This window comes from Lepidochelys olivacea, assembly GCF_965140295.1.
Source record: "Lepidochelys olivacea isolate rLepOli2 genome assembly, chromosome: 14".
Taxonomy (NCBI): Eukaryota; Metazoa; Chordata; order Testudines; family Cheloniidae; genus Lepidochelys; species Lepidochelys olivacea.
Window position 1 is genome coordinate 30942051 of NC_140424.1, and position 134749 is coordinate 31076799.

Sequence of the window (134749 nt, forward strand, 5' to 3'; positions counted from 1 at the left end):
GCAGGACTCTGCACTTGTCCTTGTTGAACCTCATCAGATTTCTTTTGGCCCAATCCTCTAATTTGGCTAGGGCCCTCTGGATCCTAGCCCTACCCTCCAGCATATCTACCTCTCCTCCCAGTTTAGTGTCATCTGCAAACTTGCTGAGGGTGCAATCCACACCATCCTCCAGATCATTTATGAAGATATTGAACAAAACCGGCCCCAGGACCGACCCTTGGGGCACTCCACTTGATACCGGCTGCCAACTAGACATGGAGCCATTGATCCCGACAATCTAGCCAGCTTTCTATCCACCTTATAGTCCATTCACCCAACCCATACTTCTTTAACTTGCTGGCAAGAATATTGTGGGAGACCGTGTCAATAGCTTTGCTAAAGTCAAGGAACAACACATCCACCGCTTTCCCCTCATCCACAGAGCCAGTTATCTCGTCATAGAAGGCAATTAGATTAGTCAGGCATGACTTGCTCTTGGTGAATCCATGCTGACTGTTCCTGATCACTTTCCTCTCCTCTAAGTGCTTCAGAATTGATTCCTTGAGGACGTGCTCCATGATTTTTCCAGGGACTGAGGTGAGGCTGACTGGCCTCATTCATAATATAATAATATCCCAACAGTATATACGTAATCAAGACAGGGGTTTTTTGGATGAGGGTATGAACCGGGGTTACTTAAGTTCTCAGACAGATTTCCCCTAGACAGCTAAACTAAACTGGGAGGAGTGGTAGATACGCTGGAGGGGAAGGATAGGATACAGAAGGACCTAGACAAATTGGAGGATTGGGCCAAAAGAAATCTGATGAGGTTCAATAAGGATAAGTGCAGGGTCCTGCACTTAGGACGGAAGAACCCAATGCACAGCTACAGACTAGGGACCGAATGGCTAGGCAGCAGTTCTGCGGAAAAGGACCTAGGGGTGACAGTGGACGAGAAGCTGGATATGAGTCAGCAGTGTGCCCTTGTTGCCAAGAAGGCCAATGGCATTTTGGGATGTATAAGTAGGGGCATAGTGAGCAGATCGAGGGACGTGATCGTTCCCCTCTATTCGACATTGGTGAGGCCTCATCTGGAGTACTGTGTCCAGTTTTGGGCCCCACACTACAAGAAGGATGTGGATAAATTGGAGAGAGTCCAGCGAAGGGCAACAAAAATGATTAGGGGTCTGGAACACATGACTTATGAGGAGAGGCTGAGGGAGCTGGGATTGTTTAGCCTGCAGAAGAGAAGAATGAGGGGGGATTTGATAGCTGCTTTCAACTACCTGAAAGGGGGTTCCAAAGAGGATGGCTCTAGACTGTTCTCAATGGTAGCAGATGACAGAACGAGGAGTAATGGTCTCAAGTTGCAGTGGGGGAGGTTTAGGATGGATATTAGGAAAAACTTTTTCACTAAGAGGGTGGTGAAACACTGGAATGCGTTACCTAGGGAGGTGGTAGAATCTCCTTCCTTAGAGGTTTTTAAGGTCAGGCTTGACAAAGCCTTGGCTGGGATGATTTAACTGGGAATTGGTCCTGCTTCGAGCAGGGGGTTGGACTAGATGACCTTCTGGGGTCCCTTCCAACCCTGATATTCTATGATTCTATGATTAACCCAGACTTTTTTGCTGGCTGAATTGTTAAAAACACATGGAAGTTTTGACATTTGTTTTCCTTCTGCATCAAAATGAAAAATGGTTGAAATTGGAGCCAAAGATCAGTTTCCACAAAGCTTTTGGGGGGAAATGATTCGGATTCACCCTGGAATTCATACTCAGAACCAGACAGGAAGAGCCTGCCCCACTCTCAGAGAACCAAGTGGTTCAAGTCTGTATAAGTTTTGATACCATCCTCATCACTGTAGTATCTGAGCCTCTCCCAAACGTGCATTAAGCCAGGTTTCTATGCATCCGTCACATGGGGTTTGGTCTCTTGTCCTCTACCCAGAGGAGGAAGGGTGCTGTGGAGTGTCTTGTTTCAGTAGCTACTTCATAGTTCTCTGCTGCTATGTGTTAGTTAGAGAAAGCCCAGCTGAAGAACTAGACTTTGCCCGTGGAGAGGAATGGGTGGAGGTTTGCGATGGGCCTCAGTTCTTGGGGAAGTTCAGTCGGCACATGGCTGTGATGTGGATGATCCAGTTTCAAATCTTTGCTCTCAATCAGGTGTGCAGGTGTCTCTCTCTCTCTCTCTCTGGTGTCAACCAGAAACTCCACCTGGGACCTGAGCTACCATCCTGACTGAAGCTTAACAAAACCAGCAGGATGCTGCAGAAAGTGTCTCTTTCAAAGGAGCAGCACTTTCTGATAGAAAGAGGTTTAGATGAAAAATTCCAGTCAGCTCTAGTCAGGACACCTAGGGTCTATCCCAGGCTATGGAATGGGAGTGGGGCCTAGTGTTTAGAGCGGGAGTGGGGCTAGGACTCCTGGGTACTAGCTCCTGCTCTGAAAAGTGGGGTCTAGTAGGTTAGAGCAGGAGAGGCTGAGAGCCAGGACTCCTGGGTTTTAGTCCCAGGCTTATGACTGATTTTGTATAAGTCTCTTATCCCCATTTGTAAACTAATTGCATCGACTGTGAAACGTATTTCCAATAAGTAACCTCACAATGTGAGCTATAAGCAGCCTGTGCAGAGGTGGGATGGATCTTGATGAACCCATGCTAATAAGGACAAACACTTTGATCTCACAGTTAATGGGTTTGGCTTGATCTGTGCTGGAAGCTGTTTGCAAATATGGGGGAGGCAGCTCAATGAGTGCTGACCCCAGTGCGGCACTAGAGGACACTGTGCTGCAGGGAGCAGGGTTGGGGCTCATAGAATATCAGGGTTGGAAGGGCCCTCAGGAGGTCATCTAGTCCAACCCCCTGCTCAAAGCAGGACCAATCCCCAATTTTTGCCCCCGATCCCTAAAGGCCCCCTCAAGGATTGAACTCACAACCCTGGGTTTAGCAAGCCAATGCTCAAACCACTGAGCTATCCCTCCCCCCAGCAGGAGGTGCTCTTCCCTCACAGTCTGTGCTGTGCTCCCTGCATGGCTGGTCGCTGGCACAGGAGGATAAAACCAGCCCCATGCCTCGGAGTCTGCTGAGAGCTCTGTGCTCCTCCGACAGAGAGGATATGGCAGACTAGGGAAGGACACTAAGGTGGTAGGGAAACATGGGGGCACGGACAGGAAGATCTAAACTGGGAGTGTTACGAATTACACCTGAGAGGACACGCATACAACTGCTGCAAATTATACCTGATAGGACACGCACACAAATGCTGCACAAATGCTGCGAATTATACCTGATAGGTCACGCACACAAATGCTGCGAATTATACCTGATAGGACACGCACAGTTCAAATCTAGGCTGAGAAACATAAACAAAGTCCACAACTGCAGAGTTCCCAAAAGACATTAAGTTTATTACGCTCGAGCGTGGTGCCCCCCTGCCAGCCAGGAGGGGACCCTGAATACAGATTATACAAAGGTTATATACTTTTTAGCAAAGCATGTTGCCCTCGTGCATCGGAAACCTTAGCCAATAAACAAACCCTTGTCTTATCTACCACCTATCCCTGCTTGGTGCATTCCTCGTGCTATACCAGTATGTTAATTACACAGCATGGTCCTAAAGCCATGCATCAGTAACCTTTATTATCAGGATGGGAGGCCTCACGTCAAGGCCAAAAGACAGGGAGTTGGAGACTGACAAAAACCAGATACTGGGAGTCAAGGAAGGCTGGAGACAAGGAGGAGGATTTTCACAGGGATTCAGTATCTAAGGGTTGCTCCTCCTGGTGTATGATGTGCTGGCATTTAAACAATGGTAGGCCCCAAACCAAAATGGAGTCATATGTGCTAACCTTTCCTTAACAGTCCTCCCTTTCTTTTTGTACGTCAGTAAGCTATATCAGGGCTGAGTAACCACGCTGCAGGGTTAGCAACTGCCGACAGCACATACTGCAGCATTGTAGGCATACAAAAAATAGCGCAAAAACAATAACAGACAAAAAAAGTAAATACAAAATACGCCGTCCCCAAATCCCCAGATCCAGTAGCCATGAGGTGAGCCAGTCCCAGACCTCCTGGAATCCGGCGCTGGTAGTGTGGAGGCTGATGTGGTGGAATAGGGCTGCCTGTTGCTTGAGGATGTGGATGTCAGTTTCCACCCTATGGTGCTGATTTACAAATACACAACAGCTTGAGTTGACCAGAGCACAAACCCCGCCCTGATTTCCAAGGAGATAATCCAGGGCTAGGTGGTTTTGCAATGTAGTTTGGGATAGCTGGGTGACTTCAATTTGAAGGGCAGATAGAGCATCTGCAGTAGCATTTGCCATTAGTTTCAAAGCAGCTGAAATGTTAACTATAGCTTTTTCCAGCTCGCTTACTCTCAACCATGGCAGACACCAATGCACAAAGGAGTGAAAGCCTTTGGGCGTTGAGAAAGGAGGTTTAAAGGAACACTTCGTCGGTCCCTCCATACTAGATTGCGGATCTCTCCCCGGGTCAGGTTCTGGTGTACTGTCACGGCGGGTACTATAGCCCCTAAGGTACATGGACCACACCATCCTGCTGGGAGAACCTTATAGGCTGTGTGATTGCATAACCAATACCAGCCAGACCCCTCGGGGACTGGCCACGGGGTTCTGGAGTAGGTAGAGGGGTCTCCCGCACCAGAGCTGATTTGGGTGGTGTCCTTGCACCCCACAAAATTCCCTACAAAAACTGTATTTTCTATGCCCTTACGTCATGACACACATAAAGCATAATTACCCTGGGCCACCATATCAATAGACCATATTTGGATTGTAAAGTGCCCATACCTTAGTTTGCCCATACCTTAGGCAATACCTTATTTGCCATACCTTAGGCAATTTGCCCATACCTTAGTTTGGAGTGTTCGATTAAGGGGGATAGGTACCCCTACCAAGGGGACCCCCTGACCTAAATATGTGGGGGTATGAATACCAATCCAACACTGCGTTCGATTTACACCTTGTTTGATAGCGCGGGTTAAATTCAAGAAGCTATTGCCCTCCCATCCTTGTACTGGACTTGGGAATAGGGAGAGGAACCCCCCCAGGCAAACCATACCAATGTCGGCATCCTCCTTTATACCATACAAAAAACACTACCCCCAATGTAAGTCCAATAAACAGGAACACAAAAAGTCCTGGTGGGCTGTGAAGGTCCCAGGAGCTGGAAAGCTTAGTCCATGGGTTGGTCGTGGTGTTCATTCGTGAAGTGGCTCGTCCAATGGCTTGTCAGGGTCAGGTGGGTGTCCCAGCGCCAACCTAACGTAGCTATGATGGATCCAGGAACCTTTACCTGCAAAGGAGTGGTGGCAGATGATGGAAGTAATGTTCGTGGCTGTAAGGCGTTTTTGGTATTTATACTTGCCTACAAGCACAGGTTCCAGCCTCTGGAATAAACCCACCCCACCACTTTACTTCACATTCCCAAGAATACATCCCGCAACTTCCTCCCTGCCAATGTACAATGCTCCGTCTTTGCCATCAAGGCCAATTCTCAGTGTCTTTTGCAGTCAGGAATCCTTGGATTTTGGTGGTTTTAGCAGAGCAAGGGTTTCTTTTTTTTTTTTTTTGGAACACTCATGGTTTTGCATTATACAGGGGAGAGGTTACTAGCACGTCACCCTGTAGTGCTTTGGGGTTTTTTTTAGCAAATACTGAATGCAGCTTAGCTTTGTCAGTGGACAAGGGAGAGGTTACTAGCACTTCACCTTAGGGTTTTTTGTTTTTTTTGCTGTTCAAAAGGAGGAAAGAAAAAAAACCCAGAAGGAGGGACAGGCTGATCAGTAGTCGAAGTGAAGTCACCTCAAGGTGGAGGGGTCTTTTTGCAGTAAGAAGCATGGGTCCAGCTGATAGGAAAAAAACCCAGAAAGCGACCCTATAATCATGTAAAGCTACGCTGCTGTCTTTTTTCTATGCTTATCTGTCCTTTCTACTTTGTTTATGGATAGAAAGAATGCGAACTGTGTGTAACCTGCACTCCCTGCTTTTGGGGAGAGAATTCCTTATACAGATAAGCCTCCATGCTCTTACCTACCCCAGAACTTCAAACAGACTGGGTTAACCGGTTCGAACTGGAAGAGATATCACAATGTATGTTGAACCAAGCTATAAAAGCTCATCCCTGTTCTTTGTTCGGGGCTTCACCATTTTCCTCTGAAAAGGAATTGGTGAGCCCTTCAGCTGTCGTATTCGCTAGCAATAAAGTGCCTCACTTTATCAAAGAGCCAAGACTCTGTGTTTTGTTTGGGTAATACAGAAGTCCAGGGAAGGCTACCCTCCTAACCCTAGACGGGAGGGGAACCCTTTTTCCCTAACACAGCCAATCAGTCCTTGGCACTTCACAGCAGTATTGGTAGTTAGCAGGACTTAATAAGGGCCTTTTCAGCATGGAGCCAGAGTAGTCTTTTGTTGATGGACCATTATGTAGACCCAGTCACCTGGTTTTAACAAATGGCGGGTTTGCTCAGGATTTTTGAAGCAGGACTTCTTTTACCTCTAAATACCGAGACCTAACACATTTCATTAATGTCTGGCAGTGTATTGCAGATCTCACAGCTGCTTGGGCACATTCAAGCCCCCCTCTTCCTTGGCTGTTAGCCAAATCCTAGCTGTGAGTAATGTCCTTGGGCAGGCCAGTGTCTTATTTTTGGACTGAGCTTGCCAGCTACAGCGTTGAATTAGCTCGTCCTCCATTTTATTTCTTTTCCCCTTCTTGGCTTTTATTAACCTGCAAAGGAAACTTTCACTTTTTACTTATACACCTTAGTTTAAAAAGGAACACATGTACATTGCCCATTATACAGCACTTTAGTCTTATTGTTTAATGTATGCCACATACACCCTTTTAGGAAAATGACTTCATTACAGAGCTTTGGAGCAACAAGCCAGGACAAGCACACCCACTTTTGAGGAGTCCACTTGGTACAACCTCTGGTGTCCAATAGCTTTCCTCCCTCCCCAGCCCTCTGGCTAGAAATGTGAGGTAGCCAGAAGGATCTCATGTATAATATGGGGAGTGGGTTAACCTTTCATGTCCTTGCTTCCAAAGACTGTTGGTGTGTAAATTTTAACAATTTTTTCAATTAAAAGATCTGGCCAATGAAATTTTTTTTTTTTTACTTAAGCAAATGTATTAAATTTTAGTATATCACATTTTTTTGATATTATCCAAACACTTTGTATTCCAAGTTGAATAAAACAAGTATCTGCATTTTGATTTAACCCTTCTATTTAGTTTTAAACTAAACTGTCCTATGAAAAATTAAACACAGCAATTCTGTCCACAAGACAAACACCACAAGACAGGACATAGAACACAGAACAGAATTCCTATTGTGCCAGTAAATTCATGAGATGTTGAATTGCTTTTCAGCTGGCATCTATTTTCTCTGATTGTCTGAAAGACAAATAAAAAACCACAGATCTACCCCTTTTGGGCAGTCAGTCATTGCTTAAAATATTTTCTTTTTATACAAATACCTTTGTTAATTGCAGGCAAAACAGAGGAATTACCCATATTTTCTTGTATTTGTTTTATAGGCAGCCTAGGTTTCAGTGGCCTCTACCTTATCAGTTCAGTAATTTACATTAAAACAAATGCTTTCCGGCTTGCTTTTGGATCCACAGGTTAAAGATTCTTACTTTAAAAAGGGCACAATAAACTTTACCAGACTTTTGATTGCCTTTTATTTTTAATTCCTGCTGTCAAACACACAGCGACCTGAAAAGGAAGACACCACCTATTGTAGCCCCTTGGAACCTAATAAGATATTAATTAAGTAGCACTGTACAATTGCATTTTTTTGGAAAAGGGCCCATTTTTTTTCCAAAATGGCTGCAAAGAAACCAAGAATTGGTTTTTTTTTCAGTATTTTACAAAGTTCAACTGCTTAATTCTTTCCAGCAACTAAAGAGTTAACTTTTTACTTTTTTTTTTTTAAATTACTTGCTTATTTCCCAAAACGACACCCAATTAACTTAGATTTTACCATTTTAAGTATTATTCCGGGATTTATGTTTCCATTCCTGTAATTATTTACTCCTCTTTTTTTACTATGACTTTCAAGTTTTCAACCTGTTTTCCAATCTCTCTATCTGTTGCCTGCCCGCTTGGGCCTGATCCTGTTTTTTTTCTCTGAACTGTCCCTTCCATGAGCACCAGCTTTGTTTCACTACCAAATTAACAAGGAGGGTGGGCTTCTTAACTAGCCCCCAGCCCTCCTGGTCTCTTTTCTTAAATATTTTTACTTACAAGGGCTACCCGAGTCCTCCCCCCATGAGGCTTGTCACCTGGACAGAAAGCACGGCTAATTGGCAAGCAAGGAGGTGACGGGCATAAGTCAGAAAGCCGAGGGTAAGCCGGAGGAGTGGCAGAAGCAGGCATAGCATAGAGCGGGGCTGGAGACCCCTGAGATGAATAAGAAAAGGAGGAAGAAAGAGGACTTCCTTTCGCATGCGCATAAGCCCAGTTGTCCCATACATACCAATAATCCATCTGGGCTGGAGCTTTATTTTCCAGCCTTTTCCTAAGCACTGTTAATTTTTCCCCAGCAAAGGAACCATCCGGTGGCCAGTCAAAAGGTGTTTGAGTTGTTAGTGCTGGCCACTGTTATGAATTACACCTGGTAGGACACGCACACAACTGTTGCGAATTATACCTTGTAGGACACGAAGACAAATGCTACGAATTACACCTGATAGGACACACACACAAATACTGCGAATTACACCTGATAGGACACGCACACAAATGCTATGAATTACACCTGGTAGGACACGCACACAAATCTATAACAGTGAAGCAAGTGGCTGACTGAGGAATCAGTGTTAGAATAGTGCTCGGATCAGGGACAACTGGATGGGGGGCTAGAACATAACCATTTATAGCCCGTAGATCCTGAACAAATCAATAGACTGGATGCCCGTCTGGTCCCGGTTTAGGCTTCCTTATTGGAAGAATGGGAGTATTACAGGGCGAACTGCAGGGGACTAAAACCCCCTGAGTCAAATAGCTGTCAATAAGAAGTGAGATGCCTTCTTTCGCCTCCTTTGGCAAGGGGTATTGTTTTACGGACGGAGGCAGTCCGCCCCTTGTTTTCAGACTCACTGGAACCGCTGATTTAAGAAGACCCACATCAGTAGGATTTGTGCTCCACAAAGTGTGGGGAACACTGGACAATTCAGAGGGCACACCAGGAATAGGGGTAACCGATGCCATAAGAGAAGCAACCGCCGAGTCCGGGACGGACATGCGGAGCCCCTCGGGGGCGCAATATATGTGTGCCCCCAATTTGCCCAGCACATCCCACCCGAGAAGGTTCGCGGCGCCCTCTGGCATTACAACAAACCTATGTGATAGCTTTAAAGAACCAAGCTCGATAGGGACAGGGTAGGATAAAGGAGCCGGGCAGGGATTACCTTCTATACCCTACACCCAAACCTTGGTATTGGACAGAGAGCCCGGAACAAAAGTTAAAGTGGAGAGGGTGTCCCCAGTATCTACTAGAAAAGGCACAAGGTGTTCTCCACCTTTCAAATAAATTTGTGACTGTAATCCCAAGTCCCATTCCAACTCTCCCAAAGTCCCCAAAACCTCCGCCTCTAGTCACTGGGGGTTAACAAGGTTCTGGGGGGCGTTAGGGGGAAAAGAAGGATTAGTCTCTACCTGGCTCTTCCAAGGAGCCCCTCGGGGAAGCAGGGGACACTCCCTCCTCCAGTGCCCTGGTTGCTTACAATAATTACAATTTCTGTCCCTCATTTTATCCCTACCTCCCCCTTCTCCTGTCCCCCGTCCACGCCCCCTTCCCCTCATCTCTCCGCGCCCTTGCCAATGCTGGTTTCCCGAAGGAGCCTCCAAGGCAGCAGCTAACACCACTCAACCTTGCACAAGATTACAGCTTTTTCTTTTTTTTTTTTTTAACCTAACTCATGGGTACCAGAAATATTCCCCCAATTCTCGAGAATTTCAGCCAAAGGGGTCCCCTTACTTACACTCTGCCCAGAACCCATAATGGGCTACCAAAAGGACACCAAATGTGCCACCTTATCACCTAAGTGACAGCTCACACTCCTCCCTCCTCGGAGTTCTCAAAGGTGAACTCACCCTGTGCCGGCTGGAGCTGTCCGAGAGAAGGAGTGTAGTCTCGCTTGTTGGGGCGAGCCTAGAGTCCCTTCGTGGTCTCCAAAACTGTTACGAATTACACCTGGTAGGACACGCACACAAATGCTGCGAATTATACCTGATAGGACACGCATAGTTCAAATCTAGGCTGAGAAACATAAACAAAGTCCACAACTGCAGAGTTCCCAAAAGACACTAAGTTTATTACGCTCGAGCGTGGTGCCCCCCTGCTAGCCAGGAGGGGACCCTGAATACAGATTATACAAAGGTTATATACTTTTTAGCAAAGCATGTTGCCCTCGTGCATCGGAAACCTTAGCCAATAAACAAACCCTTGTCTTATCTACCACCTATCCCTGCTTGGTGCATTCCTCGTGCTATACCAGTATGTTAATTACACAGCATGGTCCTAAAGCCATGCATCAGTAACCTTTATTATCAGGATGGGAGGCCTCACGTCAAGGCCAAGAGACAGGGAGTTAGAGACTGACAAAAACCAGATACTGGGAGTCAAGGAAGGCTGGAGACAAGGAGGAGGATTTTCACAGGGAGTCAGTATCCAAGGGTTGCTCCTCCTGGTGTATGATGTGCTGGCATTTAAACAATGGTAGGCCCCAAACCAAAATGGAGTCATATGTGCTAACTTTTCCTTAACAGGAGGAAGGCTGAAGCCACACTTTGCCCTCAGTTAAGATGGCTGCCATCTCACATCCTTCCACATAGGATGAAGGCACATGTTGCCCTGACTAAAGGCCACCATCTCCCATTGTTCTCAGTGGAACTAAAGCCACAACCTGTCTTGAATTATGATTCCTGCTGTTTGCCCACAGTCCTTACTGGTAGAAATGAGGCTGCCCCTAGCAAAGATGGCCACCACCTCCCATTGTTCACTGAAGAAACTATGCCCTCACTCAGAATGGCCACAGTCCTATTATTCTTGATGCTAGTGAAGATACAAGTTGCCCTGAGTTATAATGGCTGCCATCTGCTTAGGTCCTGTGCAGGCTACAGTGAGGCTGCTCCTTGTAAATACATCCACTTCTTCCCATTTCTCCCAGAGAAGCAAAGGGGCAAGTAGCAGGGATGTTGCCTATAGCAAAAATGACTGAGTCGGCCTGTGGGACAAGCAGCTAAACTACCCTCTGGAGGTGAAATGGCAGGTGGAAACCACCTTCCTACCTGCCACTGGGCTACTTTTCATGCACTGTTCTCTAGCTCCCCCATGAGGGTACAGGGGGAAGAGGTGGCAGGTGAAATTTGCATGTACCTCCGAGGATCTCTATATTTGCATCTCCTCCAAGCACCCAAAGCTGCACAGTTGAGGCTTTCCCTGTGTTCCACACTCATGATCTTTGTCACATTCACCATGCGACTGCAGGGATGAGAACACATGAAAACTGGTGAATGGTGAAAAAGGTCTACCCTAACCTGGGAGTGAGTGGCCACGTGTTGGATAGTGAGACGCAACTAACAGGTGTTTTAGGGGGCTTGTTTTGTAGTCGGATAGTTTTAATAATAGGAATGTTTTAAAAGGAGGTATGGTTCAACAATATACAGTGGAAAAAATTAATCTAAAAATAATAAACATTGAAACATATTCCCAACTATATAGCTAACATAAGAGGGTCTAAATTAGCTGTTACCTGTCAAGAAAGAGGTCTTAGAATCATTGTGGAGCATTTTCTGAAAACATTCACTCAATGTGCAGTAGCAGTTTTAAAAAGCTAACAGAAGAATTTTAAGAATCATTAGGAAAGGGATAGATAAGACAAAAAATATAATAACTCCATAAATCCCTGGTGAGCTCACAGCTTGAATACTGGGTGCAGTTCTGGTCACCCCATCTCCAAAAAGATATATGAGAACCGGAAAAGGTACAGAGAAGGGCAACAAAAATGATTAGAGGTATCGAACAGCTTCCATAAGAAGAGACATTGAAAAAGACTGGGACTGTTCAGCTTAGAAAGAGACAACTGAGGAGGGATATGAGAGCCATCTATAAAATCATAAACAGTGTGGGGAAAGTGAATAAGGAATTATTTACTCCTTTACATAACACAAGATCCAGGAATCATCCAGTGAAATTAAGAGGCAGCAGGTTTAAAACAAACAAAAGGAAGTATTTCTTCACACAACACACAGTCAACCTGTGGAACTCATTGCCAGGGGAGGTCGTGAAGGCCAGAAGTATAACTGGGTTAAAAAAATAACTAGATAAGTTAATGGAGAATCGGTCCATCAATGGCTATTTGCCAAGCTGGTCAGGGACACAACCCCATGTTCTGGGTGCCCCTAAACCTCTGACTGCCAGATCGTGGGACTAGACAACGGGGGATGGATCATGCAATAATTGCCCTCTTCTGTCTATTCCTTCTGAAACATCTGGCACCAGCCACTGTCGTAAGACAGGATACTGGGCTAGCTGGACCGCTGGGCTGACCCAGTATGGCTGTTCTTAAGTTATGCTTGGATTTGTTTAGAATAAAACCTGTAATGAGACTCACTTGCAAAAAAGAAAATTATCTCATAGTGTTGTGAGCTAATACCGTTAGACTACAACAGTGCTGCTCATTGCTGCTTTACCAGTGCACTAACAAATTTATTGCACTGACAAAGCTGGGCTTTGAGACAGCTAACTTCGGCTATTAACTTGATGCACTGGCAAGCAGGGATATGAAAATGCGATCGCATCCCTCCTTTGTCTCCTCTGTTGACCAGGGGACCACTCCCCCTCCACCGTGACAGTTGGGGCATATTTATATATTGCACATAAATGTATCACTGTAGGGATACTAGGAAGAGGGATGAGTGTGCCAGATCTTGTCTGCATCTAGTAGCCAGCCAGCATTACTACAACAAAAATGCTACCGATGCCAAGCTCGAAGAGTTAGGCCAAGATCCTCAAAGATATTTAGGCAGCAAACTCCCATTCGGCACCCAAATACCCATGAGAATAAGGGACTAACTCCCATAGCTGAGATGGCAGAGGGGGGTCTGGGCTTTTCCTGCTGCAGATCTTGTGTTTCTCCACAGAGCTCACGTTCTGTCCTCCTCACGTTCTGTCTCCCCTACTGGAGGTTCCTTTGGGCTGGGCTAAAAGAGAGGCATGGGGGGTTACTTTCCAACCACCAAAAAGCCAGGCCTAGAGTCAAGAGGTGGCCCATGGCATGTGAATTCCAGAGGCCCAGGGATGGGAGAATTATCCCCAGGTTTTGCCTGGAGGCCAGAATATCCCCCATCTCTATGGAAAGAGGGAACTGGCAGATGGGAGCATATTATGGGGTTCTTTTCCCTCTAGGGAGCACTGGTTCCAATCCGTTGCCAGGCTCGGGGGACTGGCTGGCTCAGGCACTCAGGGTTACAGGATGACAGCCCCTCACTGCTCCAGACTGTGCCCCGAATCGTGCCACTCACCCTTGAGCCGCTGGTACTCTGGGACCAATGGTGTCAAGAAACCACAGAGCTGGGTGGGCGATGTCCCCTCCACCTGGAGCAGTTCCATTCCGATATGGAAAACAATCTTCTCCATGGCATTGTAAAGAGCCCACTGCTTCCCACTGCCTCCTGCCCCTGTGGGATTCCTGAGGGGAAATGCAATAATGGGTCAGCATAGTGGGGGGAATGGAATGAATTCCAGCCACAAGGGGGCAGACAGGAGGATGCCCCAACCAGGTGTCCTTCACTCCAGTAGGTAGCAGCAGAGAGGGACAAGGACATACCCAACTACCCACAGTCTCCAGCCAGGTCTCATTGAGGCTTCCCATGAGCAAGGAAGGATCAAGAGCCAAACAACCCAGTTTTTCCCTCTTCCAAAATGGCCACCCCTCCATGTTCTTTTTCACAGAGCTGAAGTCGCAGGCTGCCTTCTGGAGGCAAAGCAGGGAGATGGTGGCGTTCATCCCAGTGAAGCTAAGGGCACTGATGACCATGTAGGAGCCTTCGTTGGCTGTGACGCCAGCCAGGAGGGGTATAGACTCCAAGAGTCTCGGTGGCACATAGGGCAGGAAATCCCTTTCTACAGTTGGCATGGACACACTGTGTTTCCCAAAGTCTCATGGCTCCTTCCCTCACAGGCTGCCCACGTGGGCAGTGTCATTGAGATCGGCACAGCCTAGTAGAGTGACCAGATGTCCTGATTTTATAGGGACAGTCCCAATTTTGGGGTCTTTTTCTTATATAGGCTCCTATTACCCCCCACCCCCTGTCCTGAATTTTTAAATTTGCTGTCTGGTCACCCTACAGCCTAGGTCACAGCCCAACACCCAGCCTACCTCCTGGGTGGCTTCTGGGCTAAACCAGGCCCAGGAACAGGCGGGGACACCACGCTGCAGAACGGCATGGGCAAAGAGGGGAGCGGCTCCCCAGCAAGAGGAGATGGAAGCCGACTGACGCAGCCCCAGCACTCTGGCTGAAGAGTGTCAAATGGGCTGGGTCCCCACCAAATGTGGCCACTTTCTCCCACAGACAGCACAGCACTAGGCGCTGGTCCCACAGGCCAGCATTCCCCAGGGCAGCCTGGGGCAGAGACAGGAGGCCCAGCGCCTCCAGCCAGTAGTTCATGCAGGCCACGATCACATTCTCGGTGGTGGCGAAGAAGTGGCTCTCTTGGAGCTCCACGGTGGGTGCACCTGCAGAACCTGAGGGACACCTCCCCACATCCCTAGCTACACAGATGCACCTGCCCGGCTCCCTGCTGCAGGCATGGCTCTGTGGCTCTTACTGCAGTTCCCAACTCAGTGCAAGGGAGGAATCTGCTGATGCTGGAGCCAAGCGGTTCTTGTCTACAGTGCTGAGAGCACCAGCCAGGGATCAGTCACCTGGGGTTATTTACCCTGGCAGCAGCAAGCTTGCTGGGCCGTACACGCATAGGACCCAGGTTCAAGGTGGCTGGCGGGATCCCAGGGCATGGCCCACGGGCTCAGAGACCCAATTTGGCACCTCTGGTGTATGGTAGCAGGGTCACAGGCTCACAGTGAAATGCAGCCGCCTCTGGGGTGGGGCAGCTGGGGACCAGCCGCACAGCACTGCTGCCTTGGGCTCGCTTGCCACTGCTGAGATGCAGCTGGCTCTGGGGTGGAACAGAGGGGTAACAGGATGTGAAGGGGAAATCCCACAGCCAGTTCAACCTGCAGCTGGATTTTGGTGGTGCCAGAAGGGAAGGGGAAGTGTTGGGGTATTTTATACCTGAGGGGTCAGGGTTCCAGCTGTGTCTTTGGCTGAGCCCTGCCCTCTCAAGATGCTCTCCATCATAACAGGATCCCACGCGCTCTGCTGGGCTCCCCAAAATATATTTCAGCTACACACTGAAGCAGGAAAAGAGCTGAGCCCATCGCTCTGAAAGTGGAGGGAGCCATGTACTGTTTGCAAGCTCTGCCTTTCTTCCCTTGTGTTTGGCCCATTTGGCCACATTCAAGTGGTTGCCTATTCCATAAAATCTACCAGAGTAGCCACTAAAGAAATGCTGGTGGGATCTGAACCTACAATTTTTGAATGACTGGCCCTCCTCACTAAACTATTCTTAAAAGTCCAACACCCTTTCCATTGCACCACAAAGCAGGGGTGGTGCTGAATAGCTCTTCTCCTCTCTGCTTTGCAACACTACAAATGTTGTAATACAAGATGGGAAAGAGCTGAAGACGACACTGTGGTGGCTGGGAATTGAATCCATGCCTACTGCTTAGATGGCAGCTCTGCTAACCACTACACCACCAACACCCCATCCCTGAAGGCTGTCACAACCCAGAAATATGGATTACCTAGAACCTGTCTTCAGCTGGAGTGCCTAGGATACTTCATCCTCCTAGTTCCTTCTCCTGGCAAGAGTAGCTCCTTCAGCTCACTAATGATGTACATCCCTACCATCCTGGGGACTCCATATCCCAGATTACGTCCTTCAGAGACTTCGTCTTTCAGTATGAAGATGCTTTTTCCTGGCAGCATCTGACCCATGTATTCTATGTCTACTTCAAGGCATCCCCCCACTGGGATTGCCATTCCATTAGCTGCTGTTAGATGTACAAACCATTTTGAAAAAGGCGACTCAGTAATGGTGGTGACTTCTGAACCAGTATCAAACCAACACTGGTTTTCTTCCCTGCTCTAAGTACTTCAGCAGTTAGTCTCCAAAGGCTCATTCACAGAAGTTGCTAGATATGCTGGCACTCCCTTTCAGTACTGTAGGCAGACTGATTTTCCACCAAGGACAGGCCTAGGAATCTTGCATCTGCTTGGCCTTCTGTTGATGGGCCAACTATTCCTGATGCCCCTTTGGTTTTGAATGCCTGGGACTGTGGTCTCCTCCTTTCTTGGCTAGTATGCCCTGGTCTTTCACAGAAGTAGCAAATGCACATTCCCTGGGGATCATTATGTGAGGATCTTCTGGATCCTGATATCCTTGGGTACTTCAGCATACACTTCTTCCTTCTATAAGTTGTTAAAATATACAAAGTTTCCCGTACTGCCAACCCCAAACAGTCAGGCATCAGACCCCTGAACCCTGAGTTGGTCTTAAAAAAGTTTTTTCACATGATAAATAAGGAGCAGAGTATGTGTATCTGTCCACCTCCCACAGTGTGCGTTTGCAAAAAGAAAAGGAGTACTTGTGGCACCTCAGCAACTAACCAATTTATTTGAGCATAAGCTTTCGTGAGCTACAGCTCACTTCATCAGATGCATACTGTGGAAAATACAGAAGATGTTTGTTTTTATACACACAAATCATGAAAAAAATGGGTGTTTATCACTACAAAAGGTACTCTCTCCCCCCACCCCACTCTCCTGCTGGTAATAGCTTATCTAAAGTGATCACTCTCCTTACAATGTGTATGATAATCAAGGTAGGACACTTCCAGCTCAAATCCAGGGTTTAACAAAAACGTCTGAGGAAGGGGGGGGTTAGGAAAACAAAGGGAAATCGGCTTGAATAGAGACTGGGAGTGGCTAAGTCATTATGCAAGGTAACCTAAGTTAATTGTATCCAATTTGCAAATGAATTCCAATTCAGCAGTCTCTCGCAGGAGTCTGGATTTGAAGTTTTTCTGTTGTAATATCGCAACTTTCACGTCTGTAATCGTGTGACCAGCGAGATTGAAGTGTTCTCCGACTGGTTTATGAATGTTATAATTCTCGACATCTGATTTCTGTCCATTTATTCTTTTACATAGAGACTGTCCAGTTTGACCAATGTACATGGCAGAGGGGCATTGCTGGCACATGATGGCATAGATCACATTGGTAGATGTGCAGGTGAATGAGCCTCTGATAGTGCGGCTGATGTTATTAGGCTCTGTGATGGTGTCCCCTGAATAGATATGTGGGCACAGTTGGCAACGGGCTTTGTTGCAAGGATAGGTTCCTGGGTTAGTGGTTCTGTTGTGCGGTATGTGGTTGCTGGTGAGTATTCGCTTCAGGTTGGGGGGCTGTCTGCAGGCAAGGACTGGCCTGTCTCCCAAGATTTGTGAGAGTGTTGGGTCATCCTTCAGGATAGGTTGTAGATCCTTGATAATGCGTTGGAGAGGTTTTAGTTGGGGGCTGAAGGTGACGGCTAGTGGCGTTCTGTTATTTTCTTTGTTAGGCCTGTCCTGTAGTAGATGACTTCTGGGAACTCTTCTGGCTCTATCAATCTGTTTCTTCACTTCTGCAGGTGGGTAGTGTAGTTGTAAGAATGCTTGATAGAGATCTTGTAGGTGTTTGTCTCTGTCTGAGGGGTTGGAGCAAATGCGGTTGTATCGTAGAGCTTGGCTGTAGACAATGGATCGTGTGGTGTGGTCAGGGTGAAAGCTGGAGGCATGTAGGTAGGAATAGCAGTCAGTAGGTTTCCGGTATAGGGTGGTGTTTATGTGACCATCATTTACTAGCACTGTAGTGTCCAGGAAGTGGATCTCTTGTGTGGACTGGACCAGGCTGAGGTTGATGGTGGGATGGAAATTGTTGAAATCATGGTGGAATTCCTCAAGAGCTTCTTTTCCATGGGTCCAGATGATGAAGATGTCATCAATATAGTGCAAGTAGAGTAGGGGTTTTAGGGGACGAGAGCTGAGGAAGCGTTGTTCTAAGTCAGCCATAAAAATGTTGGCATACTGTGGGGTCATGCGGGTACCCAAAGCAGTGCCGCTGATTTGAAGGTATACATTGTCCCCAAATGTAAAATAGTTATGGGTAAGGACAAAGTCACAAAGTTCAGCCACCAGGTTAGCTGTGACATTATCGGGGATAGTGTTCTTGATGGCTTGTAGTCCATCTTTGTGTGGAATGTTGGTGTAGAGGGCTTCTACATCCATAGTGGCCAGGATGGTGTTATCAGGAAGATCACCGACAGATTGTAGTTTCCTCAGGAAGTCAGTGGTGTCTTGAAGGTAGCTGGGAGTGCTGGTAGCGTAGGGCCTGAGGAGGGAGTCTACACAGCCAGACAATCCTGCTGTCAGGGTGCCAATTTCCCCACTAGGTGCCGAGTGGAGCAGCCCCCTCATCCTCTTCTATCCCATTGGGTAGGGTAACTGCCATTGTATCTCTCCCTTATCACTGTCTTGTCTCTCCCCGTTTCCCATCTAATCTTCTCTTGCACTCATATTCTCCATCCATGCTCCCCAGGGTCTCCTTTTCTTCACAGTATCTTACATTCAAATATTCCCTCTATTATAGGGGATTTGACATAGGTGTCCAAGAATTAAAGGGGAAAGCATTGAAAGTAATTTTTTTTCAAATTGATAATTAGAGAGGAAACTTGGAAAAATCTGAGAAGATATTATGTTAATATCCGATGTCAGAAAATGGGCCAAAATCAGAAGGGATATTAAATCACATAATTAGGTCCTGATCCTACAAATATTTACACTTATGCTTCATGTTGTACGTTGTGAATAGTACTCTTGGAGTACAGGACATGATGTTATACAGATACATAAGTCTTTGCAGGATCAGTCTAAGATAAAAAGTTAGGAAAATTTTAGGCGATCTGTGATGGGGGGCCGTTTGTTGAGTGGGGCTGCCCCTATTGGCCCAGTGTGGGATTGGTACACCCCATCACACAATTATCTGGACTCCCTGTGGGATCAAATAATTGTAACAAGGTGGCCTCAGAACTCCTGGCAGGGTCGAGCAAATAATCCAGCCATGGCCCCCAGTTAGGGCAGAACAAGCAGTCTGTCGCCTGCAAGCCTCCTGGCTGTGGCAGTCAGCGACAATGGGGGTTTCTGACCCTCTGGGAAGGGCAGGGCAGGGCAGAGCAGTCAGTCTGTAGCCCCCCAGGCAGGGCGAGTGAACAAGCAGTCTATGGCCCCTGAGCCTCCTGGTTGGGGCAAGCAACAGCAACTGGGGTTTCTCACCCTCCAGTAGGGCAGGACAAACAGTCAGTTTGTAGCTCCCAGGTGGGGCAAAGCAACCAAACAGGTTATGGCCCCTGAGCCTCCTGGATGGGCTTGCAGGCAAACAAGCAAGTGGGGGGGGGGCAAGGCAGGCCCACCTTGCTCCACTGGGTTCCAACCCAGGATGCTATGAAGCCAGGGGATTTCCCATTAAGGGAATAAGCACCAACTTCTACTACATTCCCTGGGTTACTTCCTACCATGAGGTGCATGTCAGGCATCTCCTCAACTCTCAAGCTTCTGGCACCCAGACTGTTGCCTCTTTTGGGGGGAGACCCGCATCTCTCTCCCTCCTGATCATGGCATTTCTAGATGGTCTAGTTCCCTACCTTTACTGTGTTGGTCCCAGCAGAGACAGGCAGCCCCAGCAGGCCTGCTTGCTTTCTCTTCAGAGACAATTATCTTTTAACTGTGGGCAGTCACTGTTATCACACAGCTCTTTCTAAGCAAGCCTATTTTATTCTTAAGGTAAAATGCATTACAGAGAAAACATATTAAAACCAATAAAAGAACCTACAGGCATGCTAATAAGCTTATCAGAGATCATCCCCACTCTAACATGGACTCTGGCCAGAGATTAGTCCTTCCACTCAAGAAGTTTCCTTGTAGCTTCAGGTTCATCACAGCTTCTGCTCAGAACCAGTACCCAGTCTTATGGAGCCTCTGTAGGTCAGTGCCCTTTCAACCCTTCCCTAAGGATTTAAGCTTTCCATGGACCAGGGGTCCTGTCCATTTGCTGGGTCAAGAAGAAGGCCCTGAGTCGGTCTAAACCTTGGTAATTTATCCCAAAGTCTTTTCTTTGTCTGGAAAATCCCATTTGAATTAGTTTATGCGACACTCTCCAGGCAGCGGTTTCAAAGGGCTGATAAGTGAAGGAATTACATTCACATCTCCCTCATACTGGAAAAAGAGATGTATAATGCCACAATAAACACATACACAATTGCATTTTTAACACAATGGACCCAAAGGGATTAAACCTAATTCAGTAAGGTCGGATTTATTTCAGTAAAGTTTATCTTAATTCTATAAGGTTTGTTCAGAACATTGTCAGTCTGTCACAGAGCATTTGGGATCCCTTGGTGTGAATGCAGTGGTGGGAATGTGAGGGGTTAATGCAGTAGGGTTGTTATATGGGATGGAGTGGTTTAGCAATTATGCATTCTGCTTCAGGAAGGAGGCAGACAATCACACACAAAGCAGCCCCATATGGGGACTAAGCCCCAAACAATGCAGGATAAGGGGGTGTATCTGCCAATTAAAGGCTAGATGATTTTAACACCTGGGAGACACCATTCTCCCAAATTGGGGGGGAGGGGAGGAGGCTCTTAAATATGGAGGAAACTAGAAAGATACAACATAAAAGAAGCACTTCTTAAATGGATTCAGCAATGTTTCCCTCACAATGTAATTGTAGTTGCCACCTGGGAATCATATTTGCTTGGAGACAAAGGATTTTTCTGTAGGCTGAGAATAGCTATCAAAGAACATAGCTATCACATTACAGCACAAAAATTCTACAAGCCAGGTTTTTTTTTTTTAATTCTCAGGTATAAAGTTAGTTAAAAACAGAGAGGCTAACATGACAGAACCCAAAGCAGAAAAAGCCAAAGAGGCTGCCCACAGGAGAGAAATGAAGGCAAAGGAAAAAGAGAGGAAGCATGCACTGGAGATGGAGAAAGCAAAGGCTCAGCAGAATATACCGGATAACCCTAACAATCCTTATCCAACAATCCACAAATGGGAGCGACTATGTCCACAGTATGATGAATAACAGTGATATTGCTGAATATTTTCTCACCTTTAAGAGACTGTGCACGCTCTATAAAATTCCTGAAGCTCACAAGATGACCACATTGGTTGCAAACTTGACTGGAAGAGCTCTGGACATATTCAATAAGATGCCTATTGATGAGGCTTCTAACTATACTAAATTTAAGGATTTGGTTTCAAAGCAATTTCAAGTTACACCTGAAACTTACAGAGTAAAATTTAGAGCCCTTAAGAGAGGACCTGGACTAAGTAATGTGGCTTATCTAAACCAGATAAAGGATCTGTTAGATAAATTGGTCAAAGGAAAGGGTGTAACTAGCTTTGAAGGAATCTGTGATTTGATGGCTCAGGAGCAATTCCTGAATATGTCCAAGGAGGAAATAAAACAGTGTTTATGGGATAAGAAAATGGACTCAGCAGGAATCATAGAATATCAGGGTTGGAAGGGACCTCAGGAGGTCATCTAGTCCAACCCCCTGCTCAAAAGCAGGACCAATCCCCAATTAAATCATCCCAGCCAGGGCTTTGTCAAGCCTGACCTTAAAAACCTCTAAGGAAGAAGATTCTACCACCTCCCTAGGTAACGCATTCCAGTGTTTCACCACCCTCCTAGTGAAAAAGTTTTTCCTAATATCCAACCTAAACCTCCCCCACTGCAACTTGAGACCATTACTCCTTGTCCTGTCCTCTTCCACCACTGAGAATAGTCTAGAACCATTCTCTCTGGAACCACCTCTCAGGTAGTTGAAAGCAGCTATCAAATCCCCCCTCATTCTTCTCTTCTGCAGGCTAAACAATCCCAGCTCCCTCAGCCTCTCCTCATAACTCATGTGTTCCAGACCCCTAATCATTTTTGTTGACCTTTGCTGGACTCTTTCCAATTTATCCACATCCTTCTTGTAGTGTGGGGCCCAAAACTGGACACAGTACTACAGATGAGGCCTCACCAATGTCGAATAGAGGGGGACGATCACGTCCCTCGATCTGCTCGCTATGCCCCTACTTATACATCCCAAAATGCCACTGGCCTTCTTGGCAACAAGGGCACACTGCTGACTCATATCCAGCTTCTCGTCCACTGTCACCCCTAGGTCCTTTTCCGCAGAACTGCTGCCTAGCCATTCGGTCCCTAGTCTGTAGCTGTGCATTGGGTTCTTCCGTCCTAAGTGCAGGACCCTGCACTTATCCTTATTGAACCTCATCAGATTTCTTTTGGCCCAATCCTCCAATTTGTCTAGGTCCCTCTGTATCCTATCCCTGCCCTCCAGCGTATCTACCACTCCTTCCAGTTTAGTATCATCCGCAAATTTGCTGAGAGTGCAATCCACACCATCCTCCAGATCATTTATGAAGATATTGAACAAAACTGGCCCCAGGATCGACCCCTGGGGCACTCCACTTGACACCAGCTGCCAACTAGACATGGAGCCATTGATCACTACCCGTTGAGCCCGACAATCTAGCCAAATTTCTACCCACCTTAGAGTGCATTCATCCAGCCCGTACTTCTTTAACTTGCTGACAAGAATACTGTGGGAGACCGTGTCAAAAGCTTTGCTAAAGTCAAGCAACAATACATCCACTGCTTTCCCTTCATCCACAGAACCAGTAATCTCATCATAGAAGGCGATTAGATTAGTCAGGCATGACCTTCCCTTGGTGAATCCATGCTGACTGTTTCTGATCACTTCCCTCTCATGTAAGTGCTTCAGGATTGATTCTTTGAGGACCTGCTCCATGATTTTTCCGGGGACTGAAGTGAGGCTGACTGGCCTGTAGTTCCCAGGATCCTCCTTCTTCCCTTTTTTAAAGATTGGCACTACATTAGCCTTTTTCCAGTCATCCGGGACTTCCCCCGTTCACCACGAGTTTTCAAAGATAATGGCCAATGGCTCTGCAATCACAGCCGCCAGTTCCTTTAGCACTCTCGGATGCAACTCGTCCGGCCCCATGGACTTGTGCACATCCAGCTTTTCTAAATAGTCCCTAACTACCTCTTTCTCCACAGAGGGCTGGCCATCTACTCCCCATGTTGTGATGCCCAGCGCAGCAGTCTGGGAGCTGACCTTGCTCGTGAAGACAGAGGCAAAAAAAGCATTGAATACATTAGCTTTTTCCACATCCTCTGTCACTAGGTTGCCTCCCTCATTCATTAAGGGGCCCACACTTTCCTTGGCTTTCTTCTTGTTGCCAACAAACCTGAAGAAACCCTTCTTGTTACTCTTAACATCTCTCGCTAGCTGCAGCTCCAGGTGCGATTTGGCCCTCCTAATTTCATTCCCACATGCCCGAGCAATATTTTTATACTCTTCCCTGGTCATATGTCCAACCTTCCACTTCTGGTAAGCTTCTTTTTTATGTTTAAGATCCGCTAGGATTTCACCGTTAAGCCAAGCTGGTCGCCTGCCATATTTACTATTCTTTCGACACATCGGGATGGTTTGTCCCTGTAACCTCAACAGGGATTCCTTGAAATACAGCCAGCTCTCCTGGACTCCTTTCCCCTTCATGTTAGTCCCCCAGGGGATCCTACCCATCCGTTCCCTGAGGGAGTCGAAGTCTGCTTTCCTGAAGTCCAGGGTCCGTATCCTGCTACTTACCTTTCTTCCCTGTGTCAGGATCCTGAACTCAACCAACTCATGGTCACTGCCTCCCAGATTCCCATCCACTTTTGCTTCCCCTACTAATTCTTCTAAGGAAGTCTTGCTTCTTATGCTGATCAATACAAGCAGTCCCAGACCGCCAGAGAGGAGGGGCAAAATGGAACAAAACGGGTGGAGGGAGGAGAGAGGAACAACCCTGGTCACAGTTGCAGCGGATACCAGAAGGGACACCCTCAGACCACACCCTACTACCAGGGGCAGCCCAAGGCCCCAACTACACCCCAAAGAACACTCCAGACACCTTATTGTCCTGCCACATCGTTCTCCAGCAACCCACCTCACCCCAGTGACCTGTCAGCTGGATGATGTTTTAAATGTAACGAGCTGGGGCATGTAAAGGCCAACTGCCCCAAGAACCCCAACAGATTACAGTTTATTCCACCGAAATTACACCAGAGGTCCTCAGGCCCAGATACCTTCCAGATACCCTCAGAGCAGAGGGAAGCTGTGAGTGTGGGCGGGAAGAAGGTCACCGCTTGGAGCACAGGTGTTGGCTATCCATGCTTCCTTAGTGGACCCCAACTTAATCAACCCAGAGGCCCAAGTGACGATTCAACCCTTCAAGTCAAACTCTTTTGACTTGCCTCCAGCCAAGTTGCCTGTCCAGTACAAGGGCTGGTCAGGAACGTGGACTTTTGCAGTCTATGATGATTATCCCATCCCCACGCTGTTGGGGGAAGACTTGGCCAATCATGTGAAGCTAGCCAAGAGGGTGGGAATGGTCACCCACAGCCAGGCTAAGCAATCTGTCATGCCTAGCTCTGTTCTGGAAACTTCTACCAGGACCCGGTCCGAGGTAATGGAACCAGATCCCATGCCAATATCTGCAACAGCAATAGTGGATCCAGTCACAGAGACCCAGACAGAGCCAGTCTCAGAACCGGAACCAGCGGAACAACCAGCACCAGAACCATTGCCAGCACTGAATCCAGTACTTGCAACCCCAAAACCAGCGGGCCCCACCGAACCTGCACTGGCAGCAGCAGATAACCCTACACAAGAGGCTCAGCTGGAGCCTGAACCCCAACATAGTGCACCAGCAGAAAGCGGCTCACAGTCAATGGAAACAGCCCCATCACCTGCATCACTTCCAGAGGGACCAAGCCCAGATCCACAATCCAATGAGGAACTGATGTCTCCAGTCTCAACGGAACAGTTCCAGACCGAACAGGAAGCAGATGAAAACCTCCAAAGAGCTTGGACAGCGGTACGGAACAACCCATAGCCTCTTATACATGGAAACTCTTTCTGATGGACACCAGGAAGACTGGCATCCTCAGAGACAGTTGATAGTTGGAACTAAGTACCGGGTAAAGCTATTAAGCTTAGCCCACGACCATCCTAGTGGCCATGCTAGGGTGAACAGAAACAAAGACCATTTGGGAAAGTCGTTCCACTGGGAGGGAATGGGCAAGGATGTTTCTACCTATTGTCTTGTGTGGTGTGCCAAAAGAGTAGGAAAACCCCAAGACCAGGTCAAAGCCCCTGTCCAGCCACTCCCCATCATCGAGGTTCCATTTCAGCAAGTAGCTGTGGATATTCTGGGTCCTTTTCTGAAAAAGACACCCAGAGGAAAACAGTACATACTGACTTTCATGGATTTTGCCACCCAATGGCCGGAAGCAGCAGCTCTAAACAACACTAGGGCTAAAAGTGTCTGCCAGGCAGTAGCAGACATTTTTGCCAGGGCAGGTTGGCCCTCTGACATTCGCACAGATGCGGGAACTAATTTCTTGGCAGGAACTATGGAAAGCCTTTGGGAAGCTCATGGGGTGAATCAGTTGGTTGCCACTCCTTACCACCATCAAACAAATGGCATGGTGGAGAAGTTTAATGGAACTCTGGGGGCCATGATAGGAAAATTCGTCAATGAACACTCCAATGATTGGGACCTCGTGTTGTAGCAGTTGTTCTTTGCATACACAGCTGTACCACATCCCAGTTTAGGGTTTTCACCATTTGAACTTGTATATGGCCAGGAGGTTAAGGGGCCATTACAGTTGGTGAAGCAGCAATGGGAGGGATTTACACCTTCTCCAGAAACTAATATTCTGGACTTTGTAACTAACCTACAAAACACCCTCCGAACCTCTTTAGCCCTTGCTAAAGAAAACCTACAGTATGCTCAAAAAGAGCAAAAAGCCTGGTATGATAAACATGCCAGAGAGCGTTCCTTCAAAGTAGGGGACCAGGTCATGATCTTAAAGGTGCTCCAGGCCCATAAAAAGGAAGCATCGTGGGAAGGGCCATTCATGGTCCAGGAGCACCTGGGAGCTGTTAATTATCTCATAGCATTCCCTACCTCCAACCGAAAGCCTAAGGTGTACCACATTAATTCTCTAAAGCCCTTTTATTCTAGAGATTTAAAGGTTTGTCAGTTTACAGCCCAGGGAGGAGATGACGCTGAGTGGCCTGAAGGTGTCTACTACAAAGGGAAAAGTGATGGTGGCGTAGAAGAGGTGAACCTCTCCATGACTCTTGGACATATGCAGCGACAGCAGATCAAGGAGCTGTGCACTAGCTATGCACCGACATTCTCAGCCACCCCAGGACTGACTGAACGGGCATACCACTCCATTGACACAGGTAATGCTCACCCAATTAAAGTCCAACCTTACCAGGTGTCTCCTCAAGCTAAAACTGCTATAGAACGGGAGATACAGATGGGTGTAATCTGCCCCTCTGGCAGTGCATGGGCATCTCAAGTGGTTCTAGTTCCCAAACCAGATGCGGAGATAAGTTTTTCTGTGGACTACTGTAAGCTAAATGCTGTAACTTGCCCAGACAATTATCCAATGCCACGCACAGATGAACTATTGAAGAAACTGGGATGGGCCCAGTTCATCTCTACCTTGGATTTAACCAAGGGGTACTGGCAGGTACCGCTAGATGAATCTGCCAAGGAAAGGTCAGCCTTCACCACACGTCGGGCTGTATGAATTTAATGTACTCCCTTTCAGGCTGCGGAATGCACCTGCCACCTTCCAAAGACTTGTAGATGGTCTCCTAGCGGGATTAGGAGAATATGCAGTCGCCTACCTTCATGATGTGGCCATATTTTCGGATTCCTGGGCAGAACACCTGGAACATCTACAAAAAGTCTTCGAGCACATAAGGGAGGCAGGACTAACTGTTAAGGCTAAGAAGTGTCAAATAGGCCTAAACAGAGTGACTTACCTTGGACACCAGATGGGTCAAGGAACTATCAACCCCCTACAGGCCAAAGTGGATGCTATCCAAAAGTGGCCTGTCCCAAAGTCAAAGAAACAGGTCCAATCCTTCTTAGGCTTGGCCGGTTATTACAGGCGATTTGTACTGCAATACAGCTAAATCGCCCCCCCACTGACAGACCTAACCGAAAAGAAACAGCCAAATGCCGTTCAGTGGACCGAAGAGTGTCAGAAGCTTTAACCAGCTTAAAGTGACACTCATGTCTGACCCTGTACTAAGGGCCCCAGACTTTCACAAACCGTTCCTAGTAACCACAGATGCATCCGAGCATGGTGTGGGAGCAGTTTTAATGCAGGAAGGACCGGATCAACAATTCCACCATGTAGTGTTTCTCATCAAGAAGCTGTCTGAGAGGGAAAGCAACTGGTGAGTCAGTGAAAAAGAATGTTACGCCATTGTCTACGCCCTGGAAAAGCTACGCCCATATGTTTGGGGACAGCGTTTCCACCTGCAAACCAACCATGCTGTGCTAAAGTGGCTTCATACCACCACGGGAAACAACAAAAAACTCGGTGGAGTTTAGCTCTCCAAAATTTTGATTTTGACATGCAACACATCTCAGGAGCTTCTAACAAAGTGGCTGATGCACTCTCCTGTGAAAGTTTCCCAGAATCAACTGGTTAAAATCGTCCTTGAGATGTGAAAAATATTGTTAGTCTTTATACAGTTAATAGTATATTTAGAGGTGCATGTGTCTTATTAACTGTTTTCTCCTAGAGCTCTAGGAAGAAATCACAGCCAGTGTTTCACCCTGTGATTTGGGGGGCGTGTCATAAATATAAAGGGAAGGGTAACCACCTTTCTGTATACAGAACTATAAAATCCCTCCTGGCCAGAGGCAAAACCTTTCACCTGTAAAGCGTTAAGAAGCTAAGATAACCTCGCTGGCACCTGACCAAAAAGACCAATGAGGAGACAAGATACTTTCAAAGCTGGAGGTGGGGGGAAACAAAGGCTCTGTCTGTGTGATGCTTTTGCCGGGACCAGAGCAGGAATGCAGGTCAGAACTCCTGTAAAGGGCTAATAAGCAATCTAGTTAGATATGCGTTAGATTCTGTTTTGTTTAAATGGCTGATAAAAGAAGAATTTTAATAGAAGAAAAAGTAAAAGAATCACCTCTGTAAAATCAGGATGGTAAATACCTTACAGGGTAATCAGATTCAAAACATAGAGAATCCCTCTAGGCAAAACCTTAAGTTACAAAAAAAACAGGAATATACATTCCATTCAGCACAACTTATTTTAAGAACCTGATTGCTTTTTCATTGTTCTTAAGATCCAAGGGTTTGGGTCTATGTTCACCTATGCAAATTGGTGAGGATTTTTATCAAGCCTTCCCCAGGAAAGGGGATGTAGGGCTTGTGGGGGGAAGACGTCTCCAAGTGGGCTCTTTCCCTGTTCTTTGTTTAACACGTTTGGTGGTGGTGGCATCATAGGGTTCAAGGACAAAGCAAAGTTTGTATTTTGAGGAAGTTTTTAACTTAAGCTGGTAAGAATAAGCTTCGGGGGTCTTTCATGCAGGTCTCTACATCTGTACCCTAGAGTTCAGAGTGGGGAAGGAATCTTGACCGATGTCCTGGGCAGGCCGGGGTCTTCGAAGTGGGAGGGTCCCTTGGGAAGATACTAACCTCTCCCATCTACAGCCTGGGCTCTGAGATCTTGCAAGGAATGTGGATTCCACCCACAACAACAAAGAGTTACTGCAGTGAGTGCAATTCCCGTCCTGCCGCCAGGACTGCATGACTCCAGCGATTGCTCTGACCTCTCCACCCTCGCCTGCTTGGGTGAGGGTCCTGGTGATAAACCAATTGCTTGCAGCATAAGTTGCCTGAGTCCAGGAACAGGGTTCCCAGCCTCCATCCCAAGCAGAAATTGGCAATTCCCAGCAGCCCAGACTTTGGTACATAACTGTCAGAGGGACTGATTTAGGATAGAACTCTCTCATTGGCATGTCCCACTGGCCAGCTTAGGTGACTTCCCACCTAGGGTACTGACTTTTGTGGCTCCTATCCTCAGGTGCCTATCTTTCCCCATGCATTGCACAGGTGTTTGAAATGGCTGAATTAATCAGTTGCAGCATTCAAAGTCATTGCATTACGTGCAAAAAAAGCCATGGAGTTGAGTGTCGGGTCTCATTTTGCTTGGCCCAAAATAAATAAAAAATTATATGTAGTGCTTGGATAGAACTTTTCATCAGTAGACCTCCAAGTCCTTTACAAAACAAGCCATGATCATTCTGGTTGCTACTCCTGACCACTTTCTTAGGCTAGAAAAACTTAGCCTCCTGGTGAGGTTGAATTTCTAGGCCTCCCAAAAAAGGCCCTGTGGAAATTAGTCCCTCTCAGTGTTGCCTTCTGAATGTAAAGGCGGCAGGGAAAAGGGGCAGAGGAGGTGAATGATAGAGGGTAGAACCTCCCTAACCCTGAACTCTCCCTCTCTTCTCATTCCATGATGACCAATATCTTGATCATCTGAGCACTGAGGTCCATTTGATTCTCTTCTCCACCAGCCCAAAATATTAAATCCCCCAGACTCCTGGCAAAACCCCCTCCTGATCACTTGACATCTGATCCCCAGCACCCTGGGACACTTATCCTGCAGGAAACAGTTCCAGATAAGCGTGGAGGCTGAGCCAAGCCCAGGGACTGGTGGAAGATGCAGGATGGGGACAAGTGTGTGGCGTGAAGGTGGGGCCTGGCCTAAGTATACTTCTCTAATATCAGTGGAAAGGGAACCCCATCTTGGATGGGAAGGGAGGAGGGGGGGAAAACCCCAGCGGGAGCTTCTGGAGGAGTTTCTCTCTCCCTTCCCCCAGCAGATTAGCAAGAGGCAAGAAGGCCCATCAGTTCAGTACCGAAGGCTGCAGCAGGGCGGAGGGGCTGATCAGGACTTCTCCTCCTCCGCCTGGGGTTTGCTTAGAGCAGGCAAAGCCAGAGGGTCCCTGATCACCTCAGGGTCAGCTGCTGCTGGAACCTCCCCCCAGAGATGGGCAGCTAGGTACTTGGGAGCCAAATGCCACTGCTGTGTATGGGAATTAGGAAATGGAGATGTATATACTACCGTGACCAGCCCTAGTCAGAGCACAAACAGCATTTCTGTCCTGTATGGAGGCGTCTCTGAGGTCCAATATGGCTTTAGCTTCCTAATTGCAGCATTCGCCATGCTAAGGACATTTAAAAGAACTCTTCCCTGTGTAGATTTGCTGATGCCTGATATGATATGTGCCCAACTGAAACATCACCCACATTCAAGACGTCTCTCCCACATGGATTCTCTGGTGCATGATAAGGTGTGAGTTCTTCCTAACCCTTTTTCCACAGTCTGGGCATTTATGATGTCTCTTTCCCATGTGGACTTTCTGATGTCTAAGAAGATGTGATCTCTGAATGAAGGTTTTCTCACAGTCGGAACATTTATAGGGTTTATACCCTGTATGGATTCTCTGATGCATAGTGAGGTGTGAGCTCTGACTGAAGCCTTTCCCGCAGTCCAAGCATTTATAGGGTTTCTCTCCCATATGGATTCTCTGATGTGTTACAAGGTTTGAGTTCTGATTGAAAGTTTTCCCACAGCTCAAGCATTTATGGGGGCACGCTCCTGTGTGGATTCTCTGATGTTTAGTAAGGTGTGACCGCCGACTGTAGCTTTTCCCACAGTCCAAGCATGCATGGGGTCTCCCCCCAGTATGGATTCTCTGATGTGTAATAAGGTTTGACTTGTCTTTGAAACATTTCCCACACACAACGCATTTATGGGGTCTCTCGCCCGTGTGGATTCTTTGATGAGTAACAAGGTTTGAATTCCGACTGAAACACTTCCCACAGTAGAGGCACTTATGGGGTCTCTCTCTTGTATGGATTCTTTGATGTAGAATAAGGGTATGGTTCCGACTGAAGTTTTTCCCACATTCAAGGCATTTATAAGGTCTCTCTCCCGTGTGTAGTCTCTCATGTCTAATAAGCTGTGAGCTGTGAATGAAGCTTTTCCCACAGTCCAGACATTTATGGGGTTTTTCTCCTGTGTGGATTTTCTGATGTGAAAAAAGGCTTGATTTCTGCTTGTAATTTTTCCCACAGTGCAAGCATTTATAGGGTTTCTCTCCCGTATGGATTCTCTGATGTAGAATAAGGGTGTAGTTCCGCCTGAAACTTTTCCCACAGTGCAAGCATTTATGGGGTTTTTCTCCCGTATGGATTCTCTGATGTATAATAAGGGTATAGTTCCGACTGAAACTTTTCCCACAGTGCAAGCATTTATGAGCTCTCTCTCCTGTGTGGAGTCTTTGATGTTTAACAAGGGTTGACTTCTCAGTGAAACATTTTCCACACTCAAAGCACTTATGGGGTCTCTCCTCTGTGTGGATTTTCTGATGAGTAATAAGGTTTGAATTCTGATTGACACATTTCCCACCATCAATGTGATTAGGAGTTCTTTCTCCCATACTGGTTCTCTGATGTAGAATAAGGGTATAGTTCCGACTGAAACTTTTCCCACAATGCAAGCATTTATAGGGTTTCTCTCCTGAATGGATTCTCTGATGTAGTAGAAGGGAATAGTTCCGACTGAAACTTTTCCCACAGTCTAAGCACTTGTAGGTTCTCTCTTCCACATGGGTTTTTGGCTGGGCTATGGTTTCCTTGAAATCGTTACATCCTACCCCATACTGAATGGATTCACCTACTTTCTTCCTTAGGTGGTTTCCCAGCTTCGTCTTTGATTTATGTTGATTTCCCCAGGTTTTGACATTTTCCAAGCATTGAGAAGAATTCCCTTTAGCTCTTCTCAAAAGCATCCCCTGTGATTTCAGCAGTGCTTTACTTTTCTGTTGTGGATTCTCCTCCCTGTTCTCACTCATAGTCCTATCACCTGCTGGGAGAGAGAGAATCCAGAAGAGAGTCATTCTGTGCTGGGGAGAAAGGGGAAAAAAAAAAAAAAAAAAGAGGGAAACAGGGAAAACACAGTAGCCCAATAACCATTGGGGAGAGTGAGAAATTGGATTCTACCTCCACATCCCATTCAAACACTCACAGGGAAGTGAAGTCGGGGAGAAAACTCCTGACAGCTAAGAGGATAGGTTCACCAGATGGTTTCTGTGTCAGTGTCACTGACTGCTCACCTGTGTGGGTGCCTCTTGGGATCTTCCTTTCCTCAGAAGCCTGGAGATCCGGGACCCATGGCTCTTCCCCTCTTTCCAGCCGGGCAATCAGGTCAGGTTTGGGAATGGGGAGTCCTGCTGAGGGGGTGAAATCAGGCAAGATCATGGTGCATTGAGGATTCAAAAACTATTTGTCACAAAGAACATACCCTGATTCTAACCTGGCCTCGTACTGTGATGGGGGTTGTGGGATCTGAACAGATGGGAATGTGGTCACAGAGCCCCCTTGGGAGTGGCAGATGTTTGGGGGTGGAGGGAGTTGTCACACTCTCACTAGGAATTTTCAGGATCTGTGGGCTCTGGGGGACTTGCTGAGGCACACACAGCTCTGGTGTTAAACCCCTGTCTATGTCTAAACATCCAGAGCCCTCCCCAGAGATGGAGCTAATCCCATGAAGGGAGGTGAACAGAGATCCTGTGTGCGAGTGAGAATTAATGCAGATAGGATAATACATTGCTTCTGCCCCCAGGAAAGCTGGAGTGATGGGCATAAATTAGAAAGTCCATTAGGTTCATGACTCCCCTATCCCACTGAAGAAGGTTTGGAGACTAACAGCTCTTTCACACTGGAGCTGTGGACAATCCCAGTGGTTCTCAACCAGGGGTACATGTTGGAGGTATGCGGAGATCTCCCAGGAGTACATCAACTCATCTAGATATTTGCCTAGTTTTACAAGAGGCTACATAAAAAGCACTAGCAAAGTCAGTAAAAACTAAAATTTCATACAGACAATGACTTGTTTATACTGCTCTATATGCTACACACTGAAATATAAGTACAATATTTATATTCCGATTGACTTATTTTATAAGTATATGGTAAAAATGAGAAAGTAAGCAACTTTCAGTAATAGTGTGCTATGACAATTTTTTATGTTTATGTCTGATTTTGTAAGCAAGTAGTTTTTAAGCGAGGTGAAACTTGGGGTATACATTAGAAATCAGTAGTCTGGAAAGGTTGAGAGCCCCTGGACTATGTGACCCATTCCCCTCTAACCAGGGAAGAGCCTGACCAGATTCAGAAATGCAGGCCCCATGGCTTCAAATAGCTGAGGGGACAGGAATCCTTACCCATTGAGGTCACCATCTCATAATTCTCCTGCATGATGTCCCTATAGAGGGCTCTCTGACCGGGGTCCAGCAGAGCCCCCTGCCCCTCCGTGAAGTACACAGCCACATCCTCGAAGGTCACCGACATCTGAAACAACAGGTGCTCCCCACTCAGTGCCTGCTGCCCCAGCCACAATCCCACTATTCATGGGGGAAGAAGCACAAAGACATGACAGCTCTGGGAGGGACAGAGGAGCAGAATCCCACCCCCACCCTGCTCAGAGTGGCCAGGAGGCTCTAAGGAACAGAGAGAAGGTGAGAGCTCCTTGTCCCTCCCAGCAGACGGAGGACGACAGGGTCTTCTCATTTACCACATTCCTACTAGGCACAGGCTGATATGGGAAGCAGAGCTCCACACGGGAACAGGGACAGGAATCCCAACACCTTCCTTTTGTATTTCACCACAGTCTCTGCCTAGTGGGTTCAGGCTCCAGCACTCTGGTTTGTTTTTCCAGCCCTGTTCAAGGGGGTTGTTTCCTCTTTCAGATATGGAGGAATATTCACACACATACACACACACAAAGCCCTAGGCTGGGCATGTCCCAGCAGGTTTATTATACCTGTCCCCCTCCCTGCTTCACCCTATGTATGTCCTTCCCCTCCCCCTCAACAACAACCCTCCCCACTAGCTCTCCCCAGAATCCCTTACCTGAGCTGGATCCAACACAGCCATTTCCCTTCCCTGTCCCTCAGGAACATGGGATAATCTGGGGCAAAACGTGGTTGTTATTCTGCAGCCTGTCAGGGTGAGAAGACGACTGGGGAGGTTTCAGAAGGAGTTTCAGTCTATTTCACACCCCAATTCCCCCAGGCTCTTTCCCTTCAGAGAGAGACTGTGAAAATGCTCAGTCACTTTATTACAATGTAAACCTGGTTCCTCCCACTGGAACAAAATCCTTGAAACACTTTTAAAACATCCCAGTAACAGAGTCTGAGCCAAATGCTAGAAAAGAGCAGAATCAATGGAGCTGCTTTGGGGGGTCCTCCTGATATTGTCCCAAGGTCAGCACATTCCCCCAGCAGCATGGGGATTAGGCAGAGGCAGGAACTGGCTTTTCCTCTTTCTGCTCTTCACCTTCTTTATAAGAACATAGGAATGCCCACACTGGGTCAGACCGAAAGTCCATCTAGGCCAGTATCCTGTCTTCAGACAGTGGCCAGTGCCAGGTACCCCAGAGGGAATGAACAGAATAGGTAATCATCCAGTGATCCATCCCCTGTTGCCCATTCCCAGCTTCTGGCAAACAGGCTATGGACAGCATCCCTGCCCATCCTGGCTAATAGCCACTGATGGACCTATCCTCTATGAATTTATCTAGGAAAGTCAATCTTCCCGGGGTGCTACAGTGAATGGAGCTTGGCACAGTTGGGGTGTGGAAACCTCGTTCCCATTTATTGCTCTCTCTTCCCCTTTCAATCTCTCCACTCTACTGTTCTGTCTTCTCTCTCTCTCTTCTTCTCTCTTTCTGCCTGGAGAATACTGGTTACTGTCCAACTTAGGTGGGCATTTTCTCCCTAGTAGACACACCTGCTCAAAGACACCTGGGGAGCCCGTCACCCTCTAGTACAAACTCACCAGCTGCAGGCCCCTGAAAAGGCCCTTTGTGCAGAGTCACTTTCCTGCCATTCCCCAGCACCGGGGCTGCCCTAATTGTAGCCACCGGGGAAAGTCCCTACCTGAGTTGGGTGCAGAGCAAGCTTTAAGAAGGAGAGACTAGCGTAACATTCTAATCTACTTTTGGACACAATTTGCCTATTATTCAGCAGGATCATCCCAACTGCGCCTGCTCAGTAACATCTGCTGAAAGCGCTGCCTGGCTCTGCCCTTTCGGGGGGTTACAATCTGCTCCCTGCTGTTCACAGGAGTTAAAGGAGGAAAGGAGGCAAATCAGAGGGGAGGGACTTCACGGGAGGGTCAAACAGCTGGAGACAGGGGAAGAAGAGGGGCCAAGTAGCAAAGTAAATGACAGAGGGTAAGAGCCACAGTTCAAAATCGGGTACAGGCATGGCCAGACAGTGTGGCAAAGGAGGACAGGGAGGGGCAGAGAAGAGGAAAGTTCCCCCATATGGGGTGAACTATTTGTAGTGATTGCAAAAATGGGGTGGTGGTGGGGAACCAAATGTTTTTTTTTCCCTCCATCCCAGGGAATTGCTTCCCAGGGCTGTGTTCTTAAAGGCCCAGTGCATCCCAATGTCTAGATAAGGCAGCTCTTCCCTGTCTGATATGACATACTGATCTGTGAATGGAGACTTGATTCCATGAAATATTTTACAAACACCCCCCTCCAAAAATTATAATGGTCAGAGTTTAGATGAATCCCTTATCAGTTCATATGTCTCATAGCAGGTCACAACTGTGTCTTAGCTATTGTTCCAATTGCCTGAGTTGTACTGCCTTTTTCTAGTCATCTGCTGTAAATGGTGTTTCATAGCTTTCAATTATTTACTTTTAAATTTTTTTATTTTATTGCTCGCTGCACTTCATAGTTTACCTTTGTTAAAACTATGCAGATGGATCTCATTGTGCATACTTTTATAACAAATAATAATTGAATATCTAATAGTAACTTCAGCAATCACATCTCAGTACTTGTGGCACCTTAGAGATTAAGGAATTTATTTGAGCATAAGCTTTCGTGAGCTACAGCTCACTTCATCGGATGCATCTGATGAAGTGAGCTGTAGCTCACAAAAGCTTATGCTCAAATAAATTCCTTAATCTCTAAGGTGCCACAAGTACTCCTTTTCTTTTTACGAATACAGACTAACATGGCTGTTACTCTGAAACATCTCACAGTGTTTCTGCTATAACACTTCTTATTCGTACTGCGACACTATTTTTCAAATCTAAATTTTTGCTCTTTTTTAAATTTAATACACAAGTTTATTCTTTAGGATCATACGGCATCAAGGCTGACAGATTTCCTGGGTTGGTGTCAAAACTTCTTCAGTTTCCTTTGATCTGCCAATGAGGAATGCCTTTGTGTAATGTTATTTTGCCTCTCTGTCCAGCACCTCAGTGCATTTTCACATGTCATCACTAAGGCTGCATGTCTGTCACGGAGGCAACCAGCAGCAGCAGTTTGGGTGTGTGGGAGGGGGATCAGGGCTGGGGCAGGGGGTTGGGGTCTGAGACGGCACTTACCTGGCGGGGGGGGGCTCCTCGGCTTCCACTGGCATGTCACTGCAGTTCCTAGGCGGCGGGGCCAGGGAGCTCCACATGCTGCCCACATCCACAGGCACCACCCTTGTACCTCCCATTGGCTGCAGTTTCTGGCCAAGGGGAGCTGCAGCGCTGGCATTTGTGGTGGGAGCAGCATGCAGAACCCCCTGGCCACCCTCCCTCTAGGAGCTGCAGGGACATGTGGAGTCAAGTAGAAAGTCTGCCAGCTCCACCAACGCCCTCCAGGCCCAGAAACAGCAGGGGTCCCGGGCTGCCCGCTGCCATTCCCCCCACCCTCCCCAGTAGCAACGGAGGTCCCAGGCTGAGAACCACTGCCTGCCTCCCCCCAGCACCAGTGGGGGTCCCAGGCCACACACCACCACCCACCTCCCCCCAGCATCAGTGGGGGTCCTGGGCTGCGCACCACCGCCTGTCTCCCTCCACAGCACCAGCGGAAGTCCTGGACCATCCCCCCAGAGCACCCACAGCCCCCTTGCCCAAGTTTTAGTTAGGGGTATATAGTAAAAGTCATGGACAGGTAACAGGCTGTGAATTTTTGTTTACTGCCCATGACCTGTCCATGACTTTTACTAAAAAATTACCCTTGATTAAAACGTAGCCTCAGTCATCTACAGAACTTGGTTACCAAATATTCACTACAGGTCAGATTTTTAAAGGTTACCTAAACCCCTTTAAAAATCTGGCCCCAAGGGCTCAATAGTACCTTTTATGAAATTCTTCTCAAAGATAAATGGCTACTGTTTTTAAAACTAAATATAGATATACAACTCCAAGGTAGACTGACAAAAGCAAAAATTCAAAAATCATCAATTACACACACAAAAAATCATGAAATTAAACAAATAACTAAATACATTTTGCGCTCTTTTAATTTGCGTTTTGATTTCTGCGCCTTTAGAGCACATTAGCTTTATACTTCTAGGATTATGGATTCTTTAGGAGAAGTAACAACAGAACAGTTGGTTGTACAATCCTATAATATTTTTGACGTCCAGTAACTTGTGCTTCCTCCCCTGCCCCCCCATACACACACACTTTTGTAAGTGAAAATTTATTAAAAATCCTTATTTCTGTAAGTAACATCCCATCCTGCAAACACTGACGTCCACACTTTACTCTTCTGTTACTTCATTTGTTGCATACATAGATATTGATATTTCTACTGAATTGTTTATCCTTCTAATTGTGTGTTTTAATTTCATAACCTTTTATGTATGATACATTTGTTATGATACATTTCAGTGATGTTTTTCATTCGGACAAGTTTACTGCTTTGTCCTGCCAAAAATCAAGACTTTTTTAATGAATGATCCGGTTACTCCTTTGCATTGGTTCAGTGGGAGGCATAGTGCTGACCTCACCTTGTTTGCCTTCTGGTGAAACTGAAGTGCCTTGTCTCTACTCTGTCTTTACAGTGGGGATAGCTAATGCAGGTTAGTTACCCCATGGTAAAAAAACACGCATTTTCTTAGCATTGAGGACACAGATAATAGCGCTGGTTCAGATGTTAAATAAACCATTATTATGTCTTAAGAACTCTGATATTGATTGTGTGGCTATCGTTATTCCTTTGCCAGCAGAAGTATTTGCATCTGAATGTCTGCAGCCCCCGATTTGTGTGGGTGTCATGGAAAACCAGCTAAAACATTTTAAACTAAAAATGTTAACAGAGGCTTCCCCCTTCAGTTTCTCTTATCACCCTTCCCTTTACCTATTAAGGGCTTGTCTACATAGTGTGACACTAAAGGTGTGAATTTAATGCACATAAATTACAGGGCTTTGAACCCCTGCATGGACGCTTTTATACAGAAATCAAGAGGCCTTAGTTTTGACAGTGGTAGTCAGGGCAACCATACAAGACTGCAGAAATCCTTCCCTGAAACATTGTCAATCATCAACCTTATGACAGGTCTTGAATATTTTTTTAAAGTTTTGTATAGTCCAGTTGCTTCCCATATTTGATTTTTTTAAGCGCAAAGAGGGAAGCTGTGAATCATAGAATTATAGACTTTGAGGTCAGAAGGGACCATTATGATCCTCTAGTCTGACCTCCTGCACAACACAGGCCACAGAATCTCACCCACCCACTCCTGTAACAAACCCCTAACCTATGTCTGGCCTACTGAAGTCCTCAAATCGTGGTTTAAAGACTTCAAGGTGCAGAGAATCCTCCAGCAAGTGACCCATGCCTCACTCTGCACAGGAAGGTGAAAACCCCCCAGGGCCTCTGCCAATCTGCCCGGGAGGAAAATTCCTTCCCGACCCCATATATGGCGATCAGCTAAACCCTGAACATGTGAGCAAGACTCACCAGCCAGACACCCAGGAAAGAATTCTCTGTAGTAACTCAGATCCCATCCCATCTAACATGCCATCACAGGCCACTGGGCATATCTACTGCCAGTAGTTGAAGATCAATTAATTGCCAAAATTAGGCTATATCATCATATTATCCCTTCCATAAACTTATCAAGCTTAGTCTTGAAGCCAGATGTGTCTTTTGCCCCCACTGCTTCCCTTGGAAGGCTGTTGCAGAACTTCACTCCTCTGATGGTTAGAAACCTTTGTCTAATTTCAAGTCTAAACTTCCTGGTGGTCAGTTTATATCCATTTGTTCTTGTGTCCACATTGGTACTGAGCTTAAATAATTCTTCTCCCTCCGTGGTATTTATCCCTCTGATATATTTATAGAGAACAATCATATCTCCTCTCAGCCTTCTTTTAGTTAGGCTAAACAAGCCAAGCTCTTTGAGTCTCCTTTCATAAGACAGGTTTTCCATTCCTTGGATCATTCTAGTAGCCCTTTTCTGTACCTGTTCCAGTTTGAATTCATCTTTCTTAAACATGGGAGACCAGATCTACCCACAATATTCCAGATGAGGTCTCACCAGTGCCTTGTATAACAGTACTAACACCTCCTTATCTCTACTGGAAATATCTCGCCTGATGCATCGCAAAACCGCATTAGCTTTTTTCACGGCCATATCACATTGGCGGCTCATAGTCATCCTGTGATCAACCAATACTCCGAGGCCTTCTCCTCCTCTGTTACTTCCAAGTGATGCGTCCCCAGTTTATAACAAAAATTTTTGTTATTAATCCCTAAATGCATGACCTTGCACTTTTCACTATTAAATTTCATCCTATTACTATTACTCCAGTTTACAAGGTCATTCAAATCTCCCTGTATGATATCCCGGTCCTTCTCTGTATTGGCAATACCTCCCAGCTTTGTGTCATCCACGAACTTTATTAGCACATTCCCGCTTTTTGTGCCAAAGTCAGTAATAAAAAGAATAAATAAGATTGGTCCCTGAGGAACTCCACTAGTAACCTCCTTCCAGCCTGATAGTTCATCTTTCAGTGTGACCCGTTGCAGTCTCCCCTTTAACCAGTTCCTTATCCACCTTTCAATTTTCATATTGATCCTCATCTTTTCCAATTTAGCTAATAATTCCACATGTGGAACCATATCAAATGCCTTACTGATGGCATTTGATGGCAAATGGGGGCAGGGATAGCTCAGTGGTTTGAGCATTGGCCTGCTAAACCTAGGGTTGTGAATTCAATCCTTGAGGGGGCCATTTAGGGATCTGGGGCAAAAATTGGGGATTGGTCCTGCTTTGAGCAAGGGGTTGGACTTAGATGACCTCCTGAGGTCCCTTCCAACCCTGATATTCTATGATTCTATGAAATTGAGATAAATTAGATCCACTACGTTTCCTTTGTTTAAAAGAATCTGTTACCTTCTCAAAGAAGGAGATCAGGTTGCTTTGACACAATCTACCTTTTGTAAAACCATGTTGTATTTTGTCCCAATTACCATTGACCTCAATGTCCTTAACTACTTTCTCCTTCAGAATTTTTTCCAAGACCTTGCATACTACAGATGTCAAAGTAACAGGCCGGTAGTTACCCAGATCACTTTTTTTTCCTTTCTTAAAAATAAAAATTGTGTTAGCAATTCTCCCATCATATGGTACAACCCCTGATTTTACAGATTCATGAAAAAATTTTGCTAATGGGCTTGCAATTTCATGTGCCACTTCCTTTAATACTCTTGGATGAAGATTATCTGGGCCCCCCGATTTAGTCCCATTAAACGGTTCAAGTTTGGCTTCTACCTCGGATGTGGTAATATCTACCTCCATATCTTCATTCCCATTTGTCGTCCTACCATTATCCCTAAGCCCCTCATTAGCCACATTAAAGACTGAGGCAAAGTATTTGTTTAAATATTGGGCCATGTCTAGATTATCCTTAATCTCCACTCCATCCTCAGTGTTTAGCGGTCCCACTTCTTCTTTCTTTGTTTTCTTCTTATTTATATGGCTATAGAACCTTTTATTATTGGTTTTAATTCCCTTTGCAAGGTCCAACTCTACATGGCTTTTGGCCTTTCTCACTTTATCCCAACATGTTCTGACCTCAATAAGGTAGCCTTCCTTGCTGATCCCTCCCATCTCCCACTCCTTGTCGGCTTTCTGCCTTTTCTTAATCACCTCTCTGAGATGCTTGCTCATTCAGCTTGGTCTACAACTCCTGCCTATGAATTTTCCCCCCTTTCTTGGGATGCAGGCTTCTGATAGTTTCTGCAACTTTGACTTGAAATCATTCCATGCCTCCTCTGCCTTTAGATCCACAAGTTCTTCAGTCCAATCCACTTCCCTAGCTGATTTCCTTAATTTTTTTAAGTTAGCTCTTTTGAAATAAAAAACCCTAGTCACAGATCTATTTTTGTTTATCCTTCCATTTAGTTTGAACTGAATTAGCTCATGATTGCCTGAACCAAGGTTGTCCCCTACAACCATTTCTTCTATGAGCTCCTCACTACTCACCAAAACCAAATCTAAAATGGCCTAACTATTCCAAATGTTGCCCTGTGTAAATAAGCCGTTGCAATATTTCACTAGTGTCATACTAGCTATTGCTGTGCGTGCAGAGCATATTGGCCTAGCTGTACAGTGACTCGATAAGCAATACATAGAAAGTGGTTCACAAAGCAGGGACGACAGGTAGGTGAATGCCTGAATTCCATGCAGGGCCCTATCTGGTAGGTAAGCTCAGAGGCTGCCTATTGGATCAGGTCCCATTCAAAACCTGGCCACAGGAGGTGGATGTGGAGTAACCACTCACCTTTAACTCATACCCCAGGGCTAAAAGTTATAAGGTGGGCACCACCACCTCTGTCAGGGGCTGTTTTGTGTGGAGTTAGGCACTTGCCTAGCTCATTCTCTCAAGAAACATCTTAGGCTCCAGGTGAGGGGTTCCCATTTTTGGATTGCTAGGCAGAGCCAGATGCCCACCTGTAGTGGGAACTTAGATGCCAACCTCTGTGAGAGGGATGACACTTAGGAAACTTCCCTCTGATGGGCATCTCCCATGGGCTAGCTTAGGTTGCTCCCGGCTGGCTTTTGTGGATGGCATTCTCAGGCACCTATTTCCCACCATTCATAGTACCTAACTCAGGCTTTGTGGATCACAGCTTTGTTCCTGTGACATTCTAGGTGCTTAAAAGTAGGCATTGCCGCGCTCAGTATCACAATGCCCAAGTCCCTTGGTCAATCTAGCCCTGAGGCCTTTTTCCTCACTGTTAAAATAGGTGGGGGGGGGGGTTTAACCTCAGGGTAACTAAGGCACAGGAGCTATTCTGACATAAAAACACAGTGAGGACAAGGCACTTTGGTTTCAGTAGTGAGGAAAAGGTCTGAGAAAATGTCTCTGAAATAAGATCAGAGGGCAATATGCTCACAGGTGTGTGCCAAAATACAGATGTGCATATTATGTTGAAAACTTGTTCAATATGCGTAACAGCGGCAAAGGGGGGGGGCGGAAGAGAGTCTGTGTAAAGGAACAATGGTAGATTTGCTGCCTAATTGCTTCTATTTAACAGGTATTTGTAAGTATTGAAAATAAGGTTTACACTGCTTTACACTAGTTCCAGTTGTTTTGTGTGCACTAACTGCTTGTTTCCTATAGAAACTCTATTAGTCTCTTTCCATTATAGATTAGGCCATAAACATATAACAATACCTTCATTCAGAGTTTTACATATAATTTCCCTGAGGTTTAACTCTGTGGAATGCTTTTCCAAGTTACAGAAAATACCTTTCTTTCTTTATGTCCACATTTAAAACAGAGATTTCACAACGGTAACAAACTGTGATGAGAGAAAGCCCCTCCACTCCAACCATCTATCACAACTTGCTACCTCCTGGCCCAGGAGATAAAAGAAAAGCAGAGGATGGAGAACGGGGAGAGGTAGCAAATGGTGATGTAAAATGTCCCCACCCATCAGAAGTAGCTACTCCTGGACTACAGCAGTGATTCTCAACCAGGGGTATGTGTACCCCTGGGGGTATGCAGAGGACTTCTAAGGGGTACATCAACTCATCCAGATATTTGCATAGTTTTACAGGCTCAGTGGCACTGGAATTGGAGGGGAGCAGGGAGCCAGGGCCCTCCTGCCCCCTTCCCTTCCTCTTCCCCCCGAAGCCCTCCCCCCCGGTCAGGCAAGAGTGGAGCCCAACTGGAGCTGGGGAGCCCAGGCAGCTGTGGGGAGCTGCATGCAGACCCCCCACCTGTCCACGGTGGGGGCGGGGTTTTGAGAGCCGCCTCTGGCCCATGTCCCCACCACCCGGATTCCCCGCCTGGCCTAGGACAGGACCACGACTTCGTGCTGGCTCCCCACCACTGCCCCCATGGCTCTCCCTGACCTGCCTCTGGCCGGGGGTGGCCTCGGAGCTGCAGCCCGGCCAGAGTGAGAGCCATCCTGCAGGCAGCTGTGAACCCTCCACCTGCGCTGGGCAGGGACACAGACCATGGGCTGCTCGGGTCCCCCACACCACGAGCAGATGGAGGGTCCACCACAGCTGCCCGTCCAGCTCTTATCATGGCCGGGCTGTGGCTCTGAGCCCCCAATCCCCCTTCTGCCAGAACCAGGTCAGGGAGAGCCGCGTGGGCAGCTGTGGGGAACCTGGGTCCCTCCACCTGCCCTGGGTAGGGACACAGGCAGGGGGATGCTTTCGGCCCTCCCAGCCCTACTCCAGCTTCTGGCTTGGCCAGGGGCAGGGCCTGCCCCTCTCCCCATTTTTGGGAAGGCTCTGGTGCCCTTGAACAGGCTACATAAAAAGCGCTAGCAAAGTCAGTACAAACTAAAATTTCATACAATGACTTGTTTATACTTAGGGCCCTACCAAATTCACAGTCCATTTTGGTCATTTCATGGTCCTAAGATTTTAAAAATCATAAATGTCATGATTTCAGCTATTTCAATTTGAAATTTCACAGTGTTGTAATTGGAGGGGCCCTTACCCAAAAAGGAGTTGGAAGGGACTGCAAGGTTATTGTAGTGGGGGGTTGCAGGCAGTGGCACTGCCTTCAGACCTGGGCAGCTGGAGAGTGGCGGCTGCTGGCTGGGATCCCAGCTCTGACGGCAGAGCCGCCGTCAGCAGCAGCACAGAAGTAAGGACGGCCTGGTATGGTATTACCACCCTTATTTCTGCGCTGCTGCCTGCACAGCTGGGCCCTCAGTCAGCAGCCCCTGCTCTCTGGCCACCCAGCCCTGAAGGTAGCAGTGCAGAAGTAAGGGTGGCAATACCTGTGACTGCCCTAAAATAACCTTGTGACCCCCCCTGCAACTCCCTTTTGGGTCAGGACCCCCAGTTTGAGAAAACTGGTCTCCCCAGTTGAAATCAGTATAGTATAGGGTAAAAGCACACAAAAGACCAGATTTCATGGTCCATGACACGTTTTTCATGGCTGGGAATTTGTTAGGGCCCTATTCATACTGCTCTATATACACACACACTGAAATGTAAGTACAATATTTATATTCCAGTTGATTTATTTTATAATTATATGGTAAAAATGAAAAAGTCAGCAATTTTTCAGTAGTAGCTGTGACATCTTTGTATTTCTAGGTCTGATTTTGTAAGCAAGTAGTTTCTAAGTGAGGTGAAACTTGGGGTACACAAGACAAATCAGACTCCAGAAAGGGGTACAGTAGTCTAGAAAGGTTGAGAGCCACTGGACTAGAGGATGGGGAACAGCAGAGGCAGCATATTGTGACAGGGCAGCCCAGGAGAACCCCTAGGCATCAGTAATTGCTCCTGGCAGCAAACAGTGTCAGCAGCAGTTTGTAAAAGCGCACCGACCCACCCCCACCCCCATTAGGGGAGCAGCAACTGCTCAGTCTGGGCTCCCAGATCACAATGGAGGAGGCTGCAGCATCTGCCCCAGGGACTGAACTCTAGTGCTCTGATATCATGAGCAGAGAAAGACAAACAACAGCCTCCTCTTCCTTGGCAATAACCAGAGCCCTCTGATGGCTGCACCAATGACTGACCCTCTGTGCACTGCCCCTGCAGCCCCCCACGGTCAGGCAGAGGCTGATCTCATTTGCCCACCTGGCCCCACCCTCTGTTGTTCCTGGCAGCACCTCTGGTTTGACGTTGCACAGAAATCAGAGCAGGACCCTGGTTAGCCCTGTCAGCCCGAAACATTCAGACCCCCCAAATCATGAGTGTCTTAAAAAAATGAAATAATAAATGGGGAACAGCGGGGGGGGGGGGTGTGCATGCAAGCGGTGCAGGTTTCATGAGGATATTTACCTTGTTGGGTATGAATTCTTAGGGGTTAATCCCCTGTCTCCCCCCCCACCCCCCATGCTTCTTTTGACTATCTGCAGTAAAAACAACAACCCACTGGCTGCTGGGTAGGGCAGCCCCCTTCCCCTCTCCTGCCCCATGGGCTGGGGGGAGCTGCCACTGTATCTCTCACCATCATTCTCCCTTCTGCTACCCTCTAGCTCTCCCCTCCCCAGCCAGTCTCCGTTTGCTCTCATATTCTCCTTCCAGCCTCCCCACAGCCCCCCTTTCCTTCTCTTTATCCCCCACTCAGTTTCCCCTCTGTTCCAGCTCTGCTCCCCAGAATTCTCCCTCTACCCCCAATTTCTGTGTATTCCCTCAGCCTCCTTTCAGCGGCCCCACATCCCCGTGGCCCCATCCTGCCCCTTCACACATCTGTTCACCCACCTCCTGTCCCTCACACATCCCTGCCTCCCCGCCCATGCCCCCTGGCTCTCAGAGTCCCCTGCTTCGCTTCAGCCCCCTTCCAGCTCCGGCTCCCCAGATGTCCCTGTCCCACACTGATCCTGGAGCAGGCTGGCTTCACTCTCACTGCAAACAATGAGAGGTGGCGGCCATCTTTCCTATACGCAGTGCAGGGAATCGCAGCCAGCCTAGGGCTGGCACAGCTCCCTGTGGGGGGCGGGGGAAGGATGGGAAGGTCTCTCTTACCTTCCCCCCCAGTGGTGCCTTCTTTGGGAGCAAGGATCTTCCCGTTAAGGGGTGTCCTGGCCAGGCTGGGGGCTCTGCTCTGGGAGAGGCCTGGGGAGCAGCGGGAATGTTACTGCTCGAGATTCCCCTCTCCGGGCTGCAGCCGGGGCTCGAGGATCTTGCAAGAAGCGTGGACTCCCCACAGTAACAAAGGGTTACTGTAGACTCAGTGCAGTTCACTTCCTACTGCCAGGACGGAGGGATGCTGTTGATCACTCCCTCCTCCCCAGCTCCTTCTGGGTCCTAGCGATAAACCAATTGCATGGCAGCTACTCTTTTTCTAGGAGCCCTATGACTACACTGCTATTTCCAGACCCGCAGCCCAAGTCCATGCACCCCAGGCTCTGAGACTGGTTGTCAGGGGTGAAAGTAACTCAGGTGACTTACCCGTACGAAGGGCTGCAGTCCTGAGCAAGTGGGGGTAGGCCTCAACCAGAAGGCAAGCCTCAAGAGGAAGGGGTAGGGCCTTTGAATCTGTGGGCCCTTTCAGTCACGCTGCTACCCTGGGCTCGGGCAGCGATTTAAAAGGCCCAGGGAGCTGGGAGCCTGGGCCCTTTAAATCACCACCAGAGCCCCATGGTAGCTGTAGCTGTGGCAGCAGCCAGGGCCACAGGCCTTTTAAATTGCTGCCAGAGCCCTGGGGCTCCCACATCGGGGCTCTGGTGGCAATTTAAAGGGTCAGGGGCTCTGTCTGCCGCTGCTACCCCAGGGCTGCAGCAGCGGGGCTCCAGCTGTGGGGCTCTGGCAGCGATCTAAAGGGCCAGGGGCTCCGGCCACTGCTGGGAGCCCAGGGTCCTGCCAGTACAGTCAGCTGTGTACCAGCTCTTGCCAGTATGCCTTACCGTACCGCTTACTTTCACCTCTGCTGGTTGTGGTGTGGTGAGGAGGGGGTGGTTGCATACAGGACTTGCCTTTCCCAGCATTAAGGGGGAGCATCATGCATAGATCCCATGGTGTCAATGGGAGGACAGAGAGAGAGCAAATCCTCTCTGCAAACACCCTCCAGCTGCCAGGGAAAGTCAGGGACAATTTGCAGCAAGGTGTCTAATTCAGACCACACCACTGCCAGAATGTTTCAATGCACAGTGTGATTCAGTGGCTGCAACCCTTCTGAGTCCAGTTCAAAGAAGCTGCCCCTGTAACTAGCTGTAACTGCAGCAGCATCTCCTGTCAGTGCTCCTCTCCCGCCACAGGAGAATTGCTTCTTTGGGCTCCAGGGCGGGAGCCACTCCCCAGACTCCCCTCACCTCAGTACTAGAAAAAGCCAACCAAGGAAGACACTAGGGGCTTGAGTTATCTTCATGTACAGCACTACAGCTGTGCTGCTGAAACTCCTTAGTGAAGACACTACTGTGCTGATGGGAAAGCTTCTCCCATCAGCATAGTTAATCCACTTACCGAAAAGGCAAGAAGCTCTCTCATCCATGCAGCGCTGTCTACACGGGGGATTAGGTTGGCATAACTACATTGCTCATGGGGGTGTGGATTTTTCACACTTACGAGCGATGTTGTTATATTGATATAGCTCTGTAGTGTAGACCTGGCCTAAGCATTAGCTGAAGAAAGCAGTGGAGAGCAGGGAGCTCTCTGCTGGGCTGGGCTCACTGCACTAAAGCATGACAGACCCGTATTCTGTGTCAGGGACTGGGAAGGGACTAGCATGCTCAGTGCATGTTGAGCTCATACTGAGGTGAAGAAGAGTTTAGAATAGGCATGCTTGGTGCATGCTACAGGGGCATAATGCTGAGACGGTGCGAGGTGAGAATAAGTGAACAGATACATAGGCCCAGATCCTCAAAGGTATTTAGGCTCCTTGCTTCTATGGTGTTAGGTGCCTAAATGTTTTCTGAGATCTGGTCACTGGCACTGAGATCCAGGGAGTGAAGCACCCACAGAGATGAATGAGGCAGGCTCCTCTCTAACAGCTGGGCAGGACAAGGGGGGCAGTTCAAGAAGAGGGGTAGGTGGAGGAAAGGGGGAACCCAGGCCAGTGCCACTGTCTGTGGCACCTAGGGGCAGCTCCTCTGCTTCCCTCCCCCATGCCTGGAACTCACAGCCTGGGACATGGCCCTTCCCAGAGTCCAGTGGGGCGGGGATCACACCAACCCTGCAACCATCCCTGAAGGAGCACATCCACTCAGCCTGGGGTAGCAGAATGAGCAATGGGACAGCCAGAGCCTGGGGGGGGGCAGACGGTTCAAGGGAGGGGCAGGCATCCAGAGCACTGCCAGATTGGGCACAACAGCAGCCACTCGGGAAAAGAATCAACCTGGAGTGACACTTCTTCAGCATCTCCCCGGCTGTGCCTGGACCGATGCTGCTTCCCAGCCTGCAGCTAGAGCCTATGTGTCCCCCTCGCCCCCAAAGGATGGCTGTGGTGGGGCAAGGGGACAGAACAACACAAGCCCAGACAATATAGCTCAGTGACTGTAACTCTAAAGCAGGCAGAAGCAAGGATCCTGGAACTGCTGAGAAGTTTCTCCAGTACTGCCAACCCCAAAAGTTCAAAAATCATGAGGTTATGTAAAAATAACAGCTTTGGAGTTCTCTTTATTTGCCTTCCACTTTTTGCGCTTTAGGGTGCACTGGGGTCATATTTTGAAGCGTTCTCCACAGCCACAAGGGCTAGAAACATACTTTTTCTTTAAGACTGAAGGCTGAAATTGTCACATATCCACTTGACTCCAGGAGCTGGGGCTTTAAGGAAAACAATAAGTAACATGAGACTCATGACAAAAATCATGAGTTGGCAACACTGTGAATTCTATCTTATTCTTGTGGTAGCTGAAGTTCTCCCCTTCCGAACTGTATTTACATTGTCTTCATGTCTCTGTGTGTTACCTTCAGGAAGTAGCATGGTATTTCCCTGGATACAGGGTTAAGGAGCTGGGATCCCCTGACAGCTAGTTCCCACTGCCTCTCCCTCTCTCTGGGTGAAACCCACCCACAGCAAATAAAATACCCCTATGAGAGCATGGAGGAGGGATGTACAGCATGACCATGCAGTGCAGCCACTTCCCTGGGCACCATGGCAGGAATCTCCAGTGAGCAAGTGATGCAGAGGGACTGCATCCAGCACTTCCACCCAGTGGCCCTGCTAGCAGTGACTGCCAATCAAGGGGGTGGGCTGGAAGCCCATGCCCTTGCCCTGGGATGTGGGGTGGATTTCACCTCCCCGCAGAGCCATCCCTAGGGTACAGTTAATTGGGGTGACTGCCCCAGGCCCTGCTCTTTGTGAGGAGGTGGGTGGTGAGGTGAGGCAGGAAAGCGTGAGGAGGAGCCGCCCTACCAACCTCCCCCTCCCTCCCAGCACTTACTGCCGATCAGCTGTTTCGCGGTGGCACTGGGGTGGAGGGGAGAGGATCAAGGGGGAAGGGCAGAGTGAGGGCAGGAAGAGGCGGTGTGGGGGTGGGTCCTTGGGGGAAGGGGTGGAGTGGGAGCCCCAGCAGATAGAAATTAAGCATCTATGTCCCAGGCCCCACACACCCCTAGGGATGGCCCTGCCTCCCCCACCCCACTGTGCTGCACCATCACAGAGCCCAGTGATTTGAGATCCACAGTGAGACTTTCAGTCTCTTTCCCCTGGGATTAACCTCCACTTCTGCCCCTCAGAAAAAGGTGATTAACACCTCCACACCCTATAGGGAGATTGGGAGGATGAAGGGGCAGCCTTACAAACCTATGAATCTGGCAGGAAGGTGCCTGGCTCCCATTGACATTCACAGTCTCTCAGGAACTGATTGGTGTTTCCATAGTGCTGAGAAGATTTAAGTTGCTACAAGCTAGGAACACAGAGAGAGCTGGAGCAGCAGTGGCTGTCTGGAAAAAAGGTCTGAACTATAATGTTACTAGGGGAGTCTGTGTTTATTTTCCTTCTGTCAGTCCTGGTACATTTCACAGCCCAATTCACAGTGATGGGGCCTGGTGCTGTGTTTGTGAGTAAAATTTTCCTGTGAGCACATAGCTAGTAACAGATAAGATTTATATCTCATGTGGTTAGCAAGCAGGTAGAAGCTGAGATCAAAGAAGAATCTTTAGAGTTAAAGCACCAAAAATGTGGATCACCTGGTTAATTCTAATGGGACATGAGTGCCATCACTATCTATACATTGTTTATAGAGTGGATCACTGGACCTCTAGGCCAACACACGCTCTGTGCACAATAGGCTCTACCATGACACTACCAGGCCTTCATTCTCCTGCTCATGAAAGACGTTCTGATCAGAGCAGGGCAGAAAGAAGGAGCGAGGTCGCCTTAAATTTTAACCTTGAACCATTTATTTATATTTTGCCAGGCCAAAATTGATACCTGTGAAATATTGCAAAGGTTTTTCTATCCAGAGCAACATTCAGGAATAATAAATAAATGTGTGTTACACCTGGACTATATAAAACTTTTTAAATGGTCAAGACAGGTCAAAGGCTTGATGGTTGCTAGTGTTTTGGGGAAGGGTTCCTGAAATCTTCTGATTGCTCTGACTCCAATTGTCAAAACTAAAGCCACTACTTATGCATGATCCTATCAGCATGTCCACATGAGGGTTTAAAGCACTGTAACTTAAGTTTCTTAGCTTCACGCTTTTATTGTCACACCATGTAGAGAAGTCCTTAGTAAATAAAGGGAAAGGGTATAAGGGAAATGGGGGAGTCTGTTAATTCCTTTAGTTTAAAATACTTTAAGTGGCTTTACATGACACGCACAAAAATGGGGGGCTGCAGCCAGTCAGATGCAAATAACTCTCTGTGTTAGCCACACAGGGAGTATCAAAGTTCTCAAGACACGAACAATAATGGTGCATTTAACATCTGAGTCAGCTTTATAGTCTGGGTCCTCAATGCTGATAAAATGTGTGTTTTTACTACATAAGTAAACAGAATGAAGAATATCACTGAAGTGTGTCATAATAAAATAAATAGTACACATAAAAGGCTATGGAATTAAAATATGCAATTAGAAGTATAAACAATCCAGTTGAAAAAACTTCATTTATATGTGCAACCAATGAAGCAATAGAAGAGTTAAGTGTGTACTTCAGTGTTTGCAGGATGGGGAGATTAAGAATTTTTAACCCATTTTCAGTTAGAAAGGGTTTGGCACATGTTACTGGAGTCCAAAACTGTATTGACATGTACAACCATTTTAGGTAGATGGATTCTTTGGCAGAGATAACAGCAGAAGTATGAAAGTAGTGCCCTCTAAAGGCCCAGGAACAAAAAAGCGCAAACAAGAACACATAATGTATTTAGTAGTTGGTGGGGCGGTGGGGGGGTTGTTTGGTTTTTAAATTTCATAACTGTGGATGTTAATCTATCTTGGGGGCTGTATATCTATGTAGCAAAACTTTCAGTAGACATTTGCCTTTGAGAAAGATTTCCTACAGTATAGTCCAGTGCCCTTAGGGCAAGATTTTTAAAGGTATTTAGGTGACTAGTGGGATTTTTAAAACCATCTAAGTACATTCGGCCTTTAAAAATCTGGCCTAGGTGAATGCTTTTTTTGCCTCTGTTTTCACTAACAAGGTCAGCTCCCAGACTGCTGCGCTGGGCATCACAAAATGGGGAAGAGATGGCCAGCCCTCTGTGGAGATAGAGGTGGTTAGGGACTATTTAGAAACGCTGGACGTGCACAAGTCCATGGGGCCGGACGAGTTGCATCCGAGAGTGCTGAAGGAATTGGCGGCTGTGATTGCAGAGCCATTGGCCATTATCTTTGAAAACTCGTGGCGAACGGGGGAAGTCCCGAATGACTGGAAAAAGGCTAATGTAGTGCCAATCTTTAAAAATGGGAAGAAGGAGGATCCAGGGAACTACAGGCCAGTCAGCCTCACCTCAGTCCCTGGAAAAATCATGGAGCAGGTCCTCAAAGAATCAATCCTGAAGAACTTGCATGAGAGGAAAGTGATCAGGAACAGCCAGCATGGATTCATCAAGGGAAGGTCATGCCTGACTAATCTAATTGCCTTTTATGATGAGATTACTGGTTCTGTGGATGAAGGGAAAGCAGTGGATGTATTGTTTCTTGACTTTAGCAAAGCTTTTGACACGGTCTCCCACAGTATTCTTGTCAGCAAGTTAAGGAAGTATGGGCTGGATGAATGCACTATAAGGTGGGTAGAAAGCTGGCTAGATTGTCGGGCTCAACAGGTAGTGATCAATGGCTCCATGTCTAGTTGGCAGCCGGTATCAAGTGGAGTGCCCCAAGGGTCAGTCCTGGGGCCGGTTTTGTTCAATATCTTCATAAATGATCTGGAGGATGGTGTGGATTGCACTCTCAGCAAATTTGCGGATGATACTAAACTGGGAGGAGTGGTAGATACGCTGGAGGGGAGGAATAGGATACAGAAGGACCTAGACAAATTGGAGGATTGGGCCAAAAGAAATCTGATGAGGTTCAATAAGGATAAGTGCAGGGTCCTGCACTTAGGATGGAAGAATCCAATGCACCGCTACAGACTAGGGACCGAATGGCTAGGCAGCAGTTCTGCGGAAAAGGACCTAGGGGTGACAGTGGATGAGAAGCTGGATATGAGTCAGCAGTGTGCCCTTGTTGCCAAGAAGGCCAATGGCATTTTGGGATGTATAAGTAGGGGCATAGCGAGCAGATCGAGGGACGTGATCGTTCCCCTCTATTCGACATTGGTGAGGCCTCATCTGGAGTACTGTGTCCAGTTTTGGGCCCCACACTACAAGAAGGATGTGGATAAATTGGAGAGAGTCCAGCGAAGGGCAACAAAAATGATTAGGGGTCTAGAACACATGACTTATGAGGAGAGGCTGAGGGAGCTGGGATTGTTAAGCCTGCAGAAGAGAAGAATGAGGGGGGATTTGATAGCTGCTTTCAACTACCTGAAAGGGGGTTCCAAAGAGGATGGCTCTAGACTGTAGCAGATGACAGAACGAGGAGTAATGGTCTCAAGTTGCAGTGGGGGAGGTTTAGATTGGATATTAGGAAAAACTTTTTCACTAAGAGGGTGGTGAAACACTGGAATGCGTTACCTAGGGAGGTGGTAGAATCTCCTTCCTTAGAGGTTTTTAAGGTCAGGCTTGACAAAGCCCTGGCTGGGATGATTTAACTGGGAATTGGTCCTGCTTCGAGCAGGGGGTTGGACTAGATGACCTTCAGGGGTCCCTTCCAACCCTGATATTCTATGATTTGGGAATCAAGTTCTATTCACAAGTAGCAATGTGTGAAACAGCACTAGTGTGCGGGATCAAGAGGCAAAATAACAAGGCAATCCCCATTGGTGGTTTAAACGAAACATGCAAAGTTTTGACACCATTACAGGTGATCTGTCATCCTTGATGTCAGATAAACTCAAAGAATGAACTTGTATAAATATAAAAAAATTAGAACTGAAAATGAATGTTACAGTGCAAACCAGGAAGTGCTGTAAACTGAGATGTGATTGCTGAAATTACTAGCAACATATTTTCAATGATTATTTGCTGTTGTCATTTGGCTTGTGGGTGTGTTCTCTCCAGCTCTACAGAGGTAACTGACCCAGCAGACCTCGATGGTACTACCCAGAGAGACCATAGACTCGGTTCAGTGGCAAAGGTGCTCAGCCAGGTTTCTTGGCAACGACGCTGTCCCCAGAGTCTCAGGGGTCGACACTGAGATTGCTTAATCACGGCAAACTGCAAAGATTGGAGTAGACAATCCCCCAAACAGGTGGTTATTCTAATACCTAGAGTCACCAAGCCAACAACAAAACAACTTCTACAATACCTTACTGGTTACCCAGAAATACAGTTCCCTTAAAGCAACCCAGCCTTGGGCTCCTACCCAGACACCCAAGTTAAACACGATGAGGATTACTGAAAATCTTGTTCATCATATAAAAAGTTCTACCAATCTCAAAGGATTGGACACATCACCCACCAGGATAATGAATATTTCAGATCTTACCCAAATACACACTTACAGCCAATTCTTATTATCTAAACTAAAATTTATTAAAAAAAAAAAGAGTGTATAGGTTAAAAGATCACTATATATGCAGATATGAATAGAGTTCTAAAGTCAGTTTCATAGTAGAGATGGTAAGCTTTAGAGTTGCAAAAAGTTATTTTCAGAATTAGTTCCATAGGTTATAGTCCAATGTCAGGATGATCCAGACTGGAGCTGGATACCTCAGGCTTGCGAGTCAAACTTCCCCTGACAAAGCTTAAGCAGATCTGAGATAACAGGATCAGGGCCCAAGAGTTCCTTTTACAGTTCTCTGGCAGCAGGTATTCCTTGGGTGAAGCATTGTGGCTTTGAAGTAAAATCTCCTATTTTCTATGTATACACAGGTAACTAGTTGCATTCATCAGCATAAGGTAATTAATTATCCATTAAGCAGTTCATAGACAGATTACTACACATTTCAAAGAGAAATATAGATAACGATATTGTTACACCCAAGCTTTATCAAAATGTTAAAATTCCCTTTTGATCTCTGAATCAATAGAACATAGCGACAGACAGGTTACATTGTTAACCTCTATCAAGATATAGGTGAACACAGACAAATACAATCACTATCTTCTTCTCATTCTCTAACAATAGAAGTCTACATTTCAAAACTCTAGTTTATCTAACATGGAATGGCCCTAAGGACCATATACATACTTTTTAATATGTCTCTAAAAGTTGGATTTGGGTCATGTAGCCTGCTAGCTGACGAACCCTTTCTCACTCAGTGTCACACGAGCGCCCCACAGATTCTACAGGTACACGATCACATGTATGCCCAATACACTGGACCAGGCCAGTCAGCAGCAGGACTTTCTGCTGCCCCCTAGGCCGGACAAAGGCTTACAGTGAGGTACCCCAACATTTATAGACTAAGACACATAATCTGGGATAAACAATTTATGTACCACCTTATGTGGTTCATGAGATGTTTACCTCACCTTTTTTCTTATATCTTGAACAAAACATCCCTATCCATTGTTTGTCAAACTAACCCATCTGTACTAGCTGGGATATATTTACGTAAATCTCTAGTGCCTAGTACACTAGCCACAACTTTGTCAAGTTAATGTACTGGGCAGCGAACTCGTGAGCATCTGCTTTGATACATGGCCTACTTTGGTTCACTGCCTCTGGTTCAGGCCTCAGATCTTGCACCAGGCCCAGTGCCACAGGCTCTCTCTACTATATTTGCTATTACAAACATGCCCAATGACAACCATCTCACAATGTTACCAAAGGTAAATGATGAAAAGCTATGAGTAATAAAAATAACATTTAAAAAAGTAGATAATTGAAAGGCAAAAAACTACATTTATAGATGACAATCAGAACAGCAGCTAAGATGAATTTGTGAACTGCTATGAGGCTTTATGCTCGCATATAAACTAATATGGGATTCATTTAAACACTAAAAACAAGTCTGATGATTATATTTTTTGGAGAGGGGGTGTAGACTATTTCATGGAATCAAGTCTCCTTTAGCAGTTCAATACATCATATCAGACAGGGAAGAGCTGCCATGTCTAGGCACTGGGATACACTGAGCCATTAAGAAAACAGCCCTGGGAAGTGGGTGCTGAGCAGCATGGCCCTGAAAGGTTGCGGGGGGGAGCCCCTCTGCTTCTAACAGTCTATTTTTGTAATAGCTCAGCCCATCTGGAGTAACTTTTATCTCCTCTGCCCCTCCCTACTCCAGGGTTTTTCATCTCTGCCCATGTCTGACAGCACCTGTATCCCATTGCTAATCTGGTTGCTACCCCATCCCTGATTTTGCCTCTCGGCCCCTCTCTTCCCTCTGCCTCCAGCTGTTTGTCCCTCCTGTGCAGTTTCACCCTGCAGAGACTCTGACCATCCCACCCCTGATTTGCCCCCCTCTGCACCCTTTTAACTCCATGAACTCCATTAACTTAAGCTGATGTTACTCAGCATCCTCAATTCACCAGAGCCTCCTCAGTAACAGCCAAGCAGCAAATTCAGTCAGGCCTCAGCTTGTAACATTACACAGAGAATTCAACAACAGCTCGGAAATGTTGCACTGGACAATGCTTCCCTACCACAGTACTCTGGGCAGCCTCCTCTGCAGAACTGTAGTGTGAGCAACAGCACAGGTGTCAGCCAACAGAGCTGAAAACATTGGCGTTTGAGTGGAGGTTTGTAAATGGAGTTTGGGAGAGAGTGTGGGGGATGTTCAGTGTTTAATTTTATTCAATTACTGCTTGAGTGTCAATCCTTTGTGTGGAGGGCTGTATACATATCCTCCCATGAGTTAACAGAACTAATTTGTTCTGAGGAGTTGGCTGAGGGTTAGAGGTTCACTCCCTGATAAAACGCAGGCAATTCCTCTAGGGCAGGCCACCCATTGAGACGGGCCAAATTCACAACTGATTTGCAGTTATAGGGAGGCCATTATTAGGGCGCCTTGGGTCCAAATTTTGGGGTAACAGGATCCCTAGGCCTTTAGGCATCCCACAAAGGACCCTGTGGAAATCAGTCCTCTCAGTGGTGCTTTCTGAATGCAGAGAGGGCAGGGAAAAGGGACAGAGGGATGAGTGATAAGAGGCAGCAGCTCTCTTCCCTTTACTCTCCTCTCTTATCCCATGATCCCTAACATTTGATTTCCCCAGCATCCTCTGCATCCCACATCCACCAGACCCAACCACACAATCCCCCAGTTTCCTCCCCAAAATCCATCCCTCCTGGTACCTTCACATTTGATTCCCCAGATCCCAGCACCTTAGGGGATTTAGGGAGGGGAAGAGTTGCCAACCCCCAGGGACACTCACCCTGCAGGGACCAGCTCCAGATAAGTGGGGAAATCCAGCCCAGGGACTGCTGGAAAATGGGGAGTGGGGACAGGTGTCCAGAGAGAACGTGGGGCCTGGCCCAAATACCCCTCCTCTCATCTCCATGGAAGGAGCATCACATCTGGGAAGTGAAGAGACATGGGGGAACTTCATCCAGGCAGAGGGATCTTCTGGAGGAGTTTCTCTCTCCCTTCCCCCAGCAGGTTACCAGGAGGCATGAAGGCCCATCAGTTCAGTAGCCAGGGCTGCAGCAGGGAGCAGGGGCTGATTGGGACTTCTCCTCTGCCTGGGGTTTGCTTAGACAAGGCAAAGCCAGAGCGTCCCTGATCAGCTCAGGGTCAGCTGCTGCTGGAACCTGCCCCCAGAGATGTGCAGCTGGATACCTGGGAATCAAATGCCACTGAGATGTGTGGGAATTGGGAAATGGAGTTTTTACTAAGGCCAGCCCTAGTCAGGGCAGTGAGAGAATTTCTCTCCTATGTGGAGAAGTCTCTGATGTGAGCATCAAATGAAGCTTCCATCACATTCAAGGTCTTTCTTATGTGAATTACTGAATGTGGAATAGTGTGTGAGCTCAGACTGAATTTTTTCCTGCAGTTAGTGAAGCTTTTCCCATCATCCAAGCACTTACGGGGTTTCTCTCTTGTGTGTATTATCTGATATGAAGCAAGGTTTGATCTTTGAATGACACTTACCCCACAGTGGAGGGACTTATATGATTTCTCTCCTGATGTTTTGAGCTCTCACTGAAGCTTTTCCCACACTCAAGGTATTTTTACAGTCTCTCTCCTGTGTGCAGTCTCCGATGGGTAATAAGATTTGAGCGCCGATTGAAGCTTTTCCCACAGTCCAAGCATTTATAGGGTCTCTCTCCTGTGTGAGTTCTCAAATGGTTAATAAGGACTGAGCGCTGACTGAAGCTTTTCCCACAGTCCAAGCATTTATAGGGTCTCTCTCCTGTATGGATTCTCCCATGGCTAATAAGGCCTGAGCGTTGACTGAAGCTTTTTCCACAGTCTAAGCATTTATAGGGTCTCTCTCCTGTGTGCAGTCTCCGATGAGTAATAAGATTTGAGCTCCGTTTGAAGCTTTTTCCACAGTCCAAGCATTTATAGGGTCTCTCCTCTGTGTGGATTCTTCCATGGCTAATAAGGCCTGAGCGCTGACTGAAGCTCTTCCCACACTCAAGGCATTTATAGGGTTTCTCTCCCGTGTGGGTTCTCTGGTGTATAAGAAGGGCTGAGGGTACACTGAAACTTTTCCCACACTCGAGACATTTATATGGTCCGTCTCTTGTGTGTATTCTCCTATGGTTAATAAGGACTGAGCGCTGACTGAAGCTTTTCCCACAGTCCAAGCATTTATATGGTCCCTCTCCTGTGTGCATTCTCCCATGGCTAATGAGATGTGAGCGCCGACTGAAGCTTTTCCCACAGACCAAGCATTTATAGGGTTTCTCTCCCGTGTGGGTTCTCTGATGTATGAGAAGGGCTGATGGTACACTGAAACTTTTCCCGCACTCAAGACATTTATATGGTCCCTCTCCCGTATGGATTCTCCTATGAGTAATAAGGACTGAGCGCTGACTGAAGCTTTTCCCACAGTCCAAGCATTTATAGGGTTTCTCTCCCGTGTGGGTCCTCTGATGTATAATAAGGACTGATGGTGCACTGAAACTTTTTCCACACTCAAGGCATTTATATGGTCCCTCTCCCGTGTGGATTATCTCATGGCTAATAAGGCGTGAGCGCTGACTGAAGCTTTTCCCACAGTCCAAGCATTTATAGGGTTTCTCTCCCGTGTGGGTCCTCTGATGTATAATAAGCGAAGATGGTACACCAAAACTTTTCCCACACTCAAGGCATTTATATGGTCTCTCCCCCGTGTGGTTTCTTCCATGGCTAATAAGGCCTGAGAGCTGACTGAAACTTTTCCCACACTCAAGGCATTTATACGGTCTCTCTCCTGTGTGCACTCTCCGATGGGTAGTAAGATTTGAGCTCCGATCAAAGCTTTTCCCACAGTCCAAGCATTTATAGGGTCTCTCTCCAGTGTGGATTTTACTATGGTTAATAAGGCCTGAGTGCTGACTAAAGCTTTTCCCACAGTCCAAGCATTTATAGGGTCTCTCTCCTGTGTGGATTCTCCTGTGGTTAATAAGGCCTGAGCGCTGACTGAAGCTTTTCCCACAGTCCAAGCATTTATACGGTCTCTCTCCCGTGTGGATTCTCCCATGGTTAATAAGGCCAGAGCGCCGACTGAAACTTTTCCCACATTCCAAGCATTTATAGGGTTTCTTTTCCTTGTGATTTGTCTGCTGGGCTGTGATTTCCTTGGGATCCTTGCCTGCACCCCCACATTCAATTGATTCATCCACTTTCTTCCTTTGGCAGTTTCCCAGCTTCCTCTCTGACCTGCGCCAATTACTGCAGGCTCTTCTCTGTTCCAAGCACTGGGAAAAGTTCTCTTCAGCTCTTCTCAAAAATGTCCCCTGCAGTTCCACTTGCTCAGGACATTTCTGCTGTGGATTCCCCTCCTCGTTCTCTCTCTTTGTCTCGTCACCTGCTGGGGGAGAGAGAGAACCCAGGCAGGAGTCATTGCTTGGACTGGTAGAAAGGACAGAAAGGGGAACAGCAAAAAGGGAAAACACAACACAGTAACTGTTGGGGAGACTGAGAAATTGGATTTTGCCTCCACATCCCATCCAAACACTCACAAGGAAGTGAAGTTGGGGAGAAAACTCCGACAGCTAACAGGGTGGGTGGGAAGCCATGAGTGATATCTACCATGATGACATGACACCTGCTGACCAGAGACTGACCTGGGTGAGATGAGGCAGAACTGAGGGCCCTCAGGCCACATTTTGGGGATTTTCAGCTTTTTCATTTGCCAGATACTTTCTGTGTCCCTGTCACTGACTCCTCACCTGTGTGGGTACCTCTTGGGAGCTTCCTTTCCTCTGAGGCCTGGAAATCCAGGACCCACGGCTCTTCCCCTGCTTCCAGCCGGGCGATCAGGTCAGGTTTGGGACTGGGAAATCCTGCTCAGGGGGTGAAATCAGCCATGATCAGAGTGCACTGAGGATCGGTGGAGTATTTGTCACAAAGGCACATCTTGAGTTTAACCTGACCCCATAATTTCCTAGGGGGTAGTGGGATCTGAACTGATGGGACCATAGTCATTGAACCCCCTTTGGAGAGCCCAATATCTGAAGGGGTGGGGGAGTTGTCACACCCTCACTAGGAGTTCTCAGGATCTGTGGGCTCTGGGGGACTTGCTGAGGCACACACACAGCTCTGGTGTTAAACCCCTGCTATGTCTAAACCTCCAGAACTCAGAGCCCTCCGCACAGATGGAGCTAGTCCCAGGAAGGGAGGTGCACAGAGATTCCGTTTGAGTGAGAATTAATGCAGAGAGGACAGTGGTTCTCAAATTGTGGGTCAGGATCCCAAAGTGGGTCGCAACCCCATTTTAATGGGGTCTCCAGGGCTGGCGTTAGACTTGCTAGGGCCTGGGGCTGAAGCCAAAGCCTGAGTCCCCCCCAGTCCGGGGATGAGGCCAAAACACGAGCTCCCGCCTCATCTGTGCTAAAGCCTGAGCCTCGGGCTGAAGGTGGGCTTCGTTCTCAGTCTGAGGCTTTGTTTCCCCTTCCCAGGGTCGTGTAGTAATGTTTGTTGTCAGAAGGGCCACGGTGCAGTGAAGTTTGAGAACTGCTCAGACAGGATAATACACTGCTTCTGCACCTGTGAGAGCTGGAGGGATGGGTGTGAATTAGCATGTCCATTAAGTTCATGACTCCCCTATCCTGTTAGAGAGGGTATGGAGGTCAATGGCTCTCTTACACTGGAGCTGTGGACTATGTGACCCATTCCCCTCTAATCTAGCTGACCTGAGAAGACCCAGATGAGATTCAGAAATGCAGACCCCATGGCTTCAAACAACAAACACGAATCCTTACCCAGTGAGGTCACAGTCTCATAATTCTCCTGCATGACATCCCTGTAGAGGGCTCTCTGACTGGGGTCCAACAGAGCCCCCTGCCCTTTGGTGAAATACACAGCCACCTCCTCAAAAGTCACCAGCATCTGAAATAAAAGGAGCTTACCACTTAGGGCCTGCTGCCTCAGCCACAATCCCACTATTCATAGGGGGAGAAGCATAAAAATAGGACAGCTCTGGGAGGGGCAGAGGAGCAGAATCCCACCCCACTCTGCTCAAAGTGGCCAGGAAGCCTCAGGGAACAGAGAGAAGATGAGAGTTCTTTGTCTCTCCCAGCAGATGGAAGAAGGCAGGGCGATGGTGTGGATTGCACCCTCAGCAAGTTTGCAGATGACACTAAACTTGGAGGAGTGATAGATACGCTGGATGGTAGGGATAGGATACAGAGGGACCTAGACAAATTGGAGGATTGGGCCAAAAGAAATCTGATGAGGTTCAACAAGGACAAGTGCAGAGTCCTGCACTTAGGATGGAAGAATCCAATGCACCGCTACAGACTAGGGACTGAATGGCTAGGCAGCAGTTCTGCAGAGAAGGACCTAGGGGTGACAGTGGACGAGAAGCTGGATATGAATCAGTGTGCCCTTGTTGCCAAGAAGGCCAGTGGCATTTTGAGGTGTATAAGTAGGGGCATTGCCAGCAGATCGAGGGACGTGATCGTTCCCCTCTATTCGACATTGGTGAGGCCTCATCTGGAGTACTGTGTCCAGTTTTGGGCCCCACACTACAAGAAGGATGTGGAGAAATTGAAGAGAGTCCAGCGAAGGGCAACAAAAATGATTAGGGGACTGGAACACATGAGTTATGAGGAGAGGCTGAGGGAACTGGGATTGTTTAGTCTACGGAAGAGAAGAATGAGGGGGGATTTGATAGCTGCTTTTAACTACCTGAAAGGTGGATCCAAAGAGGATGGATTTAGACTATTCTCAGTGATAGCAGATGACAGGACGAGGAATAATGGTCTCAAGTTGCAGTGGGGGAGGTTTAGGTTGGATATTAGGAAAAACTTTTTCACTAGGAGGGTGGTGAAACACCGGAATGCGTTACCTAGGGAGGTGGTGGAATCCCCTTCCTTAGAAGTTTTTAAGGTCAGGCTTGACAAAGCCCTGGCTGGGATGATTTAGTTGGGATTGGTCCTGCTCTGGGCAGGGGGTTGGACTAGATGGCCTCCAGAGGTCCCTTCCAACTCTGTTATTCTATGATTCTATGACTCTATGAAAGGGTTAAGAAGCTAAAGGTAACCTCTCTGGCACCTGACCAAAATGACCAATGAGGAGACAAGATACTTTCAAAAGCTGGGAGGAGGGAGAAAAACAAAGGGTCTGTGTCTGTCTGTGTGATGCTTTTGTTGGGGACAGAACAGGAATGGTCTTAGAACTTAGTAAGTAATCTAGCTAGGTATGTGTTAGATTATGATTTCTTTAAATGGCTGAGAAAATAGCTGTGCTGAATAGAATGAATATTCCTGTCTGTGTGTCTTTTTTGTAACTTAAGGTTTTGCCTAGAGGGATTCTCTATGTTTTGAATCTAATTACCCTGTAAGGTATCTACCATCCTGATTTTACAGAGAGGATTCCTTTTTACTTCTATTAAAAGTCTTCTTGTAAGAAAACTGAATGCTTTTTCATTGTTCTAAGATCCAAGGGTTTGGGTCTGTGGTCACCGATGCAAATTGGTGAGGATTTTTAACAAACCTTCCCCAGGAAGTGGGGTGCAAGGGTTGGGAGGATTTTGGGGGGAAAGACATGTCTAAACTACGTTTTTTCAGGAACCCAGATAAAGTTTGGTGGTGGCAGTGGAAGTCCAGGGGCAAAAGGGTAAAATAGTTTGTACCTTGGGGAAGTTTTAACCTAAGCTGGTAAAAGTAAGCTTAGGAGGTTTTCATACAGGTCCCCACATCTGAACCCTAGAGTTCAGAGTGGGGAAGGAACCCTGACAGGGTGAGGATGCGCCATTTGTATAGAGTCACTTTCCTGCCTGTCCCCAGCACTTTCCCCCATGTCTCTCTCCTCACCTGGAGTCTCCAGCAGAGCCCGGGTCTGCCTTAGGGGCTGGTTCCAGACACATGAGAAAGTCCCCCATTGTAGTCTGCAACCTATCATTTAAATCAGCTTCTGTACCAAATGACTGGATGATAGCTAATGTGACACCAATTTTTAAAAAGGGTTCCAGAGGTGATCCCAGCAATTATAAGCCGGTAGGCTTGTCTTCAGTACTGGGCAAACTGATTGAAACTATAGTTAAGAACAAAACTGTCAGACACATAGATGTACATAATTTGTTGGGGAAGCGTCAACATGGTTTTTGTAAAAGGAAATCATGCCTCACCAATCTACTAGAATTCTTTCAAGGGATCAACAAGCATGTGGACAAGGGGGATCCAGTGGATATAGTGTACGAAGATTTGCAGAAAGCCTTTGACAAGGGTCCCTCACCAAAGGGTCTTAAGCAAAGTAAGCTGTCATGGGATAAGAGGGAAGGTCCTCTCATGGATTGGTAACTGGTTAAAAAATAGGAAACAAAGGGTAGGAATAAACAGTCAGTTTTCAGAATGGAGAGAGGTAAATAGTGTCTGTACTGGGACCAGTCCTATTCAACATATTCATAAATGATCTGGAAAAAGGGGTAAACAGTGAGGTGGCAAAATTTGCAGATGATAAAAAACTACTCAAGATAATTAAGTCCCAGGCAGAATGCAAAGAGCAACAAAAGGATCTCTCAAAACTGGGTGACTGGGCAACAAAATGGCAGATACATTTATCAACATTGAATTCCAAAGTAATGCACACTGGAAAACATAATCCCAACTATACATATAAAATTAGCTGTTACCACTCAAGAAAGAGATCTTGGAGTCATTGTGGATAGTTCTCTGAAAACATCCACTCAATGTGCAGCGGGAGTCAAAAAACTTGTTAGGAATCATTAAGAAAGAAAATAAGACTGAAAATATCATACTGCCTCTATATAAATCCATGATATGCCCACATCTTGAATACTGCATGAAGATGTGTTCGCTGCATCTCAAAAAAAGATATATTGGAATTGGAAAAGGTTCCGAAAATTAATGGCATCATAGAAGATTAGGGTTGGAAGAGACCTCAGGAGGTCACCTAGTCCACCCCTGCTCAAAAGGTTGGAGGATAGGTCCATCAATGGGTATTAGCCAGGATGGGCAGGGATGGTGTCCCTAGCCTCTGTTTGCCAGAAGCTGGGAATGGGTGACAGGGGATGTATCACTTGATGATTACCTATTCTGTGCATTCCCTCTGGGACACCTGGCATTGGCCACTGTTGGAAGACAGGATACTGGGCTAGATGGACCTTTGGTCTGACCCAGTATGGCCATTCTTATGTTCATAACTTTGATTTACTGACTGAACTGAAAAAAAAGGGGGAGGAGGATGGTTAAAATAAATATTCCTCATTTTTTAAGCTCAATATAAAAAAATTATTCAGTGATATTATTTTAATTTTAAGACAATAAACTAGCTAGCCAATGGGCTGGTGATGGCTCCCTGAATAGCCTGCCCCAGGATAGTGAGAAAAAAATGAGAATAGAAGGGGGCCATCCCACAAGCACAGGGAGGGAGAGGAGAAGCTTGGGAGCTGCCTGCACACCATGGGAGGCCGAAGGGGGGCCCAGAGGTAGAGGAACCATCTCTGAGATGCTCCTCTGGGGAGAGAAGAGGTGGGATTCTCCCTGGGCCCTGAAGTTCATAACTCTTCAAGTCCAGGGGCAAAAGTAATGGCTCCCCAACATTCTCCTCTTAGACAGGCTTCCTCCCACCCTCCCCAACCCCTGGGGCAGGTCCTCCTTCCAGTTGCCCCACTTGAGGCAGGGTTCATGCTCTAAACCCCCTTCCCCACTGAAGCCAGCTGCACGGCCCACTCCCAACTCCCCCAAGGCACTGTTTGATATCTTCCTCCTCCTACCCCCCCCCCGATAGATATATTTCTTCCGTACATATATCTTGATGCTAGATATCAATCCCCTCTCTCAGCAGAGGACAAAGGCAAGGCAAAATTTCATTACACCAAAACATGGAAGAAGATGGAACTACTTCAGTCAGAAGTAAGAAATAATGATGTCACAGAATCAATATCAGACATGTCTGAAATTGAAAGATGAATTAGAACTTCTTCTGAAAGTTTGTGAAATCTCCAAAAAGGAAGGGATATCTGGATGGAGGAAAGCCCAAAAAAGGATTGGGACAATTCTTGATTGATTTGTAGATGAGCCACAACTCAATAAGAAAGAAAACAGAGCAAACTATTGGGAACATCAGAAAAATGTCATGCCCAAGCTAAATCAACTAGCAAAAATTGTACAGGCAGTTCCAGCAACACAAGTGAATGTTGAAAGAAAATTTCCAGGTCTCAAATGTATCCTTTCACTGCAGAGGTCCAATATTACAAGGCAAAGATGTTATTTTAGGTTGCTCAAACAAATTGTGAATAAAAAAATTGTGTTCTTTTGACAACACAAAAACACTAGGAAAACTCATGTAAAGTTAAAGTTAAAAAATAAATAAAGAGCCAAAATTAAAAGTTTCCATTTTAAGTTGCAGCTCTCTTTTCTGAATTAACCTCCACAAAGATTGAAATATGATTTAAAACAGTAACTGAAGTTTTATTTTTGTTTTTTTGGGTGGCTTGAACCAGAAATGAAACTGAACATAGTGTATGGAACTGAACCTGAACCAAACCAAAATAAATACAGTTGGACTCCTTGCCTGCTGTTGCTAACAGTAACTCTTGTTTGACCCAGAATCCTGCACAGAAATCAGAGCAAGGACTCCGTTCAATCCTGTCAGGTCCAAACATTTAACATTCAGGAGTCAGACCCCCAAATAGTGACATTGTCTTAAAAAATTAAAGACTAAATTGGGGGCAGGGGGGGGGTATTTGCCTTGTAAATTCTGAGCTCTTAGGGGGAAATCCCCTGTCCATCTACTTACTCTCCTGCTTGTTTGATCATATCTAGAGAAAAAGATTCCCCACTGGCTGCTGGGCGAGACAGCCCCCTCCCCCACCCCATGGGCTTGGGGAGCTGCCATTGTATCTTTCACCATCCCTCTCCCTTCCCCAGCCAGTCTCTGCTTTCTCTCATGCCTCCCCACATCCCGCATTTCCTTCCCTTTATCCCCCCACTCAGAGTTTCCCTCTATTACAGCTCTGTTCCCCTGAGCCCCAGAATCCTCCCCCTACCCCTCGATTCCTGTGGATTCCCTCAGCGTCCCCACATCCTGATGGCCCCATCCCGCCCCCTCACACATCCCTGCCCCCGCAATGCCCTCTGGCTCTCAGAACCCCCTTCCCCTCTTCAGCCCCCTTCCGGCTCCCATCCCGCTCTGGCTCCCCACCTGTCGCTGTCCCACCCCCATCCCTCACACTCACTGCAAACCACGGGAGCTGGCAGCCTGCTTTCCTCTGCCCAATGCAGGGAATCGCAGGCAGCCCAGCTGGGAGCAGCCTGGGACATCCCCCAGCAGACAGGCTGCAACCAGGAGCGTCTCTCCCTGGGGAGGGGGGCAGGTCTCACCTTCTCTCCACGTGGGGCACTGCCTGGGAGCAGGACTCTGGGTCCCAGTAAGGGGGTGGGGACAGGCCAAGGTCTCTGCTCTGGGAGTCTCTCGAGGAGCAGCGGGAATGTTCTTCCCTCGATAGGAAACCTCCCCCGCCTGCAGCCGAGGTCCTGGGGTCTTGCAAGGAACCTGGTTTGCAGCGCAACAAAGAATCACTGCAGCGACTGCAATTCACTTCCCGATGCCAGGCTGAGTGACCCCGGAGATCGCTCCGCCCTGCGCCTCCTGGGTCCTAGCGCGACGGAGCGCATTGGTGTCTTTTCTCCACAGCATGTTCACTGTCTGCAAGCCCTGGACTGAGCTGCAAGGTCTTGTCCCCTAGTTCGGATCATGGAGTTGTCAGTGCTATGTCCTCTGGTTATTTGTAGGGTCTAATTAACCCATCACTGGGCTGTAGGAAAAAACCCTCCAGTTCTCCTCCTTTCCCCCCACAGGGCAACCTGCTGCTCCTCACCCTGCCAGTGTAACATTGCCTGCAGGGTTTGTTACTATCTGGTAGCAGTTAGTAACATCTGTGTATTCTCCCTTTTGCTGCCCTGTCACAATTTGCTGCTTCTGCCTTTCCCCATCCTACAGTCCCAGGGCACTAAGTTGTGATGGATGGAGGCATTCCCACCACAGTTTGGTACCTCTCACTTTTTCCTCACTTTCTGGTCCAGGGGTAACAAACTGTAATGGATGGGGTTCATCCGTCATAGTTTTCCCACCTGTGTGGCTTTCTCCATCCTTTGGTCCAGGGCTGGTAAATTCTGATGGATGGGGACATTCCCAACACAATTTTCTACCTCTCACCTTTCCCTTTCCTCTACCTTTCCCTATCTCCTCATCCACGGGTAGAAATTGTTCATGGATACGGGATATGCCTGTCACAATTTGCTACCTCTATCTTGAACTGGCTGTCCTGTCCACTTTCCTTCATGGACCCATCTCTTTCTCCTGCCATATGTCTTTCCCCTGAGGCCCTGCCCTGTGTCCAGGCCAGAAGCTGGAGCCCTGCCTGGGTAAGAGAGGCCCAGGGAGCCTAGGCAGCTTTGGGGAGCCACAGACCATTCACCTTCTGGGGGGGGGCCCAAAAGCAGCCCCTGACCAATGTCCCTGCCCCCTGGGCCTCCTGCCCAGGGCAGATGAAGGGTCCATGGCTCCCAACAGCTGCCCAGGTGGCTCTTACCATTGTCTTGTTGGGGTAAGAGCTGCATGGGCAGTTGTGGGGAGCTGCAGACCCTGCACCTGCCCTGGATGGGGGCTGGGGACATGGGCTGTGGGCTGCTCTTGGGCCCCCCACCTGGCAGGTGGAAGGGCCCAGGCTGCCTGGCCCGACTCCAGCTTCCAGCTTCATGAGGGGGAAGGGTCTCAGAGGGGCAGGTGAGGGGCCACAGAAGGAGCAGGGCCTCCTAGTCTCACCACTTAAGGAAGAATCCCTTACCCCTGCTTGTGGTCCAGACCTTTCTTTATCCTCTGATCAGATGTAGCTAGTTGTGATGAATTGGGATATGCCTATCATAGTTCGGTTCTTTCATCCTTCTCCATTTGTGGTGCAGGGATAACAAATTGTGATGGATAGGGGTACACCTATCACTGTTTTCCTACCTCTGCCTTTCCTCATCTTCAGGCAAGGGTAGCAAATTATGATGGATCGGGGCAGACTCATCACAATTTGCTGCCCTCACCTTTCTCCGTCCTCTGGTCCAGGGGTAATAAATTGTGATGAATGGGGGTGCACTTGTCACAATTTGCTGCTTGCCACCCTCTTTCCCCATCCTTTGGTCCAGATGTAGCAAATTATGACACACAAGAATTCATCTCTGTCACAAATTGCTACCATGGTGTAATCTCTATTTTACATTTGGACACAAAAGAAAGGTACTTTTATTATTTGGAAAAGCATTCTCCAGAGTTAAACTGCACGGTTATGGTATGTAACCTCCTAAATGAAGGTGTTATTTCTTTATTAGTCTCTTTCCATTGTAGATTAGGCTGTCAGGAGTAGCTCAGGAACATGAGTACTGACCTGAGGACTGACTGTCACAAACGAGGACACACACCACAAACTGGTTGTGTGTTCTACAATTAGATTTCATCAATCAAGTATCAAGTGTGAACTCCTCAAGCACTGTAACAGTTTTACCATGGAGTTATAGACAATCTCCTAAGGAACTGGTTTCAGAGTGGTAGCCGTGTTAGTATGTATCAGCAAAAAGAACGAGGAATACTTGTGGCACCTTAGAGACTAACAAATTTATTTGAGCATAAGCTTTTATGGGCTAAAGCCCATTTCATCAGATGCATGCAGTGGAAAATACAGTAGGAAGATATATAAGTCTTGCCACCCACGCAAGCCTACCTTTTTGATAGATAGTCCAAATCACAACAATATTCTGGTTTCTCCCAATCCCAAAGGACCAGTCACTTACCCCAGGTCAATTGCACATCAGATCTCAAACCAAAGACAAGGCTTGTAACCAATCCTATAATAAATTAACCAACGATTTATTGGCTAAGAGAAAGAAATGAGAGTTATTTAAAAGATTAAAGCAGGCAAATGTACACACACGAATGAGTTACAATCATAACTTTCAAAAGGTAATGCTACTATGATAAGCAAGCTCTGTGTGTCCTTTAGAACTGCAGCTCTCTCACTTTGTGCCTAAAACATCTTCCCTCCCTCCACCTCCAAGCAGCATAGAGATAAAGTTCCTTGTGGCCAGGCATTGTTCTTCCCTTCACCCAGAGTTCAAACTGATTGCTTATGCCATCAACTGAGTCTTTTGTCCACAATGTTCCACAATAGCTTGTCTGATGTCTGAAGACCTTCTTGTGTTGGGCAGATGACACCTCCTGTGATACACTAGTATTTCACACTTGGCAATGCTTCTCTTCTGACTGTGAGGTTTTCCCGGTTTCACAACAAACACTTTTATAGTTACCAAGCAGATACTTAAATGTTACCCTATAAGATAGGATGCAGGTGTTATAAGTGAGATTAATACAGGCAGCAACTGACAAGCATTTCATAAAGTCCAAATACTGAACACATCTCTATAAATCTAATGCCTATTTTAACAACACTAACAGGTGAGCCAGACTGGTTTCCAACAATGCATTTGTCAGTGTTCAGTGAGGCCTAGAGGCCTTGGCATGAGCTGACACCTGGTCTGCCAGCATTACACAGGCCACATAGTTTCTGTAGTACATAAACATTTAATGGACACAGGACACTGACAGAAATGTGAAGCAGTGTAAACAGCACTAGAAATACTTATGAATACCTTTTAAACACAAGCTATTAGATGGAAAATCTCCCATTGTTCCTTATTCAGACTTTGCCCTATTGTCACTGTGACACATATTAAACACGTTTTCAGCACAAAGTTTCTGTACTTTGGCACACACATCAAAGCCCATTGCCCTCTGGTCTTACTTTAGAAACATTTTCTCCGGGCTTTTCCTCACTGTTAAAACTGAAGTGCCTTGTCCTCACTGGGCTCTTACCTCAGAATAGCTCCTGCACCTTAGTTACTCCAAGGTTAAAAAAAATACCTTTTTCAGCAGTGAGGAAAAGGCCTAGTGGCTACATTCATCAAGGCATTTAGATGCTGTGACTCCGATTGTCACAAAGCCTAACTTTTAAGTACCTAGAAAGTAACACGATTGACTCTGTGATCCACAAAGCCTGAGTTAGGCACTTAGACACCTTGTACAATGAATGGGAAGAGATACGCACTTTAGAGTGTGATCCACAAAAGCTGGCATGCTAGGCAGGGAGATGCCTAAGCTAGCCAATGGGAGATGCCAACAGAGCATGTGTCCTAAGCAACACATGGCTCAGAGTTTGGTACAGAATTCCCAACTACAAGGAGATGCGAGTTCTGCCCTGCAATCTACGAATAGGAACCCATCTCCTGGAGTCAGGTGGCTCAGGCACTTTCGGAGCCTAATTCCACACAAAATGGTCAGAGGAAAATGGTGCGCATCTTAGAACATAGGCACCAACTTCTGCTCACATCGGAGGGTGCTTGACCCCCCCCGCCCCCAGCTCAGCCCCGACTCCATCCTTGCCCCACTCCCTCCCACCCCTGCCCTGCCCCATTCCAACTCCTTCCCCAAATCCCCACCCTGACTCCACCCCTGCCCCACCCCCATTCCAACTCCTTCCCCAAATCCCCACCCCTGACTCCACCCCTGCCCTGATCCTTCCCTCTCTCTCCCCCATTCCAACCCCTTCCCCAAAGTCCCTGCCCCAACTCCGCCCCCTCCCTACCCCTATTCTAACTCCCGCCCCGCCTCTTCCCCGCCTCCTCCCCTGAGTGCACCACATTCCCACTACTCCCCCTCCTTCCCGGAGCTTGCTACACCACCAAATAGCTGTTTGGAGGTGACAAGTGCTGGGAGGTAGGCAAAGGAGCGGGGATGCGGCACGCTTAGGGGAGGAGGCAGAGGCAGAGGTAAGGTGGGGGGGGAGGGGAGTTTGGCTGCCTGCAAACACCAATTTTTCCCTGTGGGTGCTCCAGCCCTGGAGCACCCACGGAGTTGGCGTCTATGTCTTTGAACTTTTAGGCCACTGGTTAGCCCCTAGGATGTGGGAGATCCCTTTTCAAGGCCTTTCTCCTTCTCTGATGGGGTAACTGAGCCAAGGTCTCCCACTTCTGATGTGAGTGCACTGACCCCTACACTAGAAGTTACAAAGGGTGGGGTGACACCATGTCCTCCTCCTCTGACCAGATTTTCATTGTGAGCTGATCAAATAGGCAGGCTCTGAGCTTGGCTACAGGACTGGGCCACACAAGCAAGATTAGCATTTGCCCGCCCATTGTCCATAGTTTGTGCATCGTTCTGGGACTTAGGTAGGAGACAGGCATCCAGCAGCCTAGAGTAAAGCAGCAGGGAACATGCTCTGAAGCAAAAACTAAGGCCCCATCTACATTGGCAAGTTTCTGCACAGTAAAGCAGCTTTCTGTGCTGTAACTCCCAAGGTTCACACACTGCCAAGCCACTCAGTGCGCAGAAACTGCGCAGTTGTAGCGCTCTAAAGAAACACCCCGACGAGAGGCGTAGAGCTTTCTGGGCTGTGGCTACAGCGCTGCGGTGCCAGTGTAGACATCATGGCAAATACAGCGCTGTGATTGGCTTCCCGGAGGTGTCCCACAATGCCTGTTCTCACCTCTCTGATCATCGGTTTGAACGCTACTGCCCCGCCCTCAGGTGGCCAACCGTCATCCCACCCTGTACATTCCTTTGCAAATTCGAAAGTCCCCTTCCTGTTTGCTTGGTGATGCGTGCAGTGGTCTCAGTGCATCTTTCCAGGTGGCCATGCCGGCTCCACACACCGGGCGATCCCCTGCTTGGAGCAATGCCGAGCTGCTGGACCTCATTGGCATTTGGGGAGAGGAGGCTGTCCAGTTCCAGCTGCACTCCAGCCATAGGAATTATGATACCTATGGAAAGATTTCAAGTTGCATGATAGAAAGGAGCCATGACCAGGACACATTGCAGTGTAGGGTCAAAGTGAAGGAGCTGCAGAACACCTACCACAAGGCACAGAAGGTAAACCACCGCTCCGGTGCTGTGCCCACGAGCTGCCAGTTCTACAAAGAGTGGATGTGATACTTGGTGGTGACCCCACCTCCACTGCGAAGGCCCCTATGGATACTTCATTGGCTCATGTGCCAGTGGACAGTGGACCGAGCCAGGAGAAGGAAATCTTGGATGAAGGGAGGGGGACCCAGAGGCAGAGGATGGCTCAGAAGCCAGAGATGCATGCAGTCAGGAGCTCTTTTCTACCCCAGAGGAGCCTAGCCAGTCACAGCAGTCGGATCTTGGCAAAGCGGAAACAGGAGAGAAGGCCCCTGGTAAGTGGATCTGATTTGCGGAATTTCTGACGCGATTTGTTGGGGGCAGGAGCGTTACAGAAAGCAGGCTTGTCTCCCACCACATGCCTATTCTGAGCGGTGCAACAGGCTGTTGATTGACTCCCTCACTTCATGGGAATCTCCCCCAGAGATCTCCAGGAAACTCTCGTGGAGATACAGGGCAATCTGCTGCTGCAGGCTCCTCAGCACAGCTGGTTTGTTTCTTGCCCCATTAACGGTAACTTTCCCATGCCACTTTGCCGTGATGTTGTGTGGGGACCATTGCTGCACACAGGCGAGCCACACAGGGGCCAGGGCGGAAGCTGCAGGCTTCGAGAAGACCCTCCTTTTATTCCCTGCTCACCCTCAGCAGCGAGATATCTTCCATAATGATCACATCCTGTGGAAAGTGTGGGGACAGAAATGATTATGAAGCCCCCCTGTCCAGTGCTGGCTGTCCCCAAGAATCATGTGCCCAGTGTACAGCAGGGTCCAGGAAGAGTGATTCATCCTGGCCCTGTGGCTACTCACCATTTTGGGGGTCTTGTGGCTCATGTGTTGTAATAAATATAAAGGGAAGGCTAACCACCTTTAAATCCCTCCTAGCCAGAGGAAAAAACCCTTTCACCGTAAAGCGTTAAGAAGCTAAAGATAACCTCGCTGGCACCTGACCAAATTGACCAATGAGGAGACAAGATACTTTCAAAGCTGGAGGGGTGGGGGGGAACAAAGGGTTCTCTCTGTCTGTGTTTTTTTCTTTGCCGGGACCATTGCAGGAATACAGGTCAGAACTCCTGTAAAGGGCTAATAAGCAATCTAGTTAGATATGCGTTAGATTCTGTTTTGTTTAAATGGCTGATAAAATAAGTTGTGCTGAATGGAATGTATATTCCTATTTTTCTGTCTTTTTGTAACTTAAGATTTTGCTTAGAGGGATTCTGTGTTTTGAATCTGATTACCCTGTAAGGTATTTACCATCCTGATTTTACAGAGGTGATTCTTTTACTTTTTCTTCAATTAAAATTCTTCTTTTAAGAACCTGATTGCTTTTTCATTGTTCTTAAGATCCAAGGGTTTGGGTCTGTGTTCACCTATGCAAATTGGTGAGGATTTTTATCAAGCCTTCCCCAGGAAAGGGGGTGTAGGGTTTGGGAGGATTTTGGGGGGAAAGACGTTTCCAAGTGGGTTCTTTCCCTGTTTCCATTTGTTAGGTGCTTGGTAGTGGCAGCAATAAAGTCCAGGGGCAAAAGGTAAAATAGTTTGTACCTTGGGGAAGTTTTAACCTAAGCTGGTAAAAATAAGCTTAGGGGGTTTTTCATGCAGGTCCCCACATCTGTACCCTAGATTTCAGAGTGGGGAAGGAACCTTGACATGGTGGCAAAGTGGTGGGATTAACTTGAAATCATTTTGAGATCAATTTGAGATTTTTTGAACCAGAAGCACAGATTTTAAAAAAGGACATTTTTTTTCTCCTTTGGGCTGCTGGAAAGCAGATTTTCGACTGAAAACAGTTAGAGTTTTTTTTGTCTCTGCTTGGGGGCCACAGCAGAGACAAAACGGAATGGTCTTTTGTGAGCTGGAGTTTTCTCTACCTAAAGGCAAGGTAGTTAACCTCCTGCAGGCAAATTCACAAGTCTTCACAGACCTGGAGTTGATTTTTTTTTCACCTAAGAGCAACTAGAGGGGTTTTCTGTCTATTTGCCTGGAGAGAAAGGTGTTAGGGGTTTTCTGGGGGGGATTTTTCTGTAGGCTGACAATCACTATCAGAAAACATAGGTATCCGGTTACAGCACAACCTATATATATTTTTTTTTGACAAGCCAAGTTTTTTGTTTGTTTGTTTGTTTTATTTCTAACTCTCGGGTGTAAAGTTAGTTAAAACAGAGAGGCTAACATGACAGAATCTAAGGCACAACACAAATTGGAGTTAACCAGACTGGAGGCAGTGAAAGAAGCAGAATAAGCCCTAGAGGCTGCCCACAGGAGAGCTATGGAGGCAAGGGAAAAAGAACTGGAGGAGAAGGAAAAAGAGAGGAAGCATGCAATGGAGATGGAGAAGGTAAGGGCTGAGTGGAATCTACTGGATAAACCTAACAATCCTTCCCCAACAATCCACAAATGGGAGCGACTATGTCCACAGTATAATGAATCCAGTGATATTGCTGAATATTTTCTCACCTTTGAGAGACTGTGCACTCTCCATAAAATTCCTAAAGCTCACAAGATGACCACATTGGTCGCAAAATTGACTGAAAGAACTCTGGACATATTCAATAAGATGCCTATTGATGAGGCTTCTGATGATAATAAGTTCAAGGATTTGGTTTTAAAGCAATTTCAAATTACACCTGAAACATACAGAGTAAAATTTCGAACCCTTAAGAGAGGGCCTGGATGAAGTAATGTGGCTTATCTAAACCAGATAAATGATCTGTTAGATAAATTGGTCAAAGGAAGGGGTGTCACTAGCTTTGAAGGAATCTGTGATTTGATGGCTCAGGAGCAATTCCTGAATATGTCCAAAGAGGAAATAAAACAGTGTTTATGGGATAAGGAAACAGACTCAGCAGGAAGTCTTGCTTCTTATGCTGATCAATACAAGCAGTCCCAGACCCTGCACTTATCCTTGTTGAACCTCATCAGATTTCTTTTGGCCCAATCCTCCAATTTATCTAGGTCCCTCTGTATCCTATCCCTGCCCTCCAGCGTATCTACCACTCCTCCCAGTTTAGTATCATCCGCAAATTTGCTCAGAGTGCAATCCACACCATCCTCCAGATCATTTATGAAGATATTGAACAAAACCGGCCCCAGGACCGACCCCTGGGGCACTCCACTTGATACCGGCTGCCAACTAGAAATGGAGCCATTGATCACTACCCGTTGAGCCCGACAATCTAGCCAACTTTCTACCCACCTTGTAGTGCATCCATCCAGCCCATACTTCTTTAACTTGCTGACAAGAATACTGTGGGAGACCATGTCAAAAGCTTTGCTAAAGTCAAGAAACAATACATCCACTGCTTTCCCTTCATCCACAGAACCAGTAATCTCATCATAGAAGGCGATTAGATTAGTCAGGCATGACCTTCCCTTGGTAAATCCATGCTGACTGTTCCTGATCACTTTCCTCTTGTGTAAGTGCTTCAGAATTGATTCCTTGAGGACCTGCTCCATGATTTTTCCGGGGACTGAGGTAAGGCTGACTGGCCTGTAGTTCCCAGGATCCTCTTTCTTCTCTTTTTTAAAGATGGGCACTACATTAGCCTTTTTCCAGTCATCCAGGACTTCCCCCGTTTGCCATGAGTTTTCAAAGATAATGGCCAATGGCTCTGCAATCACAGCCGCCAATTCCTTTCGCACTCTTGGATGCAACGCATCTGGCCCCATGGACTTGTGCATGTCCAGTTTTTCTAAATAGTCCCGAACCACTTCTTTCTTCACAGAGGGCTGGCCACCTACTCCCCATGCTGTGATGCCCAGTGCAGTAGTCTGGGAGCTGACCTTGTTCATGAAGACAGAGGCAAAAAAAGCATTGAGTACATTAGCTTTTTCCACATCCTCTGTCACTAGGTTGCCTCCCTCATTTAGTAAGGGGACCACACTTTCCTTGGCTTTCTTCTTATTGCCAACATACCTGAAGAAACCCTTCCTGTTACTCTTAACATCCCTCGCTAGCTGCAACTCCAGGTGTGATTTAGCCTTCCTGATTCCATTCCTACATGCCCGAGCAATATTTATATACTCATCCCTGGTCATTTGTCCAATCTTCCATTTCTTGTAAGCCTCTTTTTTGAATCTTCCTGCAAAAGCCATTAGGATTTTGTCTGATCATTTGGTGGCCAGGGGGACTCTGGCAGAGTTTCATGGCTGGAAGAAGGCACTATTGTTGCTTCTCAAGCTCTCCTCTCCCACCAGAGGAATTAAGAGCCTGATCCAACATTGGGACAACAAAATCAGCTGCCTCAATTGTGCCCCAACAATGACATCCTCTCCCTACTCAAACTTCCTCCTCTACTTCTGCAGCAAATTGTAGCTTATAGCTGGGGAAGAATATAGGTATGGGAAATAGTTACTCCCACGTTCCTCTGCCCTGTGTGTGATGATCTGGGAGCCTCCAGCCCATCTAAAGGGGTGTGACTTATCTGTAGATAGTCTTTGTGTGTGTCCTTTCTGTGTGTTGTCCCAGCTCTCTGCAGAGAGCTGACAGAGCCGACCTCAATCGCACTTCCTACAAAGACCACAAGACATGGTTTCTGGCGAAGGCACCCAGCCACAAACAGTCCTAGCTAGTTCCAGCAGACTTTTTAGATGGTAAACCAGGGATTTCTCATGGCTGGGACTTCCTTGTTCTGATCCATGGTCTTTTATAGCTTTGGCACAGAGCGGGAATCCTTTGTCTCTCTGGATCCCCACCCTTACTTCTAACTGGAAAAACCCCAGGTTTAAGATGGATTCCAGTATCGGGTGACGTAGTCACGTAAACAGGCTGGCTTGCAGGGAAACAGCCATTTACAGTCAATTTTCCTAGTCATATTTCTAGTTTCAGATACCAGAATGATACTTTAATTCAAATAGGATGAATATATTCAGTAGATTATTACCTTTGTAATGCTACCTTAAAAGAGAACTTATTGCATAAACCATATTCCAGTTACATAATATTCACTTTCATAAAACATATAAAGCGCAACATCACAAGTACACTTAATACATTTATGCCCATGACAATGGATGCAGCTCAGTGAATGGCGGGGAAAAGTCCCCCTTATATTCTCTCTGAGATCCCTATTTACACACGAATACAAACAAATTACGTAATGCCCTTCTGCCAGTGAGTTAACACCCTTTTACATATTGAGTCAATCGAAACACCGCTATCCATCACCCTGTTGTCCTGAGCTTATCTTTAGGAGGGGTAAACGTGTGCCTGTATCATCTTCGGGAAGTACGTTTACACCTTAATGCTATATCCGGATGTACTGGCTCTACCCTTCTGGAATGTGTTTACATGACTACTTAGCGTATAGGAAGTTTTTACAATGCCAGTCCTATTCTTGCCAAGTTCATGTATCAGATAGTGAACCTGCAAGCAAGCATCTGCTTCGTAACAGGGCAAGGCCTGACCTGCTCACAGCCCGACTATTGCTAGCTTTGCTTTTATATTAGCAGGGGTTCACCACTACTTTAGTTCATGAATAAGGCTTATACCAGGCCTTTTATAACAGGCCTAATATCTCAGGCTCCCTCTTTCTTCAATCCTGCTTTGCTCAACTGAAAATGAACAAGGCTTTTGCCTCTCTGGGGGACTCTGATCCCTCTCCCTAAGGATGTGGGCGAATTTGCCTTAACACTGTATCCACTGCAGGTGAAGCTTGAGAGACAGCTGGTGGTGTGCCAGCACCTGGCCGTACATGAGGAGGAAGAAGAAAAGTGCCACCCACTTATGGAAGGAGATTTCCCACCTCACTGCCCTGATCTAGGAGATGGAGGAGCAGTGCCAGCAACCAGCATTGACCCCCGTCCTCCGACTTGCTAAGGCAACTCCCATCTTTTCATGTGTTATAACATTTATACTGCTTACTGTATTTTTCACTCCATGCATCTGATGAAGTGGGTTCTAGCCCACGAAAGCTTATGACCAAATAAATGTATTTGTCTCTAAGGTGCCACAAGGCCTCCTCGTTGTTTTAGCTTATCGACAGTAGATTTCAATGCGCTTTAAACAGGAGGTCTGTATCATTACATCCATTTTACAGTTGGGACAACCAAGGCACACATAGGGCATGACTTGCCCAAATTCAGGACTCAACCCAAGGCTGCCCTGACTCCCTGTCTACTGCTCTATCCACTAGGCAACACGCCTTCTCTATAAGCTATTGTATTAGTATAGTTCCTTGGGTAAAACACCATGTAATCCTTCTGCACATGGAGTAGGCAGCAACCAGGGCCAGGTCCAATAACTAGGGTTTCCTTTTCAACTGTACAACACAGAACAAGTTTGAGCCCCCACACAGTGACCTGGGAAAATTACACACCATCCCTGGGTGCCTATAAGAGCCAATACTTCCCCTATTGCAAACACAGAGTCTGAGTGTGGGAAAGAAACTTTTATTGAAGGGAGGGAAATCACCCAGCATAAGTTAGGGAAAATGCCAGAAGCAGGACTCAACCGTGAGCAAAAGTCCCCCCTCCCGAGTATGCTGGGCAGTGTCTTTTGCCCCAGGTTCTTGAGTTCAACAACCAAAAGTTCCTGTACTGTGCCCCACCACACTTCACCAACAGTGGTTCTCCTTGGTCAGTGACCGCCCCCCCCCCCCCCACCGGGTTCAGAGGTGCATCTGTGTGAGTTCACCTCCCACCAGGGGTGGGGTGGGAAAAAGGCACTGTGCTTGCTCCACCATCAATGTGTAACGCACACACCTCCTGGGTGTGGTCATCTAGTGGCACAGAGATCACTTAGAGAGCGAGTTAAATGCGTCTACTCTACAGCCTTAATAAGTAACAGCCAGTTTGCTTTTAGCTCAGGCGATAGCGGCTCATGCACTAAGCTCCAGAGGTCCCCGGTCAATCCCTCCTACTGACGACCAGGGTCTGTCCTCTTTACACATGCACCACCTCTGGCATCACCACCCTGCCCGCTGCTCCGCTGGCCATCCCACCAGTTACCATTCCCCGGGCTGCACTCCTCAAAACTATCACCTTCTGCTGCCACCTGCTACTCTAATCTCTGCAGGTCAGTCTCTCGAGGAAGTGGGGAAACTGCCTCTCCCTCCTGAAGCAGGGTGGTCAGAAACACTGTCCCACAACAAGTGATTCCAGAGCTAGTGCTCACTTAACAACACAAAAGAAGCGAATGAAGCTTTAATTAACTCTATCTTTCAACAGGGGGAGAAGCAAGTTAAACCATGAGTAGGCGTCTCAGATAGGGCCCACACCTCCTGGCAGGAACAGGACCTCATCCCCTCTTCCTTTCACAGGGGTCTGGCTAAGCGAGTTCAGTTCATATAAGGGTAATTCCCCCAGTCAGGAGAGGCGAAGTGGATCTCTGCCGCCCTTTACTTAAGGATAGCAGAAATTCACTACCCCTGCATTTAATACAAAAGTGATTTATAACCCAACTTTGGCTGGTTATAACCCAACACGAGCCAAAGATGATCACGTTGGCAACACCGAGGCAGAGTGAGTGTGTTCATGTAAATACAATCTGATGCTGAAGACTTTTCCCTCAGCTAGCTGTCAGCAGAGCGCTCATTCAAACCCTGCTTACAACCAAACCCCTAGCCAACATAGAAGTACCAGTACAAACACTGGGAGTACACCAGGCCTGCTTTTCTAACCCTCTTAGGAGTTTTATTTGTTAAATCACCCTTCCATTCAAACATTTCTTTCTCTGTCCCTTGGGACAGGCAGGATGGGCGAGCAGACAGAGCACTAGGCTAGTGCTTAGAAGTCCCATGTTTAAGTCCCAGCTCAGCCACAGACATCCTCACTGATGTTAGCCAAGTCACTTAATGTATCGTGTGTCTCTGTCGCCCAGCTGTGGAAAGCCTCCCAGAGGTGAGATGGAAAAGCTGATAGACAGTGTGAGAAGCTTGGGGGAAGCAGAGAAATGTGGGATCTTTCTCTCCCACCCTTAAAGATACAGGCAAAAAACAATTTTAAGGTGCAAGATCTCATGACCCAAGAGGACCTGGTTAGCCCTGGAAAGGGGAACGTGCAAATGGACTAGCTCAGCAGCGCTTCGGATATCAAAGTTCCACAGCTGTGACATTTCGGTGTCTAGAGAACTTCTTTTAGATTGTTTTGGAGGTTTTTGCAGATCCCTTTGTACTGCTCAGTCCTGCAACACACTGATCACTCATGCTGCGCTCCTGCAAACCATCTCAGCAGTGTTTATTTACAATGAATTTAAAGACTGAAACCGAAGCCTGTGTGTAAGTGCTGTATGAGGTCAGCGTTGGAGAGATCAGTGCCGTGCCGTGTGCCAGCCCCCAGCCCTGTTGGGAAGTCTGGCCAGAATGAGGAGCTGAGCAGTTTTCAGATGGTAGCTGAATAAACGTCACACCCCAAATTTTGAACGGGGAATTGACACCAGATGCCCAATCATAGAATCATAGAATATCAGGGTTGGAAGGGACCCCAGAAGGTCATCTAGTCCAACCCCCTGCTCAAAGCAGGACCAATTCCCAGTTAAATCATCCCAGCCAGGGCTTTGTCAAGCCTGACCTTAAAAACCTCTAAGGAAGGAGATTCTACCACCTCCCTAGGTAACTCATTCCAGTGTTTCACCACCCTCTTAGTGAAAAAGTTTTTCCTAATATCCAATCTAAACCTCCCCCACTGCAACTTGAGACCATTACTCCTCGTTCTGTCATCTGCTACCATTGAGAACAGTCTAGAGCCATCCTCTTTGGAACCCCCTTTCAGGTAGTTGAAAGCAGCTATCAAATCCCCCCTCATTCTTCTCTTCTGCAGGCTAAACAATCCCAGCTCCCTCAGCCTCTCCTCATAAGTCATGTGTTCCAGTCCCCTAATCATTTTTGTTGCCCTTCGCTGGACTCTCTCCAATTTATCCACATCCTTCTTGAAGTGTGGGGCCCAAAACTGGACACAGTACTCCAGATGAGGCCTCACCAATGTCGAATAGAGGGGAACAATCACGTCCCTCGATCTGCTCGCTATGCCCCTACTTATACAATCTTTAAACACAGCATGACAAGTGCCCACAATCAAAACAGTTCATCTTTCCTGACTTCTAGAGGTATCAGCTGCCTGTCTGCGGCCTTTTCATGGGGTTTACAAACCCTGCACAAGTGCTGAGGTGGGGAAGGGCTGCAGCAGTAGCAGCCTGGGCAACTCAGGCACCACTGAGCATGCTTCTGGGGAGATGCGCAGCACAATGGGAGCTTCAGCAACCCCAGGTGAGGGGGCAAAGAGAGAGGCCTTTACCTGGAGAAGCACGGTTCTCCAGCAGCAGAGAGTGCATCTCCTGAGGACATCCAGCTGGTAGCCCCCGCCCCAGACACCCCCAAGAGGGAGGGAGAACCAACGGCAAGGGACAGAAGAGGGTGCAGTCATCAGCCCTAGACTGTGAAGATTTGAAGGAAAGACTTTGTCAGCTCCAGGTACATCCTGAACTGAGAGAAGGGTAATAAGAAGGGGCCCAGGCGAAGCTGAGCAAGGGGCCAGCTAAACCTAGGCTGTCTCACTCCCTGCACTCTCAGGATCCTGGGCTGGGACCCGGTGGAGAGAGGTTTCCTCCCTACCTAAGAGCTACTACTCTGGCCCCAAGCAGGCCAGTACAGCTGGAACCTCATCCAGTGGGCTGGGATTCCCTGAACTGACAGAAAGATGGGAGGCAGAGGCCCAAACTACAAAGCCAGCTGACCACCTAAACAATCCTTCTATGGGCCTTACACATCTTGCTTCAAACAGGAGCTTTATTCAAAACGCATTTAGTGTTGCTGTTTAAAAATAACATTACTTGTGATGACACTATAGAAATCCCCAGCATGGACGTCAATCCCCAAACCATTTCTAGTGTAAAACAGATTTTCTCAGCATGGCTGGAACAGTTTTTCACTGCCGCTTTATGCTAAGGCTTTATACTACGGTTCCATGCTTTATACTAGGACTGTGTTGTGAGCTGGTGGGGTGAATAGCCGAGCGTCATAGAATCATAGAAGATTAGGGTTGGAAGAGACCTCAAGAGACCTAGTCCAACCCCCATGCTTAAAGGACTAATGCCAATTAAATCATCCCAGGCAGGACTTTGTCAAGCTGGGCCTAAAAAACCTGTAAGGATGGAGATTCCACCATCTCCCTAGGTAACCCATTCCAGTGCTTATAGTGCTTATAGTGAAATAGTGTTTTCTAATATCCAACCTAGACCATTGCTCCTCGTTCGGTCATCTGCCACCACTGAGAACAGCCTAGTTCCATCTTCTTTGGAACCCCCCTTCAGGTAGTTGAAGGCTGCTATCAAATCCCCCCTCACTCTTCTCTTCTGCAGACTAAATAATCCCAGCTCCTCTCAGCCTCTCCTAGTAAGTCACGTGCCCCAGCTGCAGATCATTTTCGTTCACCCTCCGCTGGACTCTCTCCACATCATTTCTATTGTTTCTCGATCTTTCTGCTGTGACCATTTGTTTGCCTCGAGCTAGTTGCAGGGACTGTATGATGGTGCGTTTGTTTGTTTGAAAAAGTTGACTTTGTTTGTTTGTTTGTTTGTTTGTTTGTTTGAAAAGTGTGAATTTGGAGGGCTTTGTTCCAGGAGGGCCTTGAGTGGTTGATTGGAGGGAAGGCTTTGAGCTGGCCCAACTCCTTAGAGGCAGCAACCTTATAAAAAGACAGTCAGTTGTGAACTGAGTGAGAGGCGAACAGAGGACAGGCAAACAGAGGAAGTTTGCCTGGGAGTTCACCTCTGGTGGAGTTCCCACAGAGTGTTTTTGCCTTTCGGGCTCCTGTGAGAAGTAAATACAACTTCTGAGGACGCTCTTAGAAGGAAGACATGGATAGTGAGCGATCAGCTGTTGTGACCTACACAGGATGTGCCATGTTTGTCTTTTTCCCAGTGGATAGAAGTGACTTTGTCTGTACAAAGAGCAAATTGGTCTCCATACTGAATAAGAAGGTTAAAGGACTAGAGACACAAGTATCAACCTTGTATTGCATCCGAGAAAAAGAAGACTTTCTGGACAAAAGTCAGTGTTTGGTTCTGGAGGCACAACATGCCCAAGAACCAGAGAGGACAGCGCAGAACGGGGAAGAAAATTGGCAGTATGTGACCTCCATAAGAAGAATGAGGAGAACCCATGTACCCCCTGTTCAAATAGAGGTAAGAAACCCTTTTCAGGCTCTCTGCACAAGTACTACTGCAGAGAATGATTTGGAAGAGCCATCTGAGGGAAGGGATCAAAAAGAGACCCCCCATCGAGCAGAAGGCATCAGAGACATTGCCCTAGGGATGGAGGGTTCCATGACCACCACACCTAAGAGGAGGAGGTGGGTGGTGGTCAGGGACTCCCTCCTAAGGGGACCAGAGTCATCCATCTGCCGACCAGATCGAGAGACTTGAGAAGTGTGCTGCTTACTAGGAGCTAGAATTCAGGATGAGATGGAGTGTCTGCCATGACTGATCAAGCCCTTGGAGCGCTACCCCTTCCTACTGCTCCACATGGGTACCAATGATATTGCCAAGAATGACCTTGAGCAGATCACTGCAGACGACGTGGCTCTTGGAAGACGGATAAAGGAGTCTGAGGTACAAGTCGTGTTCTCGTCCATCCTCCCTGTTGAAGGAAACTTCCCAGGTAAGGACCGTCGAATTGTGGAGGTAACTGTGTGGTTACCCAGGTGGTGTTGGAGAGAGGGCTTTGCATTCCTTGATGGTGGAATGTTGTTCCGGGGAGAAGGATTGCTAGGAAGAGACATTGTGGTTGGCGTGTGCTACAGACCACTGGACCAGGATGATGAGGTAGACGAAGCTTTCTTCAGACAATTAACAGAAGTTTCCAGAACACACGCCCTGGTTCTAATGGGGGACATCAATCACCCTGGTATCTGCTGGAAGAGCAATACTGCGATGCACAGACAATCCAGGAAGTTTTTGGAGAGTGTTGGGGGACAACATCCTGGTGCAACTATTGAAGGAACCAACCAGGAGCCGTTCTCCTCTTGAACTGTGCTGCAGGGATGCTGTGGGTCAGACACTTCCTCTGGCTGTGGCCACAAGCTCTCAGGTGCTTGGTGGCAGGGCACTTCTGCCCAGCATTGGCCCCCCCTTCGGGGTTATGTTCCCCCTCCAAGCCTGGCCTGCACGGAGTCTTGACTGGGGGCATCTCCCTGTGTTGAGCTGCTGCCAAGGGTCCCCCTCACTCTCCCCAGCTGCTCACCACATCTGGCTCTGTACTGCTCCATCCGCAGTTTGATGCAGGACTGGGAGGCAGCTGGGGCTGCAGCAGTGAGGAGGGGCTGATTGGGGTGTCTCTGCCTGGAGTTTGCTAGGCCTGAATGCAAACAGCTCCTCCTGGGGAGTCCTCCATTTTGGAAGATGCAGTTGGCCACCGCTAGGTGGAGACACCACTCGTGGCAAGCCTGCTGAGCAGATGTGCTAACACATTCTTGGTCCCCGGCAGGTGTGAGGCCGCGAGGTGAGTGACATGTGGAACGCAGAAGTCCCGTAGTCGGAGAGCCTTTTGTCACAGGCCTGACAAGCGGGCTCTGTCCTGCTTCTTGATGTAGAACATCACCGTGGTACTGTCCATCAGGATTCAGACTACCATGTCATCCAGAAAGCGGGAAAGCTTGGCAAGCCAGCCATATCGCCTTGAACTCACTGATGTTTATAGACAGGGAATGCTCTTCCTGTGACCAGACACCTTGCATGCTCATGCCGTCGAGGTGGACTCCCCATGCCAGATCCGACACATCAAAGACCAAGGTCACTGAGGGACACGGGCCCTCTAATACCGATGGGGGTTCTGTCTTCCACAACAAGGTTGCCAGGATCTGTGATGAGTCTGTGACCGCCCAGTCCAAGTCGTGTCTGCCTGGCACATAGACCGATGCCAGCCATGCCTGCAGGGGTCTGAGACACAGACATGTATGCTGGAGATATGGCCCAGCAACTTGAGGCATACCCAGGTGGTTGTGAGCAGGTGGACTCTCACATGGGTGATGAAGTCCGACATGGCTCATAACCTGGACTATGGCAGAAAGGTCCTGGCTTGGGTTGAATAGATCACTGCTCCATCACTGAACTGGTGACAGAGTTGATCTCAGTTCATTTATAAGTAGGCCTATATCCTGATAGGTGAACCTCACCGCGTTGAGGCTGCACTGCACCTAGGCGCGTGACCTGCCTCTGATCAGCCAGTCATCGAGGTAAGGGTAGATCTGCACCCTCGACGCCTCAGGTAAGCAGTCACTACATCCATACATTTTGTAAATGCCCTTAGAGCGGCTGAGAGGCAGAAAGGTACAGTTGTGAACTGGTAGTGACGTTAACCCCACTACTAATGGGAGAAAACTTCTGTGACCATGGAAAATGGAAATATGAAAATAAGTGTCCTTGAAATCGAGGGTGGCAAACCAGTCTCCTGGATCCAGAGAAGGAACGAGGGAGGCCAAGAAGACCAAGTGAAACTTCAAACTCTTGAGATATTTGAGGAGGCATTCCAGGTCTAGGATGGGTCTGAGGTTCCCTTTGGCCTTTGGGATTAGGAAATATCAGGATTTAAACCTGATAAAAGTACAACTTTCCCCTCGTGTCTTAAAGGACTTCCTCTACAGCCCCCACCCCACCCCCTTAGGAGGGTTTCCACCTCCCGGATAAGTAGTTGCTGGTGAGAAGGGTCCCTAAAGAGCAACAGGGCAGAGATGGGAATAGCGGGATGGGGGGAAACTGCAGGTGTACCCAGATGTTATGGTGTTGAGCACACAATGGTCCATGCAGCAAGGAACAGAGATAATTGGTTCAAAAATAAAAGTGAGATTGGATCCAAGCTTTAGGCCAGTGGATTTCCTTCGGGTGCATAGGTGCCGACGCCGTGGGTACTCTGGGGCTGGACCATCCATGAGGAAAAATTAATGGGTGCTCTGCACCCACTGGCACCCAAGCTCCCCCTCCCTGAGCGTGCCATGTCTGCGCTCCCCCGCCTACCTCCCAGCACTTCCCACTAGGCCGCCACCAAACAGCTGTTTGCATGCTCCGAGGGGAGGCGGGGGAAGAGAAGGGACTTGATGCGCTCAAGGGAGGAGGTGGGGAAGAGGCGGGTCCAGGGTGGGAATTTGGGGAAGGGGTTGGAGTGGGGGCAGGGAAGGGATAGGAAGAGGCTGGGAAGGGGCGGGGTCTCATGGAAGGGTTGGAGTGGAGGCAGGGCTGGGGGAAGGGGGGGTCGAGCACCCACCGAAAAGAGGGGAAGTCGGCGCCTACGTGAACAGGCCCATGGTGGTGGCGCCTACGTGAACAGGCCCATGGTGGTGGCGGGTGAACATTCCCACATTTCCGAAACAGGAAACAACCCTCTGGTTTATTTGGGCATAACCATTCATGGATAAAAAACACACTTCTTCAGGTGCATGGAGTGAAAATTACAGCTACAGGCATAAATATACTGGCACATGAGGTATAAGGTAACTCCCTCCTCTTCATGTGCCAGTGTATTTATGCCTGTAGCTGTAATTTCCACCTGATGCATCTGAAGAAGTGGTTTTTTACCCACAAAAACTTATGCCCAAATAAACCTGTTCATCTTTAAGATGCCACCGGACTCCTCATTGTTTTTATGTAAATATACATTTCCTAGTAGGCCAAGATTTTTAAAAATGCATTATTTGCCAAGGTCTTTATCTCACATCCTTGCTATCTGAAGAGGTAATTATCTTGGGGCATTTCTGTACTAAACTTTTTGATTATTATAATTATTTTTTATGTAAGAATGGACATATTGGGTCAGACCAATGGTCCATCTATCCCAGTATCCTGTCTTCCGACAGTGACTATTCCAGGTGCTTCAGAGGGAATGAACAGAACAGGGAATAATTGAGTAATTCATCCCCTCTTGCCCATTCCCAGTTTCTGGCAAACAGAGGCTAGGGCCACTCAGAGCATGGTGTTGCATCCCTGCCCATCATGGCTAATAGCCATTGCTGGACCTAATCTACATGAATTTATCTAGTTCTTTTTTGAACCCTGTTATAATTTTGGCCTTCACAACATCCACAGTTGACTGTGCATTGTGTGAAGAAATACCTCCTTTTGTTTGTTTTAAACTTGCTTCCTATTAATTTCATTAGGTGACCCCTGGTTCTTGTGTTAAGTGAAAGGGTAAATAACACTTCCTTATTAATTTTTTCCACACCAATCAAGATTTTATAAGTCGCTATCATATCCCCTCTTAATTGTCTCTTTTCCAAGCTGAAAAGTCCCAGTCTTTTTAATCTCTTCTTCTATGGAATCTGTTCCATGCCCCTAATCATTTTTGTTGCCCTTTTCTGTACCTTTTCCAATTCCAATATATCTTTTTTGAGATGGGGTGACCAGAACTGCACGCAATATTCAAGATGTGGGCATAGCATGGCTTTATATAGTAAAAGTGGAGGAGTTTGGTTTGCCAGACTGATCAGCTAATCCAATAATGGTAACCTATATGAAAAGGCTGCAAAACACCATGCCTCTGGACTGCATCAACATGCAGAAAGCCTTATAAGCTAGTCACTGTCAAAGCCAATTTTAGAAGAACTTAATGAGGCTGTTAAGAATGTTGGAGATACAACTCAGTTTATGTGAACCAACATGGCTGTCTCATCATACTTTCTAGTTAAGCAAGAGATACCACACACTACAAACTGGAGGCCAATAACTGTAACTTGTTAATCCTGAAGTTGGAGACTTGTTTCGAACAAGACTGGCAAATGCTCACTATCTGTTTGAAAAAATTCCGCTGACTCTCTAGATGCATGCGGTGCAACAGTGAAAGACTCAGCAGTTGAAAAAGTGGAGAACTCTCTCACCATATTCAAAAAATGTGCACACATAGCTGATGAATGAACCAATGCAAAAAGGCATCAAGTATTAAGTCACTGCATATATTATCTTGATGTCTGTGGTAGGCCAGTAGATACATTCTAGATGTTCAGGTTATAGAAGACACATCAGCTGCATCTGTGACATCTTAGAAGAGTTAAATGCTTGTAAATTGAACCCCAAACAGTTGGCTGCTTGTGCATTTGATGGAGGTACAAACTTCTCTGGAAGACATGGTGGAGTACAAGCTTTGCTCAGAGAAAAGTGTATCCCTAATCTCTCCTGTTGTTGGATCATATTAAAGAAGTTCTGTATTAAAATCACAAATGAGTTTGCCTCACAGTACTTTCTCTTGAATAGGGTACATAGAAAGTGACACTGATGATTATAAATCTTAGTGTCAAAAGGGGGATTATGTTGGATCATATTAAAGAAGTTCTGTATTAAAATCACAAATGAGTTTGATTCCCCAGAGTTCAAATTCCAGAGTATTACTAATTAAGAGGTCTCTTGGTTTTTGGTACTGTTTCTCTCCCTCTATGTGTGAAACTTGCAAGCTGCTAACTGTGTTAGTACATTCTAAGACAGAGTCTGTTCTCAAAGCAATTCACAGAGAGAGAGACTCAAAGCAATACTCTAACAACAGAAACAGCACCCAGAGACTCCCCGCCCTTTTGTTGTATTAACAATTGTGATTAAAATAGAGATAGAGGATGTATGTGGATGGATGCTTGGTGTGGATAATAACTGAATGATCAGGGAGGTGCCAGCCTAAGAATCCAGTGTCCATCGGCTGAAGAAGGCGTCAAGTGGAAATAACCAGAGGACCCCCCACTCCCCCCGGAGGGCAGACTGGAATCCACCCAACAGCCTCAAGAATGGGAGAACCAAAGAACAAGATAACATCTTGGAGCCGTCAGGAATGTGCTATCTGCCGATTGATTCAGCAACAGCATGATGAAGCAATTCCCATAGACTGGCATAGGAAGAAATTCCTATAAAAATAGACTCTAAAAAGTGAGAACTTTGGGGTCTGATTCTGCAAACCAACTTCCAGGAGCATCAGATGAGCATCTGACAAGGCCCTGCTCCCTCCTCATGTCCAGGCCACCTGGCCAGTGGCTTGGCATGAGCAACTCTAAGGCTGGTAACTATGATAACAACCTTGCAGAACCTGTGTGTGTGGGTGTGTATGTGTGTGTGTGTGTGTGTTTGTATGAATGAATGTGTGAATAAATATGAGATTGAATGGAATGTTATAGCTATAACTAACTGCTTACTATGATTCTTTCTGTATTCACAATAAATGTGGTATTTTGCCTTTTTCCCTTTAATAAGATCCTGCTGGTTTTTATTTTATTGGTACAACACTGTATGCACTGCAGAGGCCATCTACTCCAACTAGCACTAGTATGGGCTGCAGCATTTTCAAAACACATTTAAAAGCCATAAATTTAATGTTTTATACTCTTTTTTAGCAAGAGTCCAAAAGGACTGAATGTCTTGGAAACAAATAGAAGATACACTGGAACTGAAGTTTAAATTAGCCCAACCTGGGAAAATCTGCTGGCTTTCTCATGAGCGATTCCTGGCTTTTGTCTTAAAATTACTGCAACCGTTATTACTGGCGTTGGAAAGTATCCACCAAGATTAGACAGATCTAAGAAGTGAGGCTGGTGGACTACTTTTATTACTAAGTTCAGAGAAGACTATTGCCATTCTCTCTCTTGTAAGTCTACTGTTGAAACCAGTTGGGCCATTAAACAATGTCATCCAGGCATCTTCTACAACAGTAGTAGATCTTTGCCCATCAATACACGCTACCTTTGGATCAATCAGAGATATCCATTGAAAAAGTACTGGAAGAAGCAAAATACTTCAGTCCAATGAAGGTACTTACATTCACTCCTTAAGTGGAGAGGACAAGACGTGTTTGTTAAGACAGCTGAAAAAGTACACAGACTTGATTCTTACAAATCTACAATAGCGATTTCTGGATTCTACTCAACCTCCACGTAGCTTTTACAGATGCCTGTCTTATAAAACACCTACAGTTGGGTGGAGAGAGGCACTATCAGCAGTAGGGCTGCTATGTGGTGAGGACAGAAGAGAGAATTTGAACAAAAAGTGGAATATCAGATGACGAACAAATGAGGATTTAACTTCAACTTCTTTATCACCACTAGTGGTTTGACCCAATCTTTGTGCTATGTTTCCTGGGATGAAAGAAGTTGGAATTTATCTCTTGTTATGCCCAGTCACAACAGCTACCATTGAGCGTTCTTTTTCCTCATTGAATAGAATGTTGTGTTCTGAAAGAAGTCATCTTCTGCCTGATCATGAGCACATCAGAAAGAACCTGAAGTAACGGACAAACAAGAAGACACCGAGTGCAAAATTACAACAAGAAACCAAGACGGATGTAGATGTAGTGCTTCATAGTATGCTTGAGTAGCCAACTTTAATTTGTGTGATGATTTTAAAACATGAGTTAAATCTGATAAAATGGTCATGAAACATTTTAAAGTTTTTACTGTGGTGCCATACAGCCCACCTTTGCCGTCATGGTCTCAACCCTCGTCAGCCCTCACCACCCTGAATATTCCAACACCCGCCCTCATTTCAATTCCTTGGGAAAACACTGGCCTTAGTCCCCGCCCCCACCATAGCCAGGCCTTCCAGTGCAAAGTTCAAATGTTAGGCAGCTACTTCTGCACTGCTGCTTGCTTTGGTCCTGCCTTCAGGGATGTGAGCCATTTTCCTGAGCGTGAGCCCTAGTTCCAGTTCTTTCTTGCTGAGAGCAAGGAGGCAGGGAGTCATAGAACCATAGAATCATAGAATATCAGGGTTGGAAGGGACCTCAGGAGGTCATCTCAGGAGGTTCAACCCACTGCTCAAAGCAGGACCAATCCCCAATTAAATCATCCCAGCCAGGGCTTTGTCAAGCCTGACCTTAAAAACTTCTAAGGAAGGAGATTCTACCACCTCCCTAGGTAACGCATTCCAGTGTTTCACCACCCTCCTAGTGAAAAAGCTTTTCCTAATATCCAACCTAAACCACCCCCACTGCAACTTGAGACCATTGCTCCTTCTTCTGTCATCTGGTACCAATGAGAACAGTCTAGAACCATCCTCTCTGGAACCACCTCTCAGGTAGTTGAAAGCAGCTATCAAATCTCCCCTCATTCTTCTCTTCTGCAGACTAAACAATCCCAGTTCCCTCAGCTTCTCCTCATAAGTCATGTGTTCCAGACCCCTAATCATTTTTATTGCCCTTCACTGGACTCTCTCCAATTTATCCACATCCTTCTTGTAGTGCGGGGCCCAAAACTGGACACAGTACTCCAGATGAGGCCTCACCAATGTCGAATAGAGGGGGACGATCACGCCCCTCGATCTGCTCGCTATGCCCCTACTTATATATCCCAAAATGCCATTGGCCTTCTTGGCAACAAGGGCACACTGCTGACTCATATCCAGCTTCTCGTCCACTGTCACCCCTAGGTCCTCTTCCGCAGAACTGCTGCCTAGCCATTCGGTCCCTAGTCTGTAGCTGTGCATTGGGTTCTTCCGTCCTAAGTGCAGGACCCTGCACTTATCCTTATTGAACCTCATCAGATTTCTTTTGGCCCAATCCTCCAATTTGTCTAGGTCCCTCTGTATCCTATCCCTGCCCTCCAGCGTATCTACCACTCCTCCCAGTTTAGTATCATCCGCAAATTTGCTCAGAGTGCAAACCACACCATCCTCCAGATCATTTATGAAGATATTGAACAAAACCGACCCCAGGACCGACCCCTGGGGCACTCCACTTGACACCGGCTGCCAACTAGACATGGAGCCATTGATCACTACCCGTTGAGCCCGACAATCTAGTCAACTTTCTACCCACCTTATAGTGCATTCATCCAGCCCATACTTCTTTAACTTGCTGACAAGAATACTGTGGGAGACCGTGTCAAAAGCTTTGCTAAAGTCAAGAAACAATACATCCACTGCTTTCCCTTCATCCACAGAACCAGTAATCTCATCATAGAAGGCGATTAGATTAGTCAGGCATGACCTTCCCTTGGTGAATCCATGCTGACTGTTCCTGATCACTTCCCTCTCATGTAAGTGCTTCAGGATTGATTCTTTGAGGACCTGCTCCACAATTTTTCCGGGGACTGAGGTGAGGCTGACTGGCCTGTAGTTCCCAGGATCCTCCTTCTTCCCTTTTTTAAAGATTGGCACTACATTAGCCTTTTTCCAGTCATCCGGGACTTCCCCGGTTCGCCACGAGTTTTCAAAGATAATGGCCAATGGCTCTGCAATCACAGCCGCCAATTCCTTTCGCACTCTCGGATGCAACTCGTCCGGCCCCATGGACTTGTGCACGTCCAGCTTTTCTAAATGGTTCCTAACCACCTCTTTCTCCACAGAGGGCTGGTCATCTATTCCTCATGTTGTGATGCCCAGCGCAGCAGTCTGGGAGCTGACCTTGTTCGTGAAGACAGAGGCAAAAAAAGCATTGAGTACATTAGCTTTTTCCACATCCTCTGTCACTAGGTTGCCTCCTTCATTCATTAAGGGGCCCACACTTTCCATGGCTTTCTTCTTGTTGCCAACATACCAGAAGAAACCCTTCTTGTTACTCTTGACATCTCTCGCTAGCTGCAGCTCCAGGTGTGATTTGGCCCTCCTGATTTCATTCCTACATGCCCAAGCAATATTTTTATACTCTTCCCTGGTCATATGTCCAACCTTCCACTTCTTGTAAGCTTCTTTTTTATGTTTAAGATCTGCTAGGATTTCACCGTTGAGTCAGGTTGGGAAAGGAGACTTTGTGCTGTTTCTTTTCACCACTATGTGTTGACATGTCGATTTTCTGTGTGTTCTTTCTTCCCCCACTTGTCCTCCATGGACTCTGGTTACAATTCATATGTGTGATGAAGTGGGAAGTTTGCTTAAAGTTTTGGATGAATGCTGCATGTGCCCCTCACCAGGGTCTCTAAGCAGGATCGCATTGCTGCCCATTATAGCTCTTTCCCCTTTGGGTCTCTATGTTCTGAGACAGCTGCTCTGGCTTAGGGCCGGTGCGTGGCAAGGCGGCAGTTGTAACTTCATCACAAATGTAAATAAAATTAATCTGTGACAACGAGCGACATTGGACTTGTTTCTTAAAGTGCAGAATAACACATGGACATGCTCCACCCCACTCAGTGGGTGTGTGTCAGTGTGCAGTGTCCCCTGGTGACCAGGTGGAGCAGTGCATGGTGAATATCTCTCCCATTGGGGCAGTGACCCTTGCTGGCCAGGTGGGATAGTACCCTTTTCGGTGATGAATACTGGTCATGTGCCACCTGAGGCAGGTTGCGCATATGCTAAGAACCACCACGACTGTGATATTGACCCCTGCTGGCCAGGCAAGGGAGTGCCCTTGAGGTGCCTCCCTGTTGGAGCAGTGACTCCTGGTGGCCAGATGGGGCAATGGCCTGTGTGCATTACCCCCATCCACACCCCACCATTGCTGCAGCGAGCCCTGGTGGCCACTGAGGGTAATTACCTCTGTGATCCACGCCCACCATTGTGGCAGTGACCCCTGGTGTCCAGATGAGGCAGTGTCCCATGTGTATCTTACCCTCAACTCAGTGACTCCTGTTGGCCAGGTGGGGCAGTCCCCTGTATTCCTCTCCCCTCCCCCAGTTAGGCTAGTGACCACTCGTGGCCAGATGTGGTAGTGCCCTAGGTGTATTCCCCAACCCACCCCAAGGTGGCAGAGACCCTAGGTGGCTCGGTTGGGCAGTACCCTGGTGTCACGGACTCACTCTTGGCCCCGTACAGTCCCTGGGGGGAACCTCCTTCAGTGTGACAGCCCTTCTTGGGGATCCACTCTCTCTCAGGGGTTAAGCCCCTCCGCCTCCTGGAATCACACCTCTCTGAGCCTTAGCACGCCTGTCTCTCGCTGTGGGCCCCCTCAGGGAGTCCACTCGCTCTGGACCCCTGGAGCCTTCACTCCCAGAGTGCAACCCTGTTCTCTAGACCAGAGCAACTCTCAACCAGCATAAAACAGGATGGTTTATTGAGCGTCTGAGCACAGCATAGGGAACTATCAGGGCCTCAGGCCTAGCATCCCTCAGTATCTAGGTCTGTCCCCCATTCAGGTGGGCTCTGGCTGCTCCCTCCCCCAGGTCCAGAGACCCTGCACTTTCCAGCTGGTATCCGATATCACCTACCCCCAAAACCCACCTCTGTCTTTTGTCTTCTGTCCAGGTAAACAGGTTGCCGGGTTGCTCTTCAGTTCTTTGTTCCCCTCTGCCTGGAACTGGTTGCTTCCTTCACAGGGTCCTCTCTCCTCAGCCCTTTGTTCTGCCACTGGCCAGAACCAGCTGACTCCCAAGCTGGGGTGGGCCTCTTCGTCCTCAGGTCACCAGTTGTTAGGGTTCCCCATCTCCAGGCCGTTGTTTGGGTGTCCTGGCTGCTAGGCAAGGTCACACCTGGTCCACTGCAACAACAAACCCTCTCCCCCCACCTTCTTAAACATGCAGCACAAAGGAACACTGAGGAGTACACACACTATTCATGTAAAACACTACAAAAATCACCAACTTTGTTACATCTCTCCCCCCTTTAAGTCTGAAGTGAGTGGGGTCACTCCAACCGGTGATCTGGGGAAGTTCAGGCCCTCCTCTCCAGGACAAAGCATCAGCTATAACATTCTGCTCTTCTTAACATGGTCCATGCCCATATGACCATCTTGGCGGATCAGACTCCACCCTAGGAGTTTGGCATGAGCCCCTTTCATCCGGTGCAGCCACGTCAGGGTGAGTGGTCAGTGTACACCAGGGGTCTCAAAAACGTGGCCTACAGAGTTATTTCCTTCTGCCTGCCATAGCTCCCCTCATCCCCCGCCCCTCTGCCCTCCGCCCCCAAGCGTACCACATCCCCGCATCTCCACCTACTTCCCAGCGCTTCCCACCGCCAAACAGTTGTTTGGCGGGGCTTAGGACTTTCCAGGAGGGAGAGGGAAAGAGCGGGGACGCGGCACACTCAGGGGAGGAGGCGGAGAAGAGGTGGGGACTTTGGGGAAGGGGTTGGATTGGGGGTGGGGAAGGGGTGGGACGAGACAGGGCAGGTGCAGGGCCTCATGGAACGGGTGGAGTGGGGCCAGGGCTAGGGGTGGAGGGTCGGGGGCTTTTGTATCTTTGTAAGAAAAGGTGTCAATGATGCAGCCCTCAGGCCAATGTACTAGTCCTCGTGTGGCCCTTGTGGTGATTTGAGTTTGAGATCCCTGGTGTACAAGCACTGCCCAAATAGATACAGCTGCAGCTTTTTAAAAGCCCATCGCTGCGCCAGGCATTCCTTCTTTACGGCCGCGAAGTTCTGCTCCCGGGGGAGCATAGAATCATAGAATCATAGAATATCAGGGTTGGAAGGGACCTCAGGAGGTCATCCAGTCCAACCCCCTGCTCAAAGCAGGACCGATCCCCAATTAAATCATCCCAACCAGGGCTTTGTCAAGCCTGACCTTAAAAACTTCTAAGGAAGGAGATTCCACCACCTCCCTAGGTAACACATTCCAGTGTCTCACCACCCTCCTAGTGAAAAAGTTTTTCCTAATATCCAACCTAAATCTCCCCCACTACAACTTGAGACCATTACTCCTTGTCCTATCATCCGTTACCACTGAGAATAGTCTAGATCCATCCTCTTTGGAACCCCCTTTCAGGTAGTTGAAAGCAGCTATCAAATCTCCCCTCATTCTTCTTTTCTGTAGACTAAACAATCCCAGTTCCCTCAGCCTCTCCTCGTAAGTCATGTGTTCCAGTCCCCTAATCATTTTTGTTTCCCTCTGCTGGACTCTCTCCAATTTTTCCACATCCTCCTTGTAGTGTGGGGCCCAAAACTGGACACAGTACTTCAGATGAGGCCTCACCAATGTCGAATAGAGGGGAACAATCATGTCCCTTGATCTGCTGGCAATGCCCCTACGTATACATCCCAAAATGCCATTGGCCTTCTTGGCAACAAGGGCACACTGTTGACTCATATCCAGCTTCTCGTCCACTGTAACCCCTAGATCCTTTCTGCAGAACTGCTGCCTAGCCATTTGGTCCCTAGTCTGTAGCTGTGCATTGGATTCTTCCGTCCTAAGAGCAGAACTCTGCACTTGTCCTTGTTGAACCTCATCAGATTTCTTTTGGCCCAATCCTCCAATTTGTCTAGATCCCTCTGTATCCTATCCCTACCCTCCAGTGTATCTACCACTCCTCCAGTTTAGTGTCATTTGCAAACTTGCTGAGGGTGCAATCCACACCATCCTCCAGATCATTAATGAAGATATTGAACAAAACCAGCCCCAGGACCGACCCTTGGGGCACTCCGCTTGATACTGGCTGCCAACTAGACATGGAGCCATTAAACACTACCCGTTGAGCCCGACAATCTAGCCAACTTTCTACCCACCTTATAGTGCATTCATCCAGCCCATACTTCTTTAGCTTGCTGGCAAGAATACTGTGGGAGACCGTGTCAAAAGCTTTGCTAAAGTCAAGAAACAATACATCCACCGCTTTCCCTTCATCCACAGAACCAGTAATCTCATCATAGAAGGCAATTAGATCTGCCTCCTCCCCAAGTATGCCATGTTCCCACTCCTCCCCGCTCCCTCCCAGAGCTTGCTACAGCTGTTTGGTGGTGGCAAGCCCTGGGAGGTAGGTGGAAGAGCGGGGATGCGGTGCACTCAGGGGAGGAGGCAGAGGCAGAGGAGATTATTCTAAGAGGCGGGGCCAGGGCAGGAATTTGGGGAAGGAGTCAGAATAAGGGCAAGGAGGGAGCGGAGTTGGGACGGGGACTTTGGGGAAGGGGTTGGAATGGGGGCGGGAGGGGGCGGGGCCTGGGGCCTTATGGGGGTCGAGCACCCACTCGCACCAGTAGAAGTCGGTGCCTATGGTAGGTAAGAGCAGGGTTTTGTGCTCAGGTTCCAGGATGTCTTTTTCTGCAAAGAATCCAAACATTATTATTTATGGAAACAGTTTAATTTGTGAAACGTGGACCCATTTCAGTTTTTTATCTTTTTTAATATGGAATACCAATGGGCTAAGGCAGTCCACTATGGAGTAAGAGCCTAGCCACTTTGATTTCAGTAAGTGACCCCCCTTTTCCTGTTTTAAAGTACATGACTTGGTCCCCTGTTTCCCACAGGGCTGCCTTTGTGGGCCTTTGTTTTTGAATTTTGTTGTTCACGTGTTCAATGGCCTGATTAACCCTATACTAGAGGGTGGTTTTATCTTCTTGTAACTGTTTGAGCCATTGAAAATAATCATGCTGGGTTATATTGGAGTTCTCTTCTTGACCCTGTACCAGGTAACTAGGATTCATTATTAGGTGCATTAGATGTCCAAACAGAATTTGAAAGGGTTGACTTTTTTACAAAGGTTCCCCCTTTGTTAGAATCTATTATTTTGGGAGTGCCATATCTACATCCTACCTTTTTAAAGAACTTTTTGGTTACCATCCTGGTGCTGTTATTTTTAATGGGAAATGCCTCCACCCATCCTGAAAAGGAATCAATTTTATTACCAATAAGTACTGGAATCCTTCCTTACTTCTTGGCAATTTATCAATAAAATCAATTTGAACCCTGTGCCACGGCCCAAGCCTTCATTGCTGCATCCTGGGTTGCCAGTGTGGAGGACGAGTCTTGTACTGAGCACACCGCACACAATTTCACACCCATGTTTTAACATCATCCTCCATACACTCCCATTCTGCTACTTGCTTTAGCCTTTTTAAAGTTCCTTCCACTTCTTCATGCATAAACTGATGGGCTATATTAAGTAACTTCTGTTTCTTTATTTTTTCTGGAACTTGGTTGGATGGGTCAGCACAGACATTCCTTTTCTGACCTCTGGTTACAACTGCTATGTCATATTGTCGGGCTATTGTATCTAGCTGGTTATTCCAGGTGGCCTCCACACCTGTTTCTTTACTGTGTGCAGTATTGGGTTTACAATGGCGCCAGAGGCACCCCGGTGCAGGGCCCATGCTCAACAGGGTTAGCCGGCCAGGTGCTACACTTCACTTGTGCTGCGAGCCAAGGGGCCACCGCAGGCTGGCTCCTCTCCTCTCCTCTCCAGCCCCTCCCCCATACTCCGCTCAGCTGTCTGACCAGCCCAGGTATCCCCACCCCATCTCCTCCACCCACTCACTCCTCCACCAGCTGGGCTGGGGGGTTCTCGGGGGTCACGTCCCACAGGGGTCTGCCTGCCCCACTCCCCAGCGTGGCTCTGGCTCTGGGCAGTCTTACTCTGCCTGCCACCTCCCGGGGCTGAGCCGCCTGGGACGAGTGCAGGGGCCAGATCATTCTAGGCCAGCATGGGGGGGATGGGGCTTATCTGGGCCCCAGGTAAGGGGGTTCTGAGGGAGCGCGGCCTGGGCAGGCCCCTTCTACTCTGATCCACGACCAACCCCAGCTGTGATGTTGACTCAGCACAGAGAAGGCAAATAGGCCCCGCCCAGCGGGCTGGTGAGCGTGGCTGGGGGGCAGGCAGGGCAGGGGTGTGGGTCTCTGGGGGTGGCGCTGGGCAGTGGGGGTCTGTGTGGGGTACTCCTGCACCCCAGGGGGAATGAAAACAGCCCAGATCCCCCTCCTGCAGCGTTCTTTGCTTCCCCGCAGAATGTGAAGGAGGAACATGGGTGGGGGTGATTGGGAAGGCTCATGGCATAATTTGGGGGCAGTGCCCCTGTCATAAATATAAAGGCAAGGGTAAACACCTTTAAAATCCCTCCTGGCCAGAGGAAAAAACCCTTTCACCTGTAAAGGGTTAAGAAGCTAGGATAACCTCTCTGGCACCTGACCAAAATGACCAATGAGGAGACAAGATACTTTCAAAAGCTGTGGGGAGGGAGAAACAAAGCCTCTCTCTCTGTCTGTATGATGCTTTTGCCGGGGACAGAACAGGAATGTAGTCTTAGAACTTAGTAAGTAATCTAGCTAGATATGCGTTAGATTCTGATTTCTTTAAATGGCTGAGAAAATAAGCTGTGCTCAATGGAATGGGTATTCCTGTTTTTGTGTCTTTTTGTAACTTAAGGTTTTACCTAGAGAGATTCTTTATGTTTTGAATCTAATTACCCTGTAAGGTATTTACCATCCTGATTTTACAGAGGTGATTCTTTTTACTTTTTCTTCTATTAAAATTCTTCTTTTAAGAGTCTGAATGCTTTTTCATTGTTCTTAAGATCCAAGGGTTTGGGTCTGTGGTCATCTATGCAAATTGGTAAGTATTTTTATCAAGCCTTCCCCAGGAAAGGGGGTGTAGGGTTTGGGAGGATTTTGAGGGGAAAGATGTTTCCAAGCGGGCTCTTTCCCTGTTATATATAATTTGTTAGACGCTTGGTGGTGGCAGCAAAAAAGTCCAAAGGCAAAAGGTAAAATAGTTTGTACCTTGGGGAAGTTTTAACCTAAGCTGGTAAAATAAGCTTAGGGGGTTTTCATGCAGGTCCCCACATCTGTACCCTAGAGTTCAGAGTGAGGAAGGAACCTTGACATGGTGGCAGAGCGGTGGGATTAACTTGAGATCAATTTGAGATTTTTTGAACCAGAAGCACAGATTTTAACAGGAATTTTTTTTTTCCTTTGGGCTGCTGGAAAGCAGGTTTTCGGCTGAAAGCAGTTAGAGGTTTTTGGTTTTTTTTTGTCTCTGCCTGGGGGCCAGAGCAGAGACAAAAGGGAATGGTCTTTTGTGAGCTGGAGTTTTCTCTACCTAAAGGCAGGGTAGTTAACCTCCTGCAGGGAAATTCGTAAGTCTTCACAGACCGGAAGAAGTTTTTTGTTTTTTTTTTTACCTAAGAGCAACTAGAGGGGTTTTCTGCCTATTTGCCTGGAGACAAAGGTGTTAGGGGTTTTTTTAAGGATTTTTCTGTAGGCTGACAATCATTATCAGAGAACATAGGTATCCAGACAGCACAGCAAAATTTTACAAGCCAAGATTTTTGTTTGTTTTATTTCTAACTCTCGGGTGTAAAGTTAGTTAAAAACAGAGAGGCAAACATGACAGAGCCCAAAACAGAAACAGCCAAAGAGGCTGCCCACAGGAGAGCTAAGGAGGCAAAGGAAAAAGAAATAGAGGAACAGGAAAAAGCCCAAGAGGCTGCCCACAGGAGAGCTATGGAGACAAAGGAAAAAGAATGGAAGCGTGCTGAGGAGAAAAGGGAGGCTGACCACAGGAGAGCTATGGAGGCAAGGGACAAAGAACTGGAGGAGAAGAAAAAAGAGAGGAAGCATGCACTGGAGATGGAGAAGGCAAAGGCTCAGCAGAATATACCAACAAACCCTAGCAATCCTTCTCCAGGTACCACTTCCCATCCCAGAAAGTTCCCCACCTACAAGGCAGGCGATGATACAGAGGCCTTCTTAGAAAACTTCGAAAGGGCCTGCCTTGGGTACAGCATCTCTACAGATCAATACATGGTAGAGCTGAGGCCACAGCTCAGTGGACCTTTAGCTGAGGTGGCGGCTGAAATGCCTAAGGAACACATGAACAAGTATGAACTGTTTAAAACCAAGGCGCGAGTCAGAATGGGGCTAACACCCGAGCGTTCCCGTCGGCGGTTCAGAGCCCTAAGGTGGAAACCAGACGTGTCATTTACCCGACATGCCTACCACATTGTGAAACATTGGGATGCCTGATATCAGGAGCAAGTGTTAAATCTCCAGAAGATTTGCCCTTCCTAATGCAAATGGAGCAGTTATTAGAGGGTGTTCCTGAGGAAATAGAAAGATACATCCTAGATGGGAATCCCAAAACTGTAATTGAGGCGGGGGAGATTGAAGCCAAATGGGTGGAGGTGGCAGAAAAGAAAAAAACTGGTCGCACTTGGAGCGGATACCAGAAGGGACAACCTCAGAGCACACACTACTACTGGGGGCAGCCCAAGGCCCCACCTACCTGCCCAAGGAACCCTCCAGCCACCTTATCGTCATGCCACACCATTCTCCAGGAACCAACCTCACTCCAGTGACCCGTCAGCTGGACGATGTTTTAAATGTAATGAGCTGGGGTATGTAAAGGCCAACTGCCCCAAGAACCCCAACAGATTACAGTTCATTGCACCAAATCACACCAGAGGTCCTCAGCCCCAGATACCTCCCAAATACCCTCAGAGTGGAGGGAAACTGTGAGTGTGGGCAGGAAGAAGGTCACCGTGTGGAGGGACACCAGACCACAAGTGTCGGCTATCCATGCTTCCTTAGTGGACCCCAATTTAATCAACCCAGAGATCCAAGTGACGATTCAACCCTTCAAGTCCAACTCTTTCAATTTGCCTACAGCCAAGTTACCTGTCTAGTACAAGGGCTGGTCAGGAACGTGGACTTTTGCAGTCTATGATGATTATCCCATCCCCATGCTGTTGGGGGAAGACTTGGCCAATCATGTGAAGCTAGCCAAGAGGGTGGGAATGGTCACCCGCAGCCAGGCTAAATGAGCCGTCATGCCTAACTCTGTTCCAGAAACTTCTACCAGGACCTGGTCAGAGGTGATGGACACGGACCCCAGGCCAATGTCTGCAACAGCAGTAGTGGATCCAGTCCCAGAGACCCAGACAGAGCCAGAACCGGAACCGGAACTGGCGGAACAACCAGCACCAGACCCATTGCCAGCACTGAATCCAGTACTTGCGACCCCAACACCAGAGGGCCCCACTGAACCTGAATCGGCAGCAGCCGATAACCCTACACAAGAAGCTCAGCCGGAGCCTGAACCCCAACATAGTGCACCAGCAAAGAGCGGTTCACAGTCAACAGAAACAGCCCCACCCCCTACATAGTTTCCAGAGGGGCCAAGCCTAGGTCCACAATCCAGTGAGGAACTGATGTCTCCAGCATCAGGGGAACAGTTCCAGACCGAACAGGAAGCAGATGAAAGCCTCCAGAGAGCTTGGACGGCGGCCCGGAGCAACCCACTGCCTCTCAGCTCTTCTAATCAATCCAGATTTGTTGTAGAAAGAGGACTTTTATACAAGGAAACTCTTTCTGATGGACACCAGGAAGACTGGCATCCTCAGAGACAGTTGGTAGTTCCAACTAAGTACCAGGTCAAGCTCTTGAGCTTAGCCCATGATCATCCTAGTGGCCATGCTGGGGTGAACAGGACCAAAGACTGTTTGGGGAGGTAATTCCACTGGGAGGGAATGGGCAAGGATGTTTCTACCTATGTCCGGTGTTGCGAGGTATGCCAAAAAGTGGGAAAACCCCAAGAACAGGTCAAAGCCCCTCTCCAGCCACTCCCCATCATTGAAGTTCCATTTCAGCAAGTAGCTGTGGATATTCTGGATCCTTTTCCGAAAAAGATACCCAGAGGAAAGCAGTACATACCGACTTTCACGGATTTTGCCACCCGATGGCCAGAAGCAGTAGCTCTAAGCAACACCAGGGCTAAAAGTGTGTGCCAGGCACTAGCAGACATTTTTGCCAGGGTAGGCTGGCCCTCCAACATCCTCACAGATGCAGGAACTATGGAAAGCCTTTGGGAAGCTCATGGGGTGAATCACTTGGTTGCCACTCCTTACCATCATCAAACAAATGGCATGGAGAAGTTTAATGGAACTTTGGGGGCCATAATACATAAATTCGTAAACGAGCACTCCAATGATTGGGACCTAGTGTTGCCTCAGTTGCTTTTTGCCTACAGAGCTGTACCACATCCCAGTTTAGGGTTTTCATCATTTGAACTTGTATATGGCCAGGAGGTTAAGGGGCCATTACAGTTGGTGAAGCAGCATTGGGAGGGGTTTACACCTTCTCCAGGAACTAACATTCTGGACTTTGTAACTAACCTACAAAACACCCTCCGAACTTCTCCAGCCCCTGCTAAAGAAAACCTACAGGATGCTCAAAAAGAGCAAAAAGCCTGGTATGATAAACATGCCAGAGAGCGTTCCTTCAAAGTAGGGGAGCAGGTCATGGTCTTAAATGCGCTCCAGGCCCATAAAATGGAAGCGTCGTGGGAAGGGCCATTCACCGTCCAGGAGCGCTTGGGAGCTGTTAATTATCTCATAGCATTCCCCACCTCAAACCGAAAGCCTAAGGTGTACCATATTAATTCTCTAAAACCCTTTTATTCCGGAGAATTAAAGGTTTGTCAGTTGACAGCCCAGGGAGGAGATGAAGCTGAGTGGCCTGAAGATGTCTACTACAAAGGGAAAAGTGCTGGTGGCGTGGAAGAGGTGAACCTCTCCATGATCCTTGGGCATATGTAGCGACAGCAGATCAAGGAGCTGTGCACTAGCTATGCACCAACGTTCTCAGCCACCCCAGGACTGACTGAATGGGCATACCACTCCATTGACACAGGTAATGCTCACCCAATTAAAGTCCAACCTTACCTGGTGTCTCCTCAAGCTAAAACTGCTATAGAACGGGAGATCCAGGATATGTTACAGATGGGTGTAATCTGCCCCTCTGGCAGTGTATGGGCATCTCAAGTGGTTCTAGTTCCCAAAACAGATGGGGAGATATGTTTTTGCGTGGACTACTGTAATCTAAATGCTGTAACTCACCCAGACAATTATCCAATGCCACGCACAGATGAACTATTAGAGAAACTGGGACGGGCCCAGTTCATCTCTACCTTGGACTTAATCAAGGGGTACTGGCAGGTACCGTTAGATGAATCCGCCAAGGAAAGGTCAGCCTTCACCACCCATGTCGGGCGTATGAATTTAATGTACTCTCTTTCGGGTTGTGGAATGCACCCGCCACCTTCCAAAGACTTGTAGATGGTCTCCTAGAAGGTTTAGGAGAATATGCAGTTGCCTACCTTGACAACGTGGCCATATTTTCGGATTCCTGGGCAGAACACCTGGAACATCTACAAAAAGTCTTCGAGCACATAAGGGAGGCACGACTAACTGTTAAGGCTAAGAAGCGTCAAATAGGCCTAAACAGAGTGACTTACCTTGGACACCAGGTGGGTCAAGGAACTATCAACCCCCTAAAGGCCAAAGTGGATGCTATCCAAAAGTGGCCTGTCCCAAAGTCAAAGAAACAGGTCCAATCCTTCTTAGGCTTGGCCGGTTATTACAGGCAATTTGTACCGCAATACAGCCAAATCGCCGCCCCACTGACAGACCTAACCAAATAGAAACAGCCAAATGCCGTTCAGTGGACCGAAGAGTGTCAGAAGGCCCTTAACTAGCTTAAAGTGACACTCATGTCTGACCCTGTACTAAGGGCCCCAGACTTTGACAAACCGTTCCTAGTAACCACAAATGCGTCTGAGCGTGGTGTGGGAGCAGTTTTAATGCAGGAAGGACAGATCAAGAATTCCACCATGTAGTGTTTCTCAGCAAGAAGCTGTCTGAGAGGGAAAGCAACTGGTCAGTCAGTGAAAAAATGTTACGCCATTGTCTATGCTCTGGAAAAGCTACGCCCATATGTTTGGGGATGGCGTTTCCACGTGCAAACCAACCAGGCTGCGCTCCAGTGGCTTCATACCGCCACGGGAAATAACAAAAAACGTATTTGGTGGAGTTTAGCTCTCCAAGATTTTGATTTCGACATCCAACATATCTCAGGAGCTCCTAACACAGTGGCTGATGTACTCGCCTGTGAAAGTTTCCCAGAATCAACTGGTTAAAATCGTCCTTGAGATGTGGAAAATATTGTTAGTCTTTATATACTTGGTAGTATATTTAGAGGTGCATGTGTCTTATTAACTCTGTTTTCTCCTAGAGCTCCAAGAAGAAATCACAGCCAGCGTTTCACCCTATCTGTGATCTGGGAAACGTGTCATAAATATAAAGGGAAGGGTAATAAAATCCTTCCTGGCCAGAGGAAAAACCCTTTCACCTGTAAAGGGTTAAGAAGCTAGGATAACCTCGCTGGCACCTGACCAAAATGACCAATGAGGAGACAAGATATTTTCAAAGCTGGGGGGGGGGTGGGGGAACAAAGGCTTAGGTTTTAACCTAAGAAGGTAAAAATAAGCTTAGGGGGTTTTCATGCAGGTCCCCACATCTGTATCCTAGAGTTCAAAGTGGGGAAGGAACCTTGACAGAGGCACTAGGAGGTAGGCGGAGGAGCGGGGACATGGCACGCTTTGGGGGGCAGAGGCGGTGGGTGAGGGGACCTATGGCAGGTTGAAGAAAATATTTTGGAGGCCCTGCGGGACGTGTGTTTGAGACCCCTGGTCTAGATAATACTCAGTCCTGCCATGAGTGCAGGGGACTGGACTAGATGACCTCTCAAGGGCCTTCCAGTTCTATGATTCTTCCAGGATGCTGCCCAGAGTCGAAGTGGGGGTGCGCACACCATCTGTCCTAGACACAGCTAGACCTTTGTGCACGCTGCCCATTAGCGCTGGCTGTAGTGGGAGGAGGAATCAGAGGTTCAGGAACTGACTAGGGCCCAGAAGAGCTGGATTCAGTTCCTGGCTTTGTCATAGACTCCCTGTGTGACATTGGGCAAGTCCCTGCAGCTCTGTGCCTCAGTTTCCCATGTGTCATATGGAGATAATTCTGCTTTGTCTAAGTAGACCAGGAGCTCCTGGGGCAGGGATTGTCTCTTATCAGGTGTCTGTACAGACTCCAGCGCCACCGCTGGGGCCTCCAAAATACAAGCAATTCTTATTAACCATTAATAACTGACCAGATGCTCAGGTTCTGTCCTCTACCTTCTCAGAGCTATGACTCCCAGGTGGGCTCCCCAAGAGAGGATGAGGGGGCCTGGCTGTGAAAAGCCCAGCACCCCTCAGATGGAGCTAATTAGCTAAATGCTAAGTACTTGAGTATTTTTCATTGCAGTGATTATACATTCAGATAAGCAGGAGCTGTGCCTTATTGCAATGTGATTACAGCTTGCTCTGAGATTAATTAAGGAGCAGTTTCTTTTTAAAAATTTGGAAAGTCAGTTTAAAAAAATCTGTAAAATCAGCATTAAAGTTGGGACACAAGTGCTGAGAAGCCACAGGATGGGGATCCAGGTGCTGGCAGCCTGCTCTGCTCCACCTGTCTAATGCCCAAACTGAGCTGCTGCCCCAGGCTGGCTGGACAGATACAGGGGTTGAGTTGGAGATCGCCTGCTGAAGAACGAGCAGCATGAATCCTTGGGGTGAGTGGGCCAGTCTGTCTGGTCAGGTTTTTTTTGTAGTTTGTTTACAGTGTGGCCTATTGGGGCCTGCATGCCCAGGCCTCGCTAGCGGTTCAGGCTCCCTGTGACTGTGGCAGCCAATTGCACCCGTTCACCCTGATTCAGTCTCAGGTCATGGGCCACCTTTGTCACCACTGTGCAGGAGGGAAGGTGCAATGTGTGGGGAGCCAGCCAAGGGGCCCCATGCACAGAGCACAGGGGAGGGCCACACCCTATAAGAGGATTCAGAGGGTCTCAGGCCAGAAGGGACCAGTAATCCCACAGTCTGAACTGCTGTGTGAGGCAGGCCAGAAGATTTCCCTGAATCACGGAGATGCCGGGTGTTTGGGCACAGTCCCCTGCCACAGGGAGAAATGCCAGGAGAAGGTGTGCCATGCAGCAGAGCCTTGGCTGGTTCCTGAGAAGACCCATTCCCATGCCTCAGCCTTTCCTGCAAGTGCATGTGAAAGGACTGGAGGAGAATCCTCCGATGGGACCTGGCTTGGTTACTGGGCTCCAAGGTGATTTATGTGGGAACAGAGAACTATGGGAACCCCAGAGCTGAGAAGGGCCAGGCCCCAGCCTCCAGATTCTCAGAGTTCACAACCAAACCCTCCTAGCCGGGAGGGCTGATGGGTGTCCTATGGTCCTGGGGACCAGGAGAGGCCTCAGCAGAGACAAGTTGCAGTCCTAGAGCTGCTGCAGTAGCTGACAGAGCCCTGGGCAGGCAGCAGGGTCTTTGCTACCCAGAGAGCTGCTGTCCCCAGCGAGTGCCCAGTGCTAGCCAACTCCCCTCCAGGCTTGGGCGACGGGCTGAGGCTGTTTGGGATGTTCCCCCACGCCTCCTCATTGATGCTGCGTCTCACAACCCGACCCCAGAGATGGATATTTTACCCTGCTTTGCTCACAGAAGGTGGGAGGAGCCTAGCAATGGCACAGGTTGTGTTTTTAGACCGTGCTGGAGTTTCTTGGGGAGAAGATGCGGGGGCTGGGTTAGATGGTCAGGCTGCTTGGAGCCAGACTCTTGGCCCCAGATGTGAGAGAGATGCATTTCTGGGCTTGTTCTGGGTCTAACATGAGTGTTTGGAGCCAGCTCCCTGCATGGGAGTGGGGAGAGTTGGGACACTCGGGTGCACCTGACAGCTTTGTCCCCAGCTGGGGCACAGGGGAGATGGTGCCTCCACACCTGCCCAATTCTCCGGAGGCAGAAGCAGCAGGGCTCCCCATGCTGGACCGCTCCTGAGAGCTCACACCCAGGTGTCACAGCAGGGTTAACTCTGTGAATGCCGCAGTGCAGAGAAGGGGGCGAGATGTCCCAGGAAGGGCTGACTCCGCATGGAGGGTCACCCCACTGCCCTCTGGGAAAGGCCTGGCACCAGCATCTCTGCCCTGCCCCAGACCTCTCTCAGCAGCACTGGCTTCCCCCCAGAGCTCTCTTGGCTCCCGCTCCCAATTCCCCTTCAGCTTGGGAGCAAGAGCAGGGGCTGCCTGCTGAGGAGTTACTGGAGCAAGGCGGGGGGCACAGGGGGAGATGTCTTGCCAGAACAGACTAGGGGGACAATGGACACAGTGGGCTCCCCTGCCTCCCAGTACAGACACTCCCCAAGTGTGTGTAGTTTGTCTCCAGCCTGCCCATCCCACATTTTATATTAATGTTATGTTAATCCAGGAGAGACACAGTGAGCACATCTGCCTCCCTGATTCCTTAATCCTGCGCCCACTGCCTTCTGCTGTGCGCATGCTTGCCTGGCTGGGTCCCAGGCTGGTTCCCAGGACACCTGCTGTCAGCTCCTGCTACCAGCCATGGGCACCTGGGGCTCTGTGCCTGACACCAGCGCAGGGAGTACAGAACCCAGGAGCCGTGGGATTGGCAGGGAGCTCTGGGATTCCTCCTGGACACCACATTCACACAGCAGCATCTGCGAGTGACACTTTCCACCAGCTCCAGCCATCTCGGAGACTCCCTCCATCACAGCACACGAGGCCTGGCCTCAGAGTCTGGCTCCACATCCGTGGGCTGCGTGATTTGTGCTACGCTGCTAAAAGCAGCTGTGTAGACATGGATGCTCAGGATCTCAAGCCCTCTGCCCTTCTTAGGCCTGAGCACCCATGTCTACACAGCTAGTCTCAGCTCCAAGACCTGCCAGAGTCCCACGCTGCTGGATGGTGCTCCCCAAATGTTTTACATCACACCCTCTCTTACCCACAATGTAAACTGCCTGTGCCCCACCCCCAACCCCCACCAGGAGCCAGGGCCAGGAGGGGGACGCGGTTGGGGCAGGGAGCCGGTCCAGAGCCAGACTGCAGTTTGGGATCAGGAGCCAAGGGCTGAGGCTACAGCAGGGTCCAGGAGCTGGGGGCTGTGGGTGAGGGTGGGGTGGGGGGTCAGGAGCCAATGCCACAGCCAGGCCAGAAGCCAGGGGCCAGGGCTTGGACTGGGTCAGAGCAGAGCTGAGGGCAGAGCAGGACTGGGTGGCACTCCCTCCCAGCCCCCATTGTGCCCCCGAACGCAAAGTTTGGGGATCTCTGTTGTAGACCCAGGCTCTGGGACTTGCTGCCATGGGTTTCTGCTTGCTGTGTAGACGTAATCCCAGTTTCTCCCCGTGAATGCTGTCCAGCAAGTCCAACTGTGAGCAATTCCTGGTCAAAGAGGCTGACTCCCTCAGAAATCCGTGCCCCACAGCAGGTATCTGCAGTGACTCCTTGAACCCATTTCAAATCAGAGGTGGGTCCTAGTCCCCTGGCATACCGTGTGGGACGGTCTTCAGGCAGTGTAGCGAAGCAACGGTTCAGACATAGTCCAGACAAGCCGGTACCCGGCTCCCTTGGTCTTGCTGCTGTACGATCCATCCTGCCTTCCTCTGTCTAGCTGTTTGTTTGCCTTTCTCCCAGATAAGAGACTGGGGAGGCCAGTTCTCCTCGTGTCTCCTGTCACCACCGCCCATTGGCCTTGCTGCAAAGCCGTGCTGCGGTCACACGTTCAGCCCGCTGGGAACCCCCGCTTATAGGCACCAATTGCTCAGTCTTTGGGGTTTCCAGTGTCTCTCTCAGGTCTTCCATTGATATGGGCTGGACCCAGCCACTCCTGAACCACCCATTCAGACCACCGCAGAGAACACATCTCCAGTCTCCTGCGCTGCTCCGGGGCAGCATTTTAACCCTTGTGGGCCACTGGGTAGCAATACCACAGTGATAGTTATGACCCCTGTGTTTCTACGTTACAGACAATTCTCCCTCCCACCACAGGAGGGCAGGCCTAGCCCAGCTGTATGGGACTAGTCCTTTTTGTGCTGCAGTAACCTCTCCTTGGAAAGCATGGTTCTTGTGCCTGGCCTGCCCTTGCCCGCTGAGTCCGTCTGCCATGTCTGGAGTCTCCCTGTCACCCAGACCTGACCATGCCGCCCTGCACAGCTGCCTGCTGTGTGGCTGGAGCCTGTCGCACAGGCAAGGTGATGTGCAGCATGGCTGGGAAGCTGGGAGCAGCTGCAGCCCCCATCCAGAAATTCCAGATTCCCAAAACTCTAGCACTGGCCCCATCCCCAGTGTGTCCTCCAAAGCTGAGCCCTGAGCTTTCCTGCCACCTCCTTGCAGGATTCCCCGCATAACCCTTGTCCAAGGGGACATGAGGCTGTAGCAGTCAGGGGGAGATACCCCTGCTCCCTGAGTCCCTGCCCATTAATTTAGTTGGAATGCAGGGGCCCAAAGTGTCAAAGATGTTAACATGACCCTGAAACTGTTCAACATTAAACCGTATTCAACAAGGTCCAGGGTTGGTACACAGCAGCTCAGCCTGCTCAGTGCCAGGGCAAACAACCCACTACAAATCCTTTTAATCTTCTACCAACAAGACAGAAAAGAAGGAAAAGCAGCTAAAGCGTTGGAAATCTCAGTACAAAGAGGCTTTTATTTCAACAACAGCCTTTGTTCCTTTAGCTGGAGCGAATTTTTAGAAGTAAAAGCCCCTGGTCTGACAATCTCTTAGATGCTAACTGTCCTTGTGGGGAAAGGAGAAAATGGACTGTTGTTAAAGACAGATCCCACTGCCTAAGAAGACACAATGAGACACACACAAGAAGAGGGAAACAAACAGCAAAGCAGGAAAATGCAGCTTCTGTCTCGGGCACCGACTCATGCTTGGAACCTCATGGCAGCAGAAATACTGGGAGAGATTGAGACGGGCTCAATGGTCAGAAAAGGAGAAACAACTATGTTTCTGTCATCTAATGATTATTCACCCCTGTAGCAGGTTCAGCCAAGGATCTGAAAGCACGTTCAAAACATCCTTGAAAGTGTGACATGGTATAAACACAGTAGATCAGGGGCTGGTGTTCACCCTGTCTGACAACACCAGAACAAGGGGATGGTCAATGCAATGGAAAGGTGGTAAATTCAAAAACGAATCAAAGGAAACCAGTTCTCCACACAGGGCAGGTTTAGCTTGTGGGTGTTGCTGGTGTGTCTACACTGAATAAACCCCCGCGGCTGGCCCATGTCAGCTGACTGGGGCTCAAGCAGCTCAGGCTGTGGGGCTGTACAATTGCACAGTGTATATGTTCAGGTTGGGGCTGGAGCCTGGGCTGTAAGACCCTGTGAGGTGGGAGGGTCCCAGAGTCTGGGGCTCCAGCCTGAGCATTAATGTCTACACTGCATTTTGAGAGACCCATAGCCCATGAGCCCAAGCCAGCTGAGCCGGGCCAGCTGCAGGTGTTTTACCACAGTGTAGACATCGCCACTGAGGCTTGGATTCTGAAGCGCAGGCTCCTGAGAGGGGCTCCCAGCTGCTGTGCTGCAGAAGGCAGGCACAGGGATAGGGTCAACTCATGCGTGTGCGCTCTCCCACTGGGGGGAAGTGCTGGGCCGTTGACAGCCATGCCCAGTGGGTGTGGAAGGCTACCATGTCTAGTGGGGAGTGATTTACACCCACTCACTCTGAGTGCAAATGAGTGCCCAAGGGAACAGAGAATTGGGACAAAGAAAGCTGAAAAAGAATACACAGGAGGAAGGACAATGGTAGATTTGGGGGGAGGGGGTTACCCTCATGATGCGGAATCATCCATCCCTATGCCTCACTGTTCTAGTTCTCATTCTTCTGCCGCTTCAAACCCATGCCCCTGCCCTAGGGTTTGTCCCCAGCCCTCAGGCACCTTGTCCTTGGGGCAAAGGCACTGCCTTTTATTTGCCTGTAAAGGTCCCATCGTGCCGTCAGTGGCAATATCAAAAAATAATGAGGATCTCCCTTTTGCAGAGGGCAGAAGTGACACCCCCCCCCCCGAAGTAAAGTGATGTCCCCCAGGCTGCACAACCAGTTAGTGTCAGAACCGGGGACAGAAGCCAGGTGAGAGTCTCTGGCCTGTGTAAGACAGGAGCTCAGCACAGATGATCTAATGGCCCCCTCTGCATTTAAACTCTATGACACACAGGAGTCTTGACTCCCAACCCCTCTGCTCTGACCTCTAGACCTCATTCTCCTCCCAGAAACAGAATCATACTCCCCCACTACCAGAACCAGCAACAGAAACCAGGAGTCCTCTCTCCCACTCCTGCTCAGACCACAGCTTCACTCCTCTCTCAAGCCTCAGAACAGAACCCCAGAGGCTTGTACCCACGTGGGTGATTTGGGTTTTTTGACACAAGCTTACCATTTTAGCATGGTTTCAGAGTAACAGCCGTGTTAGTCTGTATTCGCAAAAAGAAAAGGAGTACTTGTGGCACCTTAGAGACTAACCAATTTATTTGAGCATAAGCTTTCGTGAGCTACAGCTCACTTCATCAGATGCATACTGTGGAAAGTATAGAAGATCTTTTTATACACACAAAGCATGAAAAAATGGGTGTTTACCACTACAAAAGGTTTTCTCTCCCCCACCCCACTCTCCTGCTGGTAATAGCTTATCTAAAGTGATCACTCTCCTTACAATGGTATGATAATCAAGGTGGGCCATTTCCAGCACAAATCCAGGGTTTAACAAGAACGTATTGGGGGGGGGGGTAGGAAAAAACAAGGGGAAATAGGTTACCTTGCATAATGACTTAGCCACTCCCAGTCTCTATTCAAGCCTAAGTTAATTGTATCCAATTTGCAAATGAATTCCAATTCAACAGTCTCTCGCTGGAGTCTGGTTTTGAAGTTTTTTTGTTGTAATATCGCAACTTTCATGTCTGTAAGCGCATGACCAGAGAGATTGAAGTGTTCTCCGACTGGTTTATGTATGTTATAATTCTTGACATCTGATTTGTGTCCATTTATTCTTCTACATAGAGACTGTCCAGTTTGACCAATGTACATGGTAGACGGGCATTGCTGGCACATGATGGCATATATCACATTGGTGGATGTGCAGGTGAACGAGCCTCTGAATAGTGTGGCTGATGTGATTAGGCCCTGTGATGGTGTCCCCTGAATAGATATGTGGGCACAGTTGGCAACAGGCTTTGTTGCAAGGATAGGTTCCTGGGTTAGTGGTTCTGTGGTGTGATATGTGGTTGCTGGTGAGTATTTGCTTCAGGTTGGGGGGCTGTCTGTAGGCAAGGACTGGCCTGTCTCCCAAGATGAGAGTGTTGGGTCATCCTTCAGGATAGGTTGTAGATCCTTAATAATGGGTTGGAGGGGTTTTAGTTAGGGGCTGAAGGTGACGGCTAGTGGCGTTCTGTTATTTTCTTTGTTAGGCGTGTCTTGTAGTAGGTGACTTCTGGGCGCTCTTCTGGCTCTATCAATCTGTTTCTTCACTTCCGCAGGTGGGTATTGTAGTTGTAAGAATGCTTGATAGAGATCTTGTAGGTGTTTGTCTCTGTCTGAGGAGTTGGAGCAAATGCGGCTGTATCGCAGAGCTTGGCTGTAGACGATGGATCGTGTGGTGTGGTCAGGGTGAAAGCTGGAGGCATGTAGGTAGGAATAGTGGTCAGTAGGTTTCCGGTATAGGGCGGTGTTGGGTGCACAAATGCCATCTGCCCATGCAAAATAACTGTGTGTGCAAAATGGGGGGGGAGGGCACACATTAAAAGGGCACAATTTGCACCATTAATGGCTGATCAGACACTTGCAGGGCCTGCACAGGATTAAAGCCATCCATAGCAAAGAAGTACAGTGACTCCATGTTCATGTTACAGAAGCTCCCCCATTCCCAAAGGAACCTCATCCCCTTTCCAAAACCTCTCTTCTCAGACAAGGCCCTGGCTACCCTGCCCAGCACAAACTGCCTTTCTACAATTCTAACTTCTGTGTCTGACTCTTCTGCCTTCATTACATAGAATTAACAGGAAAACAAGCAGACTGTCCAATGAAACTGCAGGCACTGAAATTAGCTCCAGTTTATTAATTAAATAATAACACGTTGCATTTCTAAGGGGCCTTCCAAGCAAGGACCTTAGTGCATTCAGTAATGTGAACAATTAGTAATTATTATCTAATGACAGACTGAGCTTTGCTGTACACATATTAAAGAGTAATTTATGGCTCATTAATAAACCCCCCAGTCACGCATCTGAATAGCAGAGCTCGTTTGAAACAACAATCGGATTATTCCCCAAACCCACTTTCTATTTTAGATTAACTACAGCCCAAGGGGCTGCTTTCAGGCAGTCGAATGATAAGAGACAAACATACACGCATACAGGGGCGTTCCTGGTGTTATAGGCCCCCGGAGCTGGCTCGGCTTCTTGCAGGCGCTCAGGGGGGCAGAGCCGGGGGGTCAAGGAGGGCGGCAGCTCCGGGACTCGCAGACCCCCGCCCCCGGGAGCAGAGCTGGGGCGAGGAGGGGCCGTTGGTGCAGAGTCACTTTCCCCCCCGGCCCCAGCCCTTCCCCCGGGTCTCTCCCCTCACCTGCAGGCTCCGGCTCAGGGGCTGGTGTCGGCAGAGCCCGGAGCTGGTTTCAGCCCCCGGAGAAAGTCCCCCTGGCTGGCCCCGAGGGGCGCTAGGGAAGGGCTCTCCCCGCACACACCCCGCTGGGGCGCAGCAGCGGTTCAGTCAGGACTCCCGGCTCACAATGGAGGCGACAGCAGCAGGCTCTGAGCCGGGAAGCTGAACAAGGAAGAGACAAAGCATCACCTGGAGCCCTCTAGCGCTCAGCAGGGCCAGGCCAGCACGGCGTGCAGCAGCGTAAGCCCCCACGGGGGACGCTGCATATGCGGAGGCATCAGCAGGGAGCAAGACTAGGACACTACATTGCTTGGGACAGGGAGTCTTTCCCCCTAGGGGGCACCAGTTCCAGTCCAGCCCCGGGGTGGGGGGACTGGCTGGCACAGGGAATGAGGTATGAAGCCTTGCCCACTAGGGATCTGGTTAGTAATAACCAGAGGTTCTACTTTTCCATGATAACCCCCCCCCCTCCAAATTATCGGATTTAAAAATCCATGTTTTTCTGCTGTTAAAATCGAACACTGAAATTCAGTTTCACTAGCCACAATATCTGTAGGTTTCGGTTGAGCACAATGTTTTATTGATATATTTACAGGTTTTAAGCAAGGTTCGAAGCCTGCCAGTCCCATCAATCATTATAATAAAATACAAGTAATAGCATTGCAATTTGTAATCTGTAGCCTTACTGTATACTGTACAGAATGACATTGCCGTCAACGTCAAATTTGTCCTTGCCAAATTCAGTGGCACGGGCTTTAGGGGGGATTGTTAAAGTTTTGGCTTCTTTTCATAATTTACTCAGTTCTGGAGGCTGAAGTGAAATTTGAGATGCATTAAACACAACCCCCCATATGCCACTGAGTAACCTCTGTGCTGGAAGCAGTTTATCGGATAGGGTATGTACACCCTGCAGCTGGCTGTGAGCCTTCCAGCCCACGTGGACACGGTTGTGCTAGCTGGGATGGAGCTAGTGTATTAAAAGTCACAGTGTGGCCATGATGGCTCTGGTGCAGGTTTCGGCCTTAGCCATCTGAAATCAGACCGACGGGGCCAGGTGGGCTTGAGAGGCCAGGCTGCCACATCATCCACACTGTTATTTTTAGTGTGCTAGCCTCAGTCGCTCTAGCTGGGCTGAGATGCTCACTCCCAATCGCAGTGTAGACATAATCCAAGGCACCTGTCTCTCCCCACTCAGTGCACAGGCGCTGAGGAGCCTAGCGTAGGCTTTGTGCATCACAGTGATTTTTCCAAGCACCGATAACTCACAACACTGACTTCTTTTTGTGCATTCATGCCAAAGAGATGTACTGTGTCTGCTGGGAGGATTTCAAAGACCTGGTGGTTATTGACTGTGGGCACATCAGCCAGTGCTAGGGGGAGTTGGAGCCAAACTGCTCCTGCCCCCAGTGCAGAGAGACCACCCAGCAGAGAGACCTGCAGCCCAACAGGGAGCTGGGGAGCATGGTCAAGTTAGTGAAACGACTAGGGCTGCAGGCAGCGAACGAGCCCACTGGGGAGAGAATGTGTGAGACACCAGGAGGCTCTGAAACTGTTCTGCAAGGAGGATCGCTCCCCCCCCCCCACCTGCCTGGTGTGCAAGGAGCCCATGCTCACCGCACACACTGTGCTCACCATGGAGGAGGCTGCCCAGTAAGGAATCACTATCAGCATGTGGGACTACAGCGTCAGGGGTGCACTGCACTCACACAGCCCCTGGGTGTGTCTGACACCGCGTGGAGCAGAGTCACACCTTGCCTGAGCATGAATTTACCTAGGGAGGTGGTAGAATCTCCTTCCTTAGAGGTTTTTAAGGTCAGGCTTGACAAAGCCCTGGCTGGGATGATTTAACTGGGAATTGGTCCTGCTTTGAGCAGGGGGTTGGACTAGATGACCTTCTGGGGTCCCTTCCAACCCTGATATTCTATGATTCTATGGGGCTTGGCTGCAGCTCAGGAGGATGGTTCTAGCAGAGTTCTCCAAAATGGCATAGTTTTCAGCAAAAGTGTGAGCAGATGCCCAGGTAGCTGCTCTGCAGATCTTGGGTACAGGGATACCCTTGGAGAAGGCGATGGACAAGGAGACTGACCTCATAGAGTGTGCATATTGTGGATTGGGATGCTAAATTGTGACTCTGATAACAGAGCCTGACACTGTTTGAGACCCATTTGGAGAGTCTTCAAGCTGAAATCGCTGTGCCTTTCAACCTATCTTCAATGGAGAAGAAGAGTCTTGGAGACTTTCTAAAAACTTTTGCCCTGAGCAAATAGAAGGCCAAGGCTCTCCTCATGTCGAGCATACGGAGGTTTGGGATAAAAGGTTGGAAGGCGAATGAGTTGGTCCATACGAAATGCAGAAGTCACTTTCGGGGTGAACTTTGGATGTGGTCTGAGAGTGACTTTGTGAGGGAAGAACACTGTGAAGAGCAGATGCGCCATCAGAGCTGCTATCCCCTCTGTCCTTCTTGCTGAGGAGATGGCAATCAAAGGTGAGTGAAAGAACAAGTGGCCATGGGGTCAAAGGGCAGTCAGGTCTAGTCAATCCTTTTAATGTGAGATTGAGATCCCATTGTGGAGTAGGAAGCCTGGGGTGGGGTAAACAGATTGCTAGGCATTTGAGAAAGCTCTTTGTAGTTGGGTAGGGAAAAATTGAGTATCCTGCTACTTGCTGGTAGAAGGTCGCTATTGCTGCTAAGTGTACTTTCAGCAAGCTAATAGAGAATCTTGACATTTCTTGACAGTCATCAAATATTTTAGGACTACAGGTATTGTGGCTGTATCCAGGGTGATTCCTTTGGACTGGCACCAGATTTGAAATCTAGTCCACTTTTGTAGGTAGATATGATGTGGAGCCCCTTTCCTACTGAGTAATAACATTTCCTGTACCACATCAGAGCAGGATATTTCTATTTGCTGGAATCATGAAGGCGCCAGCCAGGCTTTGAGCCACAGTATCCACAGGTTGGGATGGAGAGTGCATGTCTCATTCTGTGAGAGGAGGTAAGGAGAGGTTGGAAGAGTCACTGGTGGACTAGCTGCAACCGGTTAGGGTACTACATCTGTCTAGGCCAGGTGGGAGCAATAAGTATGATGTTTTTCTCCCTTTATATTTTCAATAGGGCTTTCAGCAATAGAGGGAATGGAGGAAACATGTGAAGGTGGCCCTTGTCCCATGAGAGGCGGAGAGCATCCCCCATGGAGCGCTGGCCGATCTCTGCTCTGGCCCAGTACATTTCTTGTTCTGGTAAGTAGCAAACAGCTCTGTTGAGGATGTCCCCTATTGCCAGAATTTGTTGTGGCGTATCACCATATCACTGAATCTATCTCCTATTCTCGGTCATGTGGGAGCTCGCAGCTGAGACTGTGTGCTGTCGTGTTAAGCTCTTGTGGTAGGTAGGCCGCAGATATTGTGACACTGTGGGAAATGTACCAGTTTCACAGCTTTAGTGCTTCCATGCTCAGGGAGGGCAATCTGGTGCCCCATTGCCGGATTATGTAATACATACAGGCTATACTGTCTCTCACGACCTTTGTGTGTGTGCCTCTGATCAGCAGGAGGAAGTGAGTGCATGCGTTCCTGACCACTCTGAGGTTGAGGTGCAGGCACATCTTGGATGGGAACCATTTGCCCTGCCCTGTGAGACCATTGAGATGCGCACCCCATCCTGTGAGGGATGCATCGGTGGTCAGGAGAAGTGATGGGAGATTCCCGTGCAGGCGTTGGCTGGGTCTTTCCAACAATCCAAAGATTGTTTGGTCTTGCTGGGCATCAATAGTAGTTTGTTTATGCTGTCTCTGTTTGGCTTGTAAATCGAACCGAACCACACTTGGAGGCATCTCATGTGTAGTGTGACCAATGTGCCCACAGGAGCTGGTGGCAGTGTCTGCCTGAAATTTGGGGGCTGGATTGCAGTGTCTCCATAAGCATGACTGAGGAATCTGTGATGAGGAAGGAGTGCCTTCACTTGGACAGACACTGTGAGAGACCGTCCCTGCCCCAGCTGAGATCATGGGATGCTGCATGGACACAGAGACTGTCCCTTCAGTGAAAAGCACCCTCATGGCTCAGGCACATCACCCTCCCCCTCCCCCCATAAGTACCTGGCCCAGGACCTGCAGCTGTTAACACCCAGCCCCTGACTCTTTTTGGCCACTTGGCAGTCAGGAATTTGTTTACACGACTTGTCTGGAAATAGCCCGGTACAGATCCCCCAGCCCAGTGACAGCCCAGTGAGAGGAACCCCCTGCTAATCATGGCGAACAGGCCAGCCTCCCAGGGGTGCAGGCTGACTGGGGGCGTTCACTAGGCTCAGACCCAGCCCGAGAAGCAGGGGTACAATTAGCGAAGTTGAGGCCTGTGTGGTCTCTCACCACGGGTGCAGTGGTGGAGAAAACAAAAGACACAACACTAGCCCTGGAAGCAGTGCAGAAAATGGGACATGGAGGCACCTAAACACCCCCCAAATACGACATCTTTTGTTAGAACTGCTCAAATATGTGGAGTCATTTTGGTGGGCTGAAAAATAACTTTAAACAAAAAATTCCCCCCACCAAAAAAACAGTTTCCTTCAAAATTCACCAACAGTTTTCCAGCTTTGTCACCCTTGTCTCTCTACGAAGAATGGGAAGCAGGGGGAGAGGGGGAAGAAATAACAAGCAACCCCCCCACACACACCAAAATGCCAGTTTGGGGTCCGGTTTGGGGTGTCAGTTTCAAAAGGACTGTGCTGACTAATCCGACCCCCTGGCTACTCTCTGGCAAGTCCCCTCAGCCATGCTCCAAACCCGGATCCACCCAGGTGACTCCAGCCCCCTCGAGGCCACGCTCGTGGGGAATAAGTGGCTCTAATTCGCTAATTCCCTTCCAAAGTGGCCTGATTCCTTGTGGCTGACAGCGCCTGTGTCCCAGAATAAGGCGCTAGGATGGGAGCTGTTCCCGCCGAGCTGTGCAGGGTCCCCCAGGGGCGCTGAGCCCTGGCTAGTGTGAAAAATCGGGACACTTTCCTTTTTGTGGGGGACAGCAGGGTAGTTGCCTATTTAAGCCAAAGTGCCTCCTATCAGGACAGCTGGACACCCTGTCCCTGGTCACCCACTTAATGGCTTGTCACCGGCTTTTCCTAGCTTACCTCTGAGGAGAAACAAGACCAACTTTTTTGAATGGTTGGCTGAATGCAATGTCACTCATTCGCTCTGCCCTTTGCTCCCAAGTGGCAAAGGGACCTGATTCTGCCTTGCGCTACAGCCCCGCTTTCCGAGCCTGGTAGTATTAATCACTGGGACAGCTTTGCCAAACCCCAAACGCCCAAAGATCACGCCCCAAGGGCGGGTGGGGAAATCATGAGATTGCGTGAAAAAATCCTGAGATTTTAAAGCAATCTTGAGGGGGTTTGTTCTCTGTCTTGGTTTTTTGGGGGTATGGGGGATTGAGGGGCCTTCATGGCACATTTTCAAGTGTTTCTATATCACTGCAAGGGCTGGTGCTGGGTCTTTTGTCATTTCCCACAACTGTACCGATAGCAAGAGGGCAGACATTGCTCAGATCCTCAGCTCTGGCCCAGGTGATCCCCACACACAGGGCACTGTGCCTGTCACCATGGAAAGGGCTCAGACAGTGTCTGCCTCTGGACAGGTTGAATTTTGGTATCTGCTAAAAACACTCAGCCCAGCTCAACACCAACATCCCTTACCTTCCCCAGGAGCAAACCCATCAGAGTCTGCAGCACCTGCCGGAGAAGTACAGGAGGGGTCCTGCAGGAAAGCTCCCCACAGTCTGAGTGTCGGGACAGGAGCTGTTAGCTGTTCCCTTACCAATGGCTTCTGTTAAACACCCCAAGCTCCATGCTGAATCCTCTTGTGTTTTCCTTTCTCTTCCTGCGGGGATGATTGTGGAGAAAGATGAGTATTTGGAGCTGGGAATTGTACAGAGGAGAAGGTTGCTGGGAGTCTGTGACATGAGGTGAAATAGCACCCCCAATGGGTATAAAGTGACCCTAGGGGAAGGGTACGCTGCAGAGTTATTACAGCCAACCATGAGACTGGGGGTTGGTTCCCTGTCTGCACTGTTTTTGTTAGGAGTGTTTGCAAACATCTCTGCCAGCAGCCCCTAAGCAGCCTGAGGGAATGCTTAGGGGATCTGATTACTATATATACACAGAGATTGGCTTGAGTCCTTGGAAGCCTCATCCCCTCCTAGGTTTCAGGAACAGACTGTAACCCCACCCAGTCACCTTTAATGGCTGTTCATTGGGCCTCTGACAAGCTCAAGGTCTTGTCTTCACTACACTTTTGTACCTGATTGCACCTGTCCTCATTTGTAACTGATTACTCAGAGACCCCACTTACAAAAGCTGGTGTTGACACTGGGCCCCCCAAGCACTTGATCCAAGCTATTTTACCCTACACTAATCCCCCAGGGGCATTATTCCAAAACAGAGTAACTCATAGATTCATAGATATTTAGGTCAGAAGGGACCATTATGATCATCTAGTCTGACCTCCTGCACAATGCAGGCCACAGAATTTCACCCACCACTCCTAAAAAAGACCTCACACCTATATCTGTGCTATTGAAGTCCTCAAATTGTAGTTTGAAGACCTCAAGGAGCAGAGAATCCTCCAGCAAGTGACCCGTGCCCCATGCTACAGAGCAAGGCAAAAAACCTCCAGGGCCTTCCAATCTGCCCTGGAGGAAAATTCCTTCCCGACCCCAAATATGGCGATCAGCTAAACCCTGAGCATATGGGCAAGATTCATCAGCCAGATACTACAGAAAATTCTTTCCCGGGTAACTTGGATCTTACCCCATCTAAAAACCCATCACAGGCCATTGGGCCTATTTACCATGAATATTTAATTACCAAAACCATGTTATCCCATCATACCATCTCCTCCATAAACTTATCGAGTTTAATCTTAAAGCAAGATAGATCTTTTGCCCCCACTACTTCCCTCGGAAGGCTATTCCAAAACTTCACTCCTCTGATGGTTAGAAACCTTCGTCTAATTTCTAATCTAAATTTCCTAGTGGCCAGTTTATATCCATTTGTTCTTGTGTCCACATTGGTACTGAGTTTAAATAATTCCTCTCCCTCTCTGGTATTTATCCCTCTGATATATTTATAGAGAACAATCATATCTCCCCTCAACCTTCTTTTAGTTAGGCTAAACAAGCCAAGCTCCCTGAGTCTCCTTTCATAAGACAAGTTTTCCATTCCTCGGATCATCCTAGTAGCCCTTCTCTGTACCTGTTCCAGTTTGAATTCATCCTTCTTAAACATGGGAGACCAGAACTGCACACAGTATTCCAGGTGAGGTCTCACCAGTGCCTTATATAACAGTACTAAAACCTCCTTATCCCTACTGGAAATACCTCTCCTGATGCATCCCAAGACGACATTAGCTTTTTTCACAGCCATATCACATTGGCAGCTCATAGTCATCCTATGATCAACCAATACTCCAAGGTCCTTTTCCTCCTCCGTTACTTATAGTTGATGCGTCCCTAGCTTATAACTAAAATTCTTGTTATTAATCCCTAAATGCATGACCTTACACTTCTCACTATTAAATTTCATCCTATTCCTATTACTCCAGTTTACAAGGTCATCCAGATCCTCCTGTAGGGTATCCCTGTCCTTCTCTAAATTAGCAATACCTCCCAGCTTTGTATCATCTGCAAACTTTATTAGCACACTCCCACTTTTTGTGCCCAGGTCAGTAATAAAAAGATTAAATAAGATTGGTCCCAAAACTGATCCTTGAGGAACTCCACTGGTAACCTCCCTCCAACTTGACAGTTCACCTTTCAGTAGGACCCGTTGTAGTCTCCCCTTTAACCAATTCCCTATCCACCTTTCAATTTTCCTATTGATGCCCATCTTATCCAATTTAACTAATAATTCCCCATGTGGCACAGTATCAAACGCCTTACTAAAATCTAAGTAAATTAGATCCACTGCGTTTCCTTTATCTAAAAAATCTGTTACTCTCTCAAAGAAGGAGATCAGGTTGGTTTGGCACGATCTACCTTTTGTAAAACCATGTTGTATTTTGTCCCATTTACCATTGACTTCAATGTCCTTAACTACCTTCTCCTTCAAAATTTTTTCCAAGACCTTGCATACTACAGATGTCAAACTAACAGGCCTATAATTACTTGGATCACTTTTTTTCCCTTTCTTAAAAATAGGAACTATGTTAGCAATTCTCCAATCATACGGTACAACCCCTGAGTTTACAGATTCATTAAAAATTCTTGCTAATGGGCTTGCAATTTCTTGTGCCAATTCTTTTAATATTCTTGGATGAAGATTATCTGGGCCCCCCGATTTAGTCCCATTAAGCTGTTTGAGTTTCGCTTCTACCTCAGATATGGTGATGTCTACCTCCATATCCTCATTCCCATTTATCATGCTACCATTATCCCTAAGATCCTCTTTAGTCTTATTAAAGACTGAGGCAAAGTATTTGTTTAGATATTGGGCCATGCCTAGATTATCCTTGACCTCCACTCCATCCTCAGTTTTTAGCGGTCCCACTTCTTCTTTCTTTGTTTTCTTCCTATTTATATGACTATAGAACCTTTTACTATTGGTTTTAATTCCCTTTGCAAGGTCCAACTCTACTTGACTTTTAGCCTGTCTCACTTTATCCCTACATATTCTGACCTCAATAAGGTAGCTTTCCTTACTGATCCCTCCCTTCTTCCACTCCCTATATGCTTTCTGCTTTTTCTTAATTACCTCTCTAAGATGCTTGCTCATCCAGCTTGGTCTACAACTCCTGCCTATGAATTTTTTCCCCTTTCTTGGGATGCAGGCTTCCGATAGCTTCTGCAGCTTTAATTTAAAATAATCCCAGGCCTCCTCTACCTTTAAACCCATAAATTCTTCAGTCCAATCCACTTCCCTAACTAATTTCCTTAATTTTTGAAAGTCAGCCCTTTTGAAATCAAAAACCCTAGTTGCAGATTTATTTTTGTTAATCCTTCCACTCAATTTGAACTGAATTAGCTCATGATCACTTGAGCCAAGATTATCCCCTACAACCATTTCCTCTATGAGGTCCTCATTACTCACCAAGACCAAATCTAAAATGGCATCCCCTCTAGTCGGTTCAGCAACTACTTGCTGAAGGAATCCATCAGCTATCGCATCTAGGAAAATCTGAGCCCTATTATTATTACTAGCACTCGTCCTCCAGTCTATATCTGGGAAGTTAAAGTCTCCCATGATCACAGTTTCCATTAGTATTTACTTTATTAAAAACATTAAAAAGGGCTCTATCCATATCCAAATTAGATCCCGGCGGTCTATAGCACACCCCAAGCACTATCCCAGGGGAGGCTCTAATAGTTTTCTTCCCCAATTTAATTGTTGCCCAGACAGACTCAGTCATATCCATTTCATCGCTTCTTATTTCTTTACATTCTATCTCATCATTGATATACAATGCTACTCCACCACCTTTACCTTTATTTCGGTCTTTCCTAAGAAGCACATACCCTTCAATACCTGTAGCCCAGTCATGACTACTATTCCACCAGGTCTCTGTTATACCTATAATATCTGGTTTCACTTCCTGCACCAGTAACTCTAGTTCCTCCATTTTGTTACCTAGGCTCCTTGCATTAGTGTACAAACATCTTAATTTTTGCTGTTTGGCCTCACTCACATTCTGTACCCTATTAGGCACGGTTATTTTACTACCAGTATAACCTATTAGACTTGTATCTACACTGCCCTTCCTCCTACCTACAGCTGTATCCACTCTTACTTCATTTTCTTTCCACTCTATGCTAAATTCTGGCGTGGAGATTACCTGGACATCTCCCAACCATCTCCCCCAAATTCCTAGTTTAAAGCTCTCTTAATCAGTTGTGCCAGCCTCCATCCTAGAAGTCTATTTCCTTCCCTACTCAGATGAAGTCCATCCCGAGAGAACTGTCCTCTATCCATGAATGCCTCCCAATGGCCATACATCCCAAAGCCCTCCTTATAGCACCACTGCCTAAGCCATCTATTGATAGTCATAATCTTGTCACGCCTTTGTTGCCCTTCTCTAGGAACAGGCAGAATCCCACTAAAGATCACCTGAGCCTCAATTTCCTTAAGCGTCCTCCCCAGCCTAGCATAGTCTCCCTTAATACTTTCCAGCGAGAATCTAGCCGTATCATTTGTTCCCACATGAAGGATAATTAGGGGATTCTTTCCCGCTCCCTTTAGAATCCTTTTCAACCTCAGGTCTACATCCCGTATCTTAGCACCTGGAAGACAGCACACCCTCCTATTTTCTGGATCAGCTCTGGTTACAGGCCTATCTATTCTTCTCAGTAAAGAGTCCCCAATCACATAGACCTGCCTTTTCCTAGTGACGGTGCTATTCTCCAGTCTATCCCCTGTTCCCTCTGGCTGCAAGTTCTTTCCATTCCCATTCTCCCTTGTAATCCTTTTTAACCCATCCTGTATCCTCCTGGGGCTCATATTTGGTGTAATCTCCATTAACTCTTCCCCTTTTCCTATAGGACTAACCGCTCTTCTCTTCTTCCTTGCCCTGTCACCTTCAGTGACTACCTGCTGAGCCCCTTCTTCATTTTCCAACTCTGCAAACCTATTCTGAAGCTCTATTTCTCCTTCACTAGCCCGTCTTTTCCTCTGCCTAGTTCTTTTAGTCACATGCTTCCACTGACCACTTTCCTCACCCAGTCTCCCCTCAGAATTCCCTAGTCCTGCTTCCATCTGCAAGTCTGAGCTTTCCCCTTCAGATACCTCATGTCTTTGCTCCATAATCTGCTCAAACCCCTTCCTAAACTCTACCAGACTTTCCACCTGCATCTCCAAACCTCTGATCTTTTCCTCCATCAGCTCTATCAGACAGCATTTCATGCAGACAAAACTCTTACCAGGTGCCCCCTCCAGGATCATGTACATACCACAGCTTCCACATCCAGTCATCTTCATTGTGTCATCTGCTACATGGGTCACTCCCACTGCCACCTCTGAATCTGTCATAGCCTTCCCACCTAAATCCTGTTAATCTGGGAAACACAAACCACACCAAAACACCACCACCCACAGCAAAACCAAACCCCACACAAGCACCATAAGACAAACTCCCACTCAAACTCCCCTATTTACAGCTCTGTTTGCTAGCTCCTGTGCCGCTGCCTGACTGGCTGCTACCTTTATAGGACCCCTAGTCAGTGCAGCCCCGCCCCCTAATCAGGGCTCAGCTTCTCTCCCAGCACAATGCCCCTACAAGCCTCTACACATACAGATACTACCAATACAAAACCAAACACACACAAATACCTTCTCCTCCAACAGAACTCCCACTCAAACTCCCCTGTTTACAGCTCTGTTTGCTAGCTCCTGTGCCGCTGCAGCTGTCTGTGGGAATGAAATAATTGTGATTCCAGAATCACACCCACATCGAAAGCTACTGCAGAATAGCTATGCCAATGAGGCTTGCCCCACCCAGACAACCATAAGAACTCCAAAAGGAACCTCTCCCCTCATTGCCATGCTGCCTGGACTGGCAGTACCAGGTTTACAATGGCGCCAGTGGTGCCATGGAGCTGGGCCCATGCTCAGAAGGGGCCCTGGCCCGTTCAGCTTGCACTGCTCCCTGAGACCCCGTCAGCCCACTGGCTCACCCCCGCCCACCACTTGCTCCTCTCGGTCTGCCAGTCAGCCAACCAGTCAAGAGCTCCTCTCCGCCCCCCTGCCCCACTCGCTGGCTTCTCTATGCCTCCTGGCCAGACCCCAGTGCACCTCTGACTCCGGGCAGTCTCTGCTTCCCACCACCTGTGGGGCCCCACCTGTCTCCCTGGAACTGAGCTGCCTGGGATTGGTGCAGAAGCCTGGCCCGTCTCAGCCAGTTGCAGGGGGGACAGTGTTGGGGGCTTGGATGGGCCCCTCCAGGCAAGTGGGTCCTGAGGGAGCCTGGCCGGGGCAGGCCCTGGCCTGGTTGATTGTGCCACTCCTGAGAGGCCGGAGCAATTCCCCGAGCTGGAACCAGCCTTGGCTGCACTGCCAGCTCAGCCCAGCAGATACAGTCGTCTGCCAGCAGGGGCGGCCCTTCCATATAGGTGAACTAGGCGGCCGCCTAGGGTGCCAATTAAATGGGGCGCCAAATTGAAGGAAACTAAATCAAATTTAAAAAAAAAGAAAATGGAAAAAAAAAGAAAAAGATGAAAAAAAATACAAATAACATAATGAAGATGTAATTATTTCAATTCCCGTGCACATATGGTGGGAATATGAATTATAATTCATTTCTCTATATTTCTGAGAATTTATTAATATGTCAAATATTTTATTTACTGAAAAAATAAATAATATTTTAGCTTTTTTTTTCTTTCAATTTGCGACGTAGGGTCAAGATGACCCACTTTGCAATTTTGATAAGCAATAACTCAGCCACAATAAAACACATCCACCAATGGCAAGAGCTGCAATGCTAGTGACACCTAATTCGACTATACAGCAAGGTCGCATAGCCGGAAATTCATCTAGAGCAGAGATATCGTGAGTTGATACATGTCAAAAGGTCATTTTAACACATGTTGCAGGTAGATGGTTAAGAATCGAGTGAATACTATGGAAAATTGTGTTTCTTGGTGCTAAAGAATAAAGAATAACATCTTTCAGCATTATAAATCCAAAATGTGAGTATCTTTAAGCGTTATTAAACCTTAGCGTTATTATTGGGCTGTATGATTATGAACTTTTCTTTGTTATAACTGTAATACATGTAATAAATAAGGTCCACAAAAGAAAAGTAACAGTGTTAACACTTAATAGACTATGAAAGTGATGACGTCACACTCCAAGCGGGTAACTGTAAGGAAGGGGATTACTTTCCGAACAACCAGTGTCAGGTTATAACATCGAAAAAGGTAATTTTGTTTCCGGGTAAACACTGTAACTAACTGTTTTAATAAGTAAATGAGTGTGTTACTAATCATTGAACTTTTAAGCAGTGAAAAGACGTGTTGGGACGGCTGCAATGTGGTTTAAATCGCCAACCATGTGCTGGGTATGTCAGCCATCCTTAACGCTATCATGCTTGCAGTCGGAAGCACAGTTATAACAATATTCAAATGCCCCATGGCATAAAGAGGAAAAAGAAAACCCTCAGAAGCTGAGTATCGTAAATGAAAGGCTGCGAAGGAAAAGGACCAAGCAAAACAGCAGGGATCCTTCCTGAAATAACTTCTCTTTAATCCAAATAAAGATGGAAGCAGTTCACAGCATCCAGATGAAGGAATTTTACTCGGAGAGGAGGTTAGCTCACATTCACATGGAATCAGTTTGGAACATCAAGATGAAGGTAGCTCACATCCCAAAAAAGCAGTTTGGAAACTCAAGATGATGGAAACTTACTTCTAGATGAAGGCAACTCACAGCATTAGACTGATATGGAAGTGGAGAAAATTTATTCACCTTTAGAGACACATGCAGAAATTGGAGTAAATGAAGTGGAAGGAAGAAAGGATGAGGAAGTTACAAACAAGTTACAGTATGGGGACCCAGCTTCATGGCCCAGATGTGATGACAGTGGGCGGCAAATTCTTGTGGAACATGAACACAAACAAGTTCATGCATTTCCCTTCCCTAAGGATGGAAATAAAAGAAAATTTTCTGATCAGCATTACAAGAGGAAACTCATTAATGGGGCAGAAATTCATTGAAACTGGTTACATTATTCAGTGTTGAAGGACTCTGCGTTTTGCTTTTGCTGCAAGTTGTTTAAAAATCAAGCAATTGGTGCATCACTTATTGAAAATGGTTCGAAGGACTGGAAAAAACATATCTTCAATTCTCTCTTCACATGAAAGAAGCACAAAACATTTGGAATGTTTTCAAAATTGGAAAGAACTTGAACTACGATTGAAAAAAGGAAAAACTATCGATGAAGAAAATTTACAAGTGATCAAGGAAAAAGAATATTGGCAACAAATATTAGAGTGTCTGATTGCTTTAGTGAGAGTTCTTGGTGGGCAAAATTTAGCATTCCGCGACCGCAGTAGAAATGAAAAATTATACACTCCAGGTAATGGAAACTTTTTAAAATTTGTTGAATACCTAGCTTTGTTTGATCCAGTCATGAAGGAGCATCTGCATAAAATAACTAACCATGAAACACAGGTTCATTACTTAGGAAAAAATAAGCAGAATGAACTCATTCAAATCCTAGCAAATGCCATTAAAAAGAAAATTATAGAAGCTGCCCATTCTGCAAAATAGTTTTCAATAATACTGGACTGTACACCAGATGTGAGTCATATTTATCAAATGACGATGATCATTCGTTTGTGGAAATGGAAAAGTCTGCAGATGAAGATGATAATGTTGACGTGCTCATAAAGGAACATTTTTTGGGGTTTCGTACCACTGAAGGAGACGACTGGAGCATTTATGACTGAAACTATTCTACAAGAGCTTAAAACTTACGTGGCCAAGGCTATGATAATGGAAGTAATATGAAGGGTAAAGACAATGGTGTGCAAAGAAGAATGATGGAAATCAACCCTAGGGCCTTTTTCGTTCCTTGCAGTGTGCATTCGCTGAATTTGGTTGTCAGTGATGCTGCTAGATGCTGTTTGGAGGCAAGCAGTTTCTTTGACCTGGTGCAATGTGTTTATGTGTTTTTCTCAAGCTCAACATGCCGTTGGGAGATTCTGACTCACCATGTGCATTCTCTAACTGGGAAACCATTTAATCAGACAAGATGAGAGATTTGCATTGCTGCTTTGAAGCCTCTTTGCTATGAACTTGGAAACATTTATGATGCCCTAATTGAAATTTCTGATGAATTTCTTTACTGGATCATCTGGCAATATGGCATGTTCAGATGCAGAAGCTCTTGCAAATGGCCTTTCCAAGGTCAAATTTGTGACTTCACTCATTTTGTGGTAATATCCTTTTCGAGATTAACCTCACAAGTAGCAGCTTCAGGAAAAAAACTTGAACATACATTCTGCTACTCAAAAACTGCAGCAAACTAAAAATATTCTGGAGGAATTCAGAAGTGATGAAGGGTTCGAAAGAACACTGGTAGAGTCTCTCGAGCTTGCTGAAGAAATAAACTTTCTGATAGAATTTGAACGAGCACCAGTTTGCATTCAGCAAAAGAAACAGCAGTTTTCATATGAAGGCTGAGAAACGCCCATTCAGAACCCAAAACAAAGGTTCAAGGTGAATTTCTACTTTGCAGTCCTTGGTACTGGTATTCACTTAGTTGATGAAAGATTTCCACAGATGCAGCAGCTAGAGTCAGTATTTGGCTTTCTATATGAGATCCACAGCTTGCAAAAGAAAACAGCAAAACAGATAAGAGAATTTTGTATAAAACTAGAGTCGGCATTGACTCATGAAAATTCAAAAGACATTGATGCTACAGGTTTGTTTAGTGAGCTTCAGGCTTTTTCAAGACGACTTAAGAAACATTCCACTCCTGAAGAAGTACTGAAGTTTGTTTGTGAAAATAAACTCACAGTTTTCCAAACATGTTTATAGTTCTATGCATTCTTTTAACTTTGCCAGTTTCCATAACTAGTGGGGAACGTAGCTTCTCAAAGTTAAAATTGATAAAAACATATCTGCATTCAACAATAGTGCAAGAGTGACTTGTTGGACTTGCCACAATGGCAATAGAGCATGAAAAGCTGGAAAACTGGATCTAAAAGAACTAGTGACTGAATTTTCAAAACTTAAAGGAAGAAAAGTCATGTTTTAAGAGCAAAGAGTGTTTTTTATTCAGAGTGTTTTGTAAATACAGGTTAAAGTTCATTGAAGAGTTTTCTTATTTCTTTCTATATTGGATGTGGTGGTAAGGGCAGTTAAAGCAGGATAGTATAATGGATGATTTGGGATTTGTAATAATAAAAATTATAAATGCAATTTTTAAATGCATTTTTATTTGAAATCGGACTGAACTATCATCTGGCTGTCGTGTAAAAATCTATTCTGAAAATTTCGTGTCTCTATTTCATCTGATATCAGAAACATTGGTTGGACAGATGGACGGATGGACAAACTGAATAATTAAGTCTGTTTAAAAAAAATGCTTAAAAACCATTAAAAGGCAAAAAGGGGCAAAATGTTTCCCAGTTTACTAAAAACCTCAGCCTAGATCTGCCCTTGGGAATTGGGGGTGGGGGCGCCAATTGCATGGTTCGCCTAGGGTGCCAGTTGCTGGCAGCTAGTCTCGGGCCACCCCTGCCTCCCAGCAGAGCCAGTGAGTGCGGCCGGGAGGCAGGGCATGGGGGAATGGGTTTTGGGGGGGGTGTGCTGGGCTGTGTGTGTGGGGGAAGATCTGTGTGTGTTGGGGCACTAGAGAGTGGGGGTTCTGGGGGGCGCTGGGCAGTTGTGGTGGGGCTGTGGGCAGGGGGGCACTGGGCAGGGGTGGTGCTGTGCATTTGTGGCAGGGTCTGGGTGGGGGTGCTGGGCATAGCGGGTCCGGGTGGGCTCTGGCCATAGGGAATTGAAGGGTGTTCCAGTGTTGGGTGTGGGAAGGGGGAGTTCTGTGGTGTGGCATGGGCCCACCCCCTAGCGGAAGGGGCATCCTGGCAGCACAGGGCCATTGTGCGTCTGGCAACTGCTGGTTTGTAAATAGTGCCTTCACACTGGGCTGGGCAGACCATGGCTGCTCCTGCCATACCATATCCCTGGCTGGCACCTAGCTCCAGGGACCGACCCCGCCCCACCCCCGCACCATGCTCCATTGCCCCCATGGGGGCCCACAAACACGTTTGGCACCAGACCCACAAAAGGTTAATTCAGCCCTGCCCATTGCCTTCCAGGGTAGGGTGATTTATTTCCCCCCACTGGAAACCCCCTTATGTTCTCATATAAACGCCCACCCATGCTTCATGCGGTGGCACTCACACTGCAAATGTACCACAGTTCATAAGTGTGGCACCCAGGGCAGCTGTAGATGGTGGCACAGGGACACTGGGGAGTTAATGGTTAAATTATTGAAGCTACCCATTGCCACTATGCATACAGCTGGCATTTCCCTGCATGGCCTGCAGCAAGGCCCATGGCACTGGGGAAGGGGCAGCACTGCTCAGGGCCCCTTGCTTGGGAACAGGCTGAATCAGGGATCAATCCCCTTCTTTGTGCTGCAGTGACATAGGCTGGTCCCTCACTCATCCCAAGTGCTCCCCATGCCAAGATGCAGGGCAGGGTCCATGGCTCCCAGTGCTGGTGCTTGCTGTATGGGGATTTTCAGCAGGAATCTCATCTCGCACTCACTCTGGTTTGGTTTCTGGACTCAGAAGAGCCCAAGAACATACAGGTAATGGGGGCAAGCCCACTAACACTGATGCCTGTTGGCAACAGATTGGGCCCTCAGTGACTCCACACCCTAAAGGGAGAGTCAATCCCTGGAAATTTCCAATCCTGGTTGAGTTAAAACATGACCAGGGGGTGAGAGCTAATGGCCCCACTGGCATAGGAACAATAATAACTGCGTGGCCCCTGAGTAAAAATAACATTGGGGTGGGGGCAGGAAGTAGCTGGAGAGACTCAAGCCCTGAGTCAGGGATGTGAATCATGGATAATTCTCTGAAAATATCTGCTCAATGTGCAGCAGCAGTCAAACAAGCTAACAAAATGTTAGGAACCATTAGGAAAGGCATAGATGATAAGACAGAAAATATCATAACACCACTACATAAATCCATGGTACACCTACATCTTGAATACCACATGCAGATCTGTCACCCCACCTCAAAAAAAAAGATATATTAGAATTGGGAAAAGTATGGAGAAGGGCAACAAAAATGATTAGGGGTATGGAACAGCTTCCATATGAGGAGAGAGAAAAAAACAGACTGTTCAGTTTGGAAAAGAGATGACTAAGGAGAGATATATTAAAGGTTTATAAAATCATGAATGGTTGGAGAAAGTGAATAGGGAAATGTTATTTATCCCTTCACACAGCACAAGAACCAGGGGTCACCCAATGAAATTAATAAATGGCAGGTTTAAAACAAAGAAAAGGAAGTATTTCTTCACACAATTCACAGTCAACTCATTGCCAGGGTATGTTGTGAAGGCCAAAAGTATAACGGGGTTCAAAAAAGAACTCGATAAATTCATGGAAGTTAGGTCCATCAATGGCTATTAGCCAAGATGGGCAGGAATGCAACCCCATGTTCTGGGTGTCCCTAAACCTCTGACTACCAGAAGCTGGGACTGGATGACAGGGGATGGATCATTCAATAATTGCCCTGTTCTGTTCATTCCCTTCTGACAGTGTCCAGTGCCAGATGGACCATGGATCTGACCCAGTGTGGCCCTTTTTATGTTCTTAATCCACGTCCTGCCAGCCATGCAGGAGACAGACATGTTGGGAGGGGGAGGAACTTGTCCCTGAAGGGGACATACACCTGCAGTCTAAGGCCCCACTGCCCTCTTGGGGTCCTGTGAGGGGAGGGTCTAACACAGGGATCCTGACTGGGAGGTGCAGCAAAGGCCATCCTAGCTCTGAGGTGCCTGAGGGTGTGTGTGTCTGTGTGTGTCTGTGGAGTGGGGGATGACACACCTTAATTCCGCCCCCCAAGCCAGTGGAGCAGCTGGCCTGCATGGGAAGGATGCTAGGGCCCCCCCAAAGGTGAGACAGCTGGAGTGTGCTGGCCAAGGTTCTCCAGGGGCCACGTCTAGGTGGGCTGGACAAAATCTCTCCTGGGGTTTGAGCTACTGCACATCCCTTCCAATCCCACTATGCCTCAGGACCCTTGCTGGGGACAAACTCTGCACTCACCCTGCACAGAGCAAGTCAAAGATCTGGAGGGGGCAGGGCAATGTGGCTCCCAGCCACTGGGAGTTCCAGTCCCCCATTGCTGGTGTCCCAGAGCTCCAGTCCCCATTGCCATCCCCACCCCCACCACCCCAGAGCTCCACTTCTCCCATTGCCACCCCCTCCCAGGATCCCCTGCTATCCCAAGAACGACTCACTGCAAAATGAAACGATAAATCACTCACGGGAAGAAGATGATAATGGCAGATTCCCTGCACCAGCTCGGACTCTGACTCTCCCCCAGTAGATATGACTCTGGATTTGGACACAGCAAATCCCTGGCTCATCCTGTCTGAAGATCAGAAAATCAAGAGACTCAGGGACACATGGCAGAACCTGCCTGACAATCCTGAGAAATCTGACTATGGCTGGGTCTCACAGTGCCTAAAGACAGGTTTCAGAGTGCCTAAAGTGGGCCACAGCCGAGAATGCCAAACTTAGGGCAGACTGATAAAATAGGGCAGATATACCCCAAAACTGGTAGCTATTTCTATAATTAGATTAACCAAACCAGTAACAAAAGCAAGCTTTTGTGTCACCAACCAGTCAAAACACAGTCCCCCTTAGGCAATCCAGGTCTTCTCACCATCCAGACACCTGGACTTTATGATGAGAGGTTACTGAAAACCCAATTCACCATACATGAGGTCAGGGCTGTCCCTAGCTATTCTGGGGCCCTATGCAGCCCCCTGCGGGGTGGGGTGTATATGTGTGGAGCCCCAGGCGTCCGCAGGAGCGGGGCTGGCTTGGGGGGTAGAGAGGACCCACCCCCCAGCACTCACTGGTGGCGCGGCAGGGGCCGGGTCACTGCAATTCCACTGCTGGTGAGTGCAGGCCTGGCCCTGCTGCAGTCCTCAGGGAAGTGGAGGTGGGGCTGGGGTGGAGCAGGGTGGGGGCTTTGGGAAGGGGTGGAATGGGGGCAGGGCTGGGGTGGAGCAGGGGCAGGGGCCATGGGGAAAGAGGCGGAGCAGGGGCTGGAGCAGCACACAGCTGCACAGGGCACCAGGAAATGTGGTGCCCCAAATTTCCTGGTGCCCTATGCAGCTGTGTACTTTGCATATGGGTAGGGATGGCCCTGCATGAGGTTCTACCAAACCCAAAGGATCAGACACTTACCCCCATGTTAATATGTATCTCAGTGTGACTAAGTGGGGATTTTCCCTTGTTATGTTTTATGTGAACCTATGTGAGTCTTACTGTTTTGCATGAATGCTGTGTGTGCCTCAGTTTCCCTGTGTATTGCATCAATGTCTAGGTGGTGGGAATAAGGGTGTGTGACTTTTGCGGGGGCTGCTCCAGCTGCCTGCATAGATGGTATGGCTGCCCCTTCATAACCTGAGACCCAGGAGGGGGATGCGACCAGGTGACTCTTGGCCCGGGAAGCAAGACAAAGGCTGGAGGAGGAGCAACAGGCAGGGCAGTGGCCAGGCAACTGGAAGCAAGTCAGTCTGGGCTTGGGGTGCAGGGGGCCAGAGCCCTGGCTCTGGGTTCCCCTCCCCCCAGGATGGACTTGGCTGAAAGTCACTGATTTCTCTGCTAACAAGTTCTGTCCTATGCTGTGTTCCTGTTGTCTAATAAACCTTCTGTTTTACTGATTGTTTAAGTCATGTCTGACTGCAAAGTTGGGGTGCAGGGCCCTACGGCTTCCCCAGGAGCCCCGTCCGGGCAGACTCGCTGCAGGAAGCGCACATTGTGAAAAGGGGATGCTGAATGCTCAGAGGTCAGACCCAGGAAGGTCGAAGCTGTGTAAGCTTCTTGCCCTGGAGACAGTATGCCCAGAGAAAGGAAGTTCCCCCAGAGTCCTGACTGGCTTCGTATGGAGTAGTTCCAGAGCATCGCCCTGGTGACTCCGTGACACTCAGATCTTACACAAATATCATGCTGTCAATCTTTAGTAAACTAACTAAAGATTTTATTAATAAAAGGAAAGAAGAGAGTTATTGAATTATTAAGGAATCAAGATACATAAAAGTGATTTTCAGTGTTCATAGATCAGGATAAAAGTGATGTTATATTTCCTGACTTGTAAAAAGTCACTCTGGTTTTACCCAAGCAGGTTGGGGATCATTCAGTTCCTTGTTCAATGCTTCCTCAGAGATCGCAATCCAGAGATGAGAAGCAGAAATGAAGACAAAGCAGTGATGTCACAGTTTGCAATTTATAGCTCAGCTCACGTGCTTGGAAAGTTATTGGCTAACATGAAGTCCAAGGTCACATGAGCATGGAAAATTACTGGTAAAAGATGGAATTTTAGGTCACATGTCCTCATCACAGGTCCTTACATGGCCCATCAACCTGTGATGGCTAATCTG

General features: G+C 47.8%; 2 protein-coding genes across 15 annotated transcripts; both read right to left on the reverse strand.

Annotated features, from left to right (window-relative positions):
* Positions 1-3362: 3362 nt before the first annotated feature.
* LOC311530744 (uncharacterized protein) lies at positions 3363-56812 on the reverse strand. Of its 14 annotated transcripts, none has more exons than XR_014714085.1 (8): positions 45897-46125; positions 34063-34151; positions 33375-33501; positions 32265-32381; positions 30394-32017; positions 13534-13700; positions 10102-10201; positions 3363-5292 (listed from the first exon to the last, which is right to left on the reverse strand). XR_014714085.1 is itself a non-coding variant. In XM_084647609.1 (5 exons), exons 2-5 carry the CDS (start codon positions 34084-34086, stop codon positions 30396-30398), a joined length of 1890 nt encoding a protein of 629 aa, XP_084503735.1. In that variant the 5' UTR covers positions 34087-34151; positions 56679-56812; the 3' UTR covers positions 27417-30395. The 14 variants fall into 14 exon arrangements, 10 of the variants coding, with proteins under 10 accessions (XP_084503735.1, XP_084503737.1, XP_084503738.1 ...); XR_014714086.1 differs by having other exon boundaries at positions 10102-13212; XR_014714083.1 differs by lacking the exon at positions 10102-10201.
* Positions 56813-57463: 651 nt separating this feature from the next.
* LOC311530743 (uncharacterized protein) lies at positions 57464-66365 on the reverse strand. The gene is made up of 4 exons (XM_084647602.1): positions 66244-66365; positions 60658-60784; positions 59626-59739; positions 57464-59261 (listed from the first exon to the last, which is right to left on the reverse strand). Exons 2-4 carry the CDS (start codon positions 60782-60784, stop codon positions 57475-57477), a joined length of 2028 nt encoding a protein of 675 aa, XP_084503728.1. The 5' UTR covers positions 66244-66365; the 3' UTR covers positions 57464-57474.
* Between the last annotated feature and the right edge of the window lie 68384 nt (positions 66366-134749).

Coding starts and splice junctions, on each gene's coding strand:
- LOC311530744 (XM_084647609.1), bottom strand. CDS start 34,086: ATGGCTGTGTTGGATCCAGCTCAG. Junction 33,502..34,062: donor CTGTGTTGGATCCAGCTCAG/GTAAGGGATTCT, acceptor CTGTTGTTTCAG/ATGTCGGTGACCTTCGAGGA. Junction 32,018..32,264: donor CCCAAGAGGCACCCACACAG/GTGAGCAGTCAG, acceptor TCTCTCTCCCAG/CAGGTGATAGGACTATGAGT.
- LOC311530743 (XM_084647602.1), bottom strand. CDS start 60,784: ATGCTGGTGACTTTTGAGGAGGTGGCTGTGTATTTCACCAAAGGGCAG. Junction 59,740..60,657: donor TGAGACTGTGACCTCACTGG/GTAAGGATTCGT, acceptor CCCCCTGAGCAG/GATTTCCCAGTCCCAAACCT. Junction 59,262..59,625: donor CCCAAGAGGTACCCACACAG/GTGAGGAGTCAG, acceptor CTCCCCCAGCAG/GTGACGAGACAAAGAGAGAG.